Genomic DNA, 144,179 nt, shown 5'->3' with positions numbered 1-144,179 from the left:
AATTTTTGCATGTGACGTGAAGATATTCTGAATCTGTTTAGGAAAATGTGAAATTATCTGAATTTGTTCAATACTCTGTTTTGGAATGATTTGGCATCTGAAAAACCTTTGGCATGACGTTCGAATTCTATTCTGATTCTGATTCTGATATGTGATTATGATTCTATTTTGCTCTTATATGTGGCCTTGTCATGGGAGATAATAGTGACCTTTGGCCCACCATGGGATATAATAGTGGTTTTTCTATTCTGAGTGCATTCACTTTGATATTTATGGTGATTTATGTTCTGCTTGGCTTTCCGCAGAATGCACAACCCTACCACGAGGGTTAAACATGGTCTGTATTCCGATTTGACATGATAAGATGAGAATGTTCAGTTATACTCTACCAAAGAGAATTTTGAATAAGAATGTTTTCTGAGAGTTTCGCTCTTGGTAACATGCTTCGATTTTGCATTCTGAAAACAAGTATTTTGACTCTGTATTCTGAACGAAAATATTTTGTTTAGCATTTCAAATTTTGATAAATGTTCATGTTTACATACTAGTATATGTTCTCTGTTTATTGAGTTGTTGATAACTCATCCCTTATCTCCACAATATTTTCAAATGATTTTGGATATTTCAGCTGGGATCAAGACTATAAAGCATTGGGTGAGATGACTTAAGAATTGTGGATTAAGAATAGAAAGTTTTCGATGAGTTTTGGCGATTTTTGTTAAGAAATTTCATTGTGTTCTGATATCTTGGCAGTTTGAAGAATTGATTATATTGAGGAAATTAGTTTGAATCAAAATTCCTTTATAATATTGGGAATTTGGAGTGTATTATTATATTGTTGAAATGTGAGTTTAAGTGACATGTAGAGAAGTTGATATTTTTTGGGTTACTATATCGAGGATTTGATATATGAGTTTGTGTGGTTAATTAAATTTGAAGTATTTATGTTTGATTTGGAACTTCTGGAAGTATATTAGTAGTGTTGGAGTTGATTATCAAGTAACTTGAGTTAACTCTCTGAACCCTCGGAAACGGGGCGTTATAGTTGGTATCAGAGTTAAAGTTTGAGATTCTGCAGGAAGTCGAAAGAAGACGCGCCCACTTCCTATACTTTCAAATTTAGCAAGTGTCGAGGGCTGAAAATCAGTGAGCCGACAGGCTAGCCAGGGCAGCATCAGGTCAAGAAGCATATTCCTTGCCTGAGGGAACTGTGGCTAGAACTGTGGAAGTGCTCGCAATTGGAGCTAAAGCTTTGGAGATAAATGCGGGGATACCCGGATGGGTTGAGGAGACAGCCAAGTATTTAGAGGCCAGTGAGTTGCCAGAAGATAAAGGGGAAGCGAGGAAAGATAGAAATAGAGCAGCATGGTTCACCCTGGTGAACGAAGTGTTATACAAGTGGGGTTACTCAACTCCCCTCTTGAGATGTGTATCACAAGAAGAAGTGTAGTACATATTGGCGGATGTGCATGAAGGAGTGTGTGGGAACCATTCTGGCGTAAGATCATTGGCGGTGAAAGTGATGAGGGTGGGATACTACTGGCCCCGCAACCTTAAAGATGCATAAGAGTTTGTCCAAAAATGCCAGAAGTGCTAAGAATTTGCCACAATACCTTAAAGTCCGCCTGAAGAACTTATGTCTATCACATTACCCTGGCCTTTTATGCAGTGGGGAATCAATTTGATTGGGCCTATTCCTCCTAGGAAAAGCAAGGTGAAGTTTGTGGTTGTAGTGGAAGATTACTTCACCAAGTGGGTTGAAGTTGAACCCTTGGCGACCATAACGGCAAACATTATCACACACTTCTAGTGGAAAGCTATTGTGTGTAGATTTGGGATTCCCCGGATGATTATAGTAGATAACAGGCAACAGTTCAATTGTGGTCGCTATCAAGATTGGTGCTAGGAGCTATGCATTGAGATCAAGTATTCGTCACCAGGACATCCGTAGTCTAACTGGCAAGTTGAGGCTAGTAACAAGGCTCTGCTCGGCATCCTCAATAAGAAGTTACGTGATAGGAAGGGAGCATGGGCAGAGGAGCTTCCAAGAGTATTATGGGCTTACCTATGGGTATGAAGCTATCCTACCTGTGGAAATAGGGATGCCCACATATCGTGTTCAGCGTGTTGACCTAAAAGCCAATGATGCTAAGTTAGAAGGTGAACTTGATTTTTTGGAAGAAAGAAGGATGGAGGCAGAAATAAGGACCACGACCCATAAGAGGAAAGTAGAGCAGAGCTTCAATTGGCGCGTCCAACCATGATCCTTCAAAGTAGGGTATTTAGTGCTTAGGGAGACAGAAACGACTAGTCAAGATAGAGGAAAACTTGGGCCATGGTGGGAAGGGCCTTACATAGTTGTAGCCAGTAACCGGCTGGGGTCCTATCGACTTAAAGATGCACAAGGAAAAGAGTTGCCCCATCCCTGGAACGCAGAGCATCTTCGAAAATTTTTTAGTCGAAAATGAAAAGAGAATGTAAACTAATGTGCTTAATTGAGCGAAATAGTAATGAAATCTTTTATCTCTTCATTTGTGTCCATTTCTCTATTTTCCTCAATGAAAGTTAAATAAAAGATATGACTAGCGAGAAGATCAGAGGAGCCAAGTACCATGTCTCCACGGACTTGCCTCAACCCTTTACCTCAGTCTACAAGGCCGACTAGAAGACCAAAGGAGCCAAGTACCATGTCTCCATGAACTTTTCTCAACCCTTGCCTCAGTCTACGAGGTCAACAAGAAGACCAGGAGAGCCAAGTACTATATCTCCACGGACTTGCCTCAACCCTTGCCTCGATCTATGAGGTCGACGAAGACCAGGGGAGCCAAATACCATGTCTCCATGGACTTGTCTCATTCTATGAGGTTGACGAAAAGATCTGGGGAGCCAAGTACTATATCTCCACAGACTTGCCTCAACCCTTGCCGAATAGCCGCCTCCACATCTTCAACACTTGCCAGACTTGCCTCAACCTTGGCCTCCACTGGGCCTTGTTCAAGGGATGGCTGGGTAGTAGCCTCCACATCTTCAATTGTGCCCACGACCCTCTCTGTAGGCCTGATGGCGGGCTACGAAAGAAGGTGGCCCTCAGTGGCAGAAGGAAGCTCCTCACCAGAACTTTGTGGCCCCCTCTTTCATTGGGGCTCCACGGACTCTCTCTCTCGGTCCTCGCCTCCATGGCCATCTCTATTTCAGCAGCAGGCGGCCCCGCGACATGTACGAGAGAGAGAGGAGCAGTCGTTTTCTCAGCAGCAAGGTCGGGAATCGTGGCCAACTTTGGCTCCACTCCTTCCCCTCCAGAAGTTCTCCTGATAGGCTCCTCAGCCGGAGCCACCATGAGCTTGACGACGATGGTGGTAGAAGTAGGGCCCTCTTATGACTACTGGGCGCGAGGGGTTTCAGGGGAAGACATCCTCTCCACACCTGGGTTGGGGCCTTTTACGCAATATTCTATAGCACCCTCGAAGACTTAACCTCCGACGACGGATTGCGCTATGGATGGAGAAGAGGGGATCATCTCCACATTCAACTCAGGAGGAGGCTCTACCAGAGTTGACCAACAAGGAGCCAGCTCCAAGAAGGCCCCATAGAAATACGTTGAGAACATATTGGCCCCCGGGACAACCTGTGTGGGCCAATCGGTGCAACTAGCACCACATGGACTGTGATCGTGATGGGTTTCGCGATCAAAGCGGTTGTGGAAGGAGGAGCGGCCAATGCTTCTGGGATGGCAGGACTCTCTCACCCCTGCCTCCTTGGTGGATTCAATGGAAGGACAGAGGAGGTTAGCAGGCAGGCACAAATGGTGGGATACGTCGTACCTTAATCAACGCCGAGGACTGCCCCAAAGGAAATCTAGGAAGGGACACTGGACTGCTGTCAGCCCTAGCAACCTCTATGCAAAGTTTCTTCACCTTGCCTGGGGGAGGAAGGTTTGGGGAACGCTTTCGAGCTGGGGTGGCTTTGGACCGCATAGGTATGATGCGGTCATAAAAAATGTTGTGACCAAGAGGAGGTAAAAATGCCCTTATATTTTCCTCCCCAAGGAGAGCCTCCGAGAGAACATTGAATGGGTGATTCTTTACCCATTATTTGACCAGGGCAATAGAAGTAACTCCTCTGGAGAGGCCTTCAGTCGTATCGTTTTGTCATCAAGAACTACCCATATATGGCCTAAATGGAGAACTTACGGTGATTTACTTATCTGACCAGAAATTCCCACCCATGGTCGGACACGAAGAAAAACATGGAGGTCTAGTCTTTGACCTTGCGGTAATGTTGTTCCAAGGAGATGAGGGCGTGCATCATCCTGAAACTGTAAATGTTCCCCTCACGTTTTATGAGATTATGGATAAGAAGAAACTCGTGGCCAGTAAGGTTAGCATACTTTGGGGGGCAAGGGAAGGGTAACCTCAGCTTGCAAGAGAACATGCTAGGAAAGAGGGCAACCTTCAAGGCATAACCCTCGTCGTCAATAGCCCTTTCACGTGGTCTAGAAGCCTAAAAAACCACCTTCACCAGGACATGAAAGGTGGAAGCCAACGACAACAAGAAATCCAGGGTGACATTTGAATGCCAGTAATAATCGATGTAGAATTGCTTCGCGGTGCGAACCTCGGGTTGGTCCAGTTCCTAGGGAATCTTGGGTTGAATGGCCTTTTGGGAGCCATTGAGATTGAGGTTGAGAAAAGTGACGGAAAAGGAAATGAGTCAAGAATAGAGAATGAGACGATTTGAGCACAAAGAAACAAGGACGATGTGGTAAAAAGGGGGGAAAAGAAGGCAAAATCATGTTTATATAAAGGGGAAGTACCAGCTGGCCTTCCACGCCCATGTGTCAGATGGGGGATGCGAAAGGGTTTGAATCCCATGAAACACGCGATACAACTGTCAAAATGCTACGGAACCGAGAATACTCAGAGAACTTTTTGGAAAAACTATTCTACTACGTGCGCAGCTTCTACTCATTGAGTAGGCCAAAATTCCATTCTTTACAAGGTAAGAACTATACATGATAACAACTAAAGTATAACTCCTAACTATTAGCATCTATACATGGTAAGAATATTTATTGAGTATATACGATAAGAATAACTATTAGAATCTATACATGGTAAGAAGAATATCTAATATCTACGTTAACATCCCCCCTCAAATTGATGTTGGTAAGTCAACCAGCAATAATTTGCCAACAAGAAATTAATGCCATTGTTGAGTCATGGCTTTGGTGAAGACATCAACCACTTGGAAATCAGAAGAAATCTAAGGAAGTGATATCACCTGACTTTCCAAGGTGTCTCGAATAGAATGACAATCAACCTCAATGTACTTGGTGCATTCATGAAAGATGGGATTGGTGGCAATCTGAATAGCACTAGTGTAATCAACATGAAGAGGTGTAGAAGTAGTCTAAGGAAATCCAAGCTCCTCAAGAAGACCATGTAGCCATACAATTTCAGAACAAGCAGTAGACATGGCACGATACTCGGCCTCAGTAGTGGATTTAGAAACATGATCTTGTTTCTTAAATCTCCAAGAAATTAAGGTATCACCTAAAAACATACACTAACTCATAGTAGATCAACGTGTATCTGGACACCCAGCCTAATCAACATCACTATAGGTGAGAAGTTGAAGAGATGAGCCTGTAGGAAAGAATAACCCACGAGTAGGCAAACCTCGAAGATAGCGGATGATGCGTCGAACTGCAGCAAGATGGAGATGCCGAGGAGAAGACATAAACTGACTGACCTGATGAACAACATAGGAGATATCGGGGCAAGTAGTGGTCAAGTAGATAAGACTCCCAACCAAGCGCCGATAGAGAGTAGGATCATCCAGAAGGTCCCCTGCATCTTTCTTGTATTTGACATTTACCTCCATAGGAGTATCAACAGAACAAGTGTCCTCCAAACCAGCCAAGGTAATAAGACCTTGAATATACTTATGCTTGTTCAAGAAAATACCATTGGCCCAATGATGAACTTCCAGTCCTAAGAAGTATGTGAGCTAGCCAAGATCTTTCATATGGAAAGTTGCATGCAACAACTGCTAAAGCTTAGTAATCAAACCACAGTCAGTACCAGTAATGATAATATAATCCATATAAACCAAGAGAATGATTATACCCTATGCAAACTTGTGGAAGCAGAGAGAATAATCATACTGACTTTGTGTAAAACTGAAGGTAAGAAATGTACTGCAAAACTTCTCAAACCAAGCCCGGGGAGCCTACTTGAGCCCATATAGAGAAAGCCTTAGCTTATAGACATCATAAGGAGAAAAAGTAGTCATACCAGAGGGAAGCTTCATGTAGATCTCTTCTTGGAGATCACCATGAAGAAAGGCATTCTTCACATCCATTCAATGCAGTTGCCATGACAGTGAAGCGGCAATAGCTAAGATGCTTGGAACTGTGGTCATTTTGGCAATAGAAGAAAATGTCTTCTTATAATCAACCCCACATTTCTGTTTGTTACCCAGAGCTACTAGGTGAGCTTTGTATCGGTCCAAAGAGCCATTAGAACGAAGCTTTACAAAGAAAACCCATTTACTCACAATAGGTTTGACTGTAAGGGGACAAGGAACAATATCTCAAGTGTAGTTCTCCTCAAGTGCTTGAAGTTCTGTTTGCATTGCATTTTGCCAACACTCATGTTCCATGGCCTGTTTGTAGCAAGAGGGAATGAAAATAGAGGATAAAAAAACCACAAGAGAGACAGGGGAGGAGAAACCATACCAATCAGGGGGTTGAGAAGGGCGAGTAGACCAGCAAAGAGTGGCGAAAGTAGGAGCATGATAAAGCACCAAAATCCACTCAGACAGTGCCGATAATCCACAAGATGAACTCAGATGGTGCTGAAAGCCACAAGGAACCCCAAATTTCGTCTCAGGCAGCACCAAAAATTCACAAGGACTTAAATAGTGCCAAAAATCACCAGGAACCCCAAACTTCGACTCAAATGGCACCGAGAATGACACGAAGGCCAACCATGAACTCAGAAAGGAAAAAAAAAATCGTAGCAGGCAGGAAAACTATGAACCTGCTCTTCACACCATGTCAAAATGCTAAGCAATCGAGAATACTCAAAGAACTTTTTGGAAAAACTATTCTGCAATGTGCGCAGCTTCTTATCATTAAGTAGGCAAAATGCCATTCTTTACAAGGTAAGAACTAGGGCAGTAAAATGAACAGGCTACTCAACAGGCAGCTCAAATTCGACTCGATTAAACTTGAAATCGACTCGAATCATATATTAAATGGGCCATTCATAAACACATAATTAGGCTCGATTATTGAATGATACAAACTTGTATAAAACTCGACTGACTCGAATTATGTTCATGAGCAAACTCATGTGAAGCTCGACTCAACTCATCAACTCGAGTCGTATATATTTATACATTTGTAATACAATATATATAATATAATAACCAAACGTTATATATGTATTATTAATTATGTATATAGAACTATAGTGTGACGCCCCCAGATTTCACTTGGGATCGAACGGACATCCAAAGCGTCGGGACATGCAACACAAGATTACTTGCCCTTGTTCATGACATATAAGATACAATGTTCCTAACATGCATTTAACATTATACAATATTCGCAGCGGATAATTTTTTTTTTATCAATACTAAGCACCAAACTTATAATACCCCAAATAGTTAAAACATAACCCATGCATACTTAATGAAATAAACATCCACTCTTACAACACGGTTTCAGAAGATTGTAATCTCAAAACAAATGAGACTTGGCTCCATAATTACATTTTCAAAATACACTATCAGGCTAGTTTGTTGAGTAACTCGCATAACTCGACTAACGATGCCAGAATACTATCCAAAGACCTAACTATGGAGGTTGCAAGCTCCGCATTGCATCTACGGCATCTACTCAACCTCCTCCAGTCTGTAGTGTCTGTTCCTTGCTCTAATCCTGAGACATTGCCTACCATTCGGGGGAATAGTAGTTGGGACTACCACAGTGAGATTTGATTACAAATCTCAGTAAGTTAACAGAAAACTTCCACACAGGTTAATGATGCATGCATGGCAGTAAAAGTATGAATGCATAATCAAAGTCATAAGTAAGCATAACATAACTTGACATATAGCATGGCATAAATGATATAACTTGAACTGAAACTGAAACTGAAACTTAGCTTGATGTGACATGACATGTACATGAACTTAAAACATAATATGGACTAGCAACATAGCATGAACGTGAACTTGAAACATAACATGGACTTGAAACATAGCATGAACGTGAACATATATAATTTGAACAAGAACTTGAACATAACATGAACCTGAGCATAACATAACATAAACGTGAACTTGAAACATAACGTGAACGTGAACATGACATAACATGAACATGAACATAATCTGACATGAACGTGAACTTGAAACATGATATGGACTTGAAACATAGCATGAATGTGAGCATACATAACATAACGTGAAATATGACTGGAACGTGAAATATCTAAACTTGGAATCTTATTCAATAGACTTAATTAATAAAAGTGACCATAAGGGTGCTACACTGGTCCCCTTGAGCTGTGTGTTCCTGCCGATTACCACATTACAACACATGTATCTATACTAGTTATGAGTGCGTTAATACGTACTCCACAGTTGTTATGGACCCACGTATTCTACCTATCACAATCGTTGTGTCTCACGTAGTGTATGCTCCACAGTTGTTGTGGTCCCATGAATTGTTTGTGCCACACTTGCTTTGGACACACTTAAAATAAAGTGTGGCTCTATCGGCATTAGTGTCTGGCGCGCTTCGGTGACTAGCTAGTTAGGCCTCATTCGCATCCTGTTGACTGTAATTCATCAACCCAGGGAATTTCACACCTATTTAGACGCTCCAGTGTGAACAAAAGAGTTCCACTAGAATATTAACCCATTCTAACACTTAGGGTCGTGATTGACATGAATAACTTAACAAGACTGTTCTCGAGATACACAAATTGTATTCGAGACAGGATGGCATGAATACAAAAAGACAGAAGAAGTCCTAACGTAGCATATCGTGACATGAATGTAAGATGACAAACATAACATACTTTGAGACATAAATATATCATACAACATTTCATAACATGGCATACATGTAACAGACAATATTTCATAATATGACATACCATGTAACAAACTATTTTGTAACATGGCATAACATGTGATAGTGAATATTATGTGATGACATGCATGTAATAGATGTCATACATAATGTGATATACTTGCAGCAGATAGTAACATGAAACATAATATATTGTGTAACAGATAAGTTTTTCATGACAAAATAATTCGTGTAATAGATAAACATGTCATGACATGTCATGGTGTGATGGCCCAAGTTTTTGTCTAGGCTTGGCCCTTAGAATTTGTTCTAGGTTGCCATGGCATTTTAAGAGCCTTAGTTACTTTGGAAGGCCATAGTAACTTAAGCCTAAGAGGAAAATGACCCTAGTTTACTTTGGAATTTCGGCCTTATTGGGAAGCTTAGGTCCAATGGTTTAGGCCCATGATCCAATTCTAAATTACTTGAATGTTATACCTTGAACCTAGCCTTAAAAGTGAGTTAAGGGGGAGAGAGAGGGGTGTAGGAAAGCACCAAGATGGGCTTTCACACCTAGCTCATTGTTCTTTGCCCAGAATTCAAGTTCCAAGATAGGTTTCTTGGAAAGGGGAACCTAGGGAAGTGATATGGGTTTTTCTAGAAGTTTTACATAGGAAACTGAAGGGAGGCCTTTGGGATTTCGAATTTTGCTAGCTCTTGCCATGTGTCAAGCATGCACCAAGTTTCAAGAAGATTTTTGTGACAAGACTTTTGCATCAAGGACAAGTTTGCCCTTAGGGTTTTGGCTAGCATATTCCCAAGCATTCCATTCACTTGCCACTTGTCACTTAGTGTATTTTGAACCAATGGTATGTGAAGGTCATCTAGGGAATGTATATTGGGAAGATGAAGCAACACTTTGGGAATGGAAAAGTGGAGAGGATGGCTAGGGCTATGGCACACGCCTAATGCTACTTGTCTTCCTTGCCAAGAGTTTCTTGCTGGGAATAGGAAGAGACATGCATGAGTTTACCGAGTTACCCCTTGAAAATATATTAACTTGTTTAAGGAAAGTAATGGCATAAGAGGGAAAGAGGGATTTTCGGTGCAAAAAGGGAAGTCCAACACGCCACCTCCCAAGAAATGTGTCTTCCCAATGCAATCTAAGTGGGGAACTCCAAGAGGCTTTTCAGTTTTGAGAAAGGGAGAAGACGGAACCTTGCCACTTGTCTTTCATGCAAGGGTTTGATGCAAACAAGGAGGGAAGTGAAGGGTCTCATATATAAATAAAAGGGTTCACGCCTAGGAGGCTTTTCCCTTGTCATTTTTCAGATTTTGCATGAGTTTCCACTCTCTCCACACAATTCTCCATGTTCCTTTGAAAGCACTCTCATTTTCTTATGTTTTCTCTCCAACCAAACAAGAAGATCCTTACAAGAAAAGGATTTCGGCACTATCCAAGGATTTGCAAGGTAAGGTTCGGTTTCTCCTAAGTCTTGCTCATACACAAGTCTTTTCTCAATTCAAAAATAAGGTTCAAATCTCATTTGACTTTGAGAAAGATGGAACACACACACTTTCTACTATTTCCTTGGAAATAATCTAGGGTCCTTAAGGGAAACCCTTGAGGCCGATTAGTGAAGGGGGAGTTCATCCTCCATGTTTCGACTATCACATGTATTCTTGCCTACCTTAAGTTTTGTTTTACCTTATGAGTGAACTGAAGGGGGTTTTAACATAAAAACCCTAGAAGCCAAATGGTTTAAGACCAAGTGATGCCCTAGAAGCACACACACTCAAGAGCATGAGATAGGGTTTTAGATGCTCTTTCTAAAATAGTATGTTCGGATTTACAGCTTGCTAGTATTCCTTCACGAGGATTTTGTAAGTATACACTCAACGTATTCTTGGTTAATATTTGTATATGATTGTGTAATTCTTTTCATTGCCAGGTTTGCTTTGTTTGCTATTTCTTAATTGATAGTTCGATTATGTTAATATGATCTTCTATCAGTCTATGGAAGGAATTATATGCTTTGAATTTGTGATGAAAATGCCATGAAATACTCTTATAAGTTTTAGTTTTTACTTGATTAAGGTTGATAGTTTATGCAACATGAAGTCTCGACTTGAATGTGTCTTGAATGTTTCGAACCTTAGCCAAATGTTATGATTTCATGCATTGTTTTACTATGCTTTGATCCCTATGTTTTTTGCTTGAAGATTGGAATATGTTTAAGTGATGAATTTCATGATTTTTACCCCTATGTGTTTCGGCCTAAGCAAGTTCTTGTGATTCCATGAATGTGTTTAGATGTTTCATATGTTTCATGTTATCATGCCATGAATTGAACATGCTATGTTTGGTTACTTCATGCATGACATTCCATATGTCACATATCAAGTATAAGTACGTATGTCTTAAGTTCCATGTCACATGCATTTGGGAAAAATGCTTTTGAAGAAAAGGGTTTTTCAAATAAAAGAGTCTAAACGTTTTATTACGATCCCAAGTGCTAGGACAGGAGATTGTCCTAGTGAAACTCCTCTGTCCACTTTGGAGTGCTTAAGAGTGGATTGGTAACTCCTGGGTCGACGAAGAATAGTCGACGAGCCTCGAATGGATTCTTTTTAAATGATACCGGAGCGATGAAGCACCTAACGCTAGTGGGTGCATAAGGCATGTAACTCGACAAAGTAAGGTCAAGTTAATATGATTCTCTGTTTATGACGTATTCATCACAGTGTATGGACCGTTGATGGTGCGGTAACTAGCAGGAACACACAGTGCAAGGAGGGGAGCCGTGTTGTGTCCACCCTTTGGACAAGGATAAGAACTCATAAGATAAGGATCACCTGATGAAAATCTCATGATATGATAAGGATCACTCGATGTAAATCTTATGATATATTCTGATAAGGCAAGTTTTGAATAAGATAACGTGAATAAGAAAGTTAAGAAGTTTTCATAAAATGTCTAAGTCTCTGTTGCAAGTCTTTTGAAAATGGTCAAATGCATAAGTCAAGTACATGTCCATGTACGCATATCATGATATACCTTTTGTATGCTTGTATTAACTGTGGCATGTTGTGTGATTACTTGCTGAGATTTCTTGAAATCTCACTGTGGTAGTTTACATTAACATTCCCCAACCGAAATGGTAGAAGTTGTAATAGGTACCTCAAATATCCAAGAAACATGAACCAGGACGATTCCCTGGTAGAAGACGAGTTCACTGTTCAGGCTCATCAAGACTACACTGCTGATGTACTACTTCATATGGCTCAGCTTCTCAAGGAGATCTTACATAGTATTAGTGAGATAGAAATTGATGCTACGATCTATGAACCCTCTAAGGCACCCTTTAAGGCTTCGGCTGATGCGTAGGCAGTAGCAAAGGATTTAGGTTTGTTGCCGCCCGAGCCTCAACAATCCCATGGGATCTTTTGGTATCTATCTCCCGATGGGAGTATCTCAAGTACTCTCATTACTATTCTTTACTTTATTATTACTTTTCACCTACTTTTTTACTATTCATTACTTTTCACCTACTTTTTACTACTATTCAATATTTTATTATTACTTTTTCACTTACAAATATTCTCAACACTTATCAGGTATTCTCACTACCCAAACCTAGCTGTATTTTGTTGGAAAAAAAAAGAGAGAAGAAGGAAGACAACAACATTTACGGCTAACTTTTGTGAATTTAAGTCGCTTTTATGGACATCTCGTGTTTGGGAATTTTAAAATTATGCTTCATGATTTTTGGGATATTAAGCCTTTATGGCTTATGTTTACGTTTTGGACAATGTTTTGGATTATGATATTGCATATTGCGTTGTCCAAAACGTAATATACTTTTGACCAATCAAATGAGCATGAAATGAGACTAATAAGATATCCACGGAAACTACACTCAAAGACGAACAACTTTTATGAGGATTCATCGTGCGAAAATACTTAAAAATGGTCGAAAATCTCTATGCAAAAAGACCCAAAAATCTACCCGAGAGAGCTCTTTTGAGTTTCTCTCTAAGAACAGGGTGAAGAAGTGATAAAAGGGAGTGAAATGTATCTTGCACGACTTTAGACTCCTAGAGGGGGAAGTTATGAGCTTGAATGATGCTTGATTGAAGGTAGCTATGTGACATAAAGTGGAGAATAGTGAGGGGCAAGGACTGCCTGCAGCAGTTGTGAAATATGGAGGTTGATGTGATGGATTTCTCTTACACATCAAGCCACTATGGGGTGCAGCCAACGGCAGTGGATGGTCTACCATGTGAGGGATGAAACTTCTTCAAAAAGCTTTGCCAAGGTGGCCAAATTCGTAGGCCTTGGTGGACCTCAATCAAGTGGGCTTCAATTTGGGGTTTAAAGGGGGTTTGGTTAGGGTTTGAGGTGCTATCAAGCCCAAATCTAATTTTTCTTAGCCCAATCAAATTTCCAAGGTTTAAAAGGTTGGATAATGATGTCCTAACAAGGATTTTATTAATTAATGGTATGTGGAAGTTATTTAATCAAGTGATTAAATACAATGCTAGGAATCAAATTAAAATGGGTTTGGAGGCCAACTTTAGGATTTGGGAAACCATTTAGGGTTTCGGTTTCAACCAAGATTTTGGGGTTTCAATTGGATCCCAACCATTTAGAGTTTTGCTAGGATTGAAACCCTCTTTGGTCTGGCACAAATTGGTTGATCAGATGAAACAAAACTTTGCTTAGGTGGCATGATCTCACATCTTGATTTCCTTCACAATTCTATCTAATGGTTCCTTTTTGTACCAAGTGTCTAATACTATTTACTATGTGTAGCTAAGATCTTGCCAAGTGTCTAAATAAAAATTCTCTAACCTAATTTAGACATTTCACACTGTGATTTTGAAAACACTGCATTAGGTACGCTCATTAAGGTTACTATTCACTCCAAAAAAATGCATAATAAACCTAGAACTGAAAAATCTTAAATATTCATATTAACCTATAGTGAAAATCATTTACCAAAATTCAATCCCGAAGTACTCCTAAAAATAATTTCACAATTTCAAACAGGCGTTTCGTCCGAAATTATGAAAATAGGTTATTGTGCAATAAAATCCTAAATAATCAATTGAGTTTAAAAACTATAACGCATTCTGACATTTCTAATTATCTCAAATAATTAAACTCATATTTCTAGTATCATGTGAGTGATAACACTGACTATGTTGACAGACTAAAACCTGAGCGATTGGTCGATTCGTAAAAACTTATGGGGTTTTCACAAAGTTCCTAAAGTCAATAGAAATTCCACCAATGAATTTTTAGCAGACTGTTACATATAGTGACTTATAGTTATAGGCTTTCTAGTTTCTTCTACATATACTATAAATTTAATTTATAATATTAATGTATCATAATGATATATTTATCTTATTCTTATCAAAAATTGAATTGTCATATAAAAAGCTATGCTTACAGTCTATAGCTATAGGTTATAGTCATAACTTATTAACTTATAACTTATCACTTATGATTCTATCTTTCTATGACTGACTATAGACTATAGTATTTTTTTAAATAGAATAATATTTAAATTAGTATAGACTTGTAGTATTTAATTTTGTACTTAAGCTAAATTGGTCCTATGATTGTGAGGGCCTGAGGCCGTTGGATCAACCTAAATATATTATAGAAGCCGTTAATTCCATTACCCTAGGATTACAAACTTAAGTCTTTAGACTCTTTGCACCATTTCACTCTCAAGTCTCGACTCTCAGACTCACACTTCAACTCACTCCTTCAGATTTTCTCGAGAAACCCTAGACTCACACATTGACTCACACCTTCCCGAATCCCTTCTCTCATTGCATGGAATGATGGAATCAAAGGTTCAATCCGTGATTCTTGAATGCTTGCAGGCAGGGGCAGGGATTCTCGAGGGGACTTGAGTGATACTGACTGGCGGCTGTAATTGCGAGAAACCTTAGCAGTAGCAGATGTAGCCGACGACCGTATTTTCGAGGAGCCATGGTTGTAATCTCAACCTCAAAGATTGTAGTCGGTCCTCGACAAATGGGTCATTAAATGCATGCATTTATGACTCCCAACCAACTGAATCCCTGATTCTATGGTTCGTGATTCTCTGGTTTGTAGATTCGCCCGTCTATGAGTCAATTACCCTTGTTATTTTCTTGTTTCTAAGCATTTGGTTGGGATTTGGGAGCTTGGCAGATTTGATTGATCTTATCTAGTTATAGTTTTATCTGAGTATTTTCGAGGATTCATTCTGGTTCTATCCTAACTCTTTATACATTGTAGTATTGTTAGTTGTTACATTGTAGATCTAGATCTAATCATCTAAGTACACTATACGCCAAACATGTTGTGTGGTCAATGGTGTGACATTGTTCTGCCGTACATCACCAGTCGTATATGCATGCTTTTGTAGCTTTGTGGCTATCTAATGTCCATCACTTTGATTGATAAGTTTATGCTTTATTTATTTTTATTTTGTAATGGCAGAATATGCCTTGTTAGGTCTTTAGGCTGTTTTGCTATTGTTTACAATTACAAATATATGTTTCGAGCTTTATATTTCATATATGAGAATTGTGGAAAAAAAAACATTTTGAAGAGCTTGCCTACAGATTTGTGCTTGAAGCAAAATTTACAGCGCACTGTGAGTTTAACTTATTCCCCTCCTACCTGGTGCTATGTTATATTTAGTTACTATAGATTTTCAATTTTTCATTTGCTTCGCTAAGTTGTCTCTGGTTATTTGTGTATATTGTTGACTGGAGTGTGGAGATTTGGTTCTGGCTGTATGTCCTTGCTCCCAGTATTTAAATATGCTTTCTTTTAAATGTTTTGGTTGATTAATCTGACTCTATCTGGTTCTTGCTTAATACTTTATGTTCTTGCTTGAAGTATTTAATGATGCTTTATTATTCATGTTTGGTTATTTTCTTAAGTATTGAAAGATGCTTTGTTTAACATGTTTTGGATAATTAATCTTATCCAATCTATTCTTTGTTTATATTCCTGCTTCAAGTATTTAAATATGCTTTCTTGAACTTGTTTTGATTGATTATAAATTATCATATCTGGTTTTGCTTCAACTATTTAATTATGCTTTATTTAACATGGTTTGGTTGATTAATCTTATCAAATTTGTTCTATATTTGTGTTCTTACTTTAAGAATTTAAAGATAACTCTATTTAACATATTTTGGTTGATTATAAATTATCATTTCTTTTAAATCTTTATGTTCTTGCTGAAAGTATGAAATAATGCTTTCTTTAACATGCTTTGGTTGATAAATATGGTGCTTTCTTTAGCATGTTTTGGTTGATAAATCTTATCCAATCTGTTATATATTTATGTTCTTGCTTCAAGTATGAAATGGTGTTGTGTTTAATATATTTTGGTTCATAAACTTATCCATTCTGTTTTATGTTTATATTCGTGCTTCAAGTGTGAAATGGTGGTGTGTTTAATATGTTTTGGTTTGTAAATTTTATCCAATATGTTCTATGTTTATTTTATGTTATTGAGGTGCCTTGCTTCTGGAGACACAAATAGCCACCAAGGAAAGATCGTATACTGAAACTCTTGGAGTCAAAATTGTTTGACTTTAACATCTTCTAGTTGATTAGTATCAACTGTATCAACCTTGCCTTCTAGAGGCACATTAAGCCATCAAGCCATCAAGGCAAGGCTGTATAACAAAATTGTTGGAGTCAAATTTTTTTGACTTTGACATCTTTTAGTATCCTTGCTTTTGGAGGCACCTTGAGCAATCAAGACAATGTTGTTTTTATTTTAGTTGATTAATATAACATATATGGTCAATGTTTATATGCTTATTTTATGTTTCTCATTTTGTGTTTAAAAAATCTTAGATCCTAGCAAATGAATGATCCTATGAATGAACTTAATCCAATGGAGGAGTATGAAAATGAAACCTTTATTGGGATTAGCTTAGTAGAGCCCATAGCTGATGATGATGGAGACACTGCAAATACTGAGGCCCCTAATACTGTCTCTATTGAGGGCCCAACAAAAGTTCAAACAGTAGCATATGATAAAAAGAAAAGAAAGAGGACTTCTGTTGTATGGAATAATTTTGTCAAAATTGAATGAGATGGGGCTAAACAACCACAATGTAAGTGGTGTAAAACTTTTTTTTACAGCATCTCGATCAAGTTCTACTACTACTACACTACGTAGACACTTGCTAACTTGTTTGCCATACATGGGTTCTAAGAAAAAACATAAAGTCTTAGCAATTGAGTCTAAGGAGGCAAATGGTGGCTTCACTATCTCAAACTTTACCTATGATCGTAGTAGGGTCTGAGAGCTTGCCTCTCATATGATACTTTACCATGAATATCCATTTTCTTTAATAGAACATGTGGTATTTAATAAGTTCATGAGTGCAAATGCTCCATATTAGGAAAAAAATGTCTTAGGCTGCTGTAAAGAAGGAATGCATGAGAACTTATGAGACTGAAAAGACAAAAGTTAAAAGCTTTGCTGAAACTTGTTAACAAAGTTCATATCACAACTGACATGTGGACTTCTTGTAAAAAACTTTCATATATGATAGTGACATGTCATTTCATAGATACTGATTGGCATCTTCAGAGGCGTGTGTTGAATTTTTGTAATGTGCCACCTCCACATACTGGCCTTCTTATTACTGATGCTTTAAAAGTGTTTCCATGCACCAAACTTATAATATCCCAAATACTTAAAACATACTTCATACATAAAGGCATACTAACAACCGAGATCACAATACTAGTCCAAAATGATTGTGAACAAAAGAGTGCTGGAGATTTAACTCCACAAAATACAAGTAGTAATCTAGGGTAACTACATCTAAGTCACATCGTCGCTTAGTCGACCGTTTCCAGCTGGTCGATCCCTAGTTCTCCTTCAGATCCTGTAATAAGATCTACCATTCGGGGGGAATGGTAGTTGGGACTACCACAGTGAGATTTGATTACAAATCTCAGCAAGTTAACAAAAAACCTTCACACAGGTTAATGATGCATGCATGGCAATAAAGGCATAAATGCACAATCAAAGTCAATAGTAAACATAACATATCTTGACATAGCATGGAATGAAATTATAAGCATAGCATGACTTGACATAACATAGCATGAGTTGACATAACTTGAACTGAAACTGAAACTTAGCTTGACGTGACATAAACTTGAAACTTGACATGAACGTAAACTTGAACATAACATAACGTGAAACATGACTTGAACGTGAAATACATGAACTTGGAATCTTATTCAGTAGACTTAGTCATTAAAGTGACCATACGGGTGCTACACAGGTCCCCTTGAGCCGTGTGTCCCTGCCGATTACCGCATCACAACACAGGTGTCTATACCAGCTGTGAGTACGTTAATACGTACTCCACAGTTGTTGTGGCCCCACGTATCCTACATGTCACAATTGCTGTGTCTCACGTAGTGTATGCTCCCCAGTTGTGGCCCCATACTTCATGCTCCACAGTTGTTATGGCCCCATGAATTGTTTGTGCCACACTTGCTGTGGACACACGTAAAATAAAGTTTGGCTCCATCGGCGTTAGTGCCTGGCGCACTCCGATGACTAGCTAATTAGGCCCCATTCGCAACCTGTTGACTGTACTTCGTCAACCCAGGGAATTTCACACCTATTTAGACACTCCAGCGTGAACAAAGGAGTTTCACTAGGATATTACCCCATCCTAGCACTTAGGGTCGTGATTGACATGAATAACTTAACAAGACTGTTCTCGAGATACACAAACTGTATTCAAGACGGAATGACATGAATATGAAAAGACAGAAGTCCTAACGTAGCGTAACGTGACGTGAACAGAAGATGACATACATGACTTACTTTAAGACTTACTTGTAACAGAAAATATTTTATAACATGGCATACATGTAACAGATATTATTTCTTAACATGGCATAACATATAACAGACAATATTCCGTAACATGGCATAACATATGACAGTGAATATTACGTGAAATGAAATACATGTAACAGATGGCATACTTAACTTAACATGACATACTTGCAATGCATAGCAATGTATAGAAATACGTGATAGAATATCTTATGTAACAGATGAATAATTCGTGATAGAATAAATTCTGTGTAACAGATAAATATGTAATGACTTGGCATGAAACATATGATAACATGCATACATACACTTTAGTTCCCTTACTTATCACTCATACACATTAAACTGATAGTAAGTTAAAAGCTAACTTACCTCGATAGTCGCGTTCTACGAGAATAAGTGTGAAACACGAGGAACTGTAAGAGGGTATTCTAAAAGTTAGAAATTAATTACTAACAATTAGAAATGTGAAAAGAGGCAACTTAGAGTAAAATTACCATTTTACCCTTTACAAGTGGGAAAATGACTATTTTACCCCTAACTTAAGGATTTCATATCCTATCTCCAAAAATTACCAAAATTTACATTCCTCATGTAAATTTTGTCCTAAACTCAAATATCAACTCAGAAAAATTTAAAACCATTTACAACTATGGAAAACTCACTATTGCCGAAACCTACTTAGGCCATTTCTCTTGATTTTGGTTCAATTCTTTCAAAATTCAAAACTCATGATTAAACCAAAATTTTGTAACAAAGATCTTCCTATCCTAAGTTTAAAAACACACTTAAAATATCCATTAGGAAAAATCTATTCATCAACACCAAACTTTTTCTAAAAAGACCCAAACTTTTTAACAAAAAGTAAGCCCTTTAAATCACAAGTTTTGACCTTAATAAAAACATCTCCAGAATTCCAAAAAATCAAATCTTACCTCTAACATATTCATAACATCATTCTAAGATCAACCATGCTTTAAATCATCAAACAAAAGTCACCAAAAATCACAAAACAACACTTGGAGTTTTTGGTTTTAAACATAGTCCAAAACAGAAACTTTTCTCTCAACTACATTTGATCAATCTCTTGATCCTTGGCTTAAAGCCATGTGATCTTCAAACTAAAACATCACATGGTCTAACAATGTGTCCTAAAGAAGATCTAACCATCAAACTTAAAATCACATGGCTAAAATTCAACAAAACATGGATCTAACCCAAAAACATCAAATCTTAGGCCAAACCGAAATCCTCTTACATAGAAAAATCATATCTTTAAAAATAATACTAAATATCTTCGAAATAACATCCTAAAATGTATATAAGAGGCTTAGGATCATCATATAAAAATATCAAAGCCTTTGGAATAAGATTATACCACGAAATATTTAAACTTTCACAAAACAAAAACTGTTTTCCCACCTCCAGTTTTCAAGTTTCTAAATCTAAGGAAATCTATCATCAAAAGCTTTAGTCATGCAATAAAACCTCAATTCAAATTCATAAAAACATGTTAACAATACTCCATAAAATTTTCGGACCAAGATATGTCCATTAGTTTGGTCAAAAATTCCAAAACATATCATACTCTCCAGTTTCACGCCCAGAATGACCTTTGCATGGTTAAAAATACTTTTTACTAATCAAATGAGCATGTATTGAGACGAATAAGATATCTACGGAAACTATACTCAAAGACGAACAACTTAGATGAAGGAAAAATCGTGCGAAAATACTTACAAAGGGTCGAAAATAGCCACGCAAAAATACACAGAAATCTGCCCGAGAGAGCGCTTTTGGGTTTCTCTCTAAGAACGGGGGAAAGAAGTGATGAAATGGAGAGAAGTGTGTCTTGCACGACTTAAGACTCCTGGAAGGGGCAGTTATGGACTTGAAAGACCCTTGATTGGAGTTGGCTATGTGACATAAAGTAGAGAATAGTGAGAGGCATGGACTGCCTGCAGCAGCTGTGAGAGATGGAGGTTGATGGAGTGGATTTCTCCTTCACATCAAGGCACTATTGGGTGCAGCCAATGGCAGTGGATGGTCTGCCATGTGGGGGAGGAAACTTCTCCAAGAAGCTTTGTCAAGGTGGCCAATTTCGTGGGCCTTGGTGGGCCCCACCAAGTGGGCTTCAATTTGGGGTTTAAAGGGGGTTTGGTTAGGGTTTGAGATGCTATCAAGCCCAAAATCAATTTTTCTTGGCCCAATCAAATTCCCAAGGTTTAAAAGGTTGAATAATGATGTCATAACAAGGATTTGATTAATTAATAGCATGTGGAAGTGATTTAATCAAGTGATTAAACACAATGCTAGAAATCGGGTTAAAAAGGGTTTGGAGACCAACTTTAGGGTTTGGGAAAACCATTTAGGGTTTTGGTTTCAACCAAGCTTTTGGGGTTTCAATTGGATTCCAACCATTTAGAGTTTTGCTAGGGTTGAAACCCTCTATGGTCTGGCACAATTTGGTTGAACAGATGAAACACAGTTTTGCTTAGGTGGCATGATCTCACACCTTGATTCCTTCACAAATCTATCTAATGGTTTTTCTTTGTGCCAAGTGTCTAATACTATTCACTATGTGTGGCTAAGATCTTGCCGAGTGACCAAATAAAACTTCCCTAACCTAATTTGGGCATTCCACACTGTAATTTTAAAAACACTGCACTAGGTGCGCTTATCGAGGTTACTATTCACTCCAAAAAATTACATAATAAAATTAGTACTGAAAAATTCTAAATATTCATATTAACCTGTAGTGAAAATCGTTTACCGAAATTCAACCCCGAAGTGCCCCTAAAAATAATTTCACAATTTTCAACAGACGTTTCGTCCGGAATTATGAAAATAGGCTATTGCGCCATAAAATTCTAAATAATCCACTGAGTCTAATGGCATAGACCATAATGCATTCTAACACTTCTAACTACCTCAAATAATTAAACTCGTAAATTTAGCACCATAGTGAGTGATAACACTGATTATGATGACAGACTAAAACCTGAACGATTGGTCGATTCGTAAAAACGTATGAGTTTTCACGAGGTTCCTAAGGTCAAAAGAAATTCTACCAGTGAATTTCTTGTGGGCTGTTACATCCTGTTTCTGGCTTCAACCCGGGTTTTTTTTTTTTTTTTTAAATAAAAGCCTGAAGTATCTAATTTTTTCAGAAAAAAAAAAATAATGCTGTGAAGTTGAGTACTGATTTCAAAAGTTAAAAATAGAATTCATAAATTCGATGCTCAATTTTATTTAACCAAGAAAAAATAACAAGGATTAATAGATCCATAAGAGATAACATCCCCTTTTCAACAACAAAACATGTTACACTGAAGATTTCTACCGCAACGATAAACCATAATAACTATTAATTATCATATAAATCTTATATAAAAAAAAAAAAAAGAATTTGCAAAAATGGCCTGCAAAGCATTAAATCTAATTTTATTTCTACATATAAGTCAAATTACCACAGATATCTAATTCATCATCCACAAACACGTCAAGAAACACAAAGAAATATACAAAATTCTGAGAATAAACACGAGCCCTTCCACATCAATCAAAAAAACCCAGAAGATGTAATTCGAAATCACCAAATCTAAAAATGACCCGTACATTTACAGACCCATATTCATTTAAAAAAGTACAAAGAAAAGTTTACTTCAACCACATATAATGTGTCAAACAAATAGATGAAACTAAAAAACATTAAAAATGTTAAATTAAATTACATTACAAAACACAAAATTACAAAATGTTTCAATTGAAAGTTTGAAACTGCCATCTATTCAGCTGTTTTTGTGTCCTTTAAGTGTTTACTAATTGTATCTGCACGTCATGAGAAACTAGAGAACCTGAAAAAACAAAATTTTTACTAATTACAAAATATAAATTGCTATGAACATAGTTTGCTTACATATTGACATCAATTTTCTTTCAAATGAAGGCAGAAATGCACATTCATGAACATAGTTGCTGGAGAAACATCTACACATGCAAATTTTCCATACTAAAGTTAATAGCACATTTAGATGCAAGAACAGCACTCTATATATACTTATCATCAAGCTCTGCTAATAGATGTGCACTGAATTTGTCCTAGGAAACCATAACTACCTGAGGTGAAGTCTTTAAATAATCCTCCCACAAGGCCACAACTCGAATCGAAACTGCTGCTAAATGTAGCAAGAATAATGACTCCCATCTCGATATAAAGATTACAGTCCAACAAGATCACATGTCAAGCCCCTAGTAAAAATGAAACACCTAGTACATGGAGGTTTCTAGATGAGCTACACAGGCAAAAGACTTAAGATTATAATAACTAATAGCAGAACAAATAATAAGTATGTTCGATTGTTGACCGCTAATTCATATAAATAAATCCACAAACATCCACCAACGCCCCACCCCACTCACCCAACAGACCTAAAACAAATAAAAAAGAATATAATAAATTAGTACCCCAACAAAGTACCTGGGTTTTGACGTAATAGACTTTGGACAAGATCCACACAATCTGGATGTATTTCTTCCAAACTACCTTGTGGAAATTGCAGCTCGGTTGATGTTAAAATGTTCTGAAAAAGCTGTAATACACAACTAATCAGAATAGGTATAAAATAGTACAGAAAACATATATGATCATATTGCCAGCCCTCTTTTAGCTTTAATGGCTTGATCATGCATGGAAAATCTTATGATTTTTCATATAGTAATTCAGCTTATAATAGTTCAGATAACACGCTATCCACTGAAAGTTCATCAACTATAGAGAATTCTTAAGCCCAGAAAAGGTAATAACAATGATGACTCCAGAGACCGATTGATAAATATTTAGTATTTTTATAGATATAGGAAAAAATGAACACTCTATCTCAAAACTTATAAAGTTGCACCCCTGTACACCATATCCATGTCCCAACCCTAACTGCTTCATTTTTCTCAAAAAAAATGATGTGACAGCTGATGGTGTCCAACTACATTTTTCTCAAAATAATTTATGGCATCATTTCTTAATCTAAGTGCTTTATATTTTATACATATATTGTTCTGTAAACAGATATGCCTCGAGCATTTGACAAACTCCTTATACATGATTCTGTTCGATGAACTCAACAATATATAAATCAATCAGCACTACTTGAGCAGAAGAGGAAGCATCATCTATTAGACAACAAAAGATACTCAAATAATTTTCAACCCAAACCCAGATCAGGCCGAGTCCTAGACTAATGATTGTGAACAACAATTTTTATCTTGGAGCTACCAGATCATATATATGCAAAAACGATACTTTTCTCTCTTGGAAAGCCAAACCCAGAAATCCAATGGAGAGAGAGAGGGAGATAGAGATAGAGAGAGAGAGAGAGAGAGAGAGAGTGAGAGAGACAGACTCACGGGATCACGATGGAGGTAGGGACTTAGGGAAAGGTCGACGGCGACGGAGATGCGGCGACAAAGATGTGGCGGCGGCAATGGGGTCGCGGTGAGGAGGCACGGACTTAGGGTTTCTACTTTCGCAAGCAGCAAGAGTAACGAGAGTGAGTGAGAGAGAGAGAGAGAGAGAGAGAGAGAGCGAGCGAGAGAGACAAACTCGGGGGGGGTTTCGTTTAGGAAGCGTAAAAAGACCCAGGTACTGGGTTTAAAACCCAGTACCCGGGTTTGTAACCCGTATCCGGGTCGGATAGGTCTGGGTTTTTAAACCCGGGTTCCTGACTGGGTTTGATCCGGGTTGGAACCCAAAACCGGATCCCGATTTTTCGGGTTCCGGACCGGGCCGGGAAAAAACCCAGCCCAGTTGAACAGTCTTACTTCTTGTGTCATGCTAGGTTGCTATGTTTATCTTATCTGGTTTGGTAACTTGTCTATGTAAGAGAATCTGGTTTGGTTTGGTAATTTCTGTAAGAGAATCTGGTTTGTAACTTGCAGCTTGCCTACTATTATACCTGATTCCCTGATGGTTTATTTTATTTCTTAGATTGCTTGTGTAATTGTGTTAGAGATTTGACATTGATGGTTGAGGCAAATTAAGTTTTGCATTCCTGTCAAACATCTCTTGACAGTATTGCTAAGTTAAAATTACTTGAGTAATCATGCAAGGGATTAAAATTAAAAATAAGCTTAATTTTTTTAGTGTATTAGTGTATGCAAGACAACAAGTTGTTGTCAAGGTTTCTAGCTCCATTCATGAAGACTGAGAACTTTATTGAGTTTACTCCACATTTTTTTGTTTTGAAGTTTAATGTACTTAGTTCCATAATTTTTTGTTGTAAAGTATTTGTTGATTCACTTGTTCCATTAGGATGTCAATGTCATTTACTGTACCTTAGCCATACTGTAGAGTCTTGAAGGCTTCATGATGTAAATTTGTATTTAATTTGTTATTTGACCTTTTCTATTATTTAAATTTTTTATTATTTATTTTGCTAAAACAGAGATGTTTTCAATCTTGAGCTGAGCTCGAGCTCAACTTGAGCTCGTTAACAAACCGAGCTTCGAGCCAAGCTTAGCTCGTTAACAAACCAAGCTTTGAGATGAGCTCGAGCTTGCTTTACCTATAAATGAGCTAAGCTCGATCTAAAACTTAGGCCCGGCTAACAGACAAGCCGAACCTAAGCTCGCTTATCTTGTGAACGAGCCGTGCCTGTACATCCCATGCTCGCTCGAGCTCGGCTCGTTTACAGCCCTAGTAAGAACTATACATGGTAACAGCTAATGTATAGCTCCTAACTACTAGCATCTATACATGGTAAGAATAACTATTGAGTATATACGGTAAGAATAACTATTAGCATCTATACATGGTAAGAAGAATATCTAATATCTAAGTTAACAACAACGTAACGTGGGAAACGAAACGGCGCATCAAGACAGGTTTGAGGAGTCTAGTTGTTAGACTGAGACGGTAAAAGCGTTAAAGAAGGGAGGGGAAGGGAAAGGGAAAAGAAGAGGGAAAATTAAATTCCCATCGAACTAGTTCAATGAGAATTAGCAAGGTAATGGAGATGGTGAAAAGGCCCAATCCAAGAGTCTGAGATCCCACGATCCAAAGGAAGGCCCATCAGTCTAGCAAAGTAAAGATGACAACCTTTGGTGGGCTTGTCCCACCAAGTGAGAGGCATGTTCAGCTAAGCCCAAGACTAATGAGACGCCGATAGAGGTTGCCAGGGGTGACATATGCTGACCTGTCAGCCGCCTTGAATCATCACCAGCACGTGGCTACCAAGAAGCTATAACCACCATTCACCTAGAAAAAGAAAGGTGGGCACCGCTAGGACAGGCCGAGGAGGCGCAAACTCATCAAGTCCCTAGATAACAGCTGCTAGAAAGCGTGTGGGAGAGATAACCATGACTCCTACACTGAGGACGGAAAGGTGGGCGCCTCCGCAGCAGGCTAAGAGGCAACCAAAATGATCGTTGTGAAGCAGTAGCTGTGGGAATGTATACCGAAAGAACAACCATGGCTCTCCCCGTAAAGAGAGAGAGGGACTCGTCAGACCTAACTGTGGGGGCCAAGACGTGAGTCAGAGCTTAACGCCTCATTAATTATTTTCCTTAGGGTATCATGCCCCCTAATTGATTCACATGCATGCAGCATGAGGCACGATGGGATAGCTCCTTCGGATGAAAGCAACAGAACTCCCAACTGCCTAGTATAAAAGCCTAATTAAGATATGATCAAACTCATGAGATTTTAGGGCAAAGTAAACACTTCCTACAAAGGAAAACTAACTTAAGCATCAGAGGGTCCCCTAAGCACCCCCGAGCTCCATACTTTATTTGTATGTTTGCAAGTCCCTTGGTCCACCTCCCAGCTATTTGAGGAGTCCTCCCGGTATGTACCAAACACGTCCAAAACACTAACAAATGAAGAATATTCTAGAATAACTAAGACGTGTACAAGACTGATAATAATGTGTTTATATATGCAATTTAATCTAGATACTTTTTAGTATATTGTGAGGATGCATGCAAATAACTTGATCACGATCTCTAAGTGTCTTTATAGATGTAGAGTTTTAGTCTTGATTTCATAAATAAAGAATCAAAGTATCAGCTGCCTTAAAAGAATCAATTAAAAAAGTTGAGAAATAGAGGGACATGAACTACCTGGGGATTATGACATGATTGCGGCTTCGATATTGCAGGACAATGGCTGAGATGGTGAGTGCATGAGGTAGTAACTTTGAGAGTTTAAGACTGTTGGGCAGCGATAATGAGATAGAAGCTGACTGGCCAATTGGATGAATATGCAGAAATTGGCAGAAGAGAGAGGAAATAATGAATTCAAGGGTTAAAATCGTGAAGGAGAAAAAGAGGGTGTATGACATTTTCTTTATGACGTGTTGAAATTAAGAAAAAGAAGATACTTTTGAAAAATTACAAAATAGCTATCGACTCCCATACCAGTTATGCTTAAATAAATACTAAAGATTTATCATAATTACACTTCTAATCTCTCGAAATATGTTATGTGGGATCTGCATTGAGGGATCGAAGGAGTAGTTGTTCAGTAAGTAACGGTATTAATAGCCATTCTATACGATGTGTTGGGAATTAATAAAACGGTGCGCTACGAGGGTATTGGGTTTTAAGGAAACATTTCGTTTTGAGTTGATGTAGGTTATAGAGAATAAGTCTAGACAATGTCGTTTTGCTTTCTTGATTAATTTGGAAAGCTTTTCACAAGTCTGTCTATTAGTTCTGTTATGGTTTTTTTCTATAAAAAGGGGGAATCGTGTAATGAAAGGTATTGAACATCTTAGTGAAGTGCAATTGTATGGAGCTTGGAGATTGCTCGAAAATCTCTCTCAATCAGTTCAGTAGTACTGTGATTCATTCTGTGTCCTACGTCTGTGAGTAATTTCATTAGCATTTCAGTGTTTCATTGTTCTGTGTACTCTGTGTGGAAGTTCTTGTGAATCTGGTTCGTGAGCTCGAAGAGGAGAAGTAAGAAGGTACGTGACAATTGGTATCAGCAGTAGGTGATCCTTACAACCGAGGTCGCGATGGTAGAATGAACGCGTGGTGCAATTAAAGGTTAGTAAGATGCATCTCAAAAACATCATGAAGCGGTAAAATTACAGTTTCAACATCATCAGCACATCATCACAGGGATACATAAAGGTTAGATAAACTTTCCAATATGTTGAGATCTATTGTTGAAACTGTGAACGAAATGTCTCGTAGTGATAGGGAGGTGTCTCGAGAAAGAGATGAGGCGCCTAGGAATCCTGAGGAAAGAGGTGGTTTTCAGAAAGGTTTTAGGTTGGATTTTCCTTGTTTTAGTGGTCTTGATCCTGCGTGATGGATCTTTAAAGCTAATCAATACTTTGATTGCTTTCAAGTACCTTTTCATCAGAAATTAATGGTGGCATCGCACCATATGGAAGGTGAGGCATTGGTATGGTACCAAAATGCCTTGGATTCTGGCCAATTTAATTCTTGGGAGACCTTGGTGGTGGCTATGCAAGTTAGATTTGGACCATCAACATTTAATAATCCAATGGAGGCGTTGACCAGATTAAAACAGACTAGATCTGTTAGTTCGTATACCACACAATTCGAGGCATTGTCTAACAGGTTGAAAGGTTTGTCCAATAGACACAAAATGAGCTATTATATTAGTGGATTGAAAGATGACATTAGAATTCCAGTCAAAATGTTTAATCCAATGAACTTAGGGGCTGCCCTTGGCTTGGCCAAGCTACAAGAAGAGTATGTTTTGTCTTCAAGGAAACCTTGGAGGCCAAATGGCCATTTTGCTAATAAATGGCCAGTTAATCAGAGTGGACTAAAAGATCTAAGTGATGAAGGCAACAAGAATGTTCTTCCCTGGAAGAGGGTGATTGCTTCTTAGATGGATGAGAAGAGAATGAAGGGTTCATGTTTTCATTGTGAAGAGAAATGGAATCCGAATCATGTTTGTAAAAAGACTAAGGTTTACTTTATTCAAGCTAATGTTGAGGACTTACACCAGTCTGATGGTGAAGGGCCTATGTGTATTGAAGATACAGAACATGGTCCTATAGATGCCAATGCCTTAGAAGTGTCTGTCAAAGCTATTTATCGTTCTATTAGTGTGAATGCTATGAGATTACATGGTTGTGTAGGTTCTTGTGCTGTTGAAATCCTAGTAGACTTTGGGAGCACACATAATCTTGTGGATCCTTTAGTGGTCCAGGATGCAAAATTAATGGTTCACCAAGCCTCTAGTTTGCAAGTGAGAGATGCCAATGGAGAAAAACTTTTGAGTCAAGACAGTGGAGTGGAGGCCTTTAAGACTCAAGGCTCAAGATTTTCTGTGACCTTCCATGTTTTGGCATTAGGAGGATGTGATGTTGTCCTCAGGGTTCAATGGCTGAAGACCCTGGGCTCTATTACTTGGAATTTTGTTGATTTTTCCATGCAATTTGAGTGTGGTGGTCAAATGGTGAGCTTACAAGGTTTAAATTGTGCCAGTATATAGATGATGTCTGGTATGACAGGATTTAAGTCTCATTTTGTGAATAAACAAGGCTGGTTGTTACAGTTAATGCATGTGGAGAAGCAACATGTGGAAGTTTGTCTAGAAGGACCAATGGCTGACTTACTCAAGGAGTTTGGATGTATTTGTTGAACCTGTTGGTTTGCCTCCAAGAAGGGCTTTTGACCATCCAATCAACCTTAAGGAGGGTGTTTCTCCTATTTTAGTTCGATCATACAGATATCCTCATTATCAAAAATCTGAGATTGAAAAAATTGTCCATGACTTGCTGCAATCTGGTGTGGTCAGACCTAGCCAAAGTCCATTTTCTTCCCCTATATTATTAGTTAAGAAAGCTGATGGCACTTAGCGTATGTGCATAGATTATAGGGCCCTAAACCATGAAACTATCAAAGATAAATTTCCAATTCCTATTATAGATGAATTACTTGATGAATTGTTTAGGGCTAGAATTTTTTTCAAAGCTGGATTTAAGAGTTGGATACCACCAAATTCGTGTGAGGGAAGGAGATATTCCAAAGGCAGCCTATAGAACTCATGAGGGCTATTATGAGTTTTTAGTGATGCCATTTGGACTCACTAATGCCCCTGCCATATTTCAAGGTTTAATGAACCACATTTTCAAGCCTTTTTTGAGAAGGTTTGTCTTGGTTTTTTTTTTTTTTTTATGATATCCTCATATACAGTAAGGATATGGCTGAGCATTTGTTGCATGTCAAGACTGTTTTAAGTACATTAAGACAACATACTCTTTATGCCAAGATGTCTAAGTGCAAGTTTGGAGTGCAAGAGGTTGAGTATTTAGGCCACATCATATCTGGGAATGGGGTACAAACAGATCCAACAAAGACTGCAGCTATGGTTAATTAGCCTGTTCCTAAAACCTTGAAGTTCTTGAGAGGATTTTTAGGATTAACAAGCTACTACAAGAAATTTATAAGAGTCTATGGGTCTATAGCAACCCCCTTAACAGATTTATTGAAGAAAAGTTCTTTTTGTTGGAATGATAAGGTTGTTGTTGAATTTGAGTTGTTCAAAACAGCTGTTAGCAATCCTCCTGTGTTGAGGTTGCCAGATTTCACAAAAGTTTTCACCATCGAGTGTGATGCTTCTGGTATGGGTCTTGGGGCAGTTTTGATGCAAGAGTCTCAACCCATAACTTTTTATAGCAAAGCTTTGCTATTGTCAACCTATGAAAAAGAACTTTTAGCTTTGGTGTCTGCTATTCAGAGATGGAGGCCTTATCTGTTGGGCCATTCCTTTAAAATCAAGACTGATCAACAAGCTCTAGAGTTTTTGGTGGAACAGAAAATTGGTACTGAGGCACAACATAAATGGGTTTCCAAACTCAATGGTTATGATTTCACAGTGGATTATAAGAAGGGCAAGGAAAATCTGGTTGCTAATGCCCTTTCAAGGAAAGATGAGGAAGAACAAGCTGTGGTGGCTATGATCTCTTTTCCCACTCCCTTGTGGATTGAAGAACTCAAGTAGAGTTATTCTTTATGTCCTAATTATGTTGATTGGTTTCCTAAATTGCAGCAAGGTCAGCAAGGTCCAAAACATTTTTCTACTCAACAAGGGTTGCTACTCAGAAAGGGGAAACTAGTTGTGGTCCCATCTTCATCTATTCTATCAAAGATATTGTAGTATATTCATGAAAACCCACAAGCTGGACATATGGGTTATCACAAGACTCTTCAAGGGGCACGAAGGGATTTTTGGTGGCCAGGTATGAGAAAAGATGTGAGGAAGTTAGTCAAGGAATGTGAAATTTGTCAAGTCAGTAAAAGTGAGAATGTGAAATACCCTGGCCTTTTACAACCCTTACCTATTCCTGACTCTCCATGGCTGGATATATCCATGGATTTCATTGAGGGATTACCCCTTTCTAATGGGCTTTCTGTAGTGCTGTCCTGTAGTGGACAGGCTGACTAAATTTGCTCATTTCTTTCCTCTCTCCCATCCTTACACAGCTGTTAAGGATTTTTTTTAATGGGGTTTTCAAGTTGCATGGTCTACCTCGATCCATAGTTTCTAATAGAGATGCAGTTTTCACAAGTTCTTTTTGGAAGCAGCTGTTTCTTTGGACTTCACATCTTCATACCATCCTCAATCTAATAGACAGACAGAAGCATTAAATAAATGCTTGGAGGGTTACTTGAGATGTTACTGCAGTCAACAACCAAAAGTGTGGTCTTCATGGATGGCTATGGCTGAGTGGTGTTATAACACTACTCTACATTCTTCCATTTAAATGACTCCTTTCGAGGCTCTTTATGGTTATGGTCCACCGAAGCTCATTTCTTATGTGCCTGGCATTTCCTCTAATCATGCTGTGGATCAACAGTTGAGAGCAAGGGATGAACTGCTAAGTTTGTTGAGAGATAATATGGCAAAGGCACAGCACAGGATGAAGTTTTTTGCTGATAAAGGGAGAACATAAAGATCTTTTCAGGTTGGTAATTGGATCTTCTTAAGACTTCAACCTTATAGGCAGAGGACTGTGGCTATGCGTCACAACATGAAACTAGCTCCAAGGTTTTATGGGCCATTTCAAGTTCTGCAGAAAGTGGGGTCAGTAGCTTATAAACTCGATTTGCCACCATCTTCCAAAATTCACCCCGTTTTCTATGTTTCTTGTTTAAAAAAGAAAGTGGGACAGCATATCATTCCTTTACCAACCTTGCCTCCAACTGATTCTAGTGGTCACTTGCAACCTGAGCCATGGGAGATACTTGAGAGGATAAGAAGAGGGTAACCATGTTGTGACTAAAGTGTTAGTGAGTTGGGTGGGGGCTGCTCCTAAGGATTCTTCTTGGGAATGTCTGTGGAAATTGAGGCAACTTTATCCCCATTTGGCAGGTATTGTTTTATAACTAGTGGGATCTGGGTTGAAGGTTGTGTGGGATCTGCATTGGGGGATCAAAGGAGTAGTTGTTCAGTAAGTAACAGTATTAACAGCCATTTTATACGGTGCATTAGGAATTAATAAAACGGTACACTACGAGGGTATTGAGTTTTAATGAAACGTTTCATTTTGAGTTGTTGTAGGTTATAGAGAATAAGTCTGGACGGCGCCATTTTACTTTCTTGATTAATTTGGAAAGCATTTCACGAGTTTGTCTGTTAGTTCTGTTATGGTCTTTTCTATAAAAGGGGGGAATCGTGTAATGAAGGGTATTGAACATCTTAGTGAAGTGCAATTGTAAGGAGCTTGGAGATTGCTCGAAAATCTCTCTCAATTAGTTCAGTAATACTGTGATTCATTCTATGTCCTACGTCTATGAATAATTTCATTAGCATATTTCAGTGTTTCATTGTCATGTGTACCTTGGGTGGAAGTTCTTGTGAATCTGGTTCGTGAGCTCCAAGAGGAGAAGTAAGAAGGTACGTGACAAAATAGTTTGAAAGAGTCCCTCCATCCTCCAAATCTTGCAATTTGGTTGATAAAACCATCGAAATATGAGGTGTACTAACCCCAACATCAACCATATCAGAAACAGTGTAAACTGAAAATCTTTCTTTCTCTGCAATTGCAAGTACTTGATTTGAAAACGTAAATGTCATTTAGTGCAACTGAAGACATCATAGGAATATTCAACTCAGAGGCAATAGTCTGTAATCCCTTCATCATCTCTGCATAGAGCTCTCTGAAATTAGCTCTCTGAAATTCCACTCCCAGATGCTTCTAAAATTTTCGAGAGCAAAGTTCAAAATTTCCAGTTTAGAACTCTAGCTTCTTATTAGTAGAGAAAGAGAGAATAGTTTTTATAGATAGTTTTGTGTATTCGTATTCATTAGTCCTAAGATGTAGAACTCTCGTATGACAAAGAGAGTGACTTTTTTTCATATGGAGGAGAGCAGAAACCTAAAATAATGCTTTAAAGAGAGACAAACATAAAGGGAAAAAAAATAGTCTCTTCTTATGTGGAGAAAGTCCATTTCAATAATTATGATTTCACGTTTGAAAGAAAATCAATGGATTATGTTCCCCAGATATCTCTTTATAAAATAAGAAAAAATTCAGCTTATTTGATTGATATGTCACTCAGGCTTTTAATGCCAATCCATGGCGTTTCTTTATTAATGTAGCATCTAAAATCCATTGAAAATAATGCATTGTTTAAGCATTTACTTATTTCCTGAAGGGTGATGGGCATTATGAATTTTCTGCGTGATGTGCCCCTTTTTTTAACAGCAGGTGAGCGCTTGAGCTACATGACTGAGTAGCCTGGACCACCACCTCCTTCTGGCACAGTCCACTCAATATTCTGCTTTGGGTCTTTAATATCACAGGCCTGAAATTATTCAAGCAAAATTAGTACAACTTCAGCTTGAGAGATAAGGAACATGTAGTGTAACAAAAACAAACGAAATGAAGTTATGACAAACAAGATTCCGATTTTTTCTAGGATGTGTAAGCTAAATTCCCAACAAAATGAAAAAACCAACTTCAAATTATAAATTTCACTATTAATGTCATAGTTCTATTCAAAGTTTAATTGCCATGTTTGACATGAAGTTTCACTTGTAACAAGTAATTTGCCGCTTCCCAGTTAATGGGCTTCAAAGCAATGGGAACTGTAAAACATGATTTTCATGGGCGGACAGGATGCAGCTACTTGAGAAAAAGAAAGTGTTTATATGGTCGATGTAGACTGCAATGGCAAAAAGCATCCCAAGTATATGCATTGTCTGTGCAACAGTAAGTAACGAAACAGTCATACACCAACAATGCCTGACTGACGAAAGGGAAATAGATGTTGATTCACTTGAAAGTTGTCTGCTCAATTTTTTCATTTGTAACTGCCAATTATATTGTAAGCTGGGAAACGATGTACACTGTACAAGGAATACACTTCACCATGTGAACCAAAACTGAGGAAAACATAAATTATGCAACTGTTTTGAAGTCCACAAAATCTTATTTCCAGATGTGTGCATGTATGCAATTTTAAGTACATATGATTATCAATACTGAGTTCCAACTAACTTTCAAATGCTCCAAGAAAATTACCTTGCAGTGTAGGCAATTTTGAGCATTGATCTGCAATTTCAGTTGACCCATTTCATCTGGAATATACCTAAATTCCAAACAAAGAGGATCTGAGGGATAATCAATTTATAGAAGTGTACTCAAAGCAGAAGCCATAGAAATTGCTTATTACTCGTATACACGTGCAGGACAATATCGTGACTCAGGTCCAGCATAGTCTGGCAGATTAACAAGTTCAGGAATCTTGGAGTTCCTCAAATGAAGGTGAGCAGGTTGGTCATGTTCATGATTTGTATTGCTCCTATATATGCGAATAAAAACAAGTATATCAATGCCTAGAAAAGCAGAGAAATGCTGAACAGTAACATATGCAATCTTCCCTAATAGATTGAATTTCCTTAGATTGCCATCTGTTTTTGTTCTATACAAAAAAAAATGCCGCCAAGTTTTACCTCCATGAAGGAAATTTGGGCACTCTTGAGATGAGAAAAAATATGGTCATTTTTCAGTTCATTACCTAAACTAAACAATTGGGTAGTCCCATATTTATCATCTCCCATGATAGGAATAGATTAAGAGACCGTTTGCTCTAATGGTTGCCCCTCCTGACCATGTTCAAGTAAATAATGCTCCTTGTCTTATGATGCAAGATCACTATCAGGTAACACTGTGAACTTTATTTCTACTAAGAATATACATGGGAGGCTATGCTCCACATCTCATGTATCATGGGAGTAGAAAATGCAAAAAGGGGACTTCTGAGGCTGGAATGACCAGTGCAAGGCACCATTGAGAACAAGAACTCAATTAGGGAGCCTACAAATAGCTATGACAGTGCTTTTTCTATAGAACTCAAAGAAACCTCAAATGAATCCTGAATAAGAAAACACATTTATTTTTTAAAACCTGTGTAAAGAGGTTGGCACATCGAAAGACAAAACCCCATCAGGCTTTGGATATTGAATTTGAGAACATAAACTTGCGACCTGCACGCATATATGCAGGTACTGATCAGTGATTGTTTGCAGTAAAAAGAGACTTTTATGCTGCTTTTCGCAGCGCATGGCTTGTAATTAGGCTCATTCTTATATACTTCATGTGTACTTGGGCATTGCCTAATTACGTGGATTAATAAAATCCCTTTTTACTTACCAAAAAAAAAAAAAAAGCATTGTTTGCAGTAAAACAGGTAAACTTTTTTCTGGAGCATATGCTCACAAATCAGACTGCACTAGTAATCTAATTCCGAGACATTCAATATGCATGTTACTTATTGCTACCATAAGAAGTTTTCTTATTTGATCAATTAGTTGATATTCGAAGCCAGTTTTGGCAAAAAATTACTAGAACCCAACCTGCAACCTGCACATATATATGCTGGTGCTGATCAGTAATTGTTTGCAGTCAAACAAGTAAACTCTTTTCTAGAGCATACGCTCACAAATCAGACTACAATAGTATTCTAATTCTGACACATTCAATATATTATTGCTGCTGTAACAAGTTTATTATTTGACCTTTTTTTTTTTTTTTTTGAAAGTTTGCTCCGCATCAATTTGATCTAAAATCCCATTAATTATTTGATCAATTAGTTGATAGTCAAAGCCAGTTTTGGTGAAAATGACTAGAAGAAACCTTCTCCAGAGTTTTTTTTTATAAGTGAAACCTTCTCCGGAGTTAGCAACAAGGATTGCATGTTTATCTAGCCATTGCAGTACTAATGATTTGCTTACACTTCAGCAGGGTGCGAACAGGTGTCAAATGGAAAAGAAAACAAGGAATAATCCAACACGAGCAGTTGAGCCCTATGGTGTAACAAAAACATGCTTGTTCAGATTGGGAAGACATAACCTTGATCAGTATATACAACGTGGCTGTGTTATGCATAATCTTATAATATAGAAAGATGCAGACTCATATCATGGTCACATGCTGTTTGCTGACATATTGTCACATAGCTGAGGATGAGAGCTCAATTTCATCTTATTCTACTTTTCCAGTGCTTTTTCCACAAGCAAAATCAGACCTGCCTACTATATTTATTATAAGAAAAAAAAAAAAAAAAAAAAAACAGCTTTGCCTTAATTACTTCAACCTGAGCTAATAACCTAATACTCAATTACTCAGTGCTGACTATCAAATCTGGTTTTATGAGTGCAAGAGTAATTTGAATACTTGGTTTCTTCATAAAATCTCCTCACCTTTGTTGCTTCATGATCAGGCTTGCCATGCTTCAATGTTAATGGGGATTTCCCCCTCAGGATATAGCTGCTAGGTAGAAAATATGGATGAGCAGTTTTGGGGAGAGAGAGGAGATCTACATATAATAAGCAGAATGTGAAATCTTACTGTTCTAATGCACTCATAGCTAAGCCAGGAATTAGCCCGTATTCAAATGCCTATAATGATAAGAAAAGTATCTGTAAGAGGAATTACTTATAAAAAAAAAAAAAAAAAGTATCTGTAAGAGGAAAGATACCCATATATCATAATTTATGCAAAACATTGCATACAAAACTTAGAGACAATGAATAGCTACATACCGGTCGGTAGTTTCGAGCTCTATATAGTTCTTCCCATACCCATGAGTTCTGTAAAGCATCCCAATATGTTTCCATATTTGAACCTTCATGAAGTGCATCAAATGTAGCTTCTGCTGCTAGCATTCCTGTAAGAAACAGGAAATTTGAAAAAGCATCCGTATTGTTATTGCTAATAGGCACACATGAACAATGTTGTGGATGCACATTGAGCCTTGACTTCTGAATGCTGAACCTTTTACAGGAGTGTACATTATGTTTAATATGGCATTCCAAATGACTGGAGAAGGAAAGCCAAAAAAGCAACAGTGGGGAGTGACTTTATGAGAGTAGGAAAACCAAATGAAATATCTCCAGTTTGAATTGGATATCTCCTCAGGAAGAAGTGCCCAATGCAAAGGAAAAGTAATGAGTGCATCTTAAAAAAAGGAAATTTCACATCTAATAATGGTATTGCAAGAAGTAATATACTATGTACATATTATAACAACAAACTAGAAATGTAGGTATGCATATATAACAAGAAGGGAAGATAACAACAAAAAAGAAAAAGAAAAAATAGGAAATTACATCCAACAATGATAGGTAAAAGTTACATGCAATGGTTCATCCAGTCATCATGGTAGGTCATCAAAGACTAACAATTTTGTCTTCTATTCCCATACATACGTCAAATACTTGAGGAGGAAAAAACGCTAGGAATAGCTATCGAGATTTGCTGCAATCTATATTGAAACAACTCAAGCACCGACATAAGTTTGAACCTATGACCCAATACTCTACTTGTTTATGGGAGAGAGATGCCACTTGATCCAACAATCATAACTTCTGTTCTTTCCATTTTTTGTCTTTTGTTAAATATTCCGGAAGGGATGGGAAGAAAAAAAACTCTAATTTACAGACAGAAACCTATAAAGCTCTGGCACTTTCATTGAGCAAAAGTGGAAAAGGAAAACCATAATTAAAAACAATGTATTATCTATAAATAACATTTATTTTGATCTGAATTATTAGAATAATAATTAAGACATTCTCACCTTGCTTATATCTAGTGATTCTTTTATGTTTATTAACATTTTGGTTTACATTAAAATTGAAAAGAAGTATTTTGATTGGTATGGCCCAGGGTTTAATCTTATATGTATTATAACATATCCCGGGAAGAACCAAAGTGCTAGATTCGATATGGGGCAACTTATTATTTTCTCATTCATTCCAATCCAATCAACAAGAGTCTTTTTTTATCGAATGGGTGAATTTCTTGATCTTGATGAATCGTGAGATAAAAAAGACCTTTTCTTTATCAAGTTATCAATTATTTGATGATTATTAACACTAATCTTAGTATTTTTATTCCTGTAAGTGATGCTATCAATATTAACTTAGACAAGAAAATTAATGACTTACCATGATATTGTAATGTCAATGGACAACTTTGCTGTCCATAATCAATCTTCTTTCCTTATTTTACCTTTACTTCATTTACTTAGGCTTGTACAGTTAGCATATTGACAGAATATATAGTTTCCATATAAGGCTAGACTGCTAGAATCACTCGGCAATTAGTTTCTTTCCATGTATAGTTCTCTTGTAAAGTTCATATATAATATACAGAACACTCAAAGGCCAATTATTCGGCCATTCACACAATACTTTTGACTTACTTTGACATGGTATCAAGAGCCGACTACTAAGCTCTTTGTTTCCTTCAATTTTTTTTTCCTTCTTCTCGGTTTCGGAGACTTTCGGCATGTCTATTTTTTTCGGATTTGGGTGTTCTGCTGTCGCAGCAGCATCTCGTAGGATTTTTTTGGCTTCGTGTTATGATCAATTCATAACAGGAAGGAAGCTCGAAACTGGGAAATGAAGAAAGGCATCTGTTAGTTTAGTTAGTTAGTCACATGTTCTGCATGTGTCCCTTTAAGGGCTCAATATACCTTAATGTCCTTACTTATTTGCTTAGAATTACCATAGTGCCCTTTGTAGCCGTTGGTAACAGTCATAAGGCTTCTATAAATACTGAAGCCTTTTCCCTTTGTATGATTATTGAAGAATGTTAATAAATAAGTTTGGAGGTTTCTGATCCCTCGAAGATCAGCAATTCAAGTTGTTTTCCTTGTTAATTCCAGTCTGTTGTTACAATTGGCATCAGAGCCCTTCGCAATTCTAGGCACAAACATTTTTTTTTTCTTTTCCTTTTAATCTTACAATGGCAGAAGGCACACGGTTCAAAGAATTAGAGAAGCTTGTTCTGGGGTTGAAGCAAAATCAAGAAATGCAAGATCAGCGAGTTGCAGATCATCAGATTGCTTTGGCTGGACTGAGTTCAAAGATGGACCTTTTGTTGGAAGCAATGAATGGTAGAAATGATCGAAATGGACATGGCAAGAATGATGATGGGGGTCACATGGGCAACTCATCCCTGACTTTTGGAATGCAGTTTCGTAGCATTAAGTTAGACTTTCCAAGGTTTCATGGTGATGACCCGTCTGGATGGATCTATAAGGCAAATCATTATTTTGCCTTACACCCCATGCCAGATGGACAAAAGATCATGATGGCCTCGTTTTATATGGAGGGAAATGCCTTGGTTTGGTTTCAAGATGCTGAGGAGACTGAGTCTTTCAATTCTTGGCATTCTTTTGTTACAGCAGTTCAGTTAAGGTTTGGGAGTTCTTCTTATGATGACCCTATGGAGGCCATTACAAGGTTAAGGCAAACTTCTACAGTTAGTGTCTACAAAACTCATTTTGAGGTCCTTTCTAATAGATTGAAAGGCTTGTCTGAACAGTATAAACTTTCTTGCTTCTTGAGTGGCCTTAGGGATGAGATACGACTTCCTGTGAGAATGTTGCACCCTCAGACCTTGAATACTGCTTTTGGATTAGCCAAGATCCAAGAGGAATATATCACTAGCACTAGGGGCAACAATAGGCTCCATTCCTCTTGTGTTTCTGTTCCTAGTGAGGGTAGCAACTCAATTCTTGTTAATTCTATGAGAAAAGAAGGGTTTTCTGGCCCAAGGTCCAATGGCTTCAAAACTTCAGCTCCTTTTCAGAGACTTACACCAGCAGAAATGAAAGCAAAAAGAGACAAAGGGGTCTGTTACTTCTGTGAGGATAAGTGGCAGCCTGGTCATAAGTGTAATAAGGCCAAGTTCTTTGAAATGGCAGGATTGGAATTGTTACAAGATTCTGAGAAGGAAGAGGGTAATCCACAAGATTCACAGGAAACTAATGAACCTGTGGGAGTAGAAACTGAGGTACCTAAAATCTCATTCCATGAAATAGCAGGTTGTATAAGCCCGAAAACTATGAGAGTTCATGGCAAAGTTAAGGACTGCTCAGTGATAGTCCTTGTTGACACTGGCAGCACACATAACTTTCTTGATCCTATGATAGCAAGGAAGGTGGGGCTAACTGTCAAGCAAAGTGGACAGATTGAAGTAAGGGTAGCCAATGGGGAAAGAATGAATGGTGAAGGTTTGGTCTAGAATTTACAGTTTCAGATGCAAGGCCACCATTTCAACACTGATTTTTTCTTGCTACCATTGGGAGGTTGTGATGTGGTGGTTGGTATGCAATGGTTGTGCACCTTAGGTCCTGTTTTATCGGATTTTACTAACCTCACAATGACATTCACCAGTGGCAAGAGTTCTGTCACACTTAGAGGCTTGAGTTCTAGCAAGCCTGAGTTTGTGGAAGATGTTCAGATTTGCCAACTTACTATTGTGGAAAGAAAGGGGATGCTACTTCAGCTTGTTACTAAGGAGACAGCTTAAGAAATGGGCATGTATGCTGCTGACATTGAGGCAGTCTTGGCTAAATATGACCATGTCTTTGCTGAACCAAAGGGCTTGCCTCCAAGAAGAACTAAAGATCACCAAATAAACCTCAAGGAGGGGACCATGCCAATATCTACTCGACCTTACAGGTATCATTTCTTTCAAAAAACTGAAATAGAAAAAATAGTTAAAGAATTGTTGGATGCTGGGGTCATAAGGAGCAGACAATCCCCTTTCTCATCACCTGTACTCTTGGTAAGAAAATCTAATGGATCATGGCGCATGTGTATAGATTATAGGGGCTTAAACAGAGAAACAATCAAACACAAATTTCCCATTCCTGTCATTGATGATCTTTTGGATGAATTGCATGGAGCCTCGATATTTTCTAAGTTAGATCTTAGATCTGGATACCACCAGATTCTTATGAAGGAAGAGGACATTGAGAAAATTGCATTTAGAACACACCAAGGGCAGTATGAGTTTCTGGTTATGCCCTTTGGCTTAACCAATGCTCCTGCCACTTTTCAATCTTTGATGAATGAGGTCTTTCAACCTTTTTTAAGGAAGTTTGTTTTTGTTTTTTTTTACGATATTTTAATCTATAGTAAATCAATAGCAGACCATGTACAACATTTTTCTATGGTATTGGATACATTGGCAGCAAATACTCTTTTTGCAAAAAAGAATAAGTGCAGGTTTGCTTGTGAGGAGATTGAATACTTGGGCCACTTAGTCTCTGCAAAGGGTGTCAAAGCAGATCCAGCCAACATCAAGGCAATGCTCGAGTGGCCTCTACCAAAATCCCTTAAGTCATTAAGAGGATTTCTTGATCTAACTGGTTACTACAGAAAATTTGTCAAAGGGTATGGCTCCATTGCTGCCCCATTGACAAATTTGTTGAAGAAGGATGCTTTTAATTGGGGGAGTGAAGCTACTGCAGCATTTACAGATCTAAAAGAGGCTGTGACAAACCCACCTGTCTTGGCTTTACCAGATTTCTCCAAGCCATTTTTGTTGGAATGTGATGCTTCCGGTCGAGGGATTGGTGCTGTCTTGAGTTAGGAAGGGAGGCCCTTAGCATTCTTGAGTCAAGCCTTGAAGGGAAAAGCATTGGACCTATCTACATATGAAAAAGAATTTCTTGCAATAGTATTAGCTGTGAAGAAATGGAGGCCATACCTATTGGGTGCTGAGTTTGTAATCAGAACAGATCAACAAAGTTTGAAGTTTCTTTTGGAACAAAAGATAGGAACTCCCTCTCAACAAAAATGGATTACCAAGTTGCTTGGCTATGATTTCACAATTGAGTATAAGCATGGCAAGGATAATGTGGCCGAAGATAGTCTCTCGAGAAGAGAGGAAGTTGAGGAAGGATCTGTTGACATGTTGGCTATCACAGTCCTTGATCCCCTTTGGTTAGAACAGTTGAGACACTCTTACTTGGATGATGAAGAAATTTCAGCTATTTGTCAAAAGCTCCAAGAAGGCAAGCTTGCTGATAAGAAGTTTGAAGTCAGAAATGGGTTGTTATTCAAGAAAGGCAGGCTGTTTTTATCATCTTCATCCACTGTGAAGGATCAAGTCTTGCAGTTTATACATAGCAGTGCCTTTGGGGGCCATTCTGGTTACCATAAGGCCCTACATCAAGCAAGGGCAGATTTTATATGGACTGGCATGAGGAGAGACATTAAGCAATTTATCAAGGAATGTCAAATTTGCCAAAGGTGTAAGACAGAAAATTTACAACCTGCTGGGTTATTGTAGCCCTTGCCACTCCCCAGCAGATCTTGGAGTGACATCTCCATGGATTTTATTGACTCCTTACCATGTTCAAAAGGGTTTTCTGTTATATTGGTGGTAGTAGATAGGCTCACCAAGTATGCACATTTTTTACCCTTATCTCACCCTTATACAGCTGCATCAGTGGCTGCTGTCTTTACATCTCAGGTATTCAAGTTACACGGGTTGCCATCAACCATTGTAACTGATAGGGATGTCATTTTCACAAGTAATTTCTGGAAAGAGTTGTTTAAATTGCAAGGGACTAAACTACACTTCACATCTACTCACCATCCACAATCAGATGGGCAGACTGAAGTGGTTAATAAATGTGTGCAACAATATTTGAGATGTTTTGTTAGTGAGAGACCCAAACAGTGGGTGCATTGGCTCCCTTGGGCTGAGTGGTGGTATAATACCTCAGTCCACTCTTCGACTAAAATGACACCATTTGAGGCATTATATGGAGTCCCTCCTCCAACCTTAATTCAGTATGTTGATGGCACTACTCAGAATGAAGCTGTGGGCAAGGAATTAAAGTCAAGGGATGAGATACTACGGTTGTTGAAAAAGAACTTAATGGCTGCACAGGCTGCTATGAAACAGCAATATGATAAACATCACATTCAGAGGAAGTTTCAGGTAGGTGATTTAGTCTATTTGAAAATGCATAAGTATAAACAACAGACTGTTAGTCAAGCCAGCAGATCCAAGTTAGCTGCCAGATATTGTGGTCCATTCAGAATTTTGGAATGCATTGGAGAGGTAGCTTACAGACTTGAGTTGCCACCAAGTTCCTCAGTTCATCCCATGTTTCATGTCTCAAGATTAAAGCAATACATTGGCACAGATTCTCAGATCTCTCCTGTATTACCATTGGTGGATTCTCATGGGAATTTTAAGGTAGAGCCTGAAGCTATTCTTGACAGACGTATGACTGCTATGGATAATAAACCTCTTATCGAGCTGTTGGTGAAATGGCGTGGTATGATGAAGTAAATTCGACTTGGGAACCTGTTGAGCAGTTGAGGACTCATTATCCTGACCTTGTGGGCAAGGTCTTTTGAAGAGGAGGGCAGTTGTTATGATCAATTCATAACAGGAAGGAAGCTCGAAGCTAGGAAATGAAGAAAGGCACCTGTTAGTTTAGTTAGTTAGTCACGTGTTCTGCATGTGTCCCTTTAAGGGCTCAATATACGTTAATGTCCTTATTTATTTGCTTAGAATTACCATAGTGCCCTTTTTAGGCATTGTTAACAGTCATAAGGCTTCTATAAATACGAAAGCCTTTTCCCTTTGTATGATTATTGAAGAAAGTTGATAAATAAGTTTGGAGGTTTCTGATCCCTCGAAGATCAGCAATTCAAGTTGTTTTCCTTGTTAATTCCAGTCTGTTGTTACACTTCGTCTAGGTGTTCTGGGTTTTTCGGCTTGGTCTGGGTTGTTTTTTGGTGAGTCCGACGTGCAGTTCTCACCTTCTCGAAATTGTGCTTCTTGGTCTAGGTGTTTTAGGCACTTCTGTGCCTTTGTGACTGTCGCAGCATCCTTCTAGCGAGTATTTCGGCACTTTTGCATCTCCGTGCCTCTCGCACCTTGTTTCTGGTGGGCTTCTCGACACTTCTGTGCCTTCATGATTATTGCAGATTGCCTCTAGTGGTAATTTCGGCATTTTTCTTTGTCTTGGTGGTTATCGCAGCACCTTCCTCGGCTTCTTTGTGTGTGGCTCTCGGTTACTCTTGCTGAATAGTGACTCATTTGGCCCTCGGTTTATCACTCGTGCCCCCTGCTTCCTTTCACAGACAAGTCAAAGGTCCTTATCTCATTTTATTTTGGGCTAGTTTGAATTTTTTTGTTGATTTACTTTTGTCTTGAAATTTATTTATTTGTGATGGACTCGCCACGTGTCAAGTTTACAAGCACAAATTACTCTATTTGAGCATTTCAATTTGAACTTTTCCTCAAGAGAAAAGATCTTTGGGGTTATATTGATGGCACGGATGTCGCCCAAACATCTAATACTGATAAATCCAAAGATCTCGGGGCTTCTCCTTCATGGGCTGTACTTGATGCTCGGATTATGTCTTGGATTCTTGGTTCGGCTGAGCCACATATTGTTACCAGTTTGCGGGCTCATCGCTCAGCTCAATCCATGTGGAATTACTTGAAAAATGTTTATCATCAAGCTAATGATGCTCGTCGCTTTCAGTTAGAACATGTGATTGCCATGTTTCAACATAGTAGTCTTTCCATTCAAGACTACTACTCGGCATTTCTGACTATTTGGCATGAATATACTAATTTGGTTACTGCGGATGTTCCTGCTGCCGCTCTTTCGACTATTCAGACTCTTCACGAGACTAGCCGGCGTGATCAATTTCTTATGAAAGTATGCTCGGAATATGACTCTATTCACTCCTCTCTACTGAACAGATCTCTTGTTCCTTCTCTTGATATTTGTTTTGGTAAGTTACTTCGCGAAGAACGTCATAGTACTCAAGCTATTCTAGAGCAATCTCATGGCAGTTCTGGGACGGCAACTGCTGCTTATGCTGCCCAAGAACGAGGATCACCTATGAATTCTAAAAATTTGCAGTGTTTCTACTGCAAGGAATATGGGCATATTGCTGTTAATTTTCCTAAGAAATATTGTTCTTATTGCAAGAAGAAGGGTCACATTATCAAAGAATATCATATCCGCCCCCAGAATTGTCAGGCCCAAGCATTTCAGACTTTTGTTATTGTTCCTCCCGCAACAAATTCTATAGCATATGGCTCTTCCTCAGGTGCTTCCTCTGATCATGCACCTCCTGCAGCAAATTACTACACACCAAAAATGGTGCAACAGATGCTAATTTCGGCATTATTTGTAATGGGGTTTCAAGGTAAAAATTCTACTAAATTCTGGTACATAGACTCAGGGGCTTCTAATCACATGATGGATACTCCCACCGCTCTGTGTCATGTTCGGCCCTATGCTGGTCAATCTGTCATTCAGACTGCCAATGGCAGTTCTTTGCCCATAGCTACTGTCAGAGATGTCTCTTCTAAATTTACTGATGTGTTTCTAACTCCTCAGCTTTCCACGAGTCTTATTTATGTTGGTCAATTAGTTGATAACAATTGTGCTGTTAATTTTTCTGGTGATGGTTGTGTTGTGCAGGACCAGGTAACAGGGGAGCCGATCACGAAGGAACCTAAAGTAGGGTGCTTGTTTCCACTATTTTTACCTGTTCCAGCACTTTCTCCAGTTTCTTCTATTAAGTCTTTTGCTTGTAATAATATTCCTGATCTGAGTATAGTGTGGCATCGTCATTTAGGCCATCCCAATACTTAGATCTTATCTCATATATTGCACTCTGGTTTTCTTGGTAATAAAAAACGTTCTTCTTTATCTCTTGAGTGTGATTCTTGCAAACTTGGTAAAAGCAAGACTCTTCCCTTTCCTTTGCATGCTAGTAGAGTTTCTCACTGCTTTTATCTTATCCATAGTGATGTTTGGGGACCTTCCCCAATTAGTTCACATGACAAATTTAAATATTATGTGACTTTCATTGATGATCATAGCTGATTTACTTGGGTCTATTTTCTTCGCTCTAAATCTGAGGTTTTTCATACTTTCACTGAGTTTTTAGCGTATGTTGCAAATCAATTTTCAGCAACTATTAGGACATTACGCACAGATTCTGGTGATGAATATTTGTCTACTGAGTTTCAGGCATTATTGGCTTCTGAAGGTATTATTCATCAACGTTCATGTCCTGCTACTCCCCAACAGAATGGAGTAGCCGAACTTAAAAATCGTCATCTTCTTGATGTGGTACGTACTCTTTTGTTAGAATCCTCTGTTCCATCCATGTTCTGGGTCGAGGCTCTAAAAACTGCATCTCACTTGATTAATCGTTTACCCCATCCATGTTCTAGGTTAAGGCTCTGAAAACTGCTTCTCACTTGATTAATCGTTTACCTTCCCAAGTCTTACGCATGGAGTCTCCCTATTTCCGCTTGTTTGTTAAGGAACCTAGTTATGATAATCTCTGTATTTTTGGTTGTGTATGTTTTGTTCATTACCTCCTCATGAGCGACATAAATTATCTGCTCAATCTGTTAGATGTGCATTCTTGGGATATAATCTGTGTCAAAAGGGATTTTTTTGCTATGATCCTACATTATCGTACACGCATTTCTAGGAATGTTATTTTCTTTGAAAATCAACATTTCTTTTCTGTGTCCTTTGTGCCCTCTCCTACTGTGGTAGTCCCCTCCTTTGAGTAGTAGTTCTCTGATCTTCATCAAGTCAGCTCTCGCTTTAAACTAGGTATTGTGTATAGGAGATGCTCCCGCCCACAATCTCTTCCAGTGACTCACTTGATATTTGATCCTACCATGCTCTAGAACCGACTAGTTACAGTACCTCCAGTGCCTTTGGTACGTCGCTTTCCTCGAGTGTCGGTACCCTCAGATAGGTATGGGTTTACTTCTTCCAATTCTTCCAATTCTATTTCAACTCTTACTACTGCATTGTCCAATTTTGATATTCTCACATCCTACTCACAAGCTACCAAGCATGATTGTTGACAACAAGCTATGCAGGAAGAAATTGCCGCTCTAGAGGCCAATCACACTTGGGACATTGAGCCATGTCCTCCAACAATTGTTCCTTTGGGTTGCAAATGGGTTTTTACTTAGTCAAGGTTCGATCTGATGGAAGTTTGGATCGTTACAAAGCTCAACTTGTTGCACTTGGGAATAATCAAGAATATGGTGTCAATTATGAAGAGACCTTTGCTCCTGTGGCTAAGATGACTACTGTTCGTACGATTCTAGCTCTTGCTGCTTCTAACGATTGGTCACTACATTAAATGGATGTCAAGAATGCTTTTCTTCATGGGGATCTTAAAGAGTGTATTTAAATGAAGCCACCCCCGAGATTGTTTTCTTATTCGACTTTGCATGTGTGTAAGCTTCATCGCTCCCTTTTTGGTCTCAAACAAGCTCTGAGGGCCTGGTTTGATCAATTTTGAACCACTTTATTACAATTCTCATTCAAGCAGAGCAAGTATGACACTTCCTTGTTTCTTCAGAAATCAAACCTGGGTATTATTGTTCTTTTGGTTTATGTTGATGATATTGTGTTTACTGGTTCCGATTCTGTTTTACTTGGCCAGCTCAAGACTCATCTCTCTAAGTCCTTTCATATGAAAGATCTTGGATCTCTCACATATTTTCTTGGTCTTGAGGTGCATCGTAGTTTATTTGGTATTTCACTCAATCAACATAAGTATGCTAGTGACCTGGTGGCTACAACTGGCCTACAAGAGGCCACCTTTGTTGATACTCCCATGGAATTGAACGTCAAGCTTTGCAAAGAGAATGGTGATTTACTTGCTGATCCCAGTTTATACCAGAAGTTGGTGGGTAGTCTTGTCTACCTCACCATTACTAGACCGGACATTTCCTTAGCAGTACAGCAAGTTAGCCAGTTTCTTTAGACCCTTCGTCATCTTCATTTGGCTGTTGTCCGATCATACACTATGTTTAGGGCAGTGTCTTATTTTTTCCTGCAGACAATTCTCCTTGCCTTATTATTTATAGCGATGCTGATTGGGCCGATTGTGCTGATACACGTCAATCCATCACTAGTTGGTGTGTGTTCTTAGGTGATGCATTGATCTCCTAGAAGGGGTAAGAAGCAAGACAATCTCTAAGTCATCTACAGAATCTGAGTACCGGGCAATGTCTCTTGCTTGTTCCGAAATTATTTGGCTTTGAGGTTTGCTTGCTAAGCTAGATTTTTCTGAGATTGATCCTACACCACTACATGCCGATAATACGAGTGTTATTTAGATCACGGCCAATCATGTCTATCATGAGCGCACGAAGCATATTGAAGTAGATTGTCACTCTATCCGTGAAGCATTTGAAGCTCATGTTATTACTCTTCCACATGTCTCCACTGAACTACAAATTGCTGAGATCTTCAACAAAGCCCTCACTCGCCATCGACAATGCTTCTTAAGTAGCAAATTGATGCTTGTTGATCAACCCACATCAATTTGAGGGGGGCTGTCAATGTGCTGTCCATTAATCAATCTTCTTTCCTTCTATTCTTCTTTCCTTATTTTACCTTTACTTCATTTACTTAGGCTTGTACAATTAGCATATTGACAAAATATATAGTTTCCATATAAGGCTAGAATGCTAGAATCACTCGGCAATTAGTTTCTTTCCATTTATAGTTCTCTTGTAAAGTTCACATATAATATACAGATCACTCAAAGGCCAATTATTCGGCTATTCACACAATACTTTTTGACTTACTTTGACATGTAACACCACTAACATAGAACTTAAAATGTTGAAATTCCATGAGGGAGAATGCTATAATAAGGGTTAAGTGATTAAATTTACTTTTTCCTTTTGGCTTAGGATACTCGAAGAATTGATAATCTATCATAGAATTGTAAACCATAGTCCAATAGCATTTTCACCACTCCAAATTTCTGTCGTAATTTGATATGTCCTCGTTAGTGATATTCAAGCAGCACTAGGATTAAAGATGAACCATTCAATAAGATGATTACGAGTGATACCTGATTTCATTGCCGTGTGCGTCCCCTTTATCTTTGGTACATTTAAGAATCCAGCTGAACATCCAATAATTGCTCCTCCAGGGAAAACTGGATATGGAATAGACTGAAATTTAACTAGCATCATTGGTATTTGGATAACACATGAAAGCAACAAAGAATGTACCTATCATTGATAATTAACTGTTGGATCACTAACAAAGGACAAATAAGAAACTTTTATCCCTCCAAGTGCTTCTTATTCAGTGAATGTGACAGAATTCAACTTGATTGGTAACTATACGTACTCAATGGCTGGATGCTTTGTCATTAGATCATGCCACTTTTAACTACTGAATAAAATTTTGATACGTAGGCAAAGGCAAGTAATCACATAAGTAACCTTTTTGTTTTTGTGGGAAATAAAGTTTTCCACAAAAAAACCAGATCCTCAAGATACAATGTAGGTGCAGGAAATTTGGAAAGATAACTTTGCTTTGGTTTTCTATGTGATGTTGGTTTCCTGTACATAGAATGTAGAAATACAAGTCTTGCTGACATACCTGATAACCACCTTCATTTAAAGTGCGAGCACCATACTGGAGAACGCTCCCACCTTCTAAGAGTGATTTGATGGCAGGATGATGCTTAAATTTCTAACAGCAGAGAAACCAATGCATAAGATTCAAAACAGTCCTATCCACAGCTAAATGATAGAGTTGGGATGGACATCACAACACATTTTTGGAATGTTTTAAACAGAACTAGTTGACGTATTCAATATATAGCCAAAAGAAATTTGGGGCTCTCCACAACCTAAACTCCATTTACAAAAGGATATTCCATTTTTGCTTTCCTTTCTCTTGTTAAATTGCATATTTATTATCAATCCAGACCCCCACCCTTCACCCAGGATTCACACCCTCTGAACTTTTTGCTTATGTTCATTGCGGCCTCTCTTATATCAATAACAGTAGTTTCAGAAGACAAGTAATATTTAAGAGTGTTTATGTCAGGCTAATAACTGCTCATTATATTAGTTTCAATTATTGATGGATTGTCAAACAAGATTAATAAATTTAATTTTTCCTAAGATTAAAATAAATATAGTATCATGTTTTATCCCCCACCCCCCGTCCCGCCCCTTCCAGCAACCCTTTAGAATAATAAATAATAATTAAAAAGAAAAAGAGGATGGCCTCTAACAATGGCAGACTAAAGTTTATGGCAGGCAGTCTCCAAATAAAAACTGCCCACGCAAAATAATTATTATATACAGAATAATTAGTCAACTTTAATTGCATACATTTTCAATATACATACATTTTATATTTTAATATAGGTAATAGGATCATCTCAGGCAAAGATTTTTTTCACAGTTTCTGCAGCAAATAATGCAGGCCAGTGCAAAAATTAACTATCTCATTGACAATCATATTGGATATTTCCACTCGAAATCTCAAGAAATGAATGCTGATCTAATTATCGATATTTTGTTTCATTATTCCTAGTAGGGTAATAATATATAGAAGCGCCACAAACAAGGAAGCTATAGCTGCTTTCCAAGATAGTCAATGCTACATTATTTCTGTACCATGTAACATGGCCCTGAAAGGCAAAAAGAAAATTCTGCCCAGAAAGTGGAGTTAGTTCTCACGTAACTAGCTATAAACTTTTTATTGCATTGAGGAAAATATGATGCGAGACTTTAGATCAATAAGCATTGCATGACATGTATATTTTTTTAGAATAATTCTACTTAGCATCCCCACACACCACACATCACACCTCTTTTATTTTATTTATTTTTTTGCTTTTTTCCCATAACAAGTATGTGGTGTTATGGATAATAAGTAGAACAACTCAGTTAATTTAACAAGAATAAAATAAAATTAAAATTAAAATAAATATGGTGTGTGGTGTAGGATGATGATTCATTTTTTTATAGGTAAGAAACATATTAGATATAGAAAAAATCTATTCATCATCCCAACTCCCATCATCCTCCCATCATCCTATGATGTGGCATTAGATGATAGGTTTACAAGTGAAATGTAATAAATAATTTCCAATCACCTAATGCCACATCATAGGATGATGGAAGGATGATGAAAGTTGGGATGATGAGTAGCATTACTCTTTGAAAGATCAATAAATTCCAACAAATTTGAAAAATCAAAACAATTAGTTGCAGCCAACCATATAATCAATCCTACACTAAGCTCTCAAACCCTTCAAAATTATAAGCATTTCTCTCCCTCCAAATACACCACAGAATGCATATGGGAGTAGCATTCCGAGTATCACTAGTGCTATTTAACAAAAGAAAGAAAGATTTCTACCTGAAATTCCTCATAAGGATTCAGAAAAGGATTGTGATAATTCAAAGCAACCACAAAGCCAATCGCAATCTGTACAAGCAAACAAAAAAAAAAATACCGAATAAATGGCTATTCAGATCCAGAATTATGTAATGGAAAATTCATGTCAATGATATACAATTAAACTTGTTAAAAAAAATTAATGGATGGCATTTTGTTCAAAATTATAGGATTACAAAACTCCGAAACTGGTTCAAATGCAGTTCAAATACCACAAAATAGGTGCCACAAGAGTCGATTACCTAATCCAAGTATAAAAAAAAGAAAAAGGAAAATTAGAAAGAAAGAACCCACAAACCTAAAATATTACAGCTAATGACTTGTAAAATGGTGGTAGATCATACTGATGGTGGCAAAATGGTGGTAGATCATATTGATCAGTATGAAATAGAGAGAGAGGATCAATTTGTAATGGAGAGAAAGAGAGCGAGAGAGTTTTTTATCCTTTTGTTTTTGTGCTGCTATCCGGGGTGGGGAAATGGTTTCACCTCTGTTATCTAGAAAATAGTTTTCATTCACTTGCATTTTCTGATTGCACCAAACATCAGAAAATGTCAAAAATTCTATCCGGGAAATATTTTCTTCTAAAACAGATGCACAGTGTCACATGAAAGTTAATAGAAAGGAGTTTCCCAACCAACAACTGGCGTATACTTTGACTACCCAAAAGAATGAGACAATGACACACTAAAGTCATTCAACCAAACAAATCAAATGTCTGAGGCACTAAATATATTACATATTTACCACACCCATTCACCCTCTTCTCCATAAATAAAATTATACACACACAGATAATCCTTGAGAGACTGAGAATTCCGTAAACAATCACGTTTTCACATTTGATATCTAAAAGAAGGTGAAGAAAACAATCCTGGAATCTAGCCTGTCAACCAGGGATCATTCACCTCTCATTCACTACCAGCATAAGGGCGTTAAAAAGGAGGCACACATACAGAGAAAGAGATAGACAGAGAGAGAGAGAGAGAGGAGGAAACATAGAAATAAAACAGTATGCCCTCTTCAACCTTTCATTCAATATGATAGTTGCAATAAAAGAAGAGAAAAGAACAGCAAAAAAGCATGCATCTTGGTTGGATCTGTACCAAATGAAGAGGATTTAGCAAGAAAGAGCCATTGTTACCTGGCTATCGCTAAGGTGATACAGAAACGATCCTCCATATGTCTTTTGATCTAAGGGCCATCCTAAAGTGTGAAGCACAGCACCAGGGTTGTGTTTTCCCTTCTCAATCTCCCAGACCTGAGCATGGGAAAGCTTTGAAACTTGGGCACAAGCTACATAGATGAACTTTTATGCATTAACTGGGTGAAAACTAAGGAAATTCTTCTCTTCCAAGACCCAGTGGGTGAGATTTGATCAAGTACCAGGTTGCAACTTTGAATGCAGCTTGCCTAAAAGAAATGTTCAAAGGGACTTTTTTTTTTTTTTTTTTTGATAAGTAAAGTATTGAGAGAAAATAGGCATAGTGCAAGTACACAGGAGGTATCCAACAGCAACACCTAGTTACAAAAATCAGGAGCTTGAGAGTGATACAAGAAACTCATTAAAGAAAGCTCCGTTAAAAACACAAGATGAAGCCCAAAGAAATAAAGTACGGAAAAAGAAACTTCTAAGCTCATCCAGAGAACGCTTCTTATCTTCAAAGGGAAAAATATGGATCCTAAAACAGTGCTTACAACCCATTCAAGGGCCTGTGCAATCTTTAAGAAGAATGATCATCATAGCATGAAAGTAAAATTGGAGAAAAATACACTTGACACGTTGCACTAGGGTACCCAAAGTCACTTTTGAGGGAGCAATGTGCCAAAAGTGGTAGTTTGGATACCACAGCACAAAAGCAGTGATAGGTTGAGTGTGCATTTCCACCATAAAATTGCAAAAGAATATGCATTGCTATCTGTTAAGGGGAGAAATAGTAAAAAGTGTTCACTTTAATGTCTTGGTTTTCCACTATTGTATTGCATGGGGACTGTTCATGAATTCTTGTCTTTAATTTATCACTTTTAGAATGTATTTAGGTGTTCTTCTGTATACTTCCTGTGTACATGGGTTATGCCTATTTCATTCATATATATAAGATTTATCTTTTACTTGTCAAAAAAAAGTAAAAAGAGTTGCTACCAACTAAGCATAAAGAAGCAAATAGCCAAAAAGTTTACAACCTTATATACAAATGTCAACACACAATAGGATGTAATAAAGCTAACATTATCACTTTTAGAATGTATTTAGGTGTTCTTCTGTATACTTCCTGTGTACATGGGTTATGCCTATTTCATTCATATATATAAGATTTATCTTTTACTTGTCAAAAAAAAGTAAAAAGAGTTGCTACCAACTAAGCATAAAGAAGCAAATAGCCAAAAAGTTTACAACCTTATATACAAATGTCAACACACAATAGGATGTAATAAAGCTAACATGTGAGGTTCATTAAAACCACTAAAATTAAAGAAAGTATATGCGATGCATCCTGTAGTAAGTAGATATGAATTGACAAGAACAAAACTCATTATAGGCACCACTGATGTTAAAACCAGTTTACCTCTTTAATTCCTAAAGCATAAGTCTGATGTTGAGCATGCGCTTTCTCTCTCAAGTTGTATTTTTTCATTATTTTCTGCCAGGTGAAACAAAGTGATGTCACAATAAAGTTTGACCAGCAAAGGACAGGAATTTAGAGACCATTACACCCTATTGAAGCATATAAATAAAAAAATAAATCTGTAAACCTCTGATAATGATCCTCGACAGCCCTCAGCTAGAAGTGTTATTTTCCCTGCATGTATTGCTCTCACAGTTTTATATTAGTTTGTACACAAAAATAAAAAACATTAACAAGATAATTCCTAACAAAATATCTATCAGTTCTTTTCAAGCCTATTTGTGGCTATATATGAATATATCAGGGTCTAACTACAAACATGTGCATAATGCATGTGTAACCATTTCTATGCAAGCATTCTTTTTTTTTTTTTTTTGATAAGTAATAATATTATATATATATATATATATATATATATCAATAGGAATAACTAAGTACATTGGACGTATACAAGAAAACACCTAGCCCGCCCATACAAGACAGTCCCTAATGACCCAAAAGCCCATGAAAACCTACTCAAAATACACCAAGCCCGAATTGGAAAACTATCGTTACACCTCCCCGACCCCATCCCCTAGATTCCGTAAAACTAATCCTCAACCTGAACATCCCACTACAAGAACGTCTTCACAAAGCTCTCCCTTTAGCCATCCCTCGACTTGAGCTACCTCCCTTAACATCGTAGTTAATTGCCCATGAAAGATTCTTTAACTCTCTACTTTTTTTAAACTTAGATTTGGTTTCAAGCGTGTGGCTCGCCTCAATTGCAGTGAGTAGTATTTTAAATTGGTCTTCATATTCTCCCTCTTCTCCATATGAAAGTCCCAAGGTTTGTAGAAACCCGTTATCTTTATTCAGAATCCAATCCGATGTTAAACCCGCTATATCGTTAATCGGAGGAAGAGAAACTAGGGGAACAACATTATCCCCAGCCATAGTGCCCGACTGCACTCCCGACTCTAAACCTTCCCCCACAGGAGGAACCAATGACAATTCTAAACCTTCCCCCACACGAGACACCAATGACAAATCGATAATTTCCTTCCCGCCAAATGGTTGCTCGACAGCTATATGGTTGTTGTCCCCTCCATCTGTTACCATTACAGGTTCCTCCCCTCCATCAAGAAGGGAAGCACTACCTTCTGTTACCCCGTTTGAATCTTCTAAAAGAGGCTTGACTGTTTCTTCCAAAATACTCAAGAACTTGGAGGGATCCCCGTCTTCAACTATAAATGAACCCTGGATAGAAGGACCAACTTCATCTGCAACTAGTGCCTGAGACCCTACAGCTCCCTTAGAAGGCATAGTGACACTGGCATGAACAAAGATGCCAGCATCCAACGACCCTATCGTTGACACACCCTTTGCATGCACACTTTCCGGCACACTTGTCAACACACTTGAACCCACAACTAGGTTCAGCCCCTTGTACACTTTAATCATTAGATCTCTTACATAATCCATAACTCCCTTCAATTGAGATTTGACATCCCACAAGACCCCCTCCAACTCTCCCAATGTCAGCTCAGGTCTTTTGTCTCCTACAAGTGTCTTGCCCTTTCTTTCTACCGCTGAGCTGATCTCGGCCTGACATGCAAGTATTCTTTAACACAATTAATAATTGTTTTTTAAGGCAGGTGGAAGAACCCAAGTATTGAAACTTCCTCGTATCCAAGTAATCATTGTTTATGTACTCCAAAACTATAAGTGGCTGCTGAATGCAGAAGTAGAAATGTGTGTTGGTCAAGAAGGCTTATGGCAAACAAATTTGGCAGCTAGTAGAACAAGAGCATGCAGAATAGTCCCTCACCAAAGATCTCGCATCAAGCAGTGACTAAAAAGCAATCAAGCTTGGTGATGGTAATTGAAATAATGCTGTCAGTAAAAAAATTGTTAAAAGGTTTTTCCTGCAACCACCTGTTCTTTGTTTGTTTGGAATATATATTTTTATAAACAAGCAAAACTAAAAGATCGTGCAGATAATACTGTGACAAACTGTCATGAAGGTATCGAAAAGAAATCAATGATCACGCATAAGAAAATAGTGACTCAAATCCAGGAGCTGCTTGAAATCTGCTTACCAAAGATCTAGTAACCTAAATCAAAAAACTCAGCTCTGGTACACAATCATTCAAAACATCATTCCACTTTCCATGAGGCAGTATCAAAAGATAAAAAACTTTAGTGGACCGGAGGTTTTAGAGCAAAATCAGCTGTGAGTATAACCACATTCCGGGGTCATGTCCTAACATTAATTCATGCCAAAGACATTACCAATTGAAATGGTAAATACTGTACATTTAAATATAATCGATATTACCATTGAGTGAAAAGTATGTTTCACCCATATCTGTATACAACTCCACCAAAGTTTCATCCCCCCCCCCCCCCCCAACTTCGCGGGGATGTCCAAAGTGTGAAAGAAAATATAAGCTACATTACCTCCTAAACAATCAGAAAATGCCATGACAGTGTATAGTTTTTTTTACTATGTATTTATTCACAATGAGAAATTGGTCGTTAACTAGAAATATTGAATTTACAACTTGAACCTGACCACCATGAGGCAGCTAAATTTTGTGATAAATTTTTTTTATCGGTAAAGAAATAAAGTTTATGGAGGTTTCATACATTAAGACCTAACCACACAAGCTTCAAATTGTTTTCCCTTGCATATGTAATATTCTGTTTAATTAAAAAATGAAAAAATTATCCAAATATCATACCTGAAACATCTAATCAATATATAAGCATGCTAAAACATATTAATCTTCCACTTAGTGGACTGATGTATTTTAGCTTTCTCCATTCTGGTACCAAATGCTTCCCATGTACATCTATTTAACTTAAAACCCATAATTTCCCTACCAAACATCACGAAAAAGCTGGAAACCTTGTTCAATAAAAAAACCATAGCATGTATAGATGCCGGCATTTAATGCTGGTCCCACCTAACACTCTCACAAACAGTCCTATCCTTCACTATTCATAGCATATAGTGCCTGGTCTCCTCAAATGAACACAGGCTACTGACCAGCATTTCAGTTACTCAGTTTTTTCAAAGAAGAAACAGTATTTCAGTTACATGACAAGGTAAAAAATGGCAAGACCAACGTCTAGAGACAGCACGCCATATATGTGGAACATGGGAGCCTTTTCATGCTAAAAGATTTTCTATTTTGTGTTTGTGTGCGTGCTTGTGTGCATGAGAGAGAGAGAGAGAGAGAGAGATGCCTTTTAATTCCACGCCACGCTGAAAAGTTTCCTTCTTTGAACCATCTTTGGCAACTCCCATATCATTAGTTGCAATGCCAATAACCTTGTTGTTTGCATCATATAATATCTGGCCCATTACATAGCTTCAATTACAACTGTCCAGTAGCATGTTGAGTGGTAAAAAGAGAGCAAAAATAGGAGTACCTCACTAACAGCAAAGCCAGGATATATTTCTACCCCCAGTTCTTCAGCTTTCATCCCCATCCAACGTACCAACTGACTTAAACTACATCAAAGGGCCAAAACAGAGCTTGTTCAGAAAATTTAAATCATTTAATGTGAAAAGAAGGATCCCAAATGGAACATACGAAAGATGAAAGGAACTTAGGGTCAACAAAGATATAAAGCCCAATTTTAGATATCTATAAGTCAAACTAGTAGTTCAAAGATCCCATTCCAGTCTTCTTTCTAATTGTCTACTTGAGCAAAATACTAGGGCACCGACAAGACTCTGCCAAGTCCACTACAAACCAGCTATTAAACATAAGTCAAGGGTCATAATAGTCACAGTGAGACATAATAAGCATATAACAAAATCTCCTAGAACCATTTCCAGGTAGATTTCAGTTATTTATTGCAGTAACTTAATGTGAATGATGGATGGGAATGGGCTTTTGTAGGGTGTTATGGTCCAAATATGGACAGTGAAAGGCGAAGGTTGTGGGAGGAATTGGCGGGTATTTACTCTTTATGGGATGTTCCGTAGTGTATGGGTGGTGATTTCAACTGTACTCGTTTTCCTATGGAAGAATTCTCTGAGTTCATTTTTGAACTGGACATTATGGACCTTCCCTTGGTGGGGGGTGAGTACACATGGTCTAATGGCCGGGCTTGGTCGAAGTTGGATAGATTCCTTGTCTCTCCGTCATGGGAAGCCCACTATCCAGAAGTAAGTCAAAAAAGGTTACCTCGAGTCAGTTCAGATCATTTTCCCATTCTTTTAGATTGTGGGGGCATTCACAGGGGCCGCCGGTACTTCAAGTTTGAGAACATGTGGCTGACAGCGGATGGGTTTGTAGAGACGGTGCGTGATTGGTGGGCATCGTATCAGTTTAGTGGCACTCCAAGTTTCATTTTAGCAGGTAAGCTTAAGGCTCTAAAACTAGATCTGAAAAAATGGAATTTGGAAGTTTTTGGTCACACAGACAATCAGAAGTCCACTTTGTTGGTGGAATTGCAAGATATAGAGGGTAGGGAATTATTGGGAGATGTCGCGGAGGAGGTATTATTGAGGGAGAGCACGGTTGTGGCAGAGTTGGTGAGGGTATTGTTGTCAGAGGAGATATCGTGGCGGCAAAAATCTAGGGCTCTATGGTTGAAAGAGGGTAATAGGTGTACAAAGTTTTTTCACAAAGTGGCTAATTCACATCGTCGTAACAATGCTATTGAGTCACTTCATTCTGGTACTCAGGTGTTATCCTCTCCTCAGGAATTAGAAGATCATGTTGCACATTATTATGACTCTTCTCACCGAATCGGCAAATTGGAGGCCAAAGCTTGATACTTTGTTTTTTGAGACAATTGATCCGCAATTTGTGAGTATTTTGGAGAGACTGTTTGATGAAGAAGAGATTTTCAAGGTCATCTCTGGTATGGCTAAGGACGAAGCACCAGGCCCAGATGGTTTCTCAATGGGTTTTTTCCAAACTTGTTGGGATGTAGTAAAAGGTGATGTCTTGCAGGTGTTCAGTGAATTCTACGCTTTTCAGAAGTTTGAAAAATCCTTAAATGTGACATTTATTGCTCTCATCCCCAAGAAACACGAGGCCTCAAGTATTGAGGATTTTCGTCCTATAAGTTTGGTTAGTAGTGTTTATAAGATTATTTCGAAAGTTCTTGCTAACCGGCTAAGTCCAGTGTTGGAAAATATTATATCCAAGCCTCAGAATGCTTTTATTTGTGGGAGACATATTCTTGATTCGGTGCTCATAGCAAATGAGAGCCTCGATGCTAGATTGAGGGAGGGAAGCCCAGGGATTCTCTGCAAGTTGGACATGGAGAAGGCTTATGATGATGTGAATTGGGAATTCCTCTTGTACATGCTTGAGAGGTGTGGCTTTGGAAATAGGTGGATTTCTTGGATGAGTCATTGTATTTCAACTGCCTAATTTTCAGTTCTAGTTAATGGTACCCCTGCTGATTTTTTTGATAGCTCAAGGGGTTTGCGACAGGGAGATCCGTTATCTCCTCTTCTTTTTGTTATCGTTATGGAGGCATTGAGTAGGATGGTGCAGGCTATTGTTGATGGAGGTTTTTTATCGGGGTTTAAGGTGGGAAATGGCTCTGGTGGCCCATTTTTCATCTCACATCTTCTTTTTGTAGATGACACTCTGATATTTTGTGAAACGGATAGCAGTCAGGTCCAAACTCTACGAGCATTGTTACTTTGTTTCGAAACAGTGTCAGGGCTTAAGGTGAACCTTAGCAAATCTGAGATGGTACCGGTGGGTGAGGTTCCTAATATCCGCAGTCTAGCAAGCCTTTTGGATTGCAGGGTGTCCTCACTACCATTGAAATATTTGGGTCTTCCGTTAGGTGCATCTTTCAAGAGTAGGGCTATATGGGATGGGGTGGTGGAGAAGATAGAGAAAAGGTTGGCGGGATGGAAAAGGGTGTATTTATCAAAAAGGGGGCGTCTCACTCTTATCAAGAGTACACTCACTAACCTTCCCACGTATTTCTTATCTCTTTTTCCTATGCCTGCAGGGGTGGTGAATAAGATTGAGAAACTTTTTAGGGCATTTTTATGGGGAGGCATAGGGGAGGAGAAGAAATTTCACCTGATTAGTTGGAAGACGGTATGTGCCCCGATTGTGAATGGTGATTTGGGTGTTTGTAATTTGAGAACCTTTAATAAAGCACTATTGGGGAAATGGCTTTGGAGATATCATCGGGAGGGGGGGAGCATTGTGGAAGGAAACTATAGATGCAAGATATCGTGTTACTTGGGGCGGATGGTGTTCCAATGACGTGAGAGGGGGTTATGGAGTGGGGTTATGGAAGTACATAAAGAAGGGGTGGATATGTTTTGAAAATCATATTCGCTTTGTAGCCGGTGAGGGCAACCAAATCAATTTTTGGCGGGATGTGTGGTGTGGAGATCATGCATTGGAAAGGGTTTTTCCGGTTTTATATTGTATTGCAGCTAATAGGGAGGTTTCAGTAGCTGATGTGCGGATATTCTCTCATGGTTTGTATCAGTGGAATATTCTGTTTAATAGGGATTTTCACGATTGGGAACTAGATATGGTTACTGACTTTTTCAGCCTATTACATTTCTCGGGGACTACTAGGGTACAGCACGATAGCTTGAAGTGGAGGTCTAGGGAGCATAAGTTATGTACTGTTAAGGTGTATTATAAACTTTTGATAACACGGGACCATACTCCATTCCCTTGGAAGAACATTTGGAGGTCTCGTGTGCCTTCCAAAGTTGCTTTCTTTGTTTGGAATGCCGCTCTTGGGAAGATCTTGACCACAGACAATTTGAGGAAGAGATGATGTGTAGTGATAGATTGGTACTAGATGTGCAAAAAGCATGGAGAATCGGTGGATCACCTATTATTACATTGTGAAGTAGCGAGGGTGTTGTGGGATGAGATATTTCGGAGGGTTGGTGTCGCTTGGGTAATGCCTTTGAGGGTGGTGGATTTGATGGGCTTTTGGAGCAAATTGCAGGGCTGTCATCAAGTGGTAGCAGTTTGGAAGATGATTCCGTTGTGTATCATGTGGTGCATTTGGATGGAAAGGAATGCGCGTTGTTTTGAAGACAAAGAACGTACAGTGGTGGAGCTGAAGAATTTCTTTCTAAATACCTTATTGCTTTGGTTTTCTGCTATTGTTTTAATTGGGGATAATATTCATGAGTTCTTGTCTTTAGTTCATCGCTCTTAGAATGTATTTAGGTGTCCTGTGGTATACTTCATGTGTACATGGTTTAGGCCTATTTCATTCATATTAATAAAATTTATCTCTTACGTATCAAAAAAAAAAAAAACTTAATTCAAAGCTCAAGTTCCAAGAGAGTTGCAAAGCACAAAAAAATCAAATGAAATAATAATGATGCAATATGAATGTGAGGTTCTCTCCTTTATGTTTACAAAAGAATTTTAACCAGCCAAAAGAATACTGTGTTCGGCTTAAAACAAATGTTTCTAAATAACTGGCCCATGCATTATACAAGCACATTATATATAACTACCTTATAACATAGTTCCCTTTGTTATTAAAAGGACAAGGAAGTGAAATTGCACGATTCTTTGTAAGATACCAAAACTTGTCAGAAGAAACTGGAACATTTATTGGTGCCTGCAGGTAAATTTGGTAGAGAACATAGATTAAAATTAAATAGAAGAAAAAGTGAAGTAAATTTAAACATTACTTCAGCCAATGATTTGTTCCTTGTGTTTAATTATTAGCAGATAAACCACTTTCCTTCCTCATTTAATCATTTTACCTATTTCACAGAACCAGAGTACACGACGAAAACATGCAGGTATAGGATAACACTTCTGAACTTGGATCAAAAAGGAGCTATCACTAGATCAAATTATATAACAGTAACTTTTTCCAAATTTTATATATAAACACGACTTTAAATATTATTGTAGAAATTTTTTTTTTTTTTCTGGATATATATTTATTATAAGGAAGACTTTGACATTGACATTTGCAATGGAGTTCAGAACATGAAAGGAGGATTTTACCTTTTTTCTTAATTTTTTCAGTTTTCCCTTCCAAATGATAGCATGAAAAGGCTAACCATAATCCAGCCCATGGAGAGTGGAACCCCAGGACTCCATCTTTCATAGGAGGAGAACCACCATTAGGCTCCAGGGCCACTGGAACATGTTTCATTCTGAATTCCACATGAAAAAACACTTTTTTTTTTTGTTCAATGGGCCCACATAGATGATATACCAAATCCCATGTAGGTAACATGAGCAATAGTTGGTATATAGCAGATTGGCCCTATCTCCCTAAAGTAAATTCAGTGAGTTGCTATGCATAACCTATGTTTTAAAAGACTGATACAGCCATCAATATACAAAAAGGGAAAAAACAAGTTGAAGTAAAACTAGAGAGAAAAGAAAGAGGTACCTCTTCTTGTTTCCACTGTGGAAGAAGTTCATCTAGTGCCCGGGGTTCAAAAACATTCCCAGAAAGGATGTGAGCGCCTAGTATAACATGGAAATGAAAAATGCTGTGAGCAAGAAATGTTTAAGGGCATTGACCTCATAAGAAAGATGAACAAGTCACTGTTGAAGTATTGGAAAGAAGAGATTCTGATTAAACTCATTTATGCATCATGCATTAGTTATGCTGTCATACTTCATGAGTTTCAGAAGTTAACAGAAAAAAAAATGCTAAACTCTAATTCATAACCAAATATTTATAAGAAAAATTGTCTGATCTATGTGAGAGACAACCTAAAAGACAAAAGCTTTCTTTGTCAGGCAATTCTATCAACAAATCTCTTCTAAATCATTGTCTAGAATAATTCATGCTTTATTTTTGTCTTTCTTGCAGCTAGGCAGAACCTCCCCCTCAATATATCACATGTGATCACCTGCGAAGTAACATCTCTAATGGATTTTTTTCTCATACTGTCTGCAACTAGTGCCATCTCCAACTTTTCAAAAATGCATCCATTTATAACTTCATTTTTATCTACGTATAAACTTTGCAAATCTTACAGCATTAACAGCTGTGTTCCGTATCCACTATATTAAGGATATAATTCACATAATTAAATCTCTCTCTTCCCATTAGTTTAAGCTTTTGGAACAAATAGTGATTTCAATGGTATTAGAGTCAGGTTTTGAGTTCGAACCTTAACTCTACAATTTATTCATTTAATTAAATATTTCAAGTGTTAGGCCCAGTTATTGGAGGGAAGTCTAGCCCGCACATAAGGGAGAGTATTAAGGGTATGTTTATATAATTAAATCTACTTCTTTCCATCAATTTAATCTTTTGGAACAAGTGGTGATTACACACTGTAGAGATCACTCCGTGAATTATACTATCAACGTTCTTAGATTACAAGACAATACACAGATAATCAGACCAATCACAAATGGTGCGGTAGGGATCTTGGACAGTGAAGGCTAAGATGGAAACTCGCGCACCGGAAGCAGATGTAAATTAGAGCCAGCACCCTAACATGAGATGCAAGTGACAAGTGACAGTAAGGTTTCCTCCAAGATACCAAATAGTATTTGAATCACATCCTTTTCCTTTTGTATTGTTGGATAGCATTAGAGCACAAGTCTAAAGATACACGAAGAGACTAATGATTCAAATCACGAAAGAATATTCTGAAAAATATAAAAATCGGGTGAAGGAAAGAACAGAAAAAAATGAACTCATTCGAAGTTTTTTGGACAACTTAATCAAAAGCATTTAAACTGCTACGTTCCATTAACTTGTATATTTCCATTTTCGGAACAAGGTGACTAACTAGATGATAACTGAGGCTAAACAAAGCCAACCCATTCAAAGCCAATCAAAGTGACGTGTAAAATACCTACTTCAGGACCCTTTTCAACTACACACACCGACAAATCAACACCCTTTTCAGAGCACATTTGCTTCAAACGTATAGCCGCTGATAACCCGGCCGGTCCTGCCCCAACAATAACAACATCGTACTCCATAGACTCCCGGTCCGATTCACTACTGAAGCTCCTCAATCGACCAACAGAACCATGAACACTCAAAAACCCACCTCCACCTCCATTTCTCTCAAAGATCCTCAAATTGGCACAATTCAGCCAATATCCATTTGGAGGCCTGGTTAGATTTGCGAAACTGGAATGGTTTATAAGAGACTCCGACGGGTTTGTCGAGATACAAGAAGTGGATTGAGGGGAAGAAGTTGGCCTCGCTGAATTGCAAAGATGCGTATGCAAGTAGCTGGATGTGTAGGAGAACGACGAGTTTGGCTTTCGTAGAGAGCTGGATTTGGAGGAGATTGAGAGAAGCCTGAGCATGGTTGTGAGAAGGACTAGGAGAAATCAGTCATCGGCAATCTGTCCGGAGCTTGTTCTATCATGCATGAACAAATGATACAAACAACGATACGAGTGTGTTCGGAGAGGCGCCGTTGCGTACGCTATTGAATAGGAAAATTACCGGTATGACGGATAGCACTGTTTATCCGGGTTCTGACCCGAGGACTTGGGAATATCCAGACTGAAACTTGGGTTTTAAGTCCAGGCCGAAATCCGGATCAGATTAGCCAGGGTTAGACCCGGGCCGAAACCCGGATGAATCGGGTTTTTAAAAACCCAGATTTCGGGTTCCGGATTAAACCCGAATTTTTTTTTTTTAAGTAATAGCAAAAAAAAGAGAAGAAGAGACGAACTATAATTATTAGAGAAAGTCTACTTTACCTCCCTAACTTGACACCTCCATTTGACTGCTAGTCAAAATTCTTTTTTTTTTTTAAGTGTATTGGTGTATTTTTTTTATTTTTTAAATGTATTTAAATATGTTAAAAAAATGTGAAAAAAAAAAGAGAAAAAAAAATTTACGCTGAGCGGTATGTCCAACGGTCAAAATGGGGCCGCATAGTAGCCACACCCTAATTACTATATCTAAGACAAAGCAGCATGTAGAAATGTAAGGTTAGCCTTCGGGAACTCGGAAGGATCTTGGAACTTGGGATAAAGCAACTAAAACCTTGCGAACTCGGTAGAGTCTTGGGAGTTGGGATAAAACAATTAAAACACATAAAAGCCCCATTTGAGCCATCTCTATCATCTATTGCTGCACTGAAAAGGCACTGCAAGCAGAAGCTGCATAACCTAAAGCCACGTTCTCTGTTGCACTGAAAAGGGAGACGTAAGCACTTGTCTCATGTTTGCATTTCCATCGTTGTTGTCTTTCACCTTTGTCAAATTCTTTCCCGGCATCCACTTCTTCGTCGCTGTCAATGTAGAAGTTGTGATCCGAGACCGAGTTCTTCATCTTCCTGTCTTAGATCTTTGACTCTGCAAAACTCGTACACATTAAAAAACCTTTCAACGGGTTGATTAGAGTCTAAACTCTGAGAGCGGATGAGAGATATGGGGTCGAGGGCGTGGAAGAGAGACTGAAGCACGAGATTCGAGCCGTTGGTCTCTGCCATTGTTGATGAACTTGAGATTCCAATGAGAGGAGAGACGAAATGCTTTTATTGGCGTTTTAATGGAGGAAACGAACAACCTAAGTCGAGAGAAGGAAGACATAAACATGTACGTGGTTTTATGTGTTTGTTCGAAATTTTGAACTAATACAGAAGGTCTGGAATTGCTTTTTGTTTGCGGATTGAAAGACAAGGAAAAAAATCCGGGTACCAGATTTAAAGCCGGGTTTCGGATTTAAAACCCGGTATCTGGCCTGGATGTATCTGGATATTGTTATGCCGGTACCGGGCCAGATTAAATCCGGGCCAGAACCCGTAACCGGTTATCCGGATTCTGGACCGGGCTGGAAAAAAACCTGGCCCGAATGAACAGCCTTACTGACGGATACCTGGTGCTATCGAATAAATAATTAAGAAAATAATAATAATATAGTGAGATAAGAATAATTGTAGTTAGGAGTCAAACCGGTCCGGTCCGATCTGATTTTGGACAAAATTTAAAACCAAATCGATATGTATCGATTTTATATTTTTCAAAATTGATTACGCACCGGTTACCCTCCTAAACCTGTTTTTCGATTTTTTTTAAATGTAAGTTTCACAGTTTGTCATTAAAAATTTGTTTAAAAAAAAAACTGATGTAAAAAAATCTGTTTTATAGTTTTGTTAAAAAAATCTGTTTTAACTTTTACTAAAAAAATCTACTTTACCAAAAACTAATTCAATAAAAAATTTGTTTTACTACAAAAAATCTGATTAACTAAAATCTGTTTTAGTAAAAACTGTTTTTCAAAAAACTACTTTACTAAAAAAAGTCTATATTAGTATTAATTATAAGTATAACTATAGTCTATAGTCTATATTAGACTATTAGTATTAGTTATAAACTTATATATTAGTATTGATATTTTATGTAATAATTTATAAATTATAATATGAAATTATTTGATATATGAATATATATAATTATATATATTATATATAAAAATTTCACATATAAATTTATAATTATACATTATATATAAAACTTATATATATTAATATATATATAATATTTTGTATAAAACTTATATATACAAATATTATTTTTTATATATATTTTATCAACTGGTCCAGTCCGAAAAATCTTAAAACCGGAACCGGACTAGTTCCAGCCAGTTTTCACATTTTAAGAACCGGTCCCGGACCGGACCGGTTCAAAACCGGTAAAATCGGCCCGGTCCAGACCGATTTTTCAGTTTGAATTTACACCCCTAATTGTAGTGTACACCTCTAAATTTATTTGGACAGACAACTGCGAACCAAGACAATCAAATCCATATAGGTTTTCTGAAGAATATTATGAATCATTCGTTACTCATTCTCATATTTTGAATTTGAAACCCACCTCTCCTATATAAAAATAAATAAATAATCCATATTGCCTTTACTCGCATTAATTTTTTTGTTTGAAAAAATTATACTTCATCTCATTTTTTGTTTAATAATTTTTTTTTTTTTTTTTTTTTTTTTTTTTTTGCTTTTACAATTTTCCTTTCTTTATAAATCATTTCTCTCTTACAACATTTTTTATTTTTGTTTATTCAACGATAGATCTGAAAAAAATATAAGTTTATATTCAAATTTGGAGGTGAAAATTATATTTTGGTAGTCGGATATTTATATTTAAAAATAGACTAATAGTTTGAACGTAAAGCGTGGTTTTTTATTTTCATTTAGTTTTTTTTAATTATTTTCTTATTATTAGGATTTAAATTTATTCTTTTATTCTATTATTCATTTTATTCATCTTTGTATCACATGTTAGTCACATGTTTTTATTTCTTCATGTATTACTATAAATACTACTACTGTGCACGGATGTAAATACACTTTACAATAATAATTTTTGTTTCAGTTCTTCCAGAAGATTTGCCATCTCTCTCTCGTTCTTTGGTTTGCTAGGGTTTTCACCCTTCCTATGCTCTGCTAGGGTTTACATTTTACATGGTATCAGACGTCCTTTTTCATTGCTTATATGGCGCCGTCTCACAAATCCATCTCCGATGATGCCACTTCTCCTTATTTTCTTCATCCTAGTGACAGTCATGGTGTTCTCTTGGTTACGTAGCCTCTTCTCGATGAGAACTATCATGTCTGGTCTCGTTTGATGTCTACGGCTCTTGGTGAAGAATAAGCTTGGATTCGTTGATGGATCCATTACTAAACCTTCGGATTCAATAGATTCTCTTTTTTTCTCCATGGCTCCGATGTAACAATATGGTGATATCTTGGATCTTAAATTCTGTTTCTCCTGAAATTTCTTCTAGTATCTTGTATATTACAACTGCTTGTGAGATTTGGTCTGATCTTAAGGAATGATTTTCTCAGAAAAATGAACTTCACATTTTTTAGTTACATAATCGATTTCCTCTCTCTCTCAAGGTTCTCTTTCGGTGAGTAATTAATTTACTCGTCTTAAGGGCCTTTGAGATGAACTTACTAATTACAAGTCTTTTCTACTTGTTCTTATGGAGTTGTACAAAAGTTGAACTGTTATAATCAACAAGAACGTGTTTTACAATTTTTGATGGGATTGAATAAATCATTTGCACCTGCTCGTGCACAAACTCTACTTATGGAGCCTCTGTCTCTTCTTAATAAAGTTTTTTCTCTTCTTTTACAAGCGGAACAACAACGAGAAATATCTTCTGTTTCTTTGCCCCTATTGACTCACATGTTTTTGCTTCTCAAAATGATGGAACCAAATCTATTAAATCTTTTTCTAAGAAGGATAGACCAGTTTGTCAACATTGTGGAATTACTGGTCATGTGATTAAAAAATATTACAAGTTGCATGGCTTTCCCCATGCTACAAACTGAAACAAAGGCAACAGTCTATGGCTAATAATGTTGTCCTCAGTGATAGCAATTCCTTAGTTGTTTCTCCTTTTTCATTGACTAAGGCTCAGTATCAACAGTTTTTAAATCTGCTTCATTATTCTAAATTTGCTTATGAAGTTCATTCTGCTGTCAATGCAGTTGTTTCAAATAATTTTCTGATATTATTTTTCCTCGAAATAATACACATTCTATTTTTTTTATTTTTTATTTTTTGTGTGCTCAGCCTGTATATTTAATTCAAATTCTTGGATTCTTAATACTGGAGTCACTGATCATATGATTCCTTCTATTGATTGTTTTACTTTCATTACCAGTTCTGTTAATGCTTCTATGAAGCTTCATAATGGCCAATCTGTGTCAGTTACACATATTGGCTCTGTATCTATTTCTGAATATCTTGTTCAGATATTCTGAACATCTGAATATCTTCACATGTTTGTTTCATTTCCTCCAAATGCTCTAATTATGAGCTTTGGTATAATAGGCTTGGTCATCCTTCTAATTTCAGGATGTTATTTGTGAATAATTTTGTTCCTAAATTGATTGTTCCATGTAATCCTTGCATGATTTGTCTTTTGGCTAAACAAAGGAAGTTACATTTTCCTAATAATGTTCATTTGTTTGCTACCCCTTTTGATCTTGTTCATTGTGATGTTTGGGGACCATATTCTATACCTATTGTTGATGGTTACAAATATTTTCTGACTATTGTTGATGATTCAACTTGAAGTTTCACATATTCTTAGTCTTATAAAATGGTTAAAACACAATTTCATTTAAAAATAAAATCACTTTGCACTGATCATGGCACTGAATTTTCTTTTGCTCCTTTTTTGCATTCTAAAGGCAACATACATCAACATAGTTGTATTGAGACTCCTCAACAAAACTCTATTGTAGAGAGAAAGCATTAGCACATTCTTAATGTAGTTAGAACAATGATGATTCAATCTCATATGCCTATTAATTTTTGGGGTGATGATGTTTTAACAACAACTTATCTCATTAATAGGCTTCCTACTCCTCTTTTAAAACATAAATCTCCCTTTGAGTTTTTGTTCAAATTTTCTCCCTCTTATGCTCATATAAGAACTTTTGATTGTCTTTGTTTTGCTTCAACTCTACAAAAATCTTGAACCAAGTTTAATCTTAGAGCTTGAACTTGTATTTTTCTTAGTTATCATTTTGGCATAAGAGGTTACAAACTTCTTGATTTAAAAACTAATCAATCTTTCATCTCAAGAAATGTTGTTTTTCATGAATACATTTTTCCTTTTATTTCTCAAAACACCACTGATTTTTCTTCAATTTTTCCAGTTGAATGTTCAACTTTTAGATTCTTTAATTGTGCCTTCAACAACATCTTCTGTCGATTCATTTCTTAACCTCTATTCACCTTCTATTGATTCTTCACCTTCTCATTCAAATGTCTCTTCACCTTTTGTTGATTCTTCACCTTCTCATTCAAATGTCTCTTCACCCTCTATTGATTCTTCTTTCCCATTGCCTTCTGTCACCGTTCTATTACCTTCTGATATTCCTAAAAGATATTCTAGAATTAGAAAGGTACCTAGTTATTTGCAGAATTTTCATTGCAATCCCTTTTCTATGCACTCTACATCAGATCTTTCAATAATTTCTAATTCATCAAGTTCTTTTTCTGTTTTGTCTTCATCTCCTAAATGCGATATTTTCAATTTTCTATCTTATACTAATCTTTCTCCTTCACATAAATCTTTTGTCATGTCCATTTCTACCGATACTGAACCTAAGTTCTATCATTAAACTGTCAAGCACTCTCATTGGAGAGATGCCATGTCAACTGAGATTGCAACCTTAGAAATTAATAATACATAGACTATTACTTCTTTACCTCTTAGTAAGAAGCCTATTGGCTGCGAATGGGTTTATAAGATTAACTATCGTGCTGATGGTTCAATTGAAAGAAATAAGGCAAGGTTGATTGCCAAGGGTTACACCCAAACTGAAGGATTAAATCATTCTGAAATTTTTTCGCTTATTGCTAAAATGGCTACTGTTAGAACTCTTTTGGCCATTGTTGTTGTGAAAAGTTGACATCTTACACAATTTGATGTAAATAATACATTTTTGCATGAGAACTTATTTGAAGAAGTGTACATGGTTTTACCTCATGGCTTTCATGTTAAGGGGGTCTCAAGTTTGCAAGTTGAATAAATCACTCTATGGCTTGAAACAAGCCTCACAAGAGTGGTTCTCCAAGTTTTCAACTTCTATACTCAGTATGTATGGATTTTCAACAATCTAAATCTAATTACTCTCTTCTTACTAAGACTGAGTGTTCATCTTTTATTGCCCTTCTTGTCTATGTTGATTATATTCTCATTGCTAGTAATGATATAAAATATGTTGAGTTTTTTAAGTCTTTGCTTGATGAGAAGTTTAAGCTTAAGGACCTATGTAAGCTCAAATATTTCCTTGGTTTGAAAGTGGCTCGGTCTCCTGCTGGTATTTCTTTATGTCAAAGAAAATATTTTTTGGAGATTTTTTAAGATGCTAGTTTACTTGCTTCTAAACTTGTTGCTTTTCCTATAGAACAAAATATTAATTTGAGTAAGGATGTGGGAGACTTGCTGCCAAATCCTACAGTTTATAGAAGATTTGTAGGTCGACATCTTTACCTCACATTAACTTGGCCATATTTATGTTATTCTGTCAATAGACGTAGTCAATACACATAATGCTCGTCCTTGTGGTGGGACTATTTATAAAATGATTTTAGAAAAGACGACGAGAATTACCGTTCGATTTAAAACTTTTTGCTTACATACCCAGGGTGCAAGAATCTACGTTATAAAATAAAATTTTCTTTGAGAATAAAAGAGGTTTACAGCGGAAAACATTAATCTTAAGATAAAAAGGCATCTCATACAATTAAACTCTCATGCCTAGACTTCCGTGCTCTACCCCATGGGCTATGTCCGTCTTGACGCATACTACTCATTCAGTTCCTATGGGAGGAAGGGGCATACATAAAAACTAAATTGAGTCGATGACTTGTAAGCATTACATCATATAGTTAAAATATAATAACATAGGTTTTCAGCCATGCATTCATCATTCCATATATACTATACATACATGCATACATGCGTTCATTTGGAAACATCAATAGGCCAGGTTTTTTTTTAAAAATGGGTTTTCCTTCCGTAAAACGTATCTCCCGTCAGTGCCTTCATTTTCTAAAGAATGCGATGCATTCATACATTCTTTCTTATCACTTTCATTGGCCGGTACACACTGTTACGCCCTGTGTGTTGGAGTTAGCGGTCTTTTGGACCCAGACTCCACCCATGGCCACGGGTTGGGAATCCCTTTTCCGTTAGGGGCAGCACTGGGTGCACCACCAGTTCTACTTACCCGACATTGCAATCTACCCATTCTATTGGTACCCTTTTCATTCATTCATATAGCTGTTACGTATTTTCATACATTAAACATTCAATCATTTCATTCAGTTCAGTCTTTTCAGTCCTTTCTTTTTTAGTCATTTTCATTTAATAGTTCATTCATGGAAAAACGTCATTTAAGAGCATTGGCTTAAATATCATCTTTCATGACATCATTTAAAGCATCAGTTCATGACATTTTTAAAGCATCAGTTCATAGGGACCTTTTAAAACAGTTTCTTCGCATCGTTTAAAGTAAAGAACGAGGCATAAGCCTCAACATCTCTTTTCATGGAAAATACATATAATAGATATTGCATATAGCCATACATTCACATGCATACAATTAATACTTTGGTTGCGTAAAAAAGGATTGCCAAGGAGGGCCATACATACGTATACATTTGAACACTTAGCACGCTTTTCATAAAACATCTTTCGTGTCATTTCGTAAAGCATCATAAAGGAAAATCATTTCATTTTCATTTTCGTATATTTTAGAAAACTCTAGAAGAGTATGGACGTAATACTTATCTAGACTTCATGCTACTTTTATATTATGCAGTTCATTCATGTGCGTGTCAGATGACAACCTACATGCATACACATAACCTTAACGTCATTCTTTATATAATACATAAGCAACTAAACTTAGAAATAGAGCTGCACTTCACTTAAAATACTTTCCTTCTATCCCGTGCCCTTTACTATATTTCAAATTTTTCCGCTATGATTAATTTTACGTATGTTTGCCACACATACGAGCACACAAAGTACCAAAGTACGAAAGGAGTGTAACTCGTACGATGTGCATCCCAATGTTAGAGACTTCTGCCAAATCATAAGCGAGGGCCGATAGCATAAAAAACTTGATGATATCAAAGATTTTACTGTTTTAGGTAAATCCATAAGTCACCTAAGTATAGTACCAGAGCTAGGCTTTAATCTATAGGTTGAATCTTGGTAGTTTCGCGAACAACCAAAAGTGATGGGGCTTGGATCTTTGGCAGGAAAGACATCATAGTACGACCAAGCGTCCCTTAAAACGAATGACCGGAAGATGTGCATGATGAGAGTTAGCCTCATAATGATGGAAACTAAACAATGGCCCAAGCAATAAATCGAATAGTGGAGATGCTGCAATAGCAGTAAGAGCTCTTGTAACAACACTGCAACAGTAGCAAACTCTCCACCAACGCATTGAGCAAAGAGGCTATTTATATGAGCAGTTCTTGGCCTATTAGTACCCAAGATTTTTCAAAAAAGTAGGACCCATGAAAGCTGGAAAATGGATCAAGGATCTTGAGAGGGCCTTCCGAGGTGATTTATGCCAGTTACCTGTTGCAAGGGAAAACTACAGTCTAGTGGGATAAAAAGAGCTAGTTGATGATAATGGAGTTAAGATTGATGAAGTTTGTGACCTAGTAGAGATTTAAGGAGTTTGTTCCCTGCCGTCATAAAGTAGTAGAAGGCTAGGAAATTTGCTTGTCTGATTCAAGGTGGCATGGTTGTCAAACAGTTTGTTGCTAAGTTTATGGAGCTAGGAAAGTTTGCCTTGCATCATATCTCCATAAAGGAGATGCGCATGAAGCATTTTCAATATGGATTGCAATTGCAAATACGTTCCCAAGTAGCCTGCCTGCAGATACAAGATTTCCAAATGCTAGTGGAAGTATCCTCTATTGTTAAATGCGAGCATCACAATCTAGCGACCATGCTAATTGGCCAAAACAGCCCAAGGAGGCAGGACTACCTAGCTTGAGGGAGATCGGGTCAAATGCAATCAGCACAAGTGCGTGTGTATGCCTTGACTCCTGGAGAGACCGATGAGGAGACCCCAGAGACCCAAGAAGCAAGAGTCATCACAAGTATGAACTCGATTTAATTGAGAATTTTTGCATCATATGAAGTAAGTGCATCATTAAGATTCAGAATATTGGATCATATCAAGGAGAGTCAAACAATACGAGTACTATGCATGCACTTTGTTTGACTTGGGTTTATCCTAGGTTGTGGCAGTGGCTCTGCTGACTAGGGAGGTGGTAGTGTGTACAATAGTTGACATGGGTTATCCCTTAGAATTGGGATGAAGAGTGTTGGAAGTAGACCTCATAGTTCAACCTGCTAGGATTCGACATTATTTTGAGAATGGATTGACAATTTACCTAATCTTTATCACTAGCCCAATCAGTATCGCTGTAACTCTTTAGTCTCATGTATCCACCCTAATAGTAAAGAACGAAATATGTTGTCTCACAAAGGTATCAAAAAATAATTTTAACTTTTTGCCGATGAAAAAGTTTTGGGTTACTCTGATAACGACTAACCAATCCAAATGTAAAGTAAACATCAGGTCATGTACATAATATAACGAGTGAGGATGCACATTTCACAGGTAGGAATTCCCTGCAAACGGGCAAGTGTGGCTAAGCAAAGACTCACAATCTTGGGCACAAGGAAATACCCTATCAATTGGTCAAGGTGGGCAAACGTCTTAAGCGGACCAGACTTAGCAAGCACAACCTTGGGTGGACAAATGATCATAAACGAATAACAAGGAATGAAGTAAAGCATCAATTTGGACAACCAAAAGGAATACGAAATTAGCACCGGGTGAGCAAAGGCTAGATGGGCGATGGGCAAGATGAGCAAGTACGAAAGTGAACAAAGATAACAGGGTGAGCAAAGAGTAAGTAAGCTAGAATTTGAAAACATATATCACAAGCGAGATTAAGTAGAATGCAGATACTGAGATATGTTCCTTGCCCCATAATCTGGGCTAAGATGCGAAGTTCAAAAGTAAGTAAGGCATAGATGGAAGGAATTCAGGAGTGCTTAGAAAATAAGAGGGTGGTCTCATGAAAAACTGCACTCCCAGACTCAAACAATGATGTTTCTAGACAAAGTAAACACAAGTATGATAGATGGATCACGAACCCTGCGTAGAAGCTTTCGACCAAATGGGCGACATTCACAAATTGTAGGCTGAGATTCCTATCTCCTTGGTCAAACTTTTGAGACACACAGAGCACATCCCTTCCATCCCTGTCACCCCTTCCATTCGATGTACACTTGGATAGTGGATGCTTGCCGATTCACTAGCCAACCTATGTCGAGAATTGTGTGGCCCATGAGAGGCAAATTTCTCAATATAAAAGCACCGTATCTTCAATCTTAAATCTCATGCACTAAGATCTCTGAAAATTCATAAACTCACACACACTCTCTCTCTCTCACTCTCTCTCTCTCTCTCATTCTCTCTCTTGTTCTAATCTTCAAAGAGAAAGTGGAACCCTAACTCCACAAACTGAGCTCATACTTTCACATATTTGGACTCTAGAGTATTCACCAAGCCAAGGAAGATCAGACCAGCAATAATCGGTTTAGTGATAACTCACTACTAAGGTAGATTCTTCTTTGCGACAATGCTAACAATGATGGTTAATGATTATGAGTATACCATGCTATGATTTACTATGTTATCGTCCTATTTTTGATATTTTTCGACATGCATAATATATCACTATGAATTATTGGCCATTTTTGCTTAAATTTTTTTTTTTTTTTTTTTTATATCTTATCCTTTAAATAAATTCTTATTTTCCTGTTATAAAAGTAGTATGTGGGTGTGTGAGCTTCTTTGGCTACTCAAGAGTGTCTAAGAATTGAGTGACGTCTCTTAGGTTGTCCCAGGCAATGGTAGGCTTGAGCGAGATGGTAAGGGTTGAAGTTGTGAGCTCTCAACTGGCAGAGGCTAGAGGATGCCGCGATCAAGGACGGGACATGAAGCCACGTGTCGCTTGTTACGAAGTTATACCCGCGGTCGTTACCTACAATGTGGCGAGGGGAGCCAGAGTATGTGTACGACCATGCTAAAAGGGAGACTATGGTGCACACGTTAATAAGTGGAAAAGGGTTGGTAAGCTGGTTTTTATATTATTGAATGGAACTAAACATCAAGCTTTTAGCTTCAAGACATAGTCCTATATTCTTGGCACCTCTTTCCCTTTTACTTTTCTATTTTGTATAAGCCACCAAATCAGTAGCTTGGCTACGCTTTGGTTATGTTCTATGCATGTGTAAAAATTGTTCAGCCACCATTGCACACTCAACTCTTAGAATAACACTAGGTAACCCTTCATATCTCTTTGGAAAATGCTACTTTCCACCTGGATTTGATTGCAAATGTATTTTTATTTTTTTAAAATCTCTAAAAAAATTACCTTTAGTGAATTTGTGTATTTTTTTTCAAATGTTGAGAAAATGTTAAAAAAATATTTGAAAACAAAGCTGATTGCACTAGAGGGCATGCCCAACAATAAAAGCTGGGCAGCGCAATAGCATCACCCTAGAATATATCTCTTTTATGGGCTAATATATGTATGTGGCTGAATGATGCGGTATTCTATTTCATAAACTAAGAGAGGTGGTTGTGTTTGAGCTTTCAAAGATATGTAAATTGGCCGCTTGGTATATTGAGTTTAAATGTGCAATAAATTGATGGCATGGAGATTTATATAATAAGTGTTTGACGAATTGTATATTGAGTCTAAATGGATGATAAATTGAATATATGCACGTGTATTAATTTCTATGTTAGAATTGGACAAGGTATGCTTATTTGAAGTGGTTTATGGATTGAAAATGCATGATAACATAGAGTAACTATGTTGGACAGATTTTTATATATTGAATGTGTTGTGAGTGGATGAAGCTTGTAAGACCAAATGTGTGCTTTGATGGATTGTATGTTGATCTTAGGTGATAAATGAGTAGAGCACATATGTATTTTTGGTTGGTTGTACATTGTACATGTATGTTTGGTTTGGATTGTGTTATACGTTTCTATGCAAAGAAGTGAATGAGACTTGAGTTGAGAATGTCAGGAAGTGTTCGATTGAATTGTGTATGTATGGAAGAAGGGTATTGTATTTGTAGCACGGAACTCATGGTGTAGTGGGATTAAGTTATAAAGCTGGAGTAATGCTTTGGATGTTAAAGTGAATTAGAAATGGAGTGTGATATATGTAAAAAGATGCAAGGGAGGTGTAAGACCATGATGTTGAATGTAAAATGTTGGAAAGGTATGACCTCATTGGGGTCCTAATTCATGGTCTTGAAGTTAAGAAGGGTTAAGTAGGGTTAGGACTAAGGATGATGAGGTCATTAGTTAAATCATTAGTTAGGACTAGGATATGGAGAAGATTGAAGGCTCTTGGAAACAAAGGCCTATTTAAATCATTAGGAGTGGTTTGGATTCATAGATGAGTTGAGATGAGTTAAGATAGTTTGTGAATAGTACAATAAAAATTGAATTGTTTATTATATTTTTTGTGAGAAAAGTTGTTTTGGGATTTGAAAAAGTTAAATTGTTTATTATATTTTGTGTAAGAATTTGAGAAAATTATAATGATAAAATGAGATAAGTTGATGTAAGTTTTCAATTTAAACGATGCCTTTGTCTTCTTGAATAACTAACTCCTGCAAAGCATAGAGCGAGGGCATTCATGACTAGCTGTTCTGGGCTGCGCCGTGGCGGCTGGCATTTGTCAAGTAGTGCTTCATAATTCAACACATTTTGACCATAGAATCAATATAAAATGTTGGGGCTAGGCCGAAAAGCTACAAATATAAGAGCCCATGCTTGTCATTTAACCACCAATATTGTTACCCGAATCATAAATCAAGTCAAACATCTAATATCTAAACAATAAATACAAACACCAATGACCCCTTTCATCAAATTGAAGTTAAGGCCTTAATTAGTCAAGGGGTAAGCGAGGGTGGCAATGTGGTTGTGAGCCACAGTGCCAATCCATAGCTTTCCATTTACTTCCCTTACTTCACTAACTAGTTTCATGACATCACCCTTTCGATCCTCAAGAACTTCCAAAATCTCTCCTTTCTCATTGAAGAGTGAGATCACTGTGTACATTCTCATCCCCATCAATCGAGCTAAGATGCTCATCCGAATTGGCAGCCGGAAGTAGACACTTCGTATCCAAGGATTGTGTGAGAGAACTTCTTGTGCAGAAGTTCGGCAGCAATCTATTGCTACCCAGAATTGACCTTTCTCATTTATTCTTACATTGTCTGGGAAACCCGGCAAGTCAGCAACCACTTCTGTGGTTCCAGATTTTGGACCTTCCAACCAGTATTTTGTTAGCCTGTCACAATGCCATGAATTTATAATCAAGTACATATAATAATTGCTTTTCTGTGAGATAGTATTTCTTTTGCTAGGTACTTTCTTTTAGGGACATCAGTTCTAGTAGTGGCTGGGGGTTTGAACCCCCAAAGCATGGACCCAATGATCCCTAAGAATCATGGGTGGTGGTGCCATTCGGCTGGAAGGCTATAGGCTTTCTGTAAGATAGTGCACAATCTCATTGATGAATGGAGAAAAAAGAGAAAAAAATATCATTTTAGAAAGAATATTATTCTAATTTTAAATTTTTTTTAAATATAATTGTATGGATTTACCGTCTCCAAATAAAGACTCTATGTAGACTAGCCTTAAATGGGATGGATTAAGAGGAAAGGGATAAGTACCTGCAGTTGGTAGTTTCAGTAAAGAGGAGGAAGGTCTGGTCCTTGGATAATTGTACTCCGTTTGGAAAAGCCAACCCCTCTAAGACAACATGAGTTGTTTTAGTTGGAGGGTCATATCTGAGAAGCCTACCAGTGGCTTCTCCTTCCAACAATATAAAGAAGTGGTTCCTGCCAAAAATTATAAAAAAAAAGATATAAAAGACATAAATCCATCAGAAAGCTTTTGGCAATATGCTTCCTTCTTTCTGGCATATCAAAGCTTTTACAATTAATAAGAAGAGTAATTTTATATATAACTGCGAAGTGCGTAAATCTCACGTAATTGTTTTGAAAAAGAAGAGTCTATTATTAAAAAAATAATTTTTTTTCATGTGAGTCTCACGTGTTATTTACTTTTTTTAAAAAGATTACGCAGCGATTGCTTAATTTACAATTATAAATATCTTTTCTACATATATATATATATATATATATATATATATATATATATGCACTTGTAAACTTACACTCTGTCGTATCTTTTGCTAGTGTCTGTGAAGAAGATGGAACCGTTTTTATGAATGTCAAGGTCATTAGCAAACATTATGGGCTTCCCTTCTATCTGAGTTGCCAGAGATCTTGCAAGTCCTCCTTCAGGCCCAACAACCATAAGGCCATGATAAGCATCGGCTATGTACAAATCTCCACTTTCTTTATCGAACCTTAGGCCTAGGGGACGGCCACACCTTTTCTCATGCTTCCATTGCTTAGATGTGGTTGAATCGACGCCTTTAGCACAAAGCTTCTCTGACCTTTTAAGGGCCACATAATTAGCATTTACCAAGGCCAATCAATTATAAAAAAATAATTTGTACAAGCTTTGAGGATGCAAATCTTTTGATAAAAATATTACTCATTATAAATAAGTCGATATTTTTTTAACGGGTCTCTATTAAGTAATTTCATATATAATCGTGAAGTGTATAAACGCTGCGTAATTATTTTGAAAAAGAATGGAGTCTACTATTAAAAAATTAATATTTTTCACGTAGATCTCATATTTTATTCACTTTGTCAAAACAACTACACGGCGATTATACAATTCAAGTTAGAAATATCTTTTTCTTTTTGGTAAAACATGCTATGTATAGTAAAACAAGAATGAGACTCACCAATTTGGTGTCACGAGTGAAAAGGTCTCCCACCCAACATTTTGACCCATCCATCGAACAACACGTCCATCGGCCAATCCTGTGTAAGGGCCACGCCCCAAGTGGTCGAACTCTAACGATTCAGGGCCGAAGACTTCATTCTCAAACACCAATTTTCCTAGTCCTAACCGGCTTTGATTGTCTCTAGGCCAATTCTCCATGACTTGCTTGTATGGTGCAATTGAGTGCTTCACAGGCATAAACTCATGGCTTCCTAGGGGACCCATATTGAAAGGATCCATTATAACAAAACCCAAGGCCAAAACAAGAACAAAAAGGATTGGATGCTGAAGTAATCCTTCATCTTTGAGTGGGTTTTTCTTGATGATCTTCTCCATACTGGCCGGGATGTTGGAAAATGAGATTCCAGGTCTTTATGGTGATAGATTGTACTTTAGTTTGGTATAATTTCATACGGTAAGAAGTTGATAGCTAGCATGCATTATATGTGATGGGTTTTGTGGTTGGGAGTAGGTTTTCTATTGTTGGCCATGTTGCTGGCATTCTTTCTTTCTAAAGGAAACAAACATACACGAGAAAGTAATTAGCATCAATTAAAATATATATCAGCTCAGCAGAATCTTGAAAAATATCACCAAAACATGAACCACCTTTTGGTTCTTGTCTATTGTTGCCATTCTTCCTTTCTACACTAGACATACAGATGGCATGGCAGTTTCTTATGAGGAAGGACGTAGATTTTAAGACTTCAACGGAATAATGACCGGGACTCTTCGTCTCCAAACCTAGCCCTTTTCATTTACACTATTCATGTTCTTTTTTTTTTTTCTTTTCTTTTTTCTAAAGACTACTTGTACACCACTAGTGTTTCATTTGCCTTAAAAATTAGAAAAATTCTTCTCATTAGCTACTATTCACCACCCCATACCCTATGAAAAACATCCTCATACCCTATGAAAAAGTTATAAATATGGAGTGTGAGAGTGAATAGTAGTTGATGCATAATAGATCTCTAAAAATTATCATCCTTATCGATCAGTTTCTTTAAAACGATGACACGGTATCTAATATTTATTTATTAATATAATATTGACATACTTGCGCAACGAGCATGAATAATATAAGGGATCTATTAAAAAATAAAATATTTAGTTTTTTGAAATTTGTTTATTTTAATTAAGTCTAAATTTTTTTAAAGATATATAAAATATTTTAGATTCATTTTATACATCTATCACAAAAAATTAAAAAAAAGAGAACGCAATAAGATTTGTGTAACACTACACCTACCGAAAATTTGTCCAAAATGTATGTCCGAAAAGCACATTTCATTTTTTTATTTTTATTTTCTTTATTTTCATGTTTTTTTAATCATCATAAATATTTTTAAAAATATAAAAAAAATTCACATCATCATTAAAAAACATTTTTTTAATCATTAAGTAAAAAAAAAAAAAAAAAAAAAGATTCGGGACACACTTTCGGAACAGTTTCGGTGAATTTAGCATTTCTGATAAGATTTTGACTCTATCTCTTCTCTCTCTCCTTCGTCAAGGGTAATCTATTATCTGAGTGAGAGAATGCGTCATTTTGAAGGGGAGTTGCAGAGCATTTGGGAGGGAGATCCTACATTGTAATCCCACATTGATCTGTCTCGATTATTTTCAACTACCTTACAGGTTTTTCACACTCCGAATAATGGTCTGATGGTTTGTTTGTTTATATTACCACTTCTCACAAAGATTGCGTTTCACCTCAATAAAGAAAACCAAAAAAAATAAAAAATAAAAAATGTTGGTCACCATTACCAAGATTGGTGCTGAAGTGCTGATTACCATGACCGTGCTAGAAACCTTGTGCTATGGCCAACGAGAGAATATGACATGTCCTTTTATTATTATTATTATTTTATAATAACCTTGAAAAGCTTTTCAAGTGAGTTTTGAATTGAAGCCTAAAAAATAACTCTATGTTATGTTTGTTCGCATTTTGTGTGTCAAAACATCAAATTATCCTTGAGTGGTTGGTCAGGTACTTTTTCACCTTCTTGGAAGCAGAAATTGAGCTTTTCATGCACTCTAAAATAAATAAATAAATAAAATACAGAAACAAATTAAAAGGGGAAGAATATCATGGGATGAGTGTAATCAATAATGCTAATAGTATGTAAGTCAGGTTAGTTCTTGACCTGTTAAAATATTTGGAGTCAAAGATCATTTTTGTCAGTCCGGCTGTTTCCAAACGCGAATGTTTAGCAACTGGAATGAGACACAAAATTCTCATATCATCACATCATTACAATTTTTTCAAATTCTCAAACAAAATATAATAAACAATTAAACTTTTCCAAATCTCAATTCAACTTTTTCAAATCCCAAAACAATAATAATATTTTAAACTTTCATCTAAAACCAAAAATTATCATCTCACCATCCAAACCTACCTCTTCAGGAGTTGTTTGGAAATAATTTTCGATTTCTTCTTATTTCTTTCTCAAACATCACTCAAATACAATCACTTTCAAACTAATATCATCACAACTTTTCTAAACTAATTATTACAATTTCCCAAACTTTCAAACAAAAAATAAAAAAACAATTTAACTTTTTCGAATCTCGGAATAAAAATAATATTCTAACAATATTTTAACTTTATAATTTTTTTTTCCAACTTTTTTTCTTTCCTTTCCCAAAATTCAATAAATACTTAATTCAAACTATCTCACTACTCTTCACGAACCATCTTACTATTATTCACAAAATTCACATCCTATCTCATTCTCCAAGCATCCCTCTAGTATTTTATGAGCAACAAGCCATCCCACAATATTCAGGCTTCACAGAAGAGGCTGAAGGCACGCTCATAGTTCAAAGCTGCTGTTAATCTAGAACAACTCCATATGTATTTTGCGCCAGAATTGTTCACTGAAACACTCGTGATGTTTTATAATTTAACTAACCTATCCCTTGAAATCTTCTTTGTGGAGCATGAATCCAAATATCAACCCAAGGTCACCAATCAGACATTCAATTCAACCATGAAAATTTCCAGAGAACAAACACACACACACACACACATATATATATAAAGAAGGGGGAACATTATTGTTTGGTGGTTACTATACCAGAAAAGATATAGATTTAAAAACTATGTCTAACCAAATTACAATACCAAGTAGAACTTCAACTATCAACTCAAAAGATCATAATCAGGAACTCAAACCCCATTTTCAAACCAAAGCTTAACTTTTTGAGTTTCAACAGAAGTGCTTCAAGGATAAAGTACCAGAAATTGTCTTAACACACAATTCCGCAGAGTTATTTAACCAGGGAGACGAGGGACTATTGATTCATTGACCCATTGTCATATAACCAGATTCATTTTTCATGATTTCATCTTATACATATACATTTCAAGTAGGACTCTGAAAAAATCGAATAAATCCAGACGAAGAAAAAATGAAATTAAAAGATCCAAATCAAAATAAAGGGAAAAACAAAAAAATGATTTTTGCTTTTTCACAGTTTGGGGTAATCTACACATTGATTCTTTTCTCGCGATTTAAATAAATACAGACTGAAAAAATGAAATTAAAAGCAATAGGTAGTTGAACAGAAAAGGCTAGGTCTGCCTTCAGGCTTTTTAATCGTAGAAAAAAATACTCAGAAATGCACGTTCATTGTCCTAAACAAATTCACTTTCATTACCAAGAGAAAACAATGGTATGTGGAAGCTATTCAACTAAGAAAAGCTACACCGAAAATTAACCATTACATATTCTATTAGTCAGCATCAATGACCAGAAAACCTCCATAACGCAATGAGTAGCACCAACATTCACTGCCACCTAAATGAGTTCAAGAGTTGCACCTGAAAACTTGCATTACCATGAGAAAACAATATATAATTTGCTGACCCGTGAGCATTATAGCCATTTCACATGCAATTGTCCAGTTTGGCACATCAAAATCATACAATAACACAACTCCTGAGTCAGCCAAGCCCACATGCAAAGAGGTGGCATCCTGAATAGAAATTACACGAGTTCAACATCTCCAACTGGCAATGCACTCATCTGCAAGGTTCTACCATTACCTGATGCCGGAAACCGCACAGAAGGCAGGTAAGGATCTGTGATAGATTCTATCTCGAAAAAGCTGAAATCATATGCACCAGATCGCTTCAAACTGAACACAAACACAAGCACAATCCATCCCAACATGGTAACCGCCCAGTAATTGTTCATCCCATTAATCAAACCCCATCCAATGGCATACCCAACAATGATTCCTGATAAATGACCAAGAAAACTTGCTTGTGGAACTATAAGTGAAGTAAAAATGAGCGACTCAAATGGTGCGAAACTAATGGGAAGTGAAAGAAATCCAAAAAGATCCAACTTTGAAGAGGGTTGCTTCATAGAAAGAATTGTCATCCACCCAAAAACAACACAAGAATATCCAACAGCTGTCACTCTCCGGAAATGCTCAAGCTTGAATCTATGAATCAACGTATGGTACATCCCAAAAACTAACACACCCGATAAGACGACCAAGACCAACGTGTAATGTAGGTAATAAACCACACCAAGGCCTATATTCCCCAACTGTTCCACTATCCCCAGACTCCAAAGTGCACTCATATTGAAAACAAGATGAAGAACACTTATATGGGAAAAAGTTGAAGTTATTATCCGCCAATGGTGTCCTTCAATGGCGTTTTCATAACTAAAACCCACATGTGAATACCCGATGTTTTTCTTCTGTATGTAAAACCATATTGCACTACATACGCCTATAATACAAGTTGTGGCTGGTTTTTCCAATATCTCATAGAATAAAGGCTTCCCCATGTATAGCAACCACTTCTACTTTATCTGTTCTTTCTCTAGAGTGCTTCGAACAGGATCATAAAAGTCAGTACTACAATTTCTACAAGAATAGCTAAGAATTCAGCAATTAAAAGACCCCGAACAAGAAAACTGAAAACCCCCCCTAAAAAGGGGAAAATCTACACAGCCCACAATTCCAATCAACACAGGCACCAATCTGAGAACTTAGTTTCTGGATAGCCAATCCGAATTTTTTCCCAATAAAGGAGTAGTAGAAATGTTCGATGTACAGAAATGCAGAAAAGCCTACATATAAGAATTCAGAAATTTTCTCAGTGTGAGAGAAGTATAGTAAATGAAGAAGAACGAGGGCATCCAGGATCAGATTTGGAACGAAATAGAGTTTTGGAGATGGAACTGCTAACCTTTTGGCTCCGAATCGATTCAAGCTTTTCGTTGGCACTAGACCTTCTGGGAGTTTCTGCACACCAGATAAGTTAATAACGATGAATTAAATGTTGAAAGTTGCAAATTACTAAAATGTCCCTATTTTCTCGCATAATTTATTAGGGAAAAGCTCTTGGACGGGTAAAAAACCATTTTTAATAAAGTCCAATAAAATTCTGCCGCGTAAGACATCCAATAAATTTCTATCCACACCAGATTACTTGCTTCTTTTTTCTCTCTTCTCTCATTCTACCTCCCTATTCTGTGCTTGAAAGTAGAAAGGAATACAATGAAAGGTTATTGTATTGGAGGTGAAGTGCATAAGGATAGATAAATATGTTAGTTGTTAACATGGTGTCGTTTTCTTTTAATGAATTAGTTAAATACGGTGTCGTTCTCCCACTTGTATTGACAATGGTGATTAGTTTACATACGCTGTCATTTCTTTTAATGAGTTGATTGAGTACGGTATTGTTTTGCACTTGTATTAACAGTTATATTAGTTAGTATGTGGTGTCGTTTAATATTCATTCTAGGAGATTAAACGCAGTCGTGTTTAATCTTTTCTATGCATTGTATTTTCACAGAGGCAGTATAAAGAGGTAGCCATGAGTTGGGATGGAGGCCGACTCTGGTATTCAAGTGTTAATTCTCTTCTTCCTTCTTTCTCTCTCTCTCTCTCTCTCTCTCACTTTTACTCTCTCTCTTCGTGATCATATTTCCAGAGGCCTGACTCCCTCGAAGCAGTCATCACTAATAAAGAACCATTTATAGAATAAGGGTCCATTACAGTTGGTATCAGCAGTCAGTACTAATGGCAGAAGGTACAAGATCGTATGCTCAGATTGTGGATACAGTTAATCAAGTTCGCCAGCAGCAAGAAAGACAACAAAAGCAGTTAAAAGATACAATTGTCATTTTATTTCAACAGCAAGAAACAACAAGATTGGAAAGGGAAAGTCAAGAGAAAAGGTTCTCGGATCTTTTGCAGCAGATTTCAAGAATTTCTTGTAACAATTCTGAAAGAAATGGACAGAATGCAAGGAATAATCAAGACAGTCATCATGGAGATAGAGAAGGTGATAATGATGAAGTGCACGCTCGTGGCATGGGTGATAGATATGTTGCTCAAGGTATTAAGCTTGACTTTCCAAGATTTTTTGGCAAGAATCCAGCAGCATGAATATATAGGGCAAATCAGTATTTTTTGTATCATCAAATTCCTCTTGGACAAAGAATTTTTTTGGCTTCATTTCACATAGAAGAAGAAGCCCTTGTTTGGTTTCAAGATGCTAGTGAAGCTGGCACTTTTCATTCCTGGAAAGAATTTACACAAGCTGTTCAAGTGAGGTTTGGATCATCAGCTTATGATGATCGAATGGAGGCATTAACACATTTAAAACAAGTTAATTCTGTTACTACTTACAAGGCAGAGTTTGAGTTACTTTGAAATAGAATTAAAGGGGTTTCTGAAAAAAAATAAGCTTAGTTGTTTTTTGAGTGGCCTGAAGGATGAAGTAAGGCTCCCAGTGATTATGCTTAATCCAACTACTTTAAATGATGTCTTTGGCTTAGCCAAGATACAAGAATAGTATGTGTGGCCAACGAGAAGATCTTGGAAGGGCACTAGTAGTGATCTTGGTGGGCATTCTGCAGGTGGGTCAATATTAGGAACACCTAAGGTGTTGTCTACTAATAAGCTGCCTTATCAGAAAGTTTCTGAAGCAAAGATGCAAGAAAGAAGAAAGAAAGGTCTTTGCTATTTTTGAGAAGATAAGTGGCATCAAGGCCACAAGTGCATTAAGCCAAAGATCTATGTGTTAGAGGGAATGGATATTCTTGGGGAGGAAATAGTGGAAGATCATGATAAGGTGGAGATTGTTGAAGAAGAAATGCAGCATGGTGATATTGCTTCAATTTCTTTGCAAGCAATTGGAGGAACTCCAAATCCTAAAAAAATGAGGATTGTGGGGCAAATTAATAAAAAAAAGGTGGTCATTTTGATAGACACTGGTAGTACCCATAACTTTGTGGATACAATAGTGGCTGAGAAGAGTGCTTTGACTGTTAATACAGATCAATCCATTCAGGTTCGAGTGGCAAATGGAGATGTTGTTGAAAGTTTGGGTAGAACTACTGCTGTAACAGTACATATGCAAGGTATAAGTTTTATTGCTGATTTCTTTACTCTTAATTTGGGAGGTTGTGATGTGGTTATAGGAGTGCAATGGCTGCTATCACTTGGTCCCATACTTTGGAATTTTGCTGAATTGTAAATGCAGTTTTCTTATGGCACAAGAACTATGGTTCTTAAGGGGCTGACATCAACAAATGCTGAGTTGGTTGATAACAAGGAGTTAGCTACTATTTCTAAAGTGGGATCAAAAGGGTTTTGGCTCCAATTAATGGTTGTGGAGCCTATTCAGAAGCAGTCTATTATAGCCCCCTAGATTGATGAGTTGTTGTAGCATTATCAAGTGGTTTTTGAGGAGCCTAAAGATCTCCCCCCCCCCCCCCCCCCCCCATAGATCTCGAGACCATCAAATTATCTTAATGAATGAGTCTATTCCAGTATCCTTGAGACCATACAGATACCCACACTTTTAGAAGGCAGAAATTGAGAACATAGTAGCTGATTTACTTAAAACTGGAGTTATTAGACCAAGTCAGTCTCCATTCTCATCACCTGTGTTACTGGTCAGGAAGGCAGATGGTTCTTGGAGGATGTGCATAGACTATCGAACGCTTAATGAGGCCACCATTAAAGATAAGTATCCAATTTTAGTAGTTGATGAACTCTTGGATGAATTATTTGGCTCAACCATTTTTTCAAAACTTGATCTTAGATCTGGTTACCACCAGATAAGAATGAGGCCTCAAGACATACACAAAACTGCATTTAAACACATGAGGGACATTATGAGTTCCTTGTTATGCCATTTGGACTCACTAATGCTCCCTCCACTTTTCAAACTCTCATGAATGATGTTTTTAAACCATTCTTGAGAAAATTTGTAATTGTGTTCTTTGATGATATTCTAGTATACAGCAAAGACCTAGAATCTCATTTGACACATTTAGCTATTGTTTTGGGAGTTTTGAAGCAAAATCAGTTATAAGCTACAAAGTCAAAGTGTCATTTTGCATGCCAAGAGATTGAGTACTTGGGCCATCTGATTTCTAGGGAGGGTGTGAGGGCTGACCAAAGGAAATTAGAGGCAATGATTAACTGGCCAGTTCCAAAAACTCTTAAAGCTTTGAGAGGTTTTTTGGGTTTAACTGGTTATTACATGAAGTTTATTAAACAATATGGTAAGATTGCGGGCCCTCTGACTTCCTTGTTGAAAAAGGATGCTTTTTTGTGGAATGAGGAAGCTTCTATGGCCTTTAAGGAGTTAAGGGAAGCTGTTGTGACTCCTCCTGTGTTAGCATTGCTAGATTTCACTCAAAAGTGTGTCATTGAGTGTGATGCATGTTGGGGTGGGTGCTGTGCTCATGCAGAATCATAAACCAATAGCTTTCTTAAGTCAAGCTTTAAAAGGAAAAAATTTAACACTCTTTACCTATGAGAAATAGCTGTTAGCATTGGTTTTAACTATTAAAAAATGGAGACCTTATTTGTTGGGGTCAATTTTTACAATAAGAACTGATCATTTGAGCTTGAAGTATTTGTTGGAGCAAAAAGTAGGTATAGTAGCTCAACAAAAATGGATCTCAGAGCTGTTGGGCTATGAGTTTTCCATTGAATACAAAAAAGGGATAGAGAACAAAGTGGCTGATGCTTTGTCTCGAAAAGATTGCCAAGAAGATGAAGTTGCAGTGTTTGCCATTTCATATCCTACACCAATTTGGTTGGAAGAACTTAAACAAGCTTATGCCTCAGATCCTGTAACTCAACAACAGTTGTCCTTGTTAACAGATGGGGGTTACTTCACATAATTCTTTTACTGTGAAACATGGAGTGTTGTTCAGAAAAGGCAATATTTATGTCCCTAATTGTCAACAGTTAAAACTAAAGTTACTGCATTTTGTTCATTCCAGTCCATCTGCTGGTCATTCAGGATTTCATAAAACCTTACAAAGGGCAAGGTATGACTTTTATTGGCCTGGTTTAAAAAAGGATGCGAAGACCTTCATTTGAGAGTGTGAAACTTGTCAAAGAAATAAGGTAGAAAACATCCACCCAGCTGGTTTGTTACAGCCCTTATCAGTACCACAGACTATTTGGACTGATTTATCAATGGACTTTATGGAAGACTTACCAATTTCTTAGGGATACTTAGTGGCGATGATTGTTGTGGATAGGTTGTCAAAGTACTCTCATTTTATGGCCCTTAAACACCCTTTTACTGCAGAGAAAGTGGCTTTATTATTTTTTGACCATGTTTTCAAATTACATGGTATGCCCCAGAATATTGTTTCAGATAGATGAGCTACTTTCACTAGTTCTCTTTGGAAAGAATTGTTCAGATTACAAGGTGTCACCCTTTCCTATTCATCTGCTTATCACTCTCAAAGTGATGGTCAAACTGAGGCAGTGAATAAATGTCATGAACATTTCCTGAGATGCTTTGCAGCTGACAAGCCCAGATCATGGTTTGATTGGCTGACTTTAGCTGAATGGTGGTATAACACAACGTTTCATACATTTACCAAGTTAACCCCTTATGAAGTGGTTTATGGCATACCTCCAACCAAGTTTCAATCTTATATTCCTGGGTTATTTGCTAATCAAGTAGTGGAAGAGCTGCTTAGAACAAGAGAGGAGTTATTGGCTACTTTAAAGCTAAATTTGCAAGCTGCCCAAGAGAGGATGAAGTATCAGGCTAGTAAGTCAAGAACTGAAAGAGAATTTTAGGTGGGAGAGTGGGTGTTTCTCAGGTTACAACCTTATAGACAACAATCTTTGGTGGCTAGGAGGAATCTAAAATTATCTCCTAAGTACTATGGGCCATTTCATATACTAGAAAGGATTGGGCAGGTAGCATACAAGTTGAATTTGCCTCAGACTTCGAGTTTGCAGTGTTTCATGTTTCTTGTTTGAAAAGGAAGTTAGGCCAGTTGATCTCCCCTCTGTCCATTTTACCACCAGTCAATTTTCATGGAGAATTAGCCCCAGAACCTGAGTGCATTCTGCAGAGAAGAACCAGGAAAGTCAATAACAGGCCATTGATTGAAGTTCTTGTACAATAGAAAGGAGTTGCAATTGAGGAAGCTACATGGGAAGCTTATTGGAAGTTGCGTGAAAAATTCCCTCACCTTGTGGGCAAGGTTCTCTAAAGGAAGAAGGTATGTTATGTGCTTGAAAGTTTAAAGGAACACAATGGAAGGTTGCTCTATTGGAGGTGACGTGCAGAAGGATAGACAGTTATGTTAGTTGTTAACACGGTGTCTTTTTCTTTTAATGAATTAGTTAAATACGGTGTCATTCTCCAACTTGTATTGATATTGGTGATTAGTTTACATACGCTGTCGTTTCTTTTAATGAGTTGATTGAGTACGGTATCGTTTTGCACTTGTATTAGCAGTTATGTTAGTTAGTATGCGGTGTCGTTTAATATTCATTCCAAGAGATTAAACGCAGTCGTATTTAATCTTTCCTATGCATTGTATTTTCACAGATGCAATATAAAGAGGTAGCCATGAGTTGGGAAGGAGGCCAACTCTGATATTCAAGTGTTAATTCTCTTCTTCCTTCTTTCTCTCTCTCTCTCACTTTTACTTTCTCTCTCTTCGTGATCATCTTTCTGGAGGCTTGACTCCCTCGAAGTAGTCATCCCTAATAAAGAAACCATTTACAGAATAATGGTCTATTACACTCCCCCACCCAACTATAACTTCCCCTCTCTCTCTCTAAATTAAACAAATTAAGCACAAAATTCAATACAAGAGTTGAGGAATAATAAAATTAAGAGTGCTGCTACTGATTTTACCTTTTGGATTTTCACAAACTCTTCACATAACAGATATAGAGTGCTCCAAGAAAGCTCTAAGAATCTGGGAAGTTAAACAAGAGTTTGGCGTCGGGCCCTCTCAGGGGGCCATGGCGGCCAAGAATGTCGAGGCAGGTCGACGTTCCTTTGCAGAATTGGTTTCTGTGGTCCCGCAACCACTTCCAGAATTATCGGTGCCTCATCGTGGGCCGAAGTACGTGGATGGAGAAATATGTTTTCAGTTCACTAAGGAGGAAATTGCTCGATCTGCGGAACCTTTTCGTTTTTCTATTGTATTGAAATTCCTAAGACAGAGACCCTCGTTGGATGTGATTCGGTCGTTTATACATATCCGCTGGGGATTATCTTGCATGCCGATGGTTACAGCTATGCGGAGACCAAGAAATGTTTTCATTCGAATAACAAATGAGCAAGATTTCTTGAAAGTTATTTCTCGGGAAACTTGTGAGGTGAATGGGGTTCAGTATCGAGTTTTTCATTAGAAACTAGATTTTAATGAAGATGAGGAGCCGTCGTTGGTCCCAGTTTGGATTGTGTTGCTGGGTCTGCCATCAAATTTTTATCATGAATCTTTTCTAAAGATTTTCACTGCTCCGATTGGTAGATACATTAGAAGAGATAATCCAACAAAATGTGCAACTCGCACGGATGGAGCACGTTTATGCTTGGAGATGGATGCTTCAAAAAAACCGATTTCTTATTTTTGGATTGGGATGCCAGGGTCGGGATGTAAGCAGGAAATTCTTTATGAGACACTTCCAGCGTTCTGTATAAATTGTAAAGTTCAAGGGCATAATGCACATACCTGTAATTTGAAGAATTGTAAAGATGGAGAAAAGATTTGGATGCGAAAGAATGTAAAAGATGCTAAAGAAAAAAAAACAGAGCCACAAACTGAAATAAATGTTGAGTTGGATAAAGGCAAGGGAGAGATGATGACGGAAGTAGGAATGGAAAAAGGCGATCCGGAAAAAAAGATACGGGATTGTGGTGCACAAGATCAACATCAGGTGGGTGAAAAGGAGGGAGAGCCTCTGGAAAATTTGGAGGGACAAGAAATTAAAGTTAGGTTGATTGAAGAAAATGTATCATCTGGTAAGGAATATCATGTAGAGGAGATAGAAGAAGATGAAATAGAGGGCATGCAAATAAATGATATGGAGAATTTGGCAGGGGAGGGTTTGCTGGTAGAGAGTTTTGCTGGGGCTGTCAACAAAGAAAATTTGGAGAGTAATTTGAATTTTGACAAGGGAGTAGAGCAGATAGTTTCAAACTCGGAGCTGGAAAGAATACCAGAGGAGAATCCTGAATATATGGAGGATACGGTTTCTGAACCAGAACGGATTTAAATGTGGAACATTTTTCTAAACAAAAAGACTATGCCTCGGATAATGAGGGTGTGGATGCTAAGTGAAAAGGAGCTCGGAAAATATTTCAAAAGGTTAGAAGTTCGAATCGGGTGAGTTCTCGGCCTAATAAATTTTTTCTATGATTGACCCTATTTTATCTTGGAATATTAGAGGGATTAGAACTTCTAGAGGTCGATTAAAAAATTTGGTTAGGAAATTAAAACCAAAAATTGTTGCTTTAATAGAACCTTTTGCTTCATCGGATAAGGTTCAGGATGTCATTCGGTTTTTACATATGGATAAGGTTATTACTAATGATGGGGAGTCTGGTAAGATTTGGGTGCTTTGGCAAGATGATATTTTAGTTCAGTCGATTCTTTATAAAGAACAATATATCTTAATTCGTGTTGGGGTTGGTGATAATAGTGTCATTTGTTGCTTTGTGTACGCCAAATGTAATATGGTTAATAGGAGAGAAGTGTGGGAGTCCCTTAATGGTCAAATACTAGGAAATGAACCTTGTATTGTTGTAGGGGATTTTAATATTATAAGGGAAGATTCGGAACGTCTAGGTGGTAGATCTCTTCAGAGAATGGCAATGGAGGAATTTAATAATTGGATTGATAATTGTGATTTAATAGACATGAAATCGTCGGGAAGAAGGTTTTCTTGGTGTAATGGCCAAAGAGGGTTAGCACGTAGTTGGGCAAAATTGGACAGAGGATTATTAAATGCTAGTTGCTTGACCAGATTTCCAAATGTGACTAATTGCTATTTATCGAGATCTACATCAGATCATTCGCCTATGTTTATTCAATTTCAGTTTTATAGTTTTTTGTATGGGCATTCTCAATTTCGGTTTCAACAAATGTGGATTGAGCATCCAGATTTTCATCAATTTGTGAGCAGAATTTGGCAAGAGGGGGTGAGTGGAATGGGACTTCTGAAGTTGGCTTTTAAGCTTAAAAGATTGAGAGGTGCTTTACGTGAATGGAATAAAAGTATATTTGGCAGAACTGAAATTCATATTCAGGGGTTAGAAAATAAAATTGAGGAGGTTGAATCCGATCTTCAACAACATTGGGACCCGGGGCTTGAACAGGATCTTGTGAGTAAAAATATGGAATTAGCTAGTTGGCGCAGCCGGGAAGAAATTAGATTGGCTCAAATGGCTAAACTTAAATGGCGTGCGGAAGGGGATCAAAATTCATCTTTCTTTCATACGTATTTATCTTATAAAAGGAAAAAAAGTGTCACGGAAATGAGGCTTCATGATGGAACTTATTTGAGATCTCCTGAGGAGATCCATTTAGGTGCAGTCCATTATTTCTCAAATTTTTTACAAGCAGAAAGTCAAGATAGTATACCGGATTTATCACATATTATATCGTCGGTTATCTCATTGGAGGAAAATGAGGCTATTGGTGTAGTTCCTTCGATTAATGAAGTAAAAAATGCTTTGGACTCCATTCCTTCTAATAGTGCGCCAGGGCCGGATGGTTTTGGGTCGGGTTTTTTTAAGAGTGTCTGGGATATTATTAAGGTGGATATGATGGAAGCAGTGGAAGAATTTTTTAGAGGAGGTAAATGGTCGAGATTTTATACGTCTTCATATGTAGTCCTAATCCCTAAGGTAGATAAGCCAACAGGGTTTGAGAAATTTAGACCAATAAGTCTTTGTTCGGTGTTTTATAAAATTTGCTCAAAGGTGATTGTCAATCGTTTGGCTATTCTGCTTCCAAAAATTATTTCCGTTGAACAAGGTGCGTTTATTCCTGGAAGAAGTATTTTTGAAAACATTAGTTTAACTCAAGAAATGGTCCATTCTATAAATAAAAAAATTCATGGGGGAAATGTGGTATTGAAGCTTGATATGGCCAAGGCATATGATCGTGTTGAGTGGGAGTTCCTCTTGAAGGTGCTCCAAACTTTTGGGTTTTCTCCTACAGTTTGTGGATTAATTAGGGAGTGTATTACTACGCCTTGGTATTCGATTTTAATGAATGGTACAATGAAAGGTTTTTTTTTAAAGGTGGCAGAGGATTGAGGCAAGGTGATCCTTTGTCGCCTTATTTGTTTATTATCTTACAAGAGGTCCTTTCTCGACTAATAAAACAAAAGGTGGTAGAAAATAGTTTTGGACACTTCTCTCAACCTAGAGGTACGATTTTAGTATCTTATCTAATGTATGCGGATGATGTGGTCAATTTACTAATGGTGGTTGTCGATCAATTCGGTGTCTTCTAGATATTTTGAATACTTATGAAAAGTGGTCTGGTCAATTGATTAATAAAGAGAAAACTGCTATGTATTTCTCTAAAACACTTCCGATGGCTAGAAGAAGGAATCTCAAAAGATTGACGGGGTTTTCGGAAGGTCAGTTTCCTTTTAAATATTTGGGGGTGCCTATTGTTTCGGGTAGAATGAAAATTGGCGATTTGGAAGAGTTGGAGAACAAGGTTAAAAAAAAATTAGTGGCTGGAAAATGAAATTACTTTCAGCAGAGGGTAGAGTGATTCTTTTGAGGCATGTTCTGGCTAGTATGGCTTTACATCAATTAGCAGTTTTAAAGGTTCCAAAGTTAGTTATTTCTTCATTAAATCGGTTAATGAGCTCTTTTTTTTGGGGAGAAAGGGATGGAAAGAGTAAGAAAAAATGGGTTGCTTGGAGGTCTATTTGTAAACCAATAGAAGAAGGAGGTTTGGGTATTAGATCGTTTGATGATATGCAAAAGGCCCTTCATTTAAAACTTGCCTGGAAGTTGATGAATGAGGATTCTCTTTGGACAAATTTTTTTCGTTCGAAATATGTGGGGAACAAACCTTTGTTGCTGCTGGATGCTCAAAAGGGTACACGTTTTTGGCGGATGATTGTTAGAAGTATTCCCACAGTTTTGAGTAATTCTAAATGGAAAATTCGAGAAGGTAATGTATTTTTTTGGTATGATAATTGGCTGGAGCAGGGTCCTCTTGCAGAAAATTGTTTTGTGAGTGAACAACCTCTTTTGAAGATTAAAGATTGTAATTTGGATAGAGGATGGGATATGGTTCGGTTAGAGAGGCTTGTGGGGACTGAGAATGCAGAGAGGGTTCTAGAGGTTATTGCTAATTGTAAGGAAGGAAGGGATTTGCTAATCTCGGCTAATAGTGAAAATGGTAATTTTTCAACAAAATCAGCTTGGGAATGTGTTCGTGTTAGAGAACAGAATTTAGAGGGGCATAAATGGATTTGGAATAACATTCTTCCAAAAAAAATTTCTGTTCTAATGTGGAAGACTTGGCATGGAGCTTTAGCAGTGGATGATAAAGTTCGGAGAATTGGTATCCCTTTAGTCTCGAGATGCAATTGCTGTATTCAAGGAAAATATGAAGACTTAAATCATGTTTTATTTGCTGGTGAAGTGGTTGCTGAAGTCTGGAAAAAAATTGGAGTTTTGCTTGGTCTTCCAATTGGAAGAAATTGGTATGAAACCTGTCTTAGTTGGTTTCGGAGGGCTTCAAATGCCTCTCAAGCTGGTGTCATATTGGGTGTATTACCTACAGTTATTTCGTGGAGGCTATGGAATAGGAGATGTAAGGCACGTATGGAAGGGAAGATGGAATTTGGTCAAGTTGTGTGGCAATCTATCAAACAATGGGTGGGTGTTATCTATCAAGGGTTTTCAAAGCCTAAGAAATTCACTCAAACTGACTTTTACATTCTTAATTGTTTCAATATACAGAAAGTTCCAATCAAGCAACAACAGATTAATTACATAGCATGGTCTAAGCCAGCTCAAGGCCGTGTGAAGCTAAATACAGATGGTAGTAGTCTAGGGAAGCCAGGTGAGTCAGGGGCAGGAGGTGTGATTCGGGATATGCATGGGAGGTTGCTGTTAACTTTTGCTAAGAATATCAGGTATGGTAATAGTACTTATGCGGAGTTAAGAGTGCTTTTGGAAGGTGTCAAATATTGTAAGAACATGAATTTCAGTGCAGTTGATATAGAAATGGATTCTAAAGTGATTCTGGCATGGTTAGATAAGAACAGATGCGGTAGCTGGTATTTGGAGGATTTTTGGGAGGAATTGCAACTTCAGCTCATTAATATGGATATTCGGTTTATGCACATTCATAGGGAAGGAAATGCTGTTGCGGACTGGTTAGCTAGAAGGGGAGCAAGTGATGGTGATGTGGAATGGCAGAGTATGGGGGAGGTTTCTCCTCTGTTACGGGGCTTGATTAGAGTTGATAAATGGGGTCTCCCTTCTATTAGGCGGAAGAACTAGTTGAGTTAAACTGTGCGTGTTGCCGGTCGCTGCTAGTTTTCGTTCGTGCATATTTATGTTTCGTGGAGGAGGCGTTCGGGTTTCTGTCTTGTTTTGTATTAATTGGCAGTTTATTTTGAGTAGCCGGTTTTTGGGTTAGATTAGGTTGGGTCTGCTGTTTTAGGTGATTTTGTAATTTTGATTTTAGGTTTTGGTTTAGATACAAGGGATGTTTGTAATTCCCGAGTATCGGTTTTGTAACTATGATTTTTCTCCGTCATAAGTAAAGTTTTTTTTTATAAAATTGGAACGGGATCACTAATAGAAGGGTGGCTTCCGACTCTTCTATAAAAAATAAAAAATAAAGAGTGCTGCTACCGATAGTTAAAGAAAACTTAATAAAAATGTACAACACGTGAGGGGGTAAAAAGCAAATGGACAAAAAGTTAAAGTTCACGAAAAATAAAACAAACGAAAAAGTAAAACAAACGGAAAAGTGTCATAACCCATCATCCCACCCAGCCTACTCTGATAACGAAAATGAAGAAAAAATTTCAACGAAGTAAAATTTCACTGCAACTGCAACTAGAAAATTCCTTCAAACTGGAGCAACCCACTTCAAACCCACCTATGGAAAATTCCTTCTTGACAGACTTTCTTTCATCCAGATCTAGGGACTCTCTCTTTATATACTAACAAAAAAATTATTCTCTTTTATACGTAAAATTCCTTTAAAGATCCTTCAATCATACAAAGATCTTAAGAACACGGGTTAATGGAAATTTAAAGGGAGGTCAACATCATTATATCATCGCAGAGGCATTGGGGGGGAGAGAGAAGAAAATGAGAGAGAGAGAGAAAGAAAGAGAGAGAGAGAGAGAGAGAGCCAAGGGGAAAGGGGCGTAGACCAACAGGAAAGCACAAAAAATGTTTGAGAGAGAGAGAGAGAGAGGGTGGGGTCGCAGGAGGCATTCATGGGGGGAAAGGAGAGAGATAGAGAGAGAGAGAGAGAGAGAGAGAAGGGGGGGGGGGGGCAGACCAACGGGAGAAGAAAGATTTTTTGTTATAATCACATTTGGTACAAAAAGCATTTCTATAAAATTAATAACCACCTGCCCACCTTAATATTATTCCAAGGCAAAAGAAGAATTGAATAAACTATTGCAAGGAACTCCTTGACAAACTGAAATCACTTTCTGACTTGTTCAAACATTTTAAAACAAAAATCCAGATTTTCGAATGCGTAAAATGTCCCTTGAGATATCTTCATTGTCTTGGCCAGAAATAAGTGAATGCCAGAACAGCAATATTGCAGAGCCTGTACTTTTAACTCCTTTGAGAATCAATTCCATCCTGTCCATTTGATTTGTGCGGCAAAGCTTCAAAGCAAAATATGCACATGAGTTCTATTCGATGGCGTGGCAAGCTGCAATTTGGACAGGCAGCTACAGAGAATGTATTTTCAAGCAAGAGAGAGGGGGAGGTTGCAGTTGGGTGGGGGAGGGAGAAAGAACTCATTAAAAATGGGTTAAAAATGAATTTTGTGCTTAATTTGTTTAATTTAGAGAGAGAGAGAAAGTATTGTAGAAAGAGAGAATTTTATAGAGAGAGAGAGCGTGTTTTAGAGAGAGAGAAGGGAAGTTGCACTTGGGTGGGGAGGGAGAAAGAGAGAAGAGGGAGAAGAGGGAAGAGAAGCAAGTAATCTGGTCCTGAGTGTATATAAAAATTTATTATATGTCTTACGTGACAGAATTTTATTGGCCTGTATTAAAAATAGTTTTTTACTCGTCCTGTTGGGAGCTTTCCCAATTTATTATCTTGTTAAATGAGGTCTTCATAGTAAGGGGGCCAAAAAACCAGAAATTATAAAGATTAACATACAACACTCTTTACAATACTTTTCACAACACATAATGTAAAATGAGAGTATTTTTGTAAAGTAATGTTATTTTTATATGATATTTTATAATAATATCCCTTATTTTAAAACATGATTGTGAAATATGTTGTGAAAAGTATTGTGTGTTTATCATTTTTCAATTATAAATAGGCAAGCTCTCGGCATTCTCTAATCACTGATTGAGATTTCTATCATTTTTAACCCTTTTGATTTACCTTTTAAAACTACATAGAAAATACCTTTGGCATATGAATTAACAAAAATGATAGTAGTACTAGAGACGATGTTTATCCTCGTGGTAGAGTTGTGCATCTCGGCCGTTAATCGACAAAAACAATAGTGAGATCTTCTCCTATTAAGCTCGGCAAATCGGATGCATACTGAAAAAAACCTACACAGTAAACCACTTTATCTCTAAAGTGGATGCACTAGGCCTTGCTTGAATTCAAAACCTACCTCAACTCATCTTATCATTACAATTTTTTCAAATTTACACACAAAATATAATAAACAATTCAATTTTTTCAAATCCCAAAACAACTTTTCTAAATTTCCACATAAAATATAATAAATAATACAACTTTTATTCTACTATTCACAAATAATTTCAACTCATCTCTGAATCCAAACGATTTCTAAAAACACAACAAGAATGTAGGTACCAACATAAACAGTATCAATAATAGATACCACATTTTATATCCATGGCAAGCCTAGTAACTGTAACACCCCATCTTCCAAGGGTTAAGAATAATGTTAATTTTATAAATAGAAGGAAAAGAATGCTATTCGCCATGAAAAAAAAAAAAAAAAATCTTCTTTAACAAAGCAACAGGAATAAAAGATCCCATTACGTAAAAATAAAAACGTATTTTATCAAATTTAAAATGGAGTCTACATAAGCATTTATTAAAAAATTTTCAAATATTGTTCTATCAAAATATAACTTCAAAACTTCTGTACATGATCTAGACTTCTACCACTTATCCTTGAGCAAATTCTCTTCCTGCAGCCTCAAACCTCACTATAAGCATTTCCTAAATCAATCACACATTAAAGCAAAAATGAATCGAATACACAGTAAGAACTACTTCATATTGTAAACATATAAGAATGCAAGTTCTCAATTATGTAATAACATTCACAGTCACATTCATACACACATTCATCTTTATTTTTCAAGGTCTCAGTCATACAGAATAGTTATGAATTGACATTCAATCACATTCAATCTTAGTCATGGCTTTACAATATCTCCTCTTTTAACTTTATGATCAGTACACATTATTAAACCTCATGTTTTAGGGTTAGCGACTCTTGTAGTCATGATTCTTTCTGTGGTCATGGATGGAATGTTATGAGTAATGTGTAACCCCGATATGTTTTTGGGAACCATTATTAATATTATTACTATGATTGCTATTATTTCATGTATGAACTTAGATTATTATTTTATATTTGTTAATTAGTTAGCAAATGGTAATCATGTAATGAGAGGGGTTTAATTTTAGGAAGCTAGCATGGGTCTCGATATTCGTTAGGTTTCAATTCATTTTATTGAGGTAGAGCTTGAGATTTGGACCTTAAGGATGATAGTGTTTGAATTATTGGATTTAGATTTGGTTGGAGAAGAGATTGGGCTAGGATAGTAACCCTAGGGCCCATGAGAATAAGGCCAAACCATGGCTTATACCCATGAGAATGACTTATGGATCCTAACCCCCTTAGACACGACTCAACGGAACACTATAAATATACAAACAAGCCAGACGACTTAAGCCCATGCATGTGAGTACCAACTGGTTGTCCTAGGATCTTCTTACTCCATAGCTGCCACCATTCCTACTATCACTACAACAAAAATTAGTTTTTGTGATGGTTTGAAAATTATGACAGTGCCCAAACTGTCACAAAAAAGTATTTTCTGTGATAGTCACTGAAGGCAGCTGAGAAATTGCATTACATTCGAACGTTCTTTGGACATTCGAATGTGGGGTCTATTTACGTGCGACCGTGAAAATTTTTGGCGCCGACATTCGAACGTTATTGATTATCACATGCGAACGTTAATTGATTTAATATTAAAGTTAGATATTTCAAATTAAAAAAGATTGAAAATTGAAATGTAGTGATTTAATATTAAAGTTGTATAAACTAACATTAGAAAGGATTGAGAATTGAAATTCAAAAATAGTAGATATGGACAATAAAGGTGCCAAACTAACTTTACTTATCCCTAGCCCAAGATCACCTAAGAATGATATTGATATATCCATGCAGCCGTTAATTGAAGAGTTGAAAGATTTATGGGAAATTGGAGTCAGAACTTTTGATGCATATATGTCAACATCTTTTCAGATACATGTTGCAGTAATGTGGACGATAAATGATTTTCCAGCATATGGGGAACCTTTTCGGTTGGAGTACTAAAGGGAAGATAGCGTGTCCCACGTGTAATAAAGAAACTGTTACTGAGTGGCTAAAATATTCGTAGAAGATGTGCTTCATGGGCCATCGACGATATCTGTCAGTAAATCATGCATGGTGAAGGGAATGTGCTAAATTTGATTGGAGAGTTGAGGATAAAACTGCACCAAAGGAGTTGACTGGGGACAAGATAGTTGAGCAATTATGGTAAGTTAGAGCGAACAATTTTGGCAAAGGTCGAGAAAAGAACAAAAGAAAACGAGGCCCTGCAGAATTGAATTGGACAAAGCGTAGTATTTTCTTTGACTTGCTATATTGGTCATTATGCATGTTGTGACATAGTTTGGATGTATTGCACATAGAGAAGAATATTTTTGATAATGTTCTCGAGACATTGATGAGCATTAACAAAAAGACGAAGGACACTATTAAGACGAGAAAAGATCTTGAGATAATGAGAATTAAACATAATCTGTATTTGTGAATGGAAAGGAATAGGGTGGTTATGTCGCATGCATGTTTTATGAGGACAAGAGATGAGATGATGGATTTTTGCAAATAGTTGCAAGGTGTGAAGTTGCCAGATAGTTATGCGTCCAATCTCGGTAGATGTGTGAGCCCTGATGATTGGAAAATAAGTGGATTGAAAAGTCATGATTGTCACATATTTTTGCAAAAATTGTTACCAGTGGGAATCTGCGGTAAAATGACTTCTAATGTACGTGTCTCCATAACAGAACTTTGCATGTTTTTCAAAGATTTGTGCTCTCAGGTTGTAAATCGAGATATGTTATGAAAGTTGGAAGAAAACATTGCTAATATACTGTGTAAATTTGAGCAGATCTCTCCACCATCATTTTTTGATGTAATGGTCCATTTAAATTTACATTTGCCTCGAGAGGTAATGTTAGGTGGCCCGATGCAGTTTCGTTGGATGTATCCAGCTAAAAGATATTTGGGAATAAAGCCTGAGCTGAGAGTTCAATAGCAGAAGCTTATATACACAATGAATGGTTGACATTTTGCTCTCTATATTTTCGTAGTGTTGAGACATGATTTAATCGTGAAAAGCAGAATGCTGATCATGCTACTCTTCCCCCTCGTGAGCTATCAATGTTTTCTTAGAATGTACGGCCCTTAGGTGCACAAATGAGATATGACTTAATTGGTAGAGAGTTAGAAAAAGCTCGGTGGTACGTGTTGAATAATTGTCAAGAGATTGATGACTATTTCAGGTATTTCGCTACATACTTAGAATGGTTCTAATTAAAAATATTATTATATAACATATTATGTAATGCATATATCCTATTCTTTTGTACTTCCATACAATGAGCACATGGACAAACTTTGGACAGAAGGCCTAGAGAATATAGATGTGAGACACGAAGAAGAATTTTTCGGATGGTTTGAACAACGCATATGCATTTTAAATGTCCCATGACTTAAAATCACTTTGAACCATTTTAATTCTTGTTTACTTTTAATAATTTTGTTACTATTTCAATTGTTAGATTTTGGAACAATGTGCTAATGATCCCCATCAGTTTCTTCTAAAGTGCATGCATTGGCCCGTGGTCCTACACACAGAGCATTTCAATACACTGCATGCACGGTTCGAGGTTATAGATTCTATACTATGGACAGTGAACGTAATCACAAGATACAAAAATGTGGTGTGTTGGTAGAGAGAAGTCATGGAACATAAGACATTGACTACTATGGTGTCATAAGTAACATTATCGGATTAAAATACCTAGGTGGGAACGTGACATATGCTTTTAAATGTGATTGGTGGGATAAAGGTGGTGGTCGAGTTTTGATATATAGGGATAGTCACTTTACGAGTGTCAATACTGCATGTAAATAGTACGAAGATGATCCATTGGTATTGGCTTTTCAAACTACCCAAGTCTATTACTTGGTTGATCTAATGAAAGGGGCCGATGAAGATAATAGAGAGATAACTTGGTGAGTCGTACAAAATTTGTGCCTCAGAATATATATGATGCATGAATGGTAGTGGATCACGACCATAGTGGAGACGAAGATGACACTCAGATTATAGAGGCCTACCAGGAAGATGGAGAGGGTATAAATTTATTTGTTGACCTCGGTACACTTGAACTAATCCCTTATGTGGAGATAACGTCCCACCCGTACATCTCAGCCCATCCATATTAAATGATCATTCAGTTCATAAAGAAAGTAAAGAAGAAGAGTCTGAACAAGAAGAGTCTGAAGAAGAAGAAGAAGAGTCCGAAGAGGAAGTCGATGAAGAAGACGAAAAAGAAGATGATGATGATGAAATGTTATTGAAGTCGATTCTGAAACAAACATGAAAAATACATCTGGAGATGAAGAATAAAAGTATTATGTATATACTTACGTAAGTGACAGTATAATACATTTTTTTTTTTATAAATTATTCTATACTATTTTTTTAAAAATATTAATCATTTTCAAGGATGCCACCAACACGACAACGAAGAAATGCGCCTCCTCCCCCAAGTCTCAAACCCGTTCATGACTCCCCAACTAACGACTCCGCTCCTGAACAAGTTAATACACAGGAGACATATAGCCAGTCGACACCTTCCAGTAAGGAAATTTTATTGATAATTAATTATATTTGAATACTTTGGTGACTGTATTTAATTATTTTAAAAATATTAGCTGATGCATTGTCACGTCGCAGACGTGGCTACACACATGGCCTTGCACGAGAAAATCAAGGTCAACATTCCTGATAACTTCACTGGATTAGTGGACAATAGTACAAATTCGCTTGCCCCCTATGTCGGCACACTAGTCCGAGCTTATGCCCCATTTTATATGTGATCATGGAGAGATGTTCTAAATGAGGTGAATGATCACATTCGAAGTCGTGTACTAGTGAGTTTATATATGAATGTAAATTTATTTAGAGATGTTTTGATTTCATATTTTTGACGCAATTCACTTTGTAGGATGAATTCGACCTCAATTTTGGCCGTAGTGAGGATGTGCGAACTGTGAACGAGTTGATGACTACATTATTTCGGCGTCACAAGGGATGATGCCATGACCACTTCAAGAAGTTCGAGACATTGGAATAGGTTGTTCAATCTCATTTTCAAAAAATAAAGTTAGATGATTGGAGGAAGAGTTGTAATCTTTTCGCAAGTCCAAATTATTAGGTATTTTAAATTTATTCCCTATAAGTTATTTACATCTATATTGGTTTCATATATTATATTTAACATTGTTAATTTCTCCTGCAGCACTTAAGTTCTATCAATGTACAGAATAGAACGGCTTTGACATCCACCATCGCGCTGGCTCAAGGTCATTCAACGTTTTGCTGATAAAATGGTAATTGATAATTTATTAATTCTCACTCATTTTTATCATATTCTTTTATTTAAGTACTAACATTATTTTTTTAAATTTACTAATGTGGCTTTGTTAGAAATGTGATGATCCTAAAAATTTCTCCCTCATTCATATATATGCTGTTGCTCACACTGATAAGTATAATGAGTGGGTTGATCCTGTTGCTAAAAAAAATTATGTAAGTGATGTTAATTTTTGTGACTAAATTATGTAACATGTGAATTCATATTATGTTTGATTCATCGTTTCTTTTAATATATGAGCTTTATTATCATATTTTTGTTGTAATTGCAGGAAAAAAATGATTGAGATCCAATCAGCCTTTATGGGATCCTCTCCTAGTGACATGACATATTCACGCAAGTGCTCGAGACCAATGTGTATTCTCTCATCGCGGTCTTTTTGTAGCTCTACAAACGCATCTATAAATTAGACTGTCGCGATAAGAGAGACTCCAAGTGTAGAGGGAGATGATGGTCCAGATGGAACGTGTTATGTCAATTCAGTAGGATCACAGTGGGCGAGGAAAGAAAAAGAAATGATCAAATGATCATTATCATTATCAGTATTAGAAACTTTTACTGTCTATTTTTACAACTCTATAAGACATTATTAGTTGTTATGTTTATGGTGTAATATGAAACAATTTGTATGCTTTTTAATTTTATGAAATTACTATTTATGATCATAACGTTCGAACAAAATGTCAGCAAATTCAAACAAAACGTTCGAATGTAAGACACTACGTTTGCACGTTTTAACACACAAACAATCTAAACGTTCGAATGATGAGAATTGATATGTTTGAACGACAAACAAACATCCGAACGTTAAAAATTATATGTTCAAACTCATTTCCTTTAACATCCAAATGTTACATTCAAACATCATCGAGTTAATGTTCGAACGTAAATATCATTCGTGCGAAGCAAAAACAACGAACGTCAATTTTTTTATGTGCGAACGTTAATCAGTCGGGTTCACATTTGAATGTCAGTTTATACGTGTGAACGTTACTTTCTGTGACAGTTTTTAAATTTCATAAAAAATCATTACATTTGAACGTTACATCTCACGGAAGACTTCCAACCGTCATAAAAAAAGCTTTTTGTGACAGTTGAATAGTAAATCATCACAAAAAACATTATGTGACACCTTTTAGGTGACAATCTCAAACCTTTTTTGTGACGGTTTCATCCATCACAAAAATCAAATTTGTAGTGTGTGCACCAACGCCATGTGACTAACCCCACAAGCTCCTTCATGCACTGTTGTATTCATGTGCCACCGACATCACTATATAAGTCCCTGACCCGCCGCGTGCACACACACACATGCACTTACTCTACCCCACCGCCTATAACCTCACATCTTGCACCTTTCCCTCATGATTTATACCCATGCCACAGCCACCATGGACCCCTTGGAACCACTTAGCTCCATCGGTGAGCTGCCGCACCTTAAGTTGCATCATTACTAGTTCTAGAGAGAAGACCCTTTTGCTTACTTCTCTCAACCTCATAGTTGTAGAAAGAAGACCCTTTCATTTTGCTTTGTTTTGATTACCAAGGTTCATCCATGCTCCCTTGTTCGAAAAGGTAGTTTCGACAAGGTAGTTCTTGAGCTTGAGGAGATAAACCATTTCTTTGTGCTAAAGAAGTACTTGCCTAGGTGTTAATTGAGCATTTCCGAAGGAGCGGAGTACCTAATAATCGTAAAGCCGAGCAGGTATCCTGGAAAAGGCCCCTTTGATATGGGCACATTCCCTTTGGCCTCCATCCATCAATACATGTAGGGCAGATGGCTAGCTAGGAAATTGTTCACATACGTACTCAATCAATGCTCTTGCATATATCAAACTTGGATAACCATGTAATCTCCCTTGCTTTATATATATATATATATATTCAAAAATAACAAAAGAGCTTCATTTATGCCTCAGCATTTTTGCCCATACAAGCAATACATTAGTACTTAAGCTTGAAGGAACATAAATTCTAGGGGCAAATGTCTCGAGAGATGCAAGTTTTTAAAATAAAGAGCTCAGTTGAGAAATTTTAGCTTTTAGCTTATATAATCCTAGAAGAAGCTTGGTAGATTTTACAAACTTTTAACAGAATTATTGAACCCAAAATGCACCCAAAGAAATGAGGGCCTAGTCGGGGCCATTGGACCGGGCCATCATGGCGAACCCAATATAAAGGGCCCACCATTCAACAAGGAGACGAGGCCATGGGGGTTAATCCAAAGTCAGTAGCGTAGGAAAGCCTCCTGCTTAATCTGAAGGTGAGACCTACCCCTCTATGATGCCCCCAGGTCACAACTTTGGATGGACCAAAGACTTGGAATGTCAGAACGTGCAATACAAGGTTACATACCCCCGCTCATGACAGTTAATATGAAAAAAATGCATCTTAGTATGCAATAATCGTAGCGAAAATAAGGGTGATAAAAGTAATTGATCCCAGAATGAACTAAACATCCAAATGATTTATAAACCATAAATAGGTACTGCCTCATTTAAGAGGTCCACTTGAGTTCAACCTAACGTGGGAGATAGAATCTACATAATCAGACTAACTCTCGCATCCGCTTTATAGTATATAAAGCCATTGCTACGAAAGTTAAAATCAAGTCCAACCTTCTCTCCAGATTGGGCTCATTCTCAACCATCTGAAGCCAACGATTCATCTTGTTCGTCAAATGCTAGTCCTGACACAACTTCTACCATTCTGGGGGGAATAGTAGTGGGTCCACAAGGGTGAAATTTACTTGAAATCTCAGTAAGTTAAATAACCAACTTGCATAGAGATAATATATGCATGATTAATGATAAACATGAGATGCATGCTATGCAGAAAAATCCATATTTGTCTCCAATCTAGATTCCTCAACATTTCTAAAAAAAAATTCAATGTACCTTTTCTTTCAGAGAACATTTTTTACTTTCTCATTTCAAAAACACGACATTTCAAAAGAGAATATTTCATACCTCATTGTTTTAAAAAGCATAATATTTCATCATTTTAAAGCCAACATTAACGTAACATAACGTATGGTATTGTCACAGCTCCCCTATATGCATTGTGAGTACCTGCCGGTGACCGTAGTACAACTCATGTTGAAACTACATCTTTCTCTCTAGACATCGTAACTCAGTGCATTGGTATCATAACATTTTATCATAACGTATGCATCCACCAGCATTACGTGCCATAAGTGACTTCGCTCCGACATTCTTTAACAAGAATCCATTTGAAACTCGTTGACGATTCTTTGTCAACCCAGGGGTTACCACTCTATTCTTACTCACTGTAACACCCCGCTTAATTAACCATTGGATCAACCCTTAGCATTCTAGATTAGGCTTTTAATTTTAGGTTATTACTTACATTAAGGTTGATAGTGAGGTTAGCCTTAATCTTGGTACTTAGTACCTTTAAGCTGAGGATTAGAGAAGCAGCGCCATTAGTGAATTTAGTGAGGCTTTTAAGACCTTAGAGCATTCATGGGCCCAGCCCAAGAGCCCTTAAGCCATGAACCCACACACTAGGCCCTTTTAAGCCCACAAGGCCCAAAGCCATGTTTGAGTTTATTTTACTATTCAACTTGAAAGCCCAATATACCATACCATTGGTTTCTTTAAGCCCAAATCATACCCTAAGTACCCGAGTTAAGTTTTGAAAGCTGGCTAAGACCATTAACCATCATAGTTGAGGATAGTGAACTTTAAGCCATGCTTTGAGACTTAATTTCATCTTAATCTTTAATTAACCTTTTAATCTAAAATTTTCTTGATTTATTATTCCATTTCATCATACATAGACCATACTAATACCCTAGATAAACCTCCCCACATGTCATTAGGAAAATGACATATCAAACTTTAAACTTGCATCAATTGGCTCATGTGTATCCCCTTTGAGTGCATAGATTATTTTGCCCTTAGGCCCAATAATTTTGTGCCATTTCCTCAAGGATAATATGATCACTAGACACCCCATGAGACCCCTTCAAACCCAGAATAAGATTTGGATGAAATTGGTTTCACAAACCAAACTAAGAAACCAAACCGGTTGCACCTTAGTCTAGTTTGAGTGGGAATCAGTTGGGTTGAGATTTAACCAACCATCTACCTTGGTTGAGCCAGCACCCCATGCCACCTCCTTCACCACCTAATCCCCAAGGGGCCCCATGACCATCATGAGAAATTTGACTCAGATTTTCCCACCCAAAACCATCCAAAAACCGAAGCTCAAACCTACCAAGTAGAAACCACTTGAACCCACCGGTTAGCATAGGTGGTTTGCTTGACTTTTTGTCAACTAAACCATGCCCCACAACTTGGCCACCACTATAGGTCCATTGTAGCCACATCAAGGAAGAAATCATGGTCGTTTTAGGCACTAGTCCCCCTGCACAAGAGGACACAAACTGATGAAGGCAATCTGAAATTTCAGCAACCACCCTCCATTGCATCATCTTTTTCTGAACTGCACCTCCATGATCACTTGGCAGCCAACCCTCCACCTTCTACCACCAGAAAAAAAAGCCTTCAAGAAGTGACCTTGCACCTACACAAATCAGCCATGATGATGAGTCAAACGGATGAGTCAAGACAATGAGCAAAACTGCCCAAAGAAAATCACTTTGAACTCGTCAACCCCATGGTTGGTTTTGTTGGCTTTCCTTCTATTTCTTATGCACAAAGACTTGACCAGCTCTCATAGGAGTAATGTAGAAACTATAGAAGTGAAATCATGGTGGTTTAGGGCACTGTTTTGGTCTACACAAGATGACACAAGTGATGGAGTGCAAATTTGGAAATTTTAGCTTCTTACACCACCTTATACCAATCGCCTTCGACCAAGTGTAATGCCTGTCCATGTGGTGGAACTTTTTATAAAATGATTTTAGAAAAGACGACGTAAATTACCATTCAATTTAAAACTTTTACTTCCATACCTAGGGTGCAAGACTCTATGTTATAAAATAAAATATGCCTTGAGAATAAAAGATGTTTACCTGGAGAATAAAAGAGGTTTACCGCGGAAAACATTAATCTTAAGATAAAAATACCTCTCATACGGTTAAAACTCTCATGTCTAGACTTCCGTGCTCTTCCCCTTGGGGTTGTGTCCATCCTGACACGTACTGCTCATTCAGTTCCTGTGGGGGGATGGGCATACATAAAAACTAAAATGAGTCGATGACTCGTAAGCATTACTTCATATAGTTAAAAAAATAATAACATAGGTTTTCATTCATGCATTCATCATACCGTACATACTATATGTACATGCATGCATGCTTTCATTTGAAAACATCAATATACGAGGTTTTTTCCTTAAAAAGGGGGCTTTCTCTTCGTGAAACCTTTCTCCCGTCAGTGCCTTCATTTCTTCAAGAGTTCGATGCATTCATGCATTCATACATTCTTTCTTATCACTTTCATTGGCCGGTACACACTGTTACGCCTAGTGTGTTGGGGTTAGCAGTCTTTTGGACCCGGACTCTGCTCGTGGCCACGGGTTGGGAATCCCTTTTTCTTCAAGGGGCAGCACTAGGTGCACTACCAGTACTACTTACCTTGCATTGCAATCTGCCCATTCCTTTGGTACCCTTTTTATGCATTCATGTGGCCGTTACATATTTTCATACATTAAACGTTTAGTCATTTCTTTCAGTTCAGTCCTTTTAGTCCTTTCCATTCAGTTCAGTCCTTTCCTTTTCAGTGCAGTTCATTCATGGAAAACGTCATTTAAAAGCATGGGCTTAAACATTATCTTTCATGTCATCATTTAAAATATCGGTTCATGGCATCCTGAAAACATCAGTTCATAGGGACCTTTTAAAACACCATACTTTCTTCGAGTTGTTCAAAGCATCAGTTAAAGCATCAGGCATTAGGCTCAACATTTCTTTTTGTGGAAAATACATCCAATAGATATAGCGTATAATGATCCATTCACATGCGTACAATTAATACTTTGGTTGAGTAAAAGGGGGCTGCCAAGGAGGGCCGTATATACGTATACCTTTGAACACTTATACTTAGCATGTTTTCGTAAAACATCTTTGGTGCTGTTTCGTAAGGCATCGTAAAGGAAAAACATTTCATTTTCATTTCGTGTATTTTAGAAAACTCTAGAAGAGTATGAATATAATACTTACCTGGACTCCATGCTACTTTCATATCATGCAGTCCATTCATGTGCGTGTCAAATGGCAACCTACATGCATACACATAACCTTTACGTCATTTTCTATCTAGTGCATAAGCAATTTAAACTAGAAATAGAACTACACTTCACTTGAAACACTCTCCTTCTATCCCGTGCTCTTGCATGTCCTTTACCATGCTAAAACCTTCGAGGGCCACTTATGGTCACTATCTCTTCCAAACTCGACGTTCTACTACGAGTGCTTATCCACTAGGGTGAACCCATGATTCACCTTAGGATTAAACGTTTGGGTACCAAGAGTACCTCAAGTACTCTCACTACTATTCTTTACTTTATTATTACTTTTCACCTACTTTTTTACTATTCATTACTTTTTACCTACTATTCATTATTCTATTATTACTTTTTCACTACTATTCACAAACATTCTTAACACTTCTCAGGTATTCTCACTACCCAAACGTAGCAACTAAGACCTTCGTCTTACTCTTCCTATTGACCACATTCCGATGCATGATTTTGACCGATGAAATCATGCATCCCAATCCTAGACAATACACCCGTCACTGCCTCCATGTATTTTAACCCACACTAAATCCTCATTCCCATCCATACATGCCACACGGCTCTAAGCCAACTCTGTAACGTATAATCATGCTTAGGACAGATTACCCATTACATATGGTGAATCCGTCTGGTACATGTATCTCACCAGATTACACATGTACCTTACCCCTTACCACATAAGACCAACATATAACATGTTGATCACATGCTCGTAGGGACAAACGCCATACTCCGATACTAACCTTCTCTTAACTCGGCTAGCATGACTCTTCACGCTACCTGTCCCTTTTGACAGTTCATTCCAACACTTAACACGACAAGAATCCGTTCACAACTACGCCTTATGTCACGTCATATAGCTCAAGATTACTCCCAAGCTACACCGTGACCTTATCACATCATCTGACATCCTGCTACGTCATTTCTACACTAACTCCTCACCCATTACAAGCACGACTGCCAGTAACCATGTCAGTTTGTGACATTCCCTAGTCATGCTTCCGCTGCGCACTCTTACACTTGTTTTGACACTACACACATACTTTCAGCCATAAGTCAATCATGGTGACACCTGTCACCTCAGACCATAGGCCACACCATAACTACTTCGGGACACTATTCCATAGTTCCCGATACTACTCGTCACGTTCTACACCCATTAACCACACAACCATCCTTATCTTTGTGACATGCCACACGGGGTGTCGCTTTACCTCATGGAGTACACTCCATGTGTACTCCCATCACACACACTATGACCCATCACCACGACGGCATACGTGCCATATGGTGCATCACTCTACCACATGGAGTACACTCCACATGTACTCCTTTCACACACGTTACGCCTCATAGAGTACACTCCACGCGTATTCTTCTCATTCCACATTACGCCAAGAGGGTATACTTTACATATACTCTCATTATCCCACACTACGCCACGAGAGTACACACTCTCTTCCCAATCCACACGACGCCACATCATCACTACAACACATACTTCACAACCACACTTCACAGCACAGTCCACAACACTACACATCATACAACACAGATATGCCCAATACTTCACTACACAGTCCATCACAATACAGCGAACTCCACAATTACTAACAGCACAGTCCGCAACCTAACTAACCAACAAATAACATAATTAAAGAGGGATAGATAGTTATACCATCAACGGGATAACCCATGTGTTGCTCGCTAACCGTCACGGTTGATGAAGTCGGAAGGGTCATACGTGGCGACTAACCCATGTACAGTGGCTGTTTGGGTCCTTAAAGATGGCTACAGGGGTAGATCTATGCGTAGGAGGGTTGGGTCATGGGAATAGCTAGGTATGGTCTTGGAAGGGCTCATGGTGGCCTCATGGTGGCAGTGAGGGCGGAACACAGTGGATCCAGCCCTATACAGTGCACTCGAGAGGGTGAGGGTTCGTGTGACGCCCCAAATCCCCACTTGGGATGGAACAGAGACTTAGAGCGACGGGACATGCAACACAAGGTTACATACCCCCGTTCATGACAGTTAATATGCAATGCATCCTAGTATGCAACTAGCAGTATGCAATAATTGCAGCAAAAATAAAAGGTCAAGGTGAAAAAAATATGCCAGAATAACTAAAACAGCCCAACTTCATTAGAAAATCATCATGTTCGAAATACTAAAGTAGCATAGACTTATATACAAAGTCATAACATTATCTTAATGTGATCTAAAGCATAAAGGACTTGGGCTATGAACATCAAAATTAAGTCCAGCTTCCTCTCCAGATCCAACTCCTCCTCAATCATGTGAATTCAGTGCTCCATCAATCTCGTCTTGGTCGATTCCTGACACAACTTCCATCATTCCAAGTGGAATGATAGTGGTTCCATAAAATGGTGAGATTCACTTGAAATCTTAGTAAGTTAAACAACTAATGACACAAAAATAAATCAATCATGAAAAATGATAAATATGCAATGCATGAGATGCAAAAAATTAGTGTACATGTCTCCCATCTAGATTCCTCAATATTTTTTTTTAAAATATGGAGACACAGGTTTTTGCTCAGTAAGTAATTTCGTCATCATTTTTTACAAGACATAACTTCTTCATAAAAATCTCATCATCATAGACTTACATCATTATCTTAATTAATAACATAACGTGTGGTAATGTCACAGTTTCCCATATGCACTGTGAGTACCTGCCGATGACTGTAGTATAACTTACGTTGAAACTACGTTGTCTATAAACACGTTCTCAATGCATTGGTAAATAACATAACATCATAAAAATCATAACGTGTACACCCACCAGCGTTAGGTGTCATAACATGTTAACTTTGCTCCGGTGTTCTTTAAAAAGAATCCATTCGAAGCCTGTTGACCGTTCTTCATCAACCCAGGGGTTACCACTCCATTATTAAACACTCCAGAGTGGACAGAGGAGTTCCACTAGGATAATTCCCCATCCTATCCTTTGGGATCGTGATAAAAATAATTTTCATACAATGTTTTGAAAAATATTTTTCACAACATGTGCAAATGTAGTAAATTTCATGAAAAAAATGACTTTTATAAATGTAATATGTAAAAATGGTGAAAATGTCATATTTTATATAAGTATGCACTCAATGTGTCATATAACATGATAAATTATGCCCAAAATGATAATTGATGAATAAATGAAGCATTTATCAATAATTCATAAGAAAATTATCAAGGTGTAAGTTAGAGGCCAACTTACAAACTTCCTGAGAAATTTGAAATTAGCGTCGTAGCTGCGTAAATCGTTTGTATACTAAGTTAGGGTTAATATACTTATGGATAGGTTCAAAATCAATGACTTCAAAAAAAAATTGGGTATTTACAAAAATACTCCTAGACTTTCAAAAATTGCCATTTAGGCCCTAAATTTTCACTAATTGCAAACGAACTCCAAATTTAACCAAATTTCATGGACTTCATATTTTTGGAATTTTAAAACCATCCATACCCTTAGATTTGCAAAATTCAAAGTGAAATTTGTCTAATTAGTCCCAACCCGTGACATGCATCCTAGTTGATGCCTATGTGTATTTCAACTATTGATCCCTATGAATGCATACATATGAGATTTTATTTAATTATTAATGATCACTAAAATATTTAGGGACATTATGAAGTCTAATACTTAAGTAATCAAGTTCATCCCAACACTTAATCAAAGCTAAGAAATCATTAATCACCAATATGCTTAAAACCGATTCATGCTTGATGATCAAAACAAGATAGATTTAAAACCTATCATGACATGCTTCTAATCACAAATTTAACCTCCCATAATCATGTTAGGAAAATGATAGATCATATAAAATCATGCTTAGGACATGCCATAGCTAAATTTCCAAATAATAACATTTAATCATTCAAACCTTCCTTTAATTGACCCGGTTTTGCATTAAGCATTATAACCTTCTCAAAACTCAACCAAATTTCATAACAACACTTAGAAACAAAGCTTAACATGCTAGATAAGATCAAAAGGAAGAAAATTTACAAATTTCGTGGCCTTCCAATCACTCTAGATTGCCTTACACAAGACACTAAAAAACTCACCAAAACTCACTCGGTTTGCACTCTTTTGATCTCTAACAGGGGGAAATGCTCTCAAGGCTCAAGATGATGGTTGGAGCTGTGGTGTGGGTGAAATTAGAAGGGGAGGGAAGTATTTATAGGTGGCCAAGGGTGAGAGACCTTGGCTTGGGTGCTTGGTGATTGGGTGAAGTGGGAGGTGCTCAAATTTGGAAAATTTCCAGATTTGCTTGCATGAGCTTAGGTCACTTGTGCAGAATGAAATAGTGCCCTAAACCACCATCATTTCCTCTCCACAATAGCTGCAAGGGTCCTGTAGATGACTCTAGATCTTGGAGCATCATTTGGATGGCAGAAGATCCCTCAAACCACCATTGAAAACAGGTGGATGAAGGTGGTTGTGTGGTGGCAGAAAATCAGTTCGGTTTTGGATCCATTTGGGCAGCCAAAATGAGTCAAAATCCTTCATGATGGTCATGGGACTTCTTGGTGATTGGGTGGAGAAGGAGGTGGCATGGGTGGTGGTGCAAACCATGGCAGGAGGCTGGTTCAAATTCAATCCAAATGGTTCCTACACAAACTAGACCAAGGTGCACCCAGTTTGGTTCTTTGAGTTGGTTGATGCAACCAATTTCGTCCAAGGCTCAAAATGATTTTGGGAGGGTCTCATGAGGTGTTTAAGGAACATATTACCCTTGAGGATAAACCACAAAAATGTTGGGCCCAAGGGCAAAACAGTCCAAGCATTACAAAGGGCAATGCACAAAACCAATTGAAGCATGATTTGGGCTTGTTATGTCATTTTTCTTAATGACATGTGGAATGGTTTAGCTTGTGTATTAACATGGTCTAATCATGGTTTAAGGGAGTATTAATTCAAGAAAATTTGAATAAAAAATTTTAAGAAAAGATTAAGCATAGCTTAAAGTTCACTAACCTCAAGTATGATGGTTAATGGCCTTAGCAAATTTTTAAAACTTAATTTTGATACTTTGAGTGTGATTTGGGCTTAAGAAAACCAATGGTATGGTGTATTGGGCTTTTGATTTTTGAATGGTAAAATGAGTCCAAACATGACTTTGGGCCATATGAGCTTGAAAATGGCCAAGGGTCCAAATCTACACCAAAAGCCTTATGCCTTCCTATACTTGGGCCAAGACTAGCCTTGATTTCCTAAGGGCTTGGTTCAAGATTTTTCTTGGGCTAGGCCCATGAATGTACTTGGGTCCTAAAAAGCCTTAACAAAATTACTAATGGGCTTGCCTCTTTAATCCTTAGGTCATTAACACTAAGCACCAACTTTAATGCTAATCCCATTATCAACCTTAATGAAAGTGATTAATCTAAAAATAAAGGCCTAATCTAGAGTACTTAAGGGTTAATCAAGAGTTAATTAAGTGGGGTGTTACAGTTCGTGTGAAGCTAGGGGCGGCTGGGGATTACGGCTGGCCATGGAAGGGCTTAGGAGGTGCCGTGGAGGGGCATGGTGGCGATGGAGTGGCGGCACGGTGGCTGGAGGTGCCGGATCTAGCCGTGAAGTGGAGAACACTCGTGAGAGAGTGAGAGTGTGTGTGGGAGGAAGTAGGCTCGGCTGGGCATAGGGGTGGCTAGGGGAGGTTGTCGGTGAGGGAGGAGGCTTCTGGTTGTGGTGTGGTGGCCGTGGGAGGCGGAGCTCGACCGTGGGTATGGTGAACCCATGCGTTGAGGTTGCGTGAGTGCGGTCTAGGGAGGAGTCAAGGGGATGAGGAAGGGGCTGGTCAGGGGAGACCCATGGTGGTGCTCAGTGGAGCTAGAGGGGAGGCCGGTAAGGTGGTCGGTGTCGTCGCATGGTGGCGCATGGAGTGCTGGGGGCTCAACAAGGAGATCGGGTGAGGGGAAGGGGGTTTCCGTCGAGCTCAAGGGGAGAGGGAGAAGAGAGAGAAGGAAGGGAAAAGTGAAGGAGAAAGAGAGAGGGTTTGGGTTTTAATCCTAACCCTCTATCTTGGGATCTTCAAAACAATCTAACGGTGGAGGATTAAAACACTAATTTGAAAATGTGTAAATATTAACTTAATTAAAAGCACTGAGAGGAATTAAGGTAGAATATTATTTAAACTAAACTTTAGTTTATAAAATAATATTCCTTCATCATTAATAAAATGATGAAGTCTTATTTAATATCTTTAAAAGAATAAAACCATTTAATTAATTAGAGTTTTCAATATAATTTAAATCTCATAATATTTTAAATAACTGAAATTATTTTAATAAATGATATTAAAATGATTTTTTGACAATTATAATATTTTTGGAGCTCTTAAAAAATGTTATAATTGTCTTATTTAAAATCAAGCTTAGTTCAATAACACTGGAAATACCCCATATAAATATTTTCAGTGCATTTAAAATATTGGGCGTACTTTAAAAATCACATATTATCTTTAAAAACATGCCATAGAGATTTAGCATGCATAACGAGACTCGCAGTCGCTAGTGAGAAGGGCAGAGTGTTACATAATTTCCGTCCTTGGAACTTGCTTACGTCAGAAGGAAGGAGCGGGTTGTTACACCAAGGCCAACATCCCCTCCCTTTGGCTGCCTATAAAAGGCCCCTTCATCCCTTCATTTCCTCCACACCTCAACTCCAAGCTATCTCTTGAGTCTTGAGAGCACTTCTCCCCCTTAGAGAGCAATAGAGTGAAACCGAGTAGGTTTTTGGTGAGTTCTTGAGTATTTTTGAGTAAGGCTGCCTTGAGTGGTTGGAAGGCCACAAAATTTGTAAGTCTTCTTGATCTTGATCTTAGTTATCATATCAAACTTTGTTTCCAAGTGTTGGTGCAAAATTTGGTTGAGTTTTGAGAATGTTATCAAGCTTAGTTCAAAACAAGGTAATTAAAGGGTGGTTTGAAGGATTAAATGATTTTAAGTGAAAATTTAACTATGGCATGTCTTAAACATGATTTGATATGATTTATTATTTTCTTAAGATGATTATGGAATGTTTGATTTGTGATTAAAAGCATATCATGATAGGTTTTAAATCTATCTTGTTTTGATAAACAAGTATGAATCAGTTGAATAAATTGGAGATTTAAGATATCTTAGCCATGATTAAGTGTTGGGATGAACTTGATTACCAAAACATTAGCCTTAATTATTTCATTAAAGATGTTAGTGATCATTTGTAATTAAGGAAAATCTCATATCCATGCATTCATAGGGATCAATAGTTGATAACACACTTAGGCAACAACTAGAGTGCATGCCACGGGTTGGAACTGTTTGGGCAAGTTTCACTTTGATTTTTGAAAATACAAGAGTATAGATGGTTTTAGAATGCCAAAAATATGAAGTCCATAAATTTTGGTTAAATTTGGAGTTCGTTTACAAGTAGTGGAAATTTAGGGCCGTAACGACAATTTTTGAGTCTAGGGGTATTTTTATAAATATCCATTTTTGAACCTTTGATTTTGAACCTCAACCATAGAAGTATCAATCCTAACTTAGTACACACTTGATTTTAGCTGTTACAACATTTTTTCGATTACTCAGGATGTTTGTAAGTTGGCCTCTAACTTACACATTGACAGATTATTTATGATTTATTGATAAATGCTTCATTCATGTTTCAATTATCACTTTGAGCATAAAATATCATGTATATGATACATTGAGTGTATATTTACATGACATGTGATATTTCTATCATTTTAGCATATTGCATCTATAAATGTCATTTCACATAAAAAGCTTGTTATATATATGCACATGTCATGGAACACATTTTTTAACTTAGCTTGAAAATAATTTTTGTCATGACCTCAAAGGTTAGGATGAGAAATTATCATAGTAAAACTCCTTTGTCTACTCTAGAGTATTTAATAATAGAGTGATAACCCCTGAGTTGACAAAGAACATTCAACGAGTTTCGAATGGGCTCTTTTTAAAGAACGCTGGAGCGAAATCAATATGTTATGACACTGAATGTTGGTGGGTGTACATGTTATGATGTTATGTTATATTATCTATGCATTGAGAATGAGTCTGCAGACAACGTAGTTTCAACATGAGTTGTACTACGGTCACTGGCAAATACTTACAGTGCAGAAGGGGAGCTGTGACTATACCACACGTTATGATTAATTTATGAATTGCTAAAAATGATGAAATGTTATGATGAAAATATTATCTTTTGACGATTAAAGTAAAAATGTTCTCTAAATGAAAATACCGTTTTTCTGAAAATATTGAGGAATCTGGATGGGAGACACACGCACATTTTTCTGCATTTCATATTTATCATTCTTCGTGCATAATTTATCTTTGTGTAAGTTGGTTGTTAACTTACTGAGATTTCATGTAAATCTCCCCCTGTGGACCTATTATTTTTCCACTTGAAATGATAAAAGTTGTGTCAGGATACGAGGAGGACGAATTAAATAGAGCACTAGATTCGACTGATTGAGATGGAGCTGAACTCGAAAGGAGACTAGATTTGATCATCATGTTTATAGCCCTAGTCCTTCATGCTCTAGAATGCATGAAGCGATTAAATTAACTTTAAAGACTTTAATATTTAGTTGTATTAAGTTATGCTACGATTTGGCTTTGAACTTATAATGATCAGTAATGCACTGGGATGTTTTAGTTATTCTAGCATAAGTTCTGTTTTCACCTTTCTATCTGTTGCGGTTATTGCATACTACTAGTTACATACTAGGATGCATTGCATATTAACTATTATGAATGAGGGTATGTAATCTTGTGTTACATGTCCCGACGCTCTAAGTCTCCGTTCCATCCCAAGCGGAGGTTGGGGGCGTCACACTCATTCCAGAGTGGACAGAGGAGTTTCACTAGGAGAGTTCTCCATCCTAGCCTTTAGGGTCGTGAAAAAATTTATTTTCATGCAATGCTTGAAAAAAGTGTTTCATGACATGTGCATATGTAGCAAGTTTCATGTGAAAATGACATTTATATGCAATATGCTAACAATGATAAAAATTTCATATGTCATGTAAGCAAGTAATCAAATACTCAATGTATCATATAACATTTCATGCTAAAATGACATTTACAATATGAATGTGGCATTTATACAAAAATCATAAATAAATTATCTAATATTAAGTTAGAAGCTAACTTACAAACTTTTTGGGTACTTAGAAAATTGGTGCGGATGTAATAAGAGTTATTCTAAGTTAGAAATTGCATAACTAGGAAGATGCTCATAATCAAAAGGGCACATATAATATTTATAAAACTACCCCTACAATTACCCAAAATTACCACTAAGGTCCTAAACTTTCAATATTTGCAATTTTGACTCCAAATTTCACCAAATTTCACAAACCTCATATTTTCTATTTTCTAAATCCATATATAACCTTAGAATTTCAAAAATCAAACTACTATGTAACAACCCGCTCCTTTCAAACGCAAGTAAATTCAACTGCGAGTCTTGTTATGTATGCTGAATCTCGATGGCGTGTTTCTAAAGATATTATGTGATTTCTAGAGTATGCTCAGTATTTTAAATGCACTGAAAATATTTATATGGGGGTATTTTTAGTATTATTGAACTAATTTTGATTTTAAATAAGACAATTATAATATTTTTGAAAATCTCCAAAAATATTATAAATGTAGGAAATCATTTTAATATCATTTATTAAAATGATTTCAGTTATTTAAAATATTATGAGATTTAAATTATGTTGAAAACTATAATTAATTAAATAGTTTTATTCTTTTAAAGATATTAAATAAAACTTCATCATTAATGATGAAGGAATATTATTTTGTAAACTAAAGTTTAGTTTAAATAATATTCTATCTTAATTCCTCTCAGTGCTTTTAATTAAGTTAATGTTTACGCATTTTAAATAAGTGTTTTAATTTCTCATTGTTAGATCGTTTTGTAGATCCCAAGATGAAGGGCCTGGATTAAATATCCAAGCCCCCTCTTTTTCTTCCTCACTCTTTCCTTCCCTCTCTCTTTCCTCCCTCTCCCTCACTTTGCAAGCTCCCCTCCCTCTCACCCAATCCTCCCTCAGCCCAGCTTGGCGCCGCTATGTACCACATGACCTCACCGCCACCACCATCGGCGTCCCCTCACTCCGACGAGCTGCCACCACCGAACCCAGCCTCCCTCCGATTTTCCCTATTTGAGACCCACGACCTAAACTCCTCCATGAGCTCCTCCAAGCCAGCCAAGCCCTCCCTCCAACGTGTGCCACCTCGGCACCACCACGAGACCACCATCCCAGGACCACAACCCAACCCTCATATCCATAGATCCACACCTATAGCCATCTTCAAGGGCCCAAACGACCATTGTACATGGGTTAGCCGCCACATACGATCCTTTCGACGTCATCAACGGTGACAGTCAGTGAGCAATGCAGGGGTCAACCCGACGATGGTATAACCCTCTATCCCTCGTTAATTATGTTAGTTGGTTGGTTAGGTTGTGGACTGTGTTGTTAGTATTGTGGAGTTCGTTGTATCGTGTGATGATGTGATGTGATGTGATGTGATGTGATGTGTATGTGAAATGTTGGGGCATAGTTGGGAACTATGTTGTGTAGTGTTGTGGATTGTGCTGTGAAGTGTGGATTGGGAAGAGTACACATGGAGTGTACTATGTGTGGTGTAGTGTGCGTGAAGGGAGTACACGTGGAGTGTACTCCATGCGATGGAATGATGCACCATATGGCTCGTATGCCGTAGTGGTGATGGGTCGTAGTGTGTGTGAAGGGAGTACACATGGAGTGTACTCCATGAGGTGCATCGATACACCGTGTGGCGTTTGCGAAGACAAGAATGGTTGCATAGTTGATGGGCGAAGAGAGTGATGAGTAGTGTCAGAAATTGTGAAATAGTGTCCCGAAGTAGCTGTGATGTGGCCTGTAGTTTGTGGTGACAGGCGTCACTGTATTTGACTTATGACTAGGAGTATGTGTGAAGTGACAGAACAAGTGTAAGAGAACGCAGCAGAAACATGACTGGGAAATGTCACGAAGTGACATGGTTAAACCAGAAGTCATGCTTGTGATGGGTGAGGAGTTAGTGTAAACATTACGTAGCAGGATGTCAGGTGACGTGACAAGGTCATGGTGTAGCTTGGGAGCAGTCTCGAGCTATATGACATGACGTAAGGCGTAGTTATGAATGAAATCTTGGCATATTAAGTGTTGAGATGAACTATCAAGAGGGACGGGTAGCATGAAGAGTCATGCTAGCCGGGTTAAGAGAAGGTTGGTATAGGAGTATGGCGCTTATCCTTACGAGCATGTGATCAACATATTATATGTTGGTCTTAGGTGATAAATGGGTAAGGTATGTGTGTAATCTGGTTAGACACATGAGCCGTATAGATTCACCGTATGTAATGGGTAATCTGTTCTAAGCATGGTTACACAGTGCTTAAACCTCGCAGTTGGCTTAGAGTCGTGTGGCGTGTATGGATGGGAATGAGGATTTAGTGTGAGCTAAGATGCATGGAGGCAGTGACGGATGTATTGTCTAGGGTTGAGATGCGTGATTCCGTCGGCCGGAATCATGTGTCGGAATATGGTCAATAAGAAGAGTAAGATGAAGGTCTTAGTATCTTAATCCTAAGGTGAATCATGGGTTCACTTTAGTGGATGAGCACTCGAGGTAAGACCTTGAGTTTGGAAGAGGTAGTGCCCGTAAGTTGATCCTGAGATTTTAGCATAGTAAAGGGCACGTAAGAGCACGGGATAGAAGGAGAGTGTTCCAAGTAAAGTGTAGTTCTATTTCCAGTTTAAGTTGCTTATGCACTAGATAGAGAATGGCATCAAGGTTATGTGTATGCATGTAGGTTGCCATCTGACACGCACATAAATGGACTGCATGATATGAAAGTAGCATGGAGTCCAGGTAAGTATTATGTTCATACTCTTTTAGAGTTTTCTAAAGGATACGAAAAGAAAAATGAAATGCTTTTCCTTTACGATGCTTTACGAAAGGACACGAAAGATGTTTTACGAAAGCATGCTAAGTAGAAGTGTTTAAAGGTATACGCATGTATGGCCCTTACTTGGCAGTCCCTTTTTACGCAACCAAAGTATTAATTGTATATATGTAAATGGATGAATGCAATATCTATTGTATGTATTTTCTACGAAAAGAAATGTTGAGGCTTATGCCTCAAGCTTTAACTGATGCTTTAAATGATACAAAGAAAGTGTTTTAAACGTCCCTATGAACTGATGTTTTAAGAATGCCATGAACTGATGTTTTATGGATGCCATGAAAAATGATGTTTAAGCCCATGCTTTCAAATGATGTTTCTCCATGAACGAACTGCTAAATGAAAAGAAATGAAAGGACTGAAGTGAAAGAAAGGACTGAAATGAAATGCATGAAAATATGTAATGCCCATATGAATGAATGAAAAGGGTACCAATGGACAAGGCAGATTGCAATGCCAAGTAAGTAGTACTGATAGTGTACCCAGTGTTGCCCCCTAACGGAAAAGGGATTCCCAACCTGTGGCCACGGGCGGGGTCCAAGTCCAAAAGACCGCTAACCTCAACACACGGGGTGTAACAATGTGTACTGACAATGAAAGTGATAAGAAAGAATGTATGAATGCATGAATGCATCGAACTTTTGAAGAAATGAAGGCATTGACGGGAGATACGTTTACGAACAGAAAACCCTTTTTAAAGAAAAACCCGTCTAGTGATGTTTTCAAACGAATGCACGCATGCATGTATGTATAGTATGTGGTATGATGAATGCATGAATGAAAATCTATGTTATTATATTTTAATGGTATGAAGTAATGCTTATTAAGTATTTGACTCATTTTAGTTTTTATGTGCGCCCCTCCCCCACAGGAACTGAATGAGCAATACACGTCAGGACGGACATGGCCCATGAGGAAGAGCACGGAGGTCTAGGCATGAGAGTTTTAACTGCATGAAAGGCCCTTTTATTTTAAAATTGATGTTTTCCGTTGTAAATCTCTTTTATTCTCAAAGCATATTTTATTTTATAACGTAGAGTCTTGCACCCTAGGTATGAAAGTAAAAAGTTTTAAATCGAACGGTAATTCTTGTCGTCCTTTCTAAAATTATTTTATAGAAAGTATCACCACAAAGACGGGTGTTGCATACTATGTCCAAATCATCCAACCCGTAGCATGCAATTTGGTGACCATTTTTGTGATTTCAAACCCATAGCTTCTTTGCATGCATATGTGATCAAATTCCATCAAATATAAATCCATAAAACTAATCTTGGAACATGTTTACAACTTGGAATAATGCCACACGAGTTCATCCCAACACTTAGGCATTGAATGACACCAAATCATCCCACCTTCAAACCGTGTATGCATGATGTTTCTAGCTTCTCTTTGTCAATGCAAGTTTTAAAGTCTAAAGAAATCATGCATTTCAATACCTAGCATTATGATAATTGGTTCCTAAAGGTTCATAAGGCCATCCTTGAGGAAATAGAACATGATATCCCAAGATTATTCTCATACAAGTGCAAACCGAATACTTAGATGATCAACACAAGTTATGGATTTATAAACCTATCATGACATGCTATTTTTCTCAAATTTAAACCTTCAATAAATCTCCCAAGACATTAGTAAAACATATAAAATTATATCAAGATATGCCATGGCTAAAATCTCATCCCAAATTAATTTATTCTATCAAAACTCCAAATCTGAACCAAAATGCATCTCTTCAAGTTAAACCATATATAATTCAATCAAAACTTCATTATCATGTCATAAATCAAAGCCTAACATGTTAATCCAACACCCAAAAAAAACATAGAGTATGATTACTCACCAAAACGTGGCTTTGATGCTCCAAAAATCAACTCACTCTCAACCCACTCGGTTTCACACTCCTCTCACACTTGGAGTACTTTGCTCTCAATAATGCTTGAGGGAGGTGTGTGAGGAAGTGATGGGTGAAGGAAGGTATTTATAGGACTCAAATGGAGGGGGTGAGAGGTGAAGGGGTGTTGGTTTGGCTAAAATGAAGTGAGTGTGATTGGTGTGTGTGGGTGGTGGAATGATTGAGTGCATTTTCAGTTTTTCCATTGCTTGGTCAGTTGGGTAGTGACCTAAAGATGCATGATTACCTCATGTCAAGTGCTAGAGGATGACCATAGGTGTAGGGGCTGAGTAGTTCCAGAATTTGGGACAAAAATCCCAAGAAAATACGAGTTGAAAGTCAACGGTTTTGGCTTCACCAAAGCTGTCCAGATATTTTATCCTCTTTTGTCCCATCCTCTTAGTCTGATTTGGGGGAATTATGACAATCATTTGAAATCATTTCCAAGTGAGGAAGAGAGGTTGTTTAGCCAAGTGATTCAAAGGCGTGCCTCTCTCTGAGCCAATCGGTTGGGCTGGGGGTAATTGAACACGAAATCACGTGAGTGCTTTGAAGCACTTCCAAGGGACAAAATGACAAGGGTGGTGGTGTGGGGAAGTGAGGCAAAGAGGTGCAGAAATTCTTTGAAGAATCAAGGTGCAGCCGATTTGAATTCAACTAGCTTCCGGCGTGAATAATTGGGTTTTTGTTTTTGTTTCTTGGAACTACTTTGTACACTCACTTGGTCTAATTTTAGGGGTAGTCATGAGGTTTGAATGTACAAAAAATATGCAAGAAAACTTATGGAAGGGGTGTGGTTTTGAAGTCTTATTGAAGGGGTTGCTTGGTTTTGCATCAAGTAGCCGATTGGTGGGTTGGGGTGGCATTGACACGTCTTTGGTTCATGAGGCATGGTTTGGGTTAATCCTAACCTTAAAGAGTTGTCTAAGAGTGATGCAAAAATAAGTGCAAAAGACAAGAATTTCAGATTTTAAAAATATAAAGTAAGGGTTTCAAGAAAACTATGAAAAATCATGATGTTTAGATTACTATTCATAAATGAAATGAATAGTGATCTTTAACTCAAGTTAAAAATCTAACCGAGGCTGAATTATAACCCTAGGGGCGTGTGGGGTAAGCTTGGGGAGAAAAGAAACCAATTGTATGATGTATGTGGGTCCCATTTGGAAGAATTAAATAAAACACAAGTTTTGGGCTTCATGGATTGGCTTTTATTGGGCCATATGAATAAGCCTTGATTGTGGGCCAAGGAGTGGGCTTATCCATTGGTCTTATGACCAGCTTTATTAGACCTAACCTTGGCCTCAATAGCCCACTTGGTTGGGTCCTAGCCTTGGGTCTTTCTTCTATTGGGCAAATTCCTTGAATCTTACTATGTTGGGTTCAATAGCCTTATGCTTACTAAGTTGGGTCTAATAAGTTAGGCCCATAGTTTTGTGTCCAATAGGTGAGACCTAAAATCTTATGTCTTCTAACTTGTGCCTAAGGCCTTAGTGTCTCTCCTAAGCAACTATACCCAAAAAGTTTGGGCCCTTACTAAACCACTCTTAGACTTTCTAAATCCGCTCAATATTTAACCCATTTGCCTAGCCCATCAATATGCCATGTGTCATTCTTCCATTGGTCTCTTGGCATTTATCCTCAAAATTAATAAAGTACTAAAAATTCTCCAAAATAATATTTGTCCAAAATGCCCTGCCCCTAGAGTGACCTATGGAACAATGGTTGAGACAGTACCAAAATGCCTCCAACAATGTGATCTGTCATCACATCCACCTACCATTTGAAAATGAAATTCCCTATAAAGACAGGTGCTGAAGAAGTTTGCGATGAGCAGGCACTACCACACGAATGCTACATACAATAGCTTAAGGACGTAGGGAGATATGTACACGCATTGGAGGTAGAGACATAAATTGCTATCAAATAGGGCCTTCCCTTGTGTGCCTTGAGCGCGGGGTTGAGGCGAGGGATGAGCAAAGGTTGAGATAAGGAGAATTCGATGAAACCTTAGAACTAGTAAGCCTAGACCCGGACTGCCATGAAGCAATGAATATAATACGGACAAGGATGGAGCTCGAGATCAGACGTCAACTAAAAGAGCTCTTGACCGAGCACATGGATGTGTTCGCATTGAGTCATGAGGATCTGCCCGGTATTGATGCCAAGATCATTGAGCATCACCTCTGTGTTGACCCGGAGGCCAAGAAGGCTCACTAGGAGTGAAGGAGATTCAGCACTGAGAAGTACGTGGCAATAACAGAAGTGGTTGAGCACTTTTTGGCTATGAGGTTCAATAGGGAAGCCCATTACCCATAATGGTTGTCCAACGTCGTCCTAGTGAAGAAATCAAACAACAAATGGTGGATGTGCATTGATTTCATCGACCTAAACAAGGCATGCCCGAAGGACAGCTTCCCTTGCCATGCATTGACTTGATAGTTGATTCGATGGTAGGCCACTGGATGTTAAGTATCATGGATGCTTATTTCGACTACAATCAAATTCGGATGAGCCTGGGTGATCAAGAGAAAACTTCACTCATAACGGATAGGAGGTTGCATTGTTACCAAGTGATGCCCTTCAGTCTGAAGAATGTCGATGCCACGTATCAGATGTTGGTAAACTGCATGTTTAAAGATCATATTGGGCGCATCATGGAAGTCTACGTGGACAACTTGCTTGTGAAGAGCAAGACACTAGCATCACTTGTCGGACTTATGCACGGCTTTCATCATCCTGTAGCGGTACATGATGAAGCTAAGCTCGACAAAGTGTGCCTTCATAGTGGATTATGGCAAGTTCCTGGGTTTCATGGTAATGAAAAGGGGAACAAGGCTAATCCTGAGAAAATCAAGGCGATAATCGACATGGAGGAGCTCGGGAACCTTAATGAAGTATGGAGACTAATTGGGAGGATAATTGCCCTCAACCGATTCATGCCCAGATCAATAGACAAGTGCCTGCCCTTCTACCAAGTATTGCAAAACGCCCACTCCTGGAACAACGAATGGGAAGAGGCATTTGAGAGACTCAACGAGTACTTGTCCAACTTGCCCCTCTTGAGTCAACCCAGGTAAGGGGAAACCTTGACTTGTCAGTTCCCTCTTACGCGGTCTCGGTCACCCTGATGAAGGAAGGCTAGAATGCCTAGAAACTAGTGTACTACACAAGCCGTGCGCTAAAGGGAGCTGAAACCCGCTATCCACGCATAGACTTGCTAATAGAGGCCTTATTTTCAAGCCCACCCGATCAAGGTGCTAATGCAAAATCCTCTAGGAAAGGAATTGAGGAGGCTCAATACGTCAGGATACCCCGTGAACTGGTCAATTAAACTGAGTGAATTTGACATAGAGTACCTCCCCCGGAGCACCATGAAGGGGCAAGTCGTGGTGGAGTTCACCAACTTTCCCGAAGAAGTAAAGGTGCCTCCTACTGGAAAACCTTGGTGAGTCACTATCGATAGCTCCTTCTGCCGATCAAGCGGTAGGGTAGGGTAGGTGTGCACATCGTGACTGACGCAAAAAGGAAATCCATTACGCGATAAAGCTTGTGTTCAAAGTTACCAACAATGAAGTAGAGTATGAGGCACTAGTGGCAAGGCTTGTTGTGGCAGAGGTGCTGGAGGCGAAAGAGGTTGACGTCTGGGTCAACTCCTAGGTTGTAGTAAGCCAGGTAAAGGGCGTGAGTACATAACAAAAAAGATAGAGGATGTATCTGCAACAAGTGTGGGAGTTTCTTCTAGTACTTTGACATTAAGTAGGTATCATGAGAGGATAACTAGAAAGCGGACAAACTACTCGGGTCACCTTAGGCATGGATGGGATGACCCTGCCTTAGGAAGTAGAAATCATCTAGACATTGGAAACCCCCTTAATCGAGAGCGAAGTCTCGGTGGTGAGTTTAGGGACTCCTGATGGGCATTGGACATCGCAAAGTGCCTTACCAGTGGAGAACTCCCCACTGAAAAGTGGGAGGCTAGGAAGATGAGAGATCGAGCAGCTTAGTTCATTCTTGTTGACAGATTACTGTACAAGCATTTTTCTACACCCCTCAAGAAGTGTATCTTGGCAGAAGAAGCATGGTACGTAATGGCGGAAATACATGAAGCTGTGTGGGGGAAGGCCTTGGGAGGAAAGATCCTTAGAGCAAGCAATTATTGGCCATGCCCCCTTGGAGACGCAAAGGAATTTGTCAGGAAATGCGTAAAATGTCAGCTACACGTGCACGTGCCTCATCGTCTACCAAAAGAGTTGACATTAATAACGACATTGTGGCCTTTCACACAGTGGGGGATCGACATCATGGGACCCATGACCCAAAGCAAAGGGGAAGTAAAATTCACTGTGGTCGTAGTGGATTACTTCACAAAATGGGCAGAGGCTAAGGCTAAGGCTGAGGCTGAGGCTTTGGTGACTATCATGGTGCGCAACATCACTAATTCCCATTGGAAACCCATTGTATGTTGATTCAAGGTCCCTCAAAACCCGATCTTCGATAACGGTGGCAGTCTGACTTTGATCACTACTATGGCCGGTGCACAAAACTCAGAATGAAAGTCAAATATTCTTACGGCCACCCCCGAGCTAACGTTCAAGTCGAGGCCACCAATAAGACCATGTTCACTATTCTAAAGAAAATACTAGAGGATAATAGAGGAGCATGGTCTGAAGAACTCACCGAAGTCTTGTTGGCTTATCGAACTATGGAAAAGACCCCAATAGGCAAAACCCCTTTCGCCATGGACCATGGGAGTGAAGCGGTAATACCCGTCGAGATAGGGGTATCGAGCTACAGAGTTAAGCACTACAATGAGGAGTCTAATAGTTGGAGGCTAGAAGAGAACCTCAACATGTTGGAAGGAAAAATGGAAGAAGCAAAGATCAGGATGGTCGCCACAAGAGAAGAACAGAGCAATACTTCAGCTGAAGGGTCAGGCCTAGAGAATTCAGAGTTGGAGACCTAGTGTTGAAAGAAACCGAGGCAATGATATCAGCAGAAGGAAAGCTTGGCCTGTGCTGGGAGGGAGGGGCCATATGTATTCGTTGCTAGTCACAAACCTGGACCTTACCACCTCAAGGATAGTGAAGGAAAGGAACTACCTTGACCGTGGAATGTCGAGCATCTCAAGAAGTATTTTGCGTAAGTTCTATGATGTAACTTGCTAGTATAATGAAATTGACTTCCTTTTAAGATATTTTCTATCTCCAGTGCGGTTAAGTCCATCTCCTACCAAACCAAAGTCGAGTGGTCGTATAATACCCAAATCCTACTACCTAGATCCTTATGTCATCTATTAAAAATTTTAAGTTAAGTATTTTGAGATAAAGACTTTTATTATTTTATTAATTTATTTTAAGATGGGTGTATTTTATTTTATGTGGGTTATTAAATGATTCAGGGGTGTGATTTTTTTTATGACCTTACAATATTTTCTTTCAAGCCCTTTAATTTTATTTACTCAAGAAAAGGTCCAAACTCTTTTGATCTCCACCATCCATTCCATAGCTTATGGGATAAGTTTGATCAAACTCATTGACTATTCTCCCCTTGAACCCGTAGCTTCCTCAAGAAGCCAAGTGAATTTCTTCCTTCTCCTACACGACGACTTCCAAGCCAAGTGAATTTCTTTTCCTTATTCCCCTACACCCGTCGATCCCAAGGCACACAAAAGAGAAAACTTCTCAAGTTTCCTTCCTTCACACGAGAGACTCTCAGTTTCCTCTAGTTTGCACGTTCTCTCTCTTTTCTTCAAGCCGATCTCTCCCATTTCCTAAACCTAAGATTTCCACCGAAAATCTTCAAGGAAATCAACCTCATAAGTGAATTTCTATGACTCTAATCTCTAGTTTGGAATCTTAGATCTATGGGTTTAACCTAGGGTTTTTTTAGGAAATTTTCTGTTGTGTTCTAGCCTTGGATCTTTCAGATTTCTCTTCCTCTTCTCATTTGCCATTCGTTCCGTGGCTTGAAAGGGGACCAAAATAGGTAATGTTCCTTCCGTAAGATTTTCTTGTGACTGAGGTTTTTCTAAGCAAGTTGTGCCTTGTAATTGGGGGTTTCAAATTTTGGGCTAGCCGAGTATTTTGTGGTAGTTCCTAGACCAGTTTCTCATTGCTTTCTCTAATGATTGATCTAGTGGGTAGTAACCAAAAGCTCAATTTCCTGGTCAAACCGAGTGCCTTGAGATTGTTTTGCCTGTGTCTCTTATCATTTGTTTCTTGTTTAAGTTGGTTAGTCACAAGTGATGATTAATTTATCTATTGTGTATGTATGAAGGAGTCGTGGGTTATGCCCTGTTTTGGTGTGTTCCAGCCATGTGTTGCAAGGAAAAATTTGTAGTCCTTTTCTTGTGTTCTCTTGAGTCCAAGCCATGTTTTAATTATGCTTTTATGTGTTAAATTAATGAAGTTAAGGTTTATAATTTTGAACATTTCTTTCCTCAAGCTTATGGCCTAAGTAAGCTACTAAGAGTTTTAAATCTAAACTAGTAAGCTTACTCAGGAATTTTAAGTTGCCAAGAGTTGTATCTTTTTATTTGCGCTGTGTTTTCAGAAAATATATGAGGCTTTTCTTAAGTTTCCGACCACTCTTGTATTATTTAATTGTATGGTTGAGTTTTGGTTAAGTGAGAGATGTTTAAGACGATGAATGTACTAAGACTTGCTAGTTGTCCATGTACTACAGAAATTCTGAAAATGTTCTGTTTTGAAGCCTAAATCAACCCATTCCATCCCTTGCTCAACTTCACCCTTTTTTGTTTAATCAAAGATAAACTTTAGTATGAAAAACCCTTGAAGAACAAGTGACAAAAGCCAACCTCTTGTAAGCATTGTCTTTTGTTAGAGTTACTTTCCACATGATGTTACAAAGCTGTCAAAATGCCCTTTTTATAAAGATTTCAGATTTGGTAGTACCTCCTTGTTCCCTACGATACTTGAATAAATCCATACCATCCTATACATTTTAACTTATAATTCCTACCTATTCCTTGTATTGGAAATAATAGCCTTTAAAAAGGGACAGCAAGCAAGTTACATGCTTTCATGGGTTTCTTTAAATATCGGATTGAGGATACCAAGGGTTGATTTAGTGCCATGTATGTAGCTAAATGGGTTAAGGAAGACGCTTTAATTCCAACTTGGAAATTAAGTGAGCGCGTATGGGTGTCGGATAGTAAAGCCTTAAGTGAAATGAATTTTAATATGTTTATCTCATTTCATTGAATAGGAGTTTATTTTCAAGATTCAAGGAACCTACTTGTAAAGCAACGAGGTAAGTAGCTATGACCATGCTCCTTACACACAAAGCTCTCTTATGAAAGAATGTTTCTTTCTCTCTTTCCAAATGTTTCTCTTATGAAAGAATAAATGTGTATATATATATATATATATTGTACAAGCTTTCTTGGTAGCCCCTGTTAAGCACCCTATTGATTACAATTGTGTGTATGTAAGGTAATGCATCATGAGACTTTTATGCATGCTCTCTCTTAAATAGCCATGCCTTACCTATATGTAACATGACATGAAACACTCTTTTCAAAGAATTGCATATGCATTTGGACTAAGTAAAGATAATGAAAACGTTTGACTGCAAGGAAAGGAAAGAAAAGGAATGAAAGCATGAAAGTACAGTGAAAGTACAGGAAAGAAAAGGAATGGGTAGATTGCAATGTCGGGTAAGTACTACTTGTAGTGCACCCAGTGTTGCCCACCATGAAAGAGATTCCCAACCTGTGGCCACGGGCGGGATCTAGGTCCAAAAGACCGCTAACCCCAACACACGAGGCGTAATAGTGTGTACTGGCCAAAGAAAGTGAAACGTAAAGTAAAGTTATTTCAAAGAAATATTTATACTTGAAAGCAAATAAATGTTTATGCATGAAAGTACAGTTATTCCTTAAACTGTTTACGCATGAAAGCACTGTCAAGAATCAGTAAATGTTTTATGTATGCATGTTTTCAAAAGAAAAGACTATGTGAGTAATAAGTTGATGGCGTGGTGTACTACTTACTGAGTATTAGACGCACTTTGTGTTTATGTTTTAAACATTTAGGTATGGATGAAGAGGCTGTGGAGCGAGGCACTACTAGGAGGGAGGGGTCGATGCTTAGAGTTCCTTGTCGGTTCGACTTTTAATGATAATGGTTATGTTTTTATGTTTTATGATGGGTCCCGTGTTGGGACATTTTGTTGGCTTGACTTTAAAACAATATACCTTCGAGTATGATGTAAATACTATGGTGGGGTGATGGTAATGGCGTAACTTCTATGGTGGGGTGATAGTAACCCCACGTAAGACGGTTAAATGCCTATTTGTATGTGTTGTAGGGATTGAGTCCCCTCTTATTTAGAACTAGTTATGTTTGATGAATGAATGATGGACTCTGAGAGTCCTTTATGTAAAATATTGAATAGATCGTCTATCAGGTGTTCTTTTAAACTAGAAGTACAAAGTACATGCGTGACACGTTCACGCATATCCCTTATTACCCTCGTAGAAAAAAAATAGTACTCATAACAATAAGGAACAAACAGGTAAATTGTTGCTGCCTCATCCTAGGATTAGGGTTGGGTTGTGACAGGTCGCTACACTCACACCCAGAAAATCTCCAAGGATGGCACCACTTTCTTAAGGGTGTTGAGCCTCGCCAGTGTAGTTGAGTCCGGCTCCCACTGAACCAAACTCGAGTGGTCACTACACTCACACTCGAATAATCTTGACGAATGGGCACACCTTTTTTAAGGGTGTCGATCCTCGCAAGTGCAGTTGAGTCTGTCCCCTACTGAACCAAAGCTGAGTGGTCGTTACACTCGTACTCGTCAAATCTCCACAGATGACACCACTTTCTTAAGGGTGTCGATCCTCATCAGTGCGGTTGAGTTCGTCTCCCTTTGAACTAAAGTTCAGTGGTCGTTATACTCGCACCCAATGAACCTCCATGGATGACACCACTTTCATAAGGGCGTCGATCCTCGCTAGCATAATTGAGTCTGTCTTTTGTTGAACCAAAGTCGAGTTGTCAATAAATTCGCACCTAATGAATCTCCACAGATGACACCACTTTCTTAGAGGCATCCATCCTAGATAGTGCAGCCGAGTCCGCCTCCCACTAACCCAAGGCTGAGTGGTCACCACACTCACAATCTATGAATCTCCATGGATGACACCACTTTCCTAAGGGTGTTGATCCTCTCCAGCACTGTCGAGTCCATCTCCTGCCGAACCAAAGTTGAGTGGTCACTACACTCGTACCCAGTGAACCTCCATGGATGGCTCCACTTTCTTAAGGGTGTCGATCATCGCCAGTATGGTCAAGCCACTTTCTTAAGGGTACCGATCCCTGCTTTCTTAATGCTTAGTGAGTAAATGGTAGGTTTCGAGTGAAAAGACATGGCAGGTAAAACTTAAAGCAACAAGTCAAAATTGATCAAGTCAAGATAAAGTGAAAGGAACAGAGCCCGTACAAATGCAACTAAAAAGGAATGGCCCAAACAAAAGCATTGAGTGAAACTAGAATTGTTTAGAAAATAGTACACAAACTAAAACATTGGATCCTAAACAAAATGTCTAGAAATTCAGGGCTCGGGATCTCCAGTCGGAGGCAGGAGGCATTGGCCATCGAGTTGGCACCTATGGAGTCCAAGTACTGGTAGAAATCATAGTCGGGCTGCATTGATTCCAATCTAAGTGTACGCAAGTCGATCCCCAGATGGCTTAATAGGTTGGCCCTAAACAATTTGCAATCAAGGGCTACAAGGATTTAGGGAGAGAGTTGCACAACCTCTTTTTAAGAAGATGCAAATTTGACCTCCAGTCGAATAATCTCTTGTCGAGATGTAGCCAGCTCCCTTGCAAAGTGGCCATGGTGGGGTCATGATAGGATCACTCTCGTTGAAGGGTAGCGAGCTCCTCCGTGGCGGCCTCAAGGTAGCGTCCCTGTCAATGGCCTCACTACGATGGGCCTGAAACCCCACCTAGAGTTGTTTGTAAAAAGCTTTGGCCCCCCGAGCCCTCTCCAAATGCCGGTGCTCACAGGCTTTCCCTTGTTTAGATCATTTGTCATGCCATCACTAACACCACGCACATAGTCCAACTCCTCAATCAGAAGATCAGCCTCGTAGGTTTTCAACATTAGCTTCCCCACTCCTTTCTAAACTTGTAGAACATTTCATCCAACTCCTCTTAGTGGCGACGGAGGAAAGCATCTCACTCTGCACAAGTGGCCACCCACTCCTCCTTTCTCTACTTTTGACTACTCCACTTCCCACATACCCCTTCCATGTAGGCATGGGAGAAGGAGGCCTCCTTCTCTAAACTGACTTGACGATGAAAAATCCATTCAGCCAACGGTCAGACTCCCTGGGATACCAAAGGGATAATCAAGTCAAACGTAGGAAAAAGCAAGCAAAGGATGATAATTTACTCACCGAAGATAAGAAGCCTTGGAGGGCTTATATAGCTCCCTTAAGTAGTGGCTCCTCAATCTCGCTCACTCACAAGGCGGATATTGAAGGAGCCTCCCAAGGGGCTAGCCCTGTCATGGGTAAGCCTAAAGGGGAGAAGTGCATCCTCCACAAGACCCTAGGAGAGGGAAACCGATGGGGGACAATGCAAGCTCTGCCCTTTTCGTGCATTGATCTCACGCACCCTCCAGAGGACCTTCCCCGTCAAAGGACACTGGACCAGGAGAAAAGGGCCTGACATCCCCTGCATTCCCTCTACTGAACCTAGAGCCTGTGGGCACATTGGCAGAGACAGCGAGCGTAGGGAGAGACTTCATATGGTGTCTAAGTTGGAGCCAATTGTGTAGGTAGGGAGGATTCACTAGATACAACTGCCAGGCTCCCTAGGAAAGGGCAGCTTTTAGGGTAGTTTAACCCTAACTGCTCATCGATATGGCTTGCAAACTCCGACGATGAAGTCTCGAACTCCTCAAACGGGCATGTTGCTGACTGGAGAAAAGAACTAGGGTTGTAGAAAGCCCATGTTGCTCTCCTCCTCACTGGTGGCTCCCACGGGGTCGCTAGGTTGCAACACCAACGTCTTCAAGTGCACCTAGGTGACAAGGGGAGAAGCTATCTCCAACTGGGGGACCTCAGAATGACCTCTCTGGGAACTGGACTCACGGTCGAGATCCGATCCCCCAAGAGTAGTCTCAAAGTGGTGAGGCTTAAAAAGGCCTAAGTCTCTCATCACCCTAACATTTTCCGCCCCCTGGTTGAGTATTTTCAACAAGCGGTTAGAAGGAGGTAGTGTGGGCCGAGTAGGGGGCACATTCACTAGCAAAGGCATAGCAGGCATTTGAGGGGGAAGAGGACCCCGCGGGAATTGGTGGCTATGGCCTTTGAGTGCATCAGACCTTGAATCTCCCTAAGACCATCAAGATCTGACTCCTCTGAGCAAGGCCACTTCCTCTCTCGTTTCAAAGAAGGAGAAGCATGCCTTTTTTGACCACTGGGTGGGAGATCTCCCTGAACACCGAAGGATGGTTTCCCAATGAACTGTGACTGGTAGGGAGAGATTAGGAAACAATTGATGTTCTCCTTGGCAAGGAGGGCGTCGAACCAAGTCGCCTCGTCTCATTTTGTCCGCTGGAAACTCCCAAACAATCCCAGAGATGAAGAAGAACTTCCTGTACCACTTCTTAATATGTGGAAAATGGGTCTCCAAACACACCACCCGATGGCCAGTTCGTGCATGGAAACTGTACATGTTCCCAGGCAGCAGATGAACACTGTGGGAGTGGAGATATTATTGGGCTGTGAAGTCTAGATACTCATCCTTAGTGAGTTCCATGACTAAGTGCCATGCCACACAACATGACAATAATATCCTCCAAGCATTTGGGAGGAGTTGTGATGGGGCCAAACCCAAGTAATCCAAAACCTAGAGAATAGGATGGCATAAAGGAAGTCGCAGCCCCATTGAGAACATGGTAACATAGAGGGCCACTTGTCGGGCGAAACCTTCTGGGTCTACTGTGCCCTGGCGTGGACCCTATAGAACCATCTTCATAGAATATGGGACCTCGTACTAGTCCCGCACGAGGTTAAGGTCCAACATTGTGGTGACAGTAGACCAACAGTGTCCCGCGAACTCCCCTTCCCTAAGAAAGCTGGCATCATTGGGGTCATCATGCGGTTTGCAGGATGACCTAGGGTGCAAATCCTAGGTCTCCTCGGTGGTACCACCACAGGCACTGCCATGGCCCCTCCCACGAGAGGAGTGGTTGGAAGCCATCAATGGTTCCACTGCTCAAGGAAGGAAGTCTGGCACAAGATTGCATCAAGGGGTATGTAGGAAAGGTTGGACAGAGATCCTTGTGAATGCTAGTGGGACCGGCAGGAAGAAATAAAAGGGTGACCGTATGGATAGATGCAATGATCCCAAGCGGGAGAGTGATGATTGGGGATTTGCTCCTTCCCCATGGGGACATGTGTCACCAATTGTGAAGTGAGGCGTGCACAGTCTGCAAAACTAGCCGTTTGAAAGAATGTGGGAAAAAGGAACCAATGGGGGTTACTCTGTAAAAGGGAAACAATCATGATAATAAGTAGGTGCCATCCCACAAACAAGAAAAGGGAGAAGAGGAAAGAAGAAGAAGAGGAAAAAGAGGAAAAGTAATTAATGAAATTTTTGTCACGCAAATGCACCCCAAGAAATGAGGGCTTGGTCGGGGCCATTTGACCAGGCCATGATGATGAACCCTACATAAAGGGCCCAGCTAGGCCCATGGACCAAGGGCCTACCATTCGGCAAGGAAACGAGGCCACGGAGGGTAATCAGGAGTAAGCAAGATAGGAAAATGTGGCGCCCCCAACCCCCACTAGGGATTGGATGGCGACTAAAATGCCGAGACATGTAACACAAGGCTACATACCCCTTGTACATGACAGATAATATGCAATGCTCCTAGGTATACTAGAAGTATGCAATAATTAATGCGGCGAAAAATATAAGGTTAGTGTGAAACTAGGCAAAGCCTAAAGCAATTTCCTTAGCATATGGTAACGTAAAACTATGCATAACCCAAACATTGCCTTCAACATGACATTTCATATCAAAAGTATCCAAATGAAAGATATGTTCATGTTTTCCAAAACACGGGACCATAAAAAATTGTTTCCACGAAAGTTAACCCTCAAATCATGTCTTTTAACCACAAAACATTCTAGGTTCCCATTGTCCCATTTTCTCCCTTTTTTTTTTGTTTTTCCTTCAAAAGAGTTCATGTTAGTCTAGCTTCTTCCTCTTCTCCAGAAAGCGGTCCTCATCCCTATTCTTTAGCCACTTCGTCTCTTCTATGAGCTGCAAGGCCTCGGAAATGAGTCGGTTGATGTTCTATATCCTATCCAATAGAGAGGGCTCAGTCAAGCTCTTGTTCTTCCTGGGCACCTCCTCATTGGTCGAGGGTACCTTGGTCCTCTTGCGTTTCGTCATCTAAACCTGTCACAACTTCAACCATTTCAAGTGGGGAATGGTAGTGGAAACTACCACAATGTGATTTCAAGAAATTTCAGCAAATAAGCACACAACATACAATGATTAACATAAGCATACAAGTGGCAAACTGTGAAGTGCATGCATGAATATGTACTTGACACATGACGTGACCTAAAACTTGACATATGCACTTGACCTTCTTCAAAAGACATGTAACATATTCTTTGGACTTTTTGAAAAAACATTCTTTTGACATCATTTCATATCTTGTTAATCACATGATCCAGAACGTATTATTTCATATCATATCATATCACATGATCCGTATCATGTAGGCTCATTGTCTTGTTCTTATAACTCATGGTGGATACATCACGGCTCCCCTATGCACTGCGTGTTCCTTCTAGTTACCGCACCACCAACAGTTCGTACACCATGGTGAATATGTCTTATTCATACTCATTATAACACGACAGTACTTCATCAAGTTAAGGCGCTACCTCGCTCCAGCATCCTTTTCAAAAAGATCCATTTGAGGCAAGCCGCCGGTTTTTTGTCAACCCAGGGGTTACCCCTCTATTTTTAAGCACTCCAGAGTGGACGTAGGAGTTCCCCTAGGACAATTCCCTATACTAGCATTTGGGATCGTGATAAAACATTTTTAGACACTTATTTTTCATTGAAAAAAGACTATTTACCCAAATGCATGTGACATGAGACTAAAGACATGTTCCTTCTTACACTAGACATGTGACACGTGATATGCCGTGCATGAACTCACTAAGTATAACATATTCAAATCATGGATAGCATAGGACATGTGAAATTTCCAAACAACTTCATGAACAGAGAAGAATATGTCTTGGCCGAAAAATCAAAGGCAAACATCGAGAAATTTCACTTAACCATGTTCCATACTTGAAGCATAATAGACTAGTCATATCATGGATGAATCGAACATGAAATCATGGCAACATCACAAGAATATGAAACACCTAAGAGCACAATAACCGAAACTTCATGATATGTGAAACATCCACATAACCTCAAGCAAAACCGAAACATATGCATGTGATTCATGGCATTTTCAATCATCGATATGAATCATATAACTTCTCTCATGATCTTACACAAACTCAAAACAATACATTCAACCAAGCAAAATATAGATTAACAAAGAAATTTGATAATAACAATGAAAAATTTACACAAGCATATACGTATGTTAGCCAAACGAAGTTGAGTGTATACTTAAAAATATTTTGGGAAAACAAATAGCAAGCTATAAATTGGATGTACAACTCGTTAGAACAAGGGTTTTAAAAACCTAATCCGTGTGCATGAGTGTGTGTGGTTTTTGGGTTGTCACTTGTTCATGGAAACTCCAAGACTATTTGGTTCTAGGGTTTTTAGACATGAAAACCCTTCAAAATCTGTGTGACTCTTGGCTAGATCTTAAACATGTGTAGTTCATGTGGGTGGCCGATTGTGTGGAGGATCTAAGCCCTCAAAATCTCGGCTCCCTCTCTTTTCTTGAAAACCCTAGGTTACTTCAAGATGAAATAACCTTGAACTAGTGCGTGCTTTACAAAAACCTAGAACTCTTTGGAGATTTCATCATCTCCTTGAGTTAGACGTGAGTGGTGTGAAGAGAAAAATAGAAAACACGAGATTCTCACCATAGCTTCCTTCTTGCTAGTGCTATGATCCTTTCTTGAGCGTAGAGAATAGTAGTCTCTCTTGTTTGGTTTGTAGGAAAGTGAGAGAAAGTGAGGAATCTTCACGTGTTGGTGTGAAGTGGTATGAAGAATATGAGAGCATAAGCAAATTTAAAAAATGTCAAGGGAAGAAGAACCCTTGGGCGTGTGTCTCTCTTCCCTTTTTAGTCGAATGCCTCTTCCCCTTCCAAATCATTGGATTGTCTTGGGAAGGTGGAAAGGTTGCTTGTGTGTGTGGCCCTTGCCTTGGCTGAATTCTTTTGTCCACTATGCCCCTTCCTTTTTCGTCTAGATGCAATGTATTTTAGGGTAGAAAGGTAAATTGATCTCTATGTCTCTTCATCTTCCAGAAGTGAAGCTTTGCATGTGTGACACATGACATAGGTGTGTGCCTTGCCCTTGCCATCCATCTCCTTCCCCAATTCCCATGGTGATCTTTCATCTTATAGTGCCCATTCCTTAGGTGACTTTTCACTTTCCAAGAAGTGGCATGTGTGAGTGTGCCTTTGGGTGTAGTGGCCTTAAACATGAGGGTAGGTTGGTCATTTCAAGTCATTGTCACTTCCTATTTCTTCTAGAAACTTCTTGCATGGTTGACAAGTGGCAAGGTCTCAAGAAAGCTCTTTGATGGGCGTGTGGTGTAGGAAACCGAACCCTCCTTTTTGTCCCCTAGGCTTCCCTATGAAAATCCCTTGATGAAATCCCCTTGGTCTCCCTTAGGCTCCACTTCCCTATGCAAATCCATCTTGGAACTTCAACTCTTGCCAAGTGGCATGGTGTAGGCGTGTTGGGTGAGTTGGTCGAATGGCTCTTGGCCTCCTCTAGGTCATTTCCTCATCCTTTCTTCTAGAATGTCTCTTGCATGCAAGACATGTGGCAATCAAGCTAGGGTTGGCATGCATGGCTTCCCAAACATGTTTGTCTCTCTCCCTTAGTCCCCTATCACGTCTAGGTACATAGTGCTATGCATGCCTGACACATGGCACAAGTAGCAATGACTTTTGGTTAGGAGCCATACGTTTCTAGGGTTTCTTTTTGGGCTTGCGGTTTCTTATGGTGGCCGAAATATACATGGACTTGGTTGGCCTTCTCTTGGGCTTGGGTTGCTATCTACAAATCCTAGACCTATATCCTAGACCTATATCCAACTAAGGCAGGAAAAATAAATTATGAATGTAATCTAGTCATGTTACGGGTTATCACAAAAAGCCTCCTAGTTAACCCAAAGGTCAGACCTACTCCATCATTGAGGATTCGATCATATCCTCAAAGGGGTTATCTGTGGTGCCCCCAGCCCTGCCTTGGGATTGGACGGTGACTGAAATGTTGGGACATGCAACATGTTTAGTAGCAGTATGCAATAATATAGCAGTGAAAAATGTAAAGTTCGCGTAAAACTAAACAACGCCTAAAGCAGTTGCATTAGCACATGGTACCGTAAGACAAAACATGACCCAAACATTGCCTTAACATAATATGCTTTTCAAAAAGTACCAGATAATATTTTCATTATCTCCCAAAATATAAGAACTGATTCCTAAAACAAGGGACCATCTCCAAAAATAAGTTTTAAACCTTAATCCATTTCCTAGTACAAGCAACATGGTCTCTTTTCAAAACAGTGGGGTCCCCCTTTAAGTTCTTTTTTCATTTGTCCTTGCCCTGATTAAGTAACCTCCTCAGCTCCTCGAAGAGCTGCAAAACTTCGGTGATAAACTGGTCAGTGGCCTCAAGTCTATCTACCAGAGAGGGCTCCAATGAGCTCTCAGTGCCTCAACATACAACATACAACAGTTAACATAAACATACAATTGTAAATCATGAAATGTGTGCATGGACATGTACTTGCCATAAGACTTGACTTATGCAACTTGACCTTTTTCAAAACATGAGATAGAGATCCTTAGACTTTTCAAAAAAACATCTTTTGACATCATTTTCATGTTGATCATTACACATTCATATCAAATCATTTCATGTGAGTTCATGGCCTTGTTCATTTAATATAACATATGGTGGAGACATCACGGCTCCCCTAAGCACCGCATGTTCCTGCTAGTTACCGCACCATCAACGGTCCGTACACCATGGTGAATATGTCTTATTCATATTCATTATAACACGAGAGTACTTCATCGAGTTATTTGCCTTAGTCTTGGCACCCACTAGCTTAGGTGCTACCTCGCTCTGGTATCCTTTCCAAAAAGATTCATTCGAGGTACACCTACAGTTCTTTGTGGACCCATGGGTTACCACTCCATTCTTAAACACTCTAGAGTGGACAGATGATTTCCACTAGGACATTCTCCTATCTTAGCATTCGGGGTCATGATAAAACATGTACTTGTCTTTTGAAAATATCATTTACCCAATTGCGTGTGACATGAGACTTAAGACATGCTTTTCCTTACATAAGACACGTGACGTATGAAAGGCCGTGTATGCATGAACAAGCATATCACATTCGGTTTCATGGCATGGTAACATATGAGCATAACATAATACATAGGCAATATTCAAAGCATATTACAAATAAAACATCAAAACGCTTAAGCCAAACATACACAAACATGCTTGGTTGAAACTCATAGTGTTCATTACCAAGCGAAACTCATCTTAAACATGCATCAAATTCGAAAGACAATAGACTATACATCATGGCAAAGATAACCACATAATCCAAACCATGAAAACATGGCAAATTATCACACAAGCTGAAACCCTATTCTCTAGTCGAAACCCTAAATAACATAAAATGATGGTGTAACATCATGCAAACCAAAACCCTAATACACGTGATCTTAGCATGGCATCAGTCAAACTGAAACATGTAATCATGGCATGTTTTTATACAACTTACAACAAGATATTTGTTCACAAAATCACAAAATAACAAACATACACAATACCAAACAAGATGAAAGATTCACACAAGTATATACCTATATTAACTGAAAATAGGTTAAGGGTTTACTTACAAAAAATCCTTTGAAATATTCACTAGCAAGCTATAATAGAGTTGATATGACTTATTAGAACAAGGGTCTAACCCTAATCCGTGTGTGTGTTATGGAGTTGCTAGGGTTTGTCATTTGCTCAAGTTGATGCTTCAAACATTCAGTTCAAGGGTTTAGAACACAAAGACCTTCAAGTTTATGTGACTATGGCTAGGTCATGAATATGTGAGTAGTGTGCGTGTGTCATTGTCGAATGCCTTGGGATATGAGTCCTTAAACTTTCAGTCTACTCCCCTTGGAAAACCCTAGGGTATTTCAAAGATGAAATGACCCTTCATGTGAGTACATGTGTGTTCTAGATGATCATCCCTTCGAGATTTTCATCTTCATGGTGTAGGCATGTATGTGTTTGTGAGAAAGATGATGGAAATGAGAATCTCACCGTGGGGATCCTTCTTTGTTGGAGTTGTGGCCCTTCTTACGTGTGGAGAGTGTTTGGTCGTCATTTGATTGGAAGGAAAGTGTGAGAAAGTGAAAAAAATCACTAAGTGTTCGTGTAGAGAGGTAGAGTGTAGAGAGAAAAACACTTGAAATTGGCAAGAAAAAAAAGGCATGGTCATGGCCTTCTTCTTCCCCTTTGGCCAAAATCCTCATCATTGGGCAACTTTGGGAAGTGCAAAGGCCACCTTGGAAAGTGGCATGTGCCTTGCCCTAGGTCAGTGCAAAGTCTCTCTTGCCCCTCTCCAAAATGTCCAGGTTCATTGAACCTCAAGTGCAAAAGCGTAATTGGCATGTGGAGGGTGTGTGTGTGCCGCCCCCCTTTCTCTTTTCCCCATGAGGATCCTTCCTCTTCCCCATATGTGTCTCTTTCTTTTCCCCATGCATGTTCCCTAGGTAACTTCCCCCAATCCCCAAAGTCTTCTAGAATCCCTAAACATGACATGTGGAGAGTGAGGGATGGTTGGGTGAGTGTGGTGGCCAAAATCCTAGGGTTAGGAGGGTAATTTTGTGTGGTGCTTCTTCCATTTCCCTAAGGCAAATCTTCTAGAACATTTCTTCCACCAATGATTGAGTGAAAAAAGGCATAATGATCTGAAATGCCCTTAGGTGGGAGTGTGGCCTAAGAATCCAAAATGCCTCTTTGTGTTCCCCATGCAAATGCTTAGAAAGATCAACCTTTGCACTTTCCAAAGTGTCATTCCCCATGCAAAGATCTCTTGGGACACTTTACAATGACAAGTGGCATGAGGTGGAGGTGCTTGGGAGTGTGAGTGGTGTGGTGGCCGAGTATCCCTTGGCCTTCCCGTAGGTGAATCTCATGATGTTCCTTCTATAACCTCCATGCATGGATGACAAGTGGCAAGTCCAATGGCTTGTCACTAGGGTAGGCGTCCAAACCTCCCTTGGATTTCCTAAAACCCTATTCTCTCTCCTCTTAGCCCACTATCACATCTAGATGCATTCAGTTCTGCATGCGAAACAAGTGGCACAAGCCACATGGTGTTGGGCATGACCTATGGTCCATTAAGGCTTTTGGGCATAAGCCCGCCTAGTTGGCCATAAATTCAAGGGCTTAAGTGGCCCTTCTTGTAACACTCGGGCCCAGCCCGAGTCTTTTAAATATTTATGGGCTTATGTACGAAAAGCCCATTTGAGTTTTAACGAGTAATTTCAGAGCAACTTACGGGGCCAAAAAAATTATTTTGGCGGAGTATGAATTTTTGATTGAGCTCAATAATTGGACGAAGGTCCA

At 38.1% G+C, this 144,179-nt stretch overlaps 4 protein-coding genes and 2 long non-coding RNA genes across 7 annotated transcripts; 1 reads left to right on the top strand and 5 right to left on the bottom strand.

Annotated features, from left to right (window-relative positions):
- The first annotated feature begins 25,690 nt into the window (after positions 1 to 25,690).
- LOC121246497 lies at positions 25,691 to 27,954 on the top strand. Its single transcript, XR_005937124.1, has 3 exons — positions 25,691 to 25,838; positions 27,823 to 27,829; positions 27,944 to 27,954. It is a non-coding gene; the product is annotated as an uncharacterized LOC121246497 (long non-coding RNA).
- A 5,728-nt stretch (positions 27,955 to 33,682) lies between these two features.
- Positions 33,683 to 64,581, bottom strand: LOC121246494 (electron transfer flavoprotein-ubiquinone oxidoreductase, mitochondrial). Of its 2 annotated transcripts, XM_041144671.1 has the most exons (18): positions 63,970 to 64,581; positions 62,541 to 62,617; positions 61,642 to 61,748; positions 57,585 to 57,666; positions 57,399 to 57,507; positions 54,292 to 54,338; positions 54,105 to 54,179; positions 52,682 to 52,798; positions 51,499 to 51,567; positions 49,720 to 49,812; positions 49,181 to 49,283; positions 37,028 to 37,152; positions 36,834 to 36,883; positions 36,686 to 36,752; positions 35,391 to 35,470; positions 34,657 to 34,785; positions 34,506 to 34,572; positions 33,683 to 33,786 (listed from the first exon to the last, which is right to left on the bottom strand). In XM_041144671.1, exons 1-18 carry the CDS (start codon positions 64,433 to 64,435, stop codon positions 33,703 to 33,705), a joined length of 1,947 nt encoding a protein of 648 aa, XP_041000605.1. In that variant the 5' UTR covers positions 64,436 to 64,581; the 3' UTR covers positions 33,683 to 33,702. The 2 variants fall into 2 exon arrangements, 1 of the variants encoding a protein (XP_041000605.1); XR_005937123.1 differs by lacking the exons at positions 33,683 to 33,786; positions 35,391 to 35,470.
- On the bottom strand, positions 54,292 to 57,085 carry LOC121246496. Its single transcript, XM_041144672.1, has 2 exons — positions 55,166 to 57,085; positions 54,292 to 55,129 (listed from the first exon to the last, which is right to left on the bottom strand). Exons 1-2 carry the CDS (start codon positions 55,626 to 55,628, stop codon positions 54,792 to 54,794), a joined length of 801 nt encoding a protein of 266 aa, XP_041000606.1. The 5' UTR covers positions 55,629 to 57,085; the 3' UTR covers positions 54,292 to 54,791.
- Positions 64,582 to 77,325: 12,744 nt separating the features above from the next.
- LOC121247001 (protein STRICTOSIDINE SYNTHASE-LIKE 13) lies at positions 77,326 to 80,478 on the bottom strand. Its single transcript, XM_041145332.1, has 4 exons — positions 79,586 to 80,478; positions 78,941 to 79,225; positions 78,435 to 78,602; positions 77,326 to 78,049 (listed from the first exon to the last, which is right to left on the bottom strand). The coding sequence occupies exons 1-4, from the start codon at positions 79,960 to 79,962 to the stop codon at positions 77,641 to 77,643; spliced, it is 1,239 nt and encodes a 412-aa protein (XP_041001266.1). The 5' UTR covers positions 79,963 to 80,478; the 3' UTR covers positions 77,326 to 77,640.
- Positions 80,479 to 83,264: 2,786 nt separating this feature from the next.
- Positions 83,265 to 84,943, bottom strand: LOC121247002 (RHOMBOID-like protein 13). The gene is made up of 2 exons (XM_041145333.1): positions 84,842 to 84,943; positions 83,265 to 84,722 (listed from the first exon to the last, which is right to left on the bottom strand). Exon 2 carries the CDS (start codon positions 84,435 to 84,437, stop codon positions 83,622 to 83,624), a length of 816 nt encoding a protein of 271 aa, XP_041001267.1. The 5' UTR covers positions 84,438 to 84,722; positions 84,842 to 84,943; the 3' UTR covers positions 83,265 to 83,621.
- Positions 84,944 to 108,866: 23,923 nt separating this feature from the next.
- Positions 108,867 to 117,093, bottom strand: LOC121245747. The gene is made up of 3 exons (XR_005936995.1): positions 116,977 to 117,093; positions 114,592 to 114,596; positions 108,867 to 108,974 (listed from the first exon to the last, which is right to left on the bottom strand). It is a non-coding gene; the product is annotated as an uncharacterized LOC121245747 (long non-coding RNA).
- Between the last annotated feature and the right edge of the window lie 27,086 nt (positions 117,094 to 144,179).

The sequence above is a fragment of the Juglans microcarpa x Juglans regia genome, chromosome 1S (assembly GCF_004785595.1).
Source record: "Juglans microcarpa x Juglans regia isolate MS1-56 chromosome 1S, Jm3101_v1.0, whole genome shotgun sequence".
NCBI lineage: Eukaryota > Viridiplantae > Streptophyta > Magnoliopsida > Fagales > Juglandaceae > Juglans > Juglans microcarpa x Juglans regia.
This window is presented reverse-complemented; position numbering and strand designations above follow the sequence as displayed.

Coding starts and splice junctions, on each gene's coding strand:
- LOC121246496 (XM_041144672.1), bottom strand. CDS start 55,628: ATGGATTATGTAAGAGATCTAATGATTAAAGTGTACAAGGGGCTGAAC. Junction 55,130..55,165: donor GGTGTCTCGTGTGGGGGAAG/GTTTAGAATTGT, acceptor CTGTGGGGGAAG/GTTTAGAGTCGGGAGTGCAG.
- LOC121246494 (XM_041144671.1), bottom strand. CDS start 64,435: ATGCTCAGGCTTCTCTCAATCTCCTCCAAATCCAGCTCTCTACGAAAG. Junction 62,618..63,969: donor TGAAAAGGGTCCTGAAGTAG/GTATTTTACACG, acceptor ATGTTATACTAG/GCGCTCACATCCTTTCTGGG. Junction 49,284..49,719: donor TAAATGAAGGTGGTTATCAG/GTATGTCAGCAA, acceptor GTTAAATTTCAG/TCTATTCCATATCCAGTTTT.
- LOC121247002 (XM_041145333.1), bottom strand. CDS start 84,437: ATGGGGAAGCCTTTATTCTATGAGATATTGGAAAAACCAGCCACAACT.
- LOC121247001 (XM_041145332.1), bottom strand. CDS start 79,962: ATGGAGAAGATCATCAAGAAAAACCCACTCAAAGATGAAGGATTACTT. Junction 78,603..78,940: donor AGCAAAAGATACGACAGAGT/GTAAGTTTACAA, acceptor AATTTTTGGCAG/GAACCACTTCTTTATATTGT. Junction 78,050..78,434: donor ACTGAAACTACCAACTGCAG/GTACTTATCCCT, acceptor GCATTGTGACAG/GCTAACAAAATACTGGTTGG.